A 144,179-nucleotide genomic window follows, 5' to 3' on the forward strand; every position below is an offset into this window, starting at 1 on the left:
TGTGGCAAAAGGGGATTTATTTACACTGAGAAGACAGCTTTCTTAGTGGGCAAAGAATCCTGTTAGGATTATTTTTGCAAAAGTCTGGGTACATTGCCTGTGATTTTATGGGGTCTCTTTGACTCCAAGTCAGGAGCCAACTTCCAGATGAATGAGGAACTAATCTCCAACTCCATAGAGGGCCTTGGCTATGCCTCAGGCCTAGATTTCCAATTGAATAAGATTACTTATCTGGAAGTTGCCCTTATGAGTAGAAGGGTGAGCCCCTCCCAGAGGCCAGGAGGGTTTGAGACTCAGGCCCATCCTTCCCCCATGGTTAACATCGAGGCCTTTCAATAACCCTTCACCTCACAGATTAAAGGGAACACAATCTACATCACTATTACCTAGGTTTCTTTCAAACTTTTTACAACATGTTAATGTTCCATGATCCTCATAAGTTACAAGTGGTTTCAACCATTCTGCAAGTGAAAGGCAATCTAAGGTACTCCTTTTAATTGTAATATTTTATTTCTTCTGTTTTAAATTCTTTTAAACCTCCTTTGAGCTTCAGGAAATTTGTTTTCCTTCTAACCATTCCCTTTTGAGGAGAGAAGAATTCTTCACCATTCCACCTTCCTATCTCCATTTTCCTCATATGTATTTCTACCCCAAACTCACTGTGTTGAGGTTAGGCTTTAGTTGGGGTCTAGTGGCAGGTTTGGGGTACAGGGAGTCAAACAGAGCTCCCCTGCAACCCCCTTGGATTCGGTGCAAGGATACGGTGGTAAATGAGGTCTAGTAGCAGTGGGAATCCCCAATAAAAGCATTTATTAGCCCAAGAGCTAGATTGATAAAAGAAGTTTATTACTGGGTTTAGAAGTAGGAGATAGGTGAAGGCAGAGATAAGGACGGCACCGGACTGAGGGTGCAGTGGACAGAGGGTCCTCCCATGGCTGGCATGTTTGGAATCTCTGCAAAGAGGGGTTCCCAGTGTGGCCCTTTTAAGTCAGAGACTTAGCTCGAGGGGCTTTTGGGTAAAGCCCCAAAGTTGGCTCAGATCCGGTGGGGCTGGGACAGGTCCGCATCTTCTATTGGAATTCAAAGGGACCAGGATTTGTGAGTCAAAGGGTAATTTACATTAACTAGGGGGGGTTGGGAATCAAAGATTGGAATCTTTCCCACATCAACTGGATGCCTGCTTCCTGAAGCCTTGGTTCCATGCTTGTATAATCCTCTCCTTTATAAGAAATAGCAAATTCGTCCTCCTTTCTTTTCCTCCTTTTATTCTGCCTTCTCTTTCCAGTCTTCAAACCTTCAAAACAATCCCAAAACAAAATCGGCCTCAGGGCCTGTGTTTTTCATGTTTTACCTGATCTGGCACCCTTTGAGGTCATTAAAGATCTTTCTTTCCTCCCCCATAGAATCTTAGCATTACATCATCAGATACCTCTTGCCAATTGTTCTAGTAAATTTATCTTTCCAGTTAGTTTCTCTGAATTTTTGTGATTGTATTTCATGGTTTCTTTTCATCTTTAGTCCTCTTATCAGAAATGCTTCAAGGACGTCTATTCCATTAAAGAGCCATTTTTGCCCTATAGCTTCACAAGATAAGTTATTCTTAGTTGTGAGCCTATCTTTTTGGCCCCTGAATGTTATAGTCCAGACTTTTAGTAGAAGCTGCCAGGTCTTCTGTGATCCTGAATAGAATTTCTTGGGATTTAAACTGTTTCTCTCTGGGTACTTACAATTTTTTTTCTTTCATGTGTGAACTTTGGATCTTGGCCATAATATTCCTGGGACATTTTTGAGGGGAGGGGGATGAAGGTTCTTTTCAGGAGAGGATTGGTAGATTCTATCTTTACAGTGGTAGACCTGGGCAGTTTTTATTTATAGTTTCTTGAAATAAAGGGTCAAGACTTGAAAAAATATATCATGAGAAGAAAATGGGAAAACATTTTTATATTCAAGGGTTCTAATAAAAGCCTCATTTCTAAAACATATAAAGAACTGACCCAAATTTATTAGAATACAAGCCATTCTCCAGTTGATAAATGGTCAAAAGATATGAACACTCTTCAGACGAAGAAATTGCAACTATTTCTAGCCACATGAAAAGATGCTCCAAGTCATTATAAATCAGAGAAATGCAAATTAAGACAACTCTGAGATACCACTACACACCTGTCAGATTGGCTAAGATGACAGGGAAAGGTAATGACGAATATTGGAGGGGATGCGGGAAAACTGGGACACTGATACATTGTTGGTAGAGTTGTGAAGTGACCCGACCATTCTGGAGAGCAGTTTGGAACTATGCCCAAAGGGCTGTCAAACTGCATACACCCTTTGATCCAGCACTGTTTCTACTGGGCCTGTATACCAAAGAAATCTTAAAGGAGGGAAAGGGACCCACTTGTACAAAAATGTTTTGTGGCGGCCCCTTTTGTAGTGGCAAGGAACCGGAAAATGTGGCTGCCCAACAGTTGGAGAATGGCTGAATTAGTTATAGCATATGAATGTTATGGAATATTATTGTTCTGCATTGATTTATATAGTCTGTAGACTCCACTAGATGCTATTTTGGGGAAAATATGGGCAACCTTCAAATCTCCTGTTTTGGGGCGGCACCATTCTCTGCAATTTTTGTAAATTCACAAAGTAAATAATCATATTTACCATTTCAGTTGTTATCATGAGATTTAGTATGGGTAGACACACTGAATTCATTAAATTTATTCAACTTTTATCAAAAAAAAAAAAAAAGGAATATTATTGTTCTGTAGGAAACAATCAGCAGGATGATTTCAGAGAGGACTGGAGAGACTTATGTGAATGATGATAAGTGAAATGAGCAGAACCAGGAGATCACTGTACAGGGCAACAAGATTATATGATGATCAGTTCTGATGGACATGGCTCTCTTCAACAATGAGATGATTCAAACCAGTTCCAATAGTCTTGTGATGGAGAGAGCCATCTGTGCCCAGAGAAAGTGCGAACTTAGTATAGATCCCAATTTAGTATTTTCATTCTTTTTGCTGATGTTTGCTTGCATTTTATCTTTCTCATTTTTTCCCTTTTCTTTCTTGTGCAGCACGATAAATGTGGAAATATGTATAGAAGAATTGCATGTGTTTAAGATACATTGGATTACTTGCTATCTAAGGCAGGGGGGTGAGGGGAATGGAGAGAGAAAAAAAAATTGGTATACAAGATTTTGCAAGGGTAAATGTTGAATATTATCTCTGCATATGTTTTGAAAATAAAAAGCTTTAATAATTTAAAAAACTGTATCATGAGGTTCCCCTCATGATAAACAAAGACCTCTTTCTTACGGAGATATGTAAATCAAAGCCACTCTTAACCTGTGGGCCTGTATTCTTCTTAATGTATCTTTTGTAATTCCTAAATGAAGAAGCCAAACAAATCCTATGTGTTTTTGTAGGTCCTACATAAACCACAACAACCTTGCCCAAGGCCTGGCGCAGTAACTTGACTTTGCTTGTTGAACAAGACTATTGTTTCCCTACCCCTCTTATCAAAGGGCAGGCTACCCTACCCTAAACCAAATCACAGATGCTTAGTAGTGCTGGAAGATACACCAGCCATAGAAGAGATCCCGCACCTGAAGGAAGCTGGAACAATCACTAAAATCTGAGGAACATGAGATAGGCAACTTGTCCATCTATAGAGAAGGAGCCGGCCTAGAAGATGGCAGAGGTACTTCCCAAAGTATCCTTAGGCTCTCTTCTTGCACAAAATTAAAAGCTACCAGAGAAGGAGGGAAAAAAATCAACAGTCAAAACAAAAATCAAAGATCCCCCTTTGTGAAGAGTAGGAGGATAGTTGTGACTAACTGATTGTTCCCCTCTCCCTTCACACTCCTACCTTCAGAAGGGTGAACACAGGCTAGAATTATATCTATTATACAACAAATATCTGCAATCTAAGGACATGATTTTTTTTTGGTTCCTCCAGGAATCTGTCTTAGAACTAGGAGGGCAACATTTAGCTAAATTGACCTTAGACTAGCTTACCTCCAACCCAATGATTGAGCAGACATGTTTGTAACACAGACCATCCTGCTCTGTGTTTTCTTTCACAATATGAGTGATATGATAAGAAATACACTTTGCGTAACTATATAACCTATATAAAATTGCTTGTCTTCTCAATGAATGGAAAGGGGAGGAAGAAGAGATAATTTGGAACTCAAAATTAAAAAAAAAACCCAAATAGTAAATATTTTTATGTATAATTGGAAAAAATAAAGCATTTTTAAAATGATGCTGATTAAATTTAAACATGAGCTGTGGATTTTCAGGGAGCTGACTATTTGATATTTATTAGCATACTCCTGCTAGGGTAGATTTGGGGTTTTTGTTTTTGTTTTTGTTTTTGGTTTTTGCTGATTTTGATTTGGAATTTCTTTTTTCTTGGCTCTTCTAAGAACCTTGAATGTCCATCTAATTTATCCTTGGATCTGGATGTAGACACTCCCATTGGCTCTTCTAGGGATGTTGTGGAAAGATGGGACATCCAACATCTTCAGATTCTCTGAAATTCTTGAGATCTTCTGGCCAAGGGGTGGAGAGAAGAAAAGAAAAAGTAGAGGGTGAAGCTTAGGGCAGAGACAATCTCTCTGCCAATTATTCATTCTTAAGTGGTTGGAACTCCTTATCTTGGCTAGACGCTCACTGAAAGTTGTTGAATTGTAACTAACTGCTGGTCTTATCCCAGTCTCAAAAGTACAAGAAGTTTGAATGCCTCAAACTTGAACTTTGAATTTTCAACAGACTTCCCAGGCCCTTTTCATATCCAGTTGACTGTTTCTCATCTGATACACTATCAGGGCTGAGTGGGCTGGAGTTGATTTTTATTGAACCCTGAGGGACATTTAAAAAATTTCCTTTATAATTCAAATAAAAAAAAATTTTTTTTAAAAAGAAAGCATATAAAAAGCTGAGAAATAAAAGGGTTGTTTTTTTTTGGGGGGGGGTAAGTGAACAATGAGAACCTCTGGTCTGTTTAAGATGCTATGAAATGATTTAAAAGTCAGTCTTCTCTTCCCTCACTCCTTATTACCTTCACCCTTCTCTTCCAGAAAGTGTTCCTTTACTGAGCAAGAAGTTTCTTTTTCTTAGTCCTTTAGTAGTTATTGTTTAGTCATTTTCAGTTGTGTCCAACTCTTGGTGACGCCATTTGGGGGTTTTCTTGGCAAAGAGAGTGGAATGCTTTGCTATTCCCTTCTCCAGCTCATCTGACAGAGGGTTGTGACTTGCTCAGCTAGTAAATGCCGTCAAATTTGAACTCAATTCTTCCTGACTAGAGACCCTTTATTCTATCCAGTGCATCATTTAGCTGCCCAATTTTGCTTATTCCTAAGAGTATATTCAAGGGGAATGTTCAAGAAAGAAATTCCTAGTGATTATTGTCCTGAAACATTCATTTCCCAAACTGTCTTTTTATAGATTTTCCTTGTTTGAAATTTCTACAAATATAACCTCAAATTACCCTGGGGTAGAAGCTCGTGTGAGGATGTGTGTGTGTGTGTGTGTGTGTGTGTGTGTGTTTGTGTGTATGTGTGTGTTTGTGTGTGTATGTGTGTGTGGTGGGGAAAGGAGGGAAGGAGAATTATGCTGGCTCGGACATTTCTCTATAGACTAGAAATGCTTGCTTTTACAATAATGTTAAAATTGTGTATCATGCTTTCTGCCAGAATTGTGCCTAAAAATCAGAGTACACAATTAATATTTTTATTCTACAAGCTTGCACAGAGGACGAATAAAATTAATATAAGGTTATTTATTCAGGGGATGAGGGAAACTGGACAAATTAGAAAAAGTCCCACTCTTGTTATGAGACCTGTTCTTTAAGCTGAACTTTGAAGAAAACTAGGAACTGGGTAGTGCAGTGGGTAGAACTGCTAGAATTAGAAGGGCTCCTTTTTGTGAGTCCAAATCCAGCCCTCAAACACTTGCTAGCTGTGTGACTTTGGGAATCTCACTTAATTTAGTTTGCCTCAGTTTCTTCATCTGGAAATGAGCCGGAGAAGGAAATATCAAACCAATCCGGTATCTTTGCCAAGAAACCCCCAAAATGGGATTGTGAAGAGCTGGACATGACTGAAACGACTCAGCAATAAGGAGAAAGGGATTCTAAAAAGCAGGTGATAGCTTGTACAAAGGCATGGAGATGAAAAACAAAAAGCTTGGTTTCAGGAATAGTAAGGAGGTCATTTGGACTGAAATGCTGACAGGAGAGTGATGAGCGAGGAACCTGTAAAAATAGGCTGGATTTGGATTGTGAAGGGCCAAGCTAAGAAGTTTTATTTTATCTTAAAAGCCACGGAGAATCCCAGAACAAAATGATAGCCTCCTGAGACTTGCACTTTAGGAAATGGAATCGAGATCTGGTTAAGTAACTTGGCGGGGGGGTGTCATCCTGGCATATGAGTCACTAGAATCTGTGATAATTAAAAGAGCAAAAAGGTGGGAAAGAACCTGATAAAGGCGACTGAGAAGGGTGCAAAAGAGAAGTGAGGTGGGGATGGGGTGGGGAATACTTCCGGGTGTAATGGAGGGGGGGGTACCAGGTCAAAAAGAGTAACCAATCAGTGGCTTCAGCCTCTCTCTCCCGGGTCTTTAAGATTTTCCCCTAGGATTGGGCGGCGTTGCCAAAGCGAGGCTGAGGCATCGAAGAGGTTACGGTCGCTCCCTCTTCCCAAGCCCGAGTCTGTCCATGGCGGTCAAAGTCTGGGTGGACATCCTGGTCCTGCCTATTCTGCTGGCTGTGCTGTTCCCGCTTCATGCATGTGCTTTCTACATCCAAGTCGGTGCCCATGGGGAGGAGTGCTTCTTTGAGCAAGGCACGAAGGGAGCCAAGATGGTCCTCAACTTCAGGGTGATGCAGGGAGGCTTCCTGGAAATAGACGTGGACATCACTGGCCCTAACAACGATCCCCTTTTCCAGTGGGTTCGTGAGACGAGTGGCCGCTACGCCTTTACAACCCACCAGGAGGGCTCCTACAGGTTTTGCTTCAGCAACCGTGCGTCTACTTTGGTGCCCGAGACAGTATTGTTCTCGATCGACAAGGACCAGGACCCCAGAACTCACCTCTTCCAGGATGAGGACAGGCTCCATGTCAAGCTGGAGAAGATGATCAAGAAGCTGACTGCAGCCATCATGGTAGTCAAGCAGAAGCAGGAGCACATGGAGGTAGGGGAGAAAATCCACAGGGTCATCAGTCAGAACACTAACCACAAAGTAGTCCTTCTTTGAGACTGCTGTGATACTGGCCATGACCTTTGGCCAGATCTACTACATGGAGAGCTTTTTCCGAGACCAGATAATGGTATAAAAAAGGACGGTTGCCCTTTCCTTCCCAAAGTCAAGTTCACCCATTACTGAGACTTCACAATGAGTCTTGGTTGGGGTTTTAAAAATGAGATATCCCTCGGATATCCCTCAAATGCCTCGGGGTGGGTGGAAGAATAAAATTACTCATTTACTAAGCTAATATGAACAGAAACCTTTCTCTTTGGTCCAAATTACAGAATACAAGTGGACACCATGACTTGACATGGACGAGACCACGCAAGAGGACCCTGAAGTGAGGTGGGTAACACTGACTGACTTCCGAATAGCCACCCTGGCAAATCAGATGGCACCCTTACCCTCTTCCCACCCCTCTTTTTGGTTCCACTTTCCCGTTGTTTTGTAATTGATGCATTTTGTCCAGAAAAGAGAAATCTTGGGAGTTATTTACTGTGGGAGAAGGGGGGAAGCTGGTTTTGCAGTGCCTACTGGAAAAAATCCATTTCATTTTATTAATTTCTCTTATTTGTACAATTGACTTCTGTTTCTCTAATTAAGCCCTATTATCTACTGTCACTAAATTAATGTCATTAGGAAAACATGAAGTTATTATTAAAGTACAATGTGATAAATCATTAAATCCTCTATATAGATAATAATGAACTTACACTGGACTTTCCAAGATATGCTGTTCAAACTGGCTATTTATTGCTCCTTTTCAAACTGGATTCTGGTTGCTCCCTTAGCTTCACTTTTATTTTAAAAGTTCTCCAAAATATATTCCCCAAAATGCAAAATTGAAATGTTTGTCACATTGAACCTTAAACTTCAAATGTCTTCATTTGAATTAGAAAATTGTCTTTCTAATGTAGAATAAGTAATTAACCAGATTTTCTACCTCGCACTTGGAATTGTACCAACTTGGTTTGATATATTAGCAAATAGTAGTCTTCTAATGCTGGCCTAGCTGCAATTCCACCATATAGACATTTTGTTAGCATGTATTAGTGTAATTGGGAAAAACCTAGAAGCGGGTGGCCAAAGAGTTAAAGGTTTAGGGATTTTGTTGTGATGTTGCTAACATTTTATATATGAGTCAACAGCATTGCAACCATATTTATAACTTCTTCCCCCTCCCCTTTCATTTTAGGCACATCTCATTTAGAAAATTATTCCTTGGTTTCTGAAGATGAATCTCATATTAAAACATCTGTTTGCTGTGTGGAACAGAATAAATGATTATATGGCAACTGATATATTTTATTTGTGCTTCCTTTAATTCCCTTTTTTCATATTCCAGGTTAAAAAAAATTCACACTTTTACACAAAATACTTGAGGCATCTCATTTAAAAAATTATGTGTTAAAAATAAATTTAAAAAATAAATTTGCTTGTTTCACCTTGGTTTAATTGTTGAATATATATCTGGGAGGGGAGATCCCTGAAAAACAATCCAAAATTAATTAAATATGTGAATTAAATGGACATAGATCCAATATGATACAGGTTCAATAAGAAAACAATTGTTTAAAAGGAAAAAAGGTCAAGAAGAAAAGACAGAAAAATTCATTAGATTTGACATTCTGATCGTCTCATAGGTCACCTTTGAGAGAGAAATTTCAGGTGAGTTGTGAGATTCTTAAGCCAGTTATTATGGGGTTGTGAGTCAATTTGTAAAGTAGCATTTATTAAGTGCTTACTATGTGCCAGGCATGTAGAGGATACAAAGAAAAACAAAAGATAGTCCCACTTCTCAAGGAGCTCACATTCTAATGGGAATACAGTAAGTAAACAACTATGTACAAAAAAAAATTAGTCCACAGAGGGAAGAAAGCACTAGATTAAGAAGGATAGAGAAAGCTTCTCTGTAGGGTTTTAGCTGAGACTTGAAGCTGGGGTTGTGGGGAGGGAATAGCTATTGACATTTTACACACATTTCACAAGCTTTAGAGTTTTCTCAAAGATTCCTTCTGGATCCAGAAATATTTGTACATTTCCTTTTTTTTAAGGGACAGTTTCTAATTTTAGTGTCCCATGGATTCAAGGATCAAGTATTTTCTCCGTGAAATCCCACTGCCATGATAAAATGCACCTCCCTCCTTTCTTGGCAAAGGTAGAGGACCCAGGATGGGGAACATTGCAAATAATGTTTAAAAAGAAAATTGGATTGATGAGTTGGCTGGAGGAAGCTAACTGCTTTGTCCTCCATCCCCCACTTCAATCCCCATCCATGTGAACCTTTTTTCCTATAAGACATGGATCTCTGGGGGAAGAGAAAAGTGTATTAAGAAATAAGAGTGATGCAAAACAAAAATATCAATAAAAATTCAAATCCAACCATTCAAGGGTCCTTGCTTTTGCTTTATACCCCACTCCCCGTAATCAGAATTGCTCCCTCAAGTTTTCTAATATCAGGAGGAGGAGAGGATGATAATTGATCAGTCAGCAAGCATTTATTAAGCATCTACTATATGCAAGGTACTATTCTGGATGCTAGAGACAGCAGTGAAACACTGCCTATCCTCAGGGAGCCTACATTTTTTTAGGAGAAACTTGCCTAGAGTTGTCATATAGCTAGTAAGTATCTGAAGCTGACTTTGAACTCAAAAAAAAAATCTGACTCTAGATCTGGCATTCTATCCACTGTGCCACCAAACAAATGTATGTATGTATGCATACATATACATAAGTGGCAATTCATACAGTTATACTTGAAATTAAAAAAGAATAGTATCAAAACCCAGTGTTCAAGTTTACACAATATAGCAAGTTACATTGATCACAATTTAGGATTATGATCATTATTACCATTTTTATCATTTTGTTGCAATAATAGTTAACAATAAGCACATAAAAGGCCTTAACTTGTTCATCCTTTCCAGTTTAATTTCATATTGGTATAGAAATCAGTTATTAGAAATTATTCACATTCTATAAATTCATATATATAGTAGATACATGATAGTTCACTGAAACCCCAGAAAAGCCACTGTAAGCTCCTACGAGCACAGATACCCATATCTTCAGGTATTATACAGTAATCCCAAGGCAAAAATAAATTCTTTCAATCCACAGTCTATTGAAACTAAATTGACTTAAAGATGTAGCTCTAATACATACTATTCCAGGTAAAATTTTATAATTTTCAAAAGAAATGGGCAAACTATAGATTTTAAAAATTGCTCTTATAAAATAAACTTGTAAGACCTCTTCAAGCTGTGAGAGATCATAGTTTGTCACAAAAACCACTTCATTAGTTTAGAATTTTATAATATGCTGTCAGCAAGGCTGATAAGATTTTTATGACCTTTCCCAAATAGAAGGTCCCAAGGAACTATTAAGTATCTAAAGGACTTCAGAGATGATAGAAAGAAAAAAAAACAAATCTGCAGTCCTTGTTTTCAATAAGTAAATTATCATTATACATTTTAAAGCAAAATATACTCAATTATGTACTTAACATGTTTTAAACATTGTGTCCACATTTTCTAAAGGTTCATTTCATAATCTAACACCATAGAGATTAAAAGAGAAGTTAATTTTCTAAGAATACAGTTGCTGAAGAAAATAATTCCTAAAAAATTAAAAGTGGACAAGTGGAAGCTAATGATTTCGTAAGACATTAAGAAAACAAAATCAAAATAATGAAAAAATCAAAGAAAATGGAAAATATCCTATTGGAAAAACAACTGATCTTGAAAATGGATGAAGAGAGATAATTTAAGAATTACTGGACAACCTGAGAGCCATGATGAAAATAAAAAATAATTTAGACATCATATTTCAAGAAATTATCAAGGAAAACTTCCCTGACAAACTAGAATTAGAAAGTTAAATAGAAATTGAAAGGATCAACCAATAACCTCCCAAATTCCCAGGAATACGATAGTCACATTTCAGCGCTCCCAGGTCAAGTAGAAAAGATGTCAAGAAGCCAGAAAGAAAGAATTCAAATAATGTGAACCCACAGGTAGGATCACTCAACATTTAGCAGCTCCTACATAAAAGGATGAGAAGGGTTGGGGTATTTTCTAGAGGGCAAAGGAACTATGATTACAGCCACAAATCACATACCCAACAAAATTGAATATAATCCTTCAGGGAGAAAAATTGATTCTTTGATGAAATAGAGGACTTTCAAGAATTCCAAATGAAAAGACCACCAGATTTTTCAAATACAGAACTCAAAAGAAGTATAAAAATGCAAACAGAAAAGAGAATCATAAGGAATTCCCTTTTTTACTGTTTACATTGCTATATGGAAAAACTGTACTTATAATTGCTAAGAACTTTATCATTTTTTTTATTAAAGCTTTTTATTTACAAGATGTATGCATGGGTAATTTTTCAGCAAGTTTATTCAAGATAAAGTTGGTCTTGTTCTTCCTCTTTAAGCTACCCACTTCCCTCAGTCCCATCCTATTTTGTCTAAAACAAGAGAATCTCTTGTTATAGGAAAACTGTTGGCTTACTTCATTTGAAAGCTTATGGGAGGTTTAGAATCTAAGGAACACTGTAGACAGGCATATACAATCTGTAAAAGCTTAAAAAGGATATATAAGAAAAAACACATTATTTAAATGCTTATGAACAATGGAAGAAAGTTTTAGACCCAGATAGGCATAGAAAGAAGGAACATGAGTCAGTCAAATGGGATCCACTGGTTGTTTTTACTGAGTTTATTTCTTCCAAAATTCATTGTAATCTGTCCAGAGTTGTTAACAGAGGGATAGCTTGGGGCACTGAATAAGCCACAAAACCTTTATTACAGTGTGAGGAAATCTATGGCTTAGAAATTCTGAAGGGTTTCTAGCAGTCCCTTTTGTAGTGGCAAGGAACTGGAAAATGTGGATGCCCATCAGTTGGAGAATGGCTGAAGAAATTATGGTATATGAATGTTATGGAATATGATTGTTCTATAAGAAATGACCAGCAGGATGATTTCAAAGAGGCCTGGAGAGACTTACATGAACTGATGCTGAGTGAAATGAGCAGACCCAGGAAATCATCGTATACAACAATAAGATTATACAATGATCAATTCTGATGAACGTAGCTCTTTCCAACAGTGAGATGATTCAGGCCAAATCCAATAGACTTGTGATGGAGAGAGCCATCTGCACACAGAGAGACAGGACTGTGGGAACTGAGTGTGGAGCACAACATAGTATTTTCACGTTTTTTGTTGTTTGCTTGCTTCTTGTTTTCTTTCTCATTTTCTTTCCTTTTTGATCTGATTTTTCTTGTGCAGCATGATAATTGCAGAAATATCTATAGAGGAATTGTACATGTTTAACATATATTGGATTACTTGCTGTCTAAGGGAGGGGGGAGGGGGAAGGAAAGCAGAAAAAATTTGGAGCACAAGATTTTGCAAGGGTAAATGTTGAAAACTATCTATGCATATATCTTGAAAATAAAAAGCTAAAAAAAAAGAAATTTTGAAGGGCCACATTGCCAACAGAACTGATTTATTATTATACCAGCTGGCTAACCATTAGGCTAAGATTTTCCAAGCACTTAAAAGTCAGAGAAATTTTTTTCAAAGTTGATTTTTTTTCCTCTCTCATTCCACTTCACTGGGGAAAAAAAGGAAAAATACACCTCAGTAACAAATACACAGTGTCAAGCAAAACCACCTCCCACATTGGCCACGTCTAAAAATGTATGTTTGATTCATTGATGAGATCACAGATCTAGTAAAGCTTTGTCCCATTCCTTTTCTAGGTCATCAAAATAAAGGCCTTGAAACAATCAGCACATTTTTGTTGTTGTGTAATCATTTCGGGCACGTGGAAATCTTTGTGACCACATCTGGGGTTTTCTTGGCAAAAATAATAAAGTGGTTTGCTGTTTTCTTTTCCAGCTCATTTTATAGATGAGGAAACTGAGTCTAACAGGATGAAGTAACTGGCCCAAGGTCATGCAACTAGATCTGAGGATGAATTTGAACTCAGATCTTCCTGATTCAGTCCCAACACTCTACCCACTGCACTACCTAGTTGCCCCAGTCAACACATAGTTACTAAGCTATTCGTCCAGCAATATTTGAAATTTTCTAAGGTATAGTAGGAAGATTTAATTCTCAGTATTTGCAAACTGGAGATGTTCTGTCTTTTCTTTTGTCTGTATATATGGTTTGGAGATGTGATGAAACTTAGATTTACTCAGTGCAAGAGGGAGAACCCCTGATTTAATTTGAGTTATTTTAAGAAATAATGAAACTTCTCTTAATTGTCCAAGTGATCACTGATCACAACTACCTTTTCTCCTTCTTCCTAATCTGACTAATTACCAAGAAGGAAAGAAAAAAAAAACAGAAAAAAAAACCAACGTAAAAATATTAACAGAAAAAGTCTTTTTCTTGTTCCAGAAATTTGTTACACTGACGATAAAAAAGAAACCAAATTCACAATCAAAATTCATAAATCAAAAGCAACTCAGACACAATCTTTGTTTTCTTTTTAAAAATTCAGTCTATGGTTCTATATCTTCCCTTCTAACTTCTTCCTTCCCACCATTGAGAAGTCAAGAAAAACAAAAGTCATTATAAGTATGTATAGTCACACAAAACAAATCTCCATATTAGCCATATCCAAAAAAAGAAAGAAGAAAGAGAAGAAAATATGCTTTCATTTGCACTCTGAGTCTATTAACTCTCTGTCTAAAGTTAGACAGCAAATTTCATCATGACACAAGCCAAAAGACTTTACTTGTTTAAATAAGTGCTATTGTGCTAATGCTCTAAATCTAAATGAAGCCTTTCCCTCTATGTATGCTTAGAGTTATTCTTTGGTATATATCTCCTGACATTGAATAAAGCCCGAGCTCTCCCTGAAAGCTTTCCCACACTCATTACATTTCTAGGGCTTCCCTTTACTATGAATGGTGACGAAGGTCTAAGCTCTATCTGAAGTTTTTCCAACATTCACTATACTTAAGAGAGCGTCTCATCAGAATGAATTCTCTGCTTGTAGAAGTGCTGAGGATCTTCTGGAAAGCTTTCCCACATTCATTATATTCATAGGGTTTCTCTCCAGTGTGGATCCTCCGATGTTAATTTAAGATTTGAGCTATCCCTGAAACTTTCCCCACATTCATTATACTGATAGAGTTTCTCTCCCCTTTGAATCCTTGGCTGTAGAATTAATTCAGGTGGTCCCCCAGTCTTGATATTCACAGAATTTCCCCCTTGTCTGAGTTCTTTGATGTTCGACAAGTGCTGAGCTCTCCTGAAAGTTTTCCCTACATTTGTAGGTTTCTTCTGAATTCTCTGATGTTCAATGCTAAAGGTTTTTCCACATACATTATATTTACCCTGGTTTGTCTGTGCTATGAATCTTCTGGTGTCGAGTAAGGGCTGAATGCCAACCAAACGCACACAGTTTCTCCTTACTTTGAATCCTGGGATACTGAATAAGGTGTGCTTTCCCTACATTCAGAACATTTATAGTGTTGTTCTATATTTCGAATTATCTGATGTGTCACAGACTCCAAATTCTGTCTGAAAGTCTCCTCATAAGACTCAAAAAGCTGGGCTTTCTAGCTTATATGATACCTGGGATATATGAAAAGGTTTGAGCTCGGACTAAATATTTGCTTCATTTCATTATATCTGTGGCTTCTTTCCTCTGTGGGAATTTTTCCATTTGTGATCGTAATATGTTTGCAATCTCTCTCCTTGAAAAGAGAATGTCTCAATCTCTTTCTGTTTCTGGGGGATTTACCTCCTGTCTATTTAATCTGCCCTTTCCTTTCAGAAGCCTCTCCAAAGTCAAGTACTTGGAGAATGACCCCTGTGAGGCCTGCATCTAAGTTTTCCCATGATTCACCTTCTTTGGCAGCTTTCAGCTCTGGAATAGACTCTTCACTTCTTTCTCAAATGATCTGAAATTATAAATTAGGAAATGCAGATATCATCTGCTCTCTACCCTGAGAGAAATAAAACCTTGGACCTGAAACTGAACTACCGTCCACTAAAAAGTATGTGACTTTGGCAGATCTCAAAATAATTCTTTCCCAAAGCAGAGAGATTTGGCCAGCGAAGTAAAGTGTTGAGGGAGGAGGTCCCCAGAAAGATGGCATGGTGAGGAGAGAGAATGAGAAGGGTATGAAGAAACTGATTTGTGTGTGATAGCGATGAAGCAATTAAAGTATATAAAGCAGTTTGAAGACAACCTCATTCCCTAATTAGCTGTGTGACTTTGGGCAAATCACATTCCTCCTCTGGCCATAAACCTTTAAAATGAAGTCCCTTCTAGATCTAAAATCCGGTGGTAATCATGGTCCTATTGTGTATGCCCAAATTCACCTGGTCCTTTAACAACCAACTTGCTGTGTCCTTCAGCAATCTCAACTGCATAGCTAGGGACAAGTTGGGATAAAAGAGATGTGGGCTGAGTTAAGTACAAAGATAAGGAGAAAAGCAGACTGCAGATAAAGGGCTAGCTGAAGATAGGGAGGGATTTCCTCTAGGGAAAGTATATCAATTCTATAAAACCTCCTTCCCAATAAATATGTCTTCTCTAGAGCTGCCCCCACAGATCCTACAGATCATCATTCATTCTCTGTTAAATACTTCCAGTTAGATTAGTTAAAGACTTACTCTGTTAAAGACTTAATATGTTGTTCTTGCATTTTGGAGTGACTGAGAACCAGCCTGATCACAAATCTACAAAAGAACAGTTCATCTCTCTGTAGCATTTTATGGTTTGTTAAGTACTTTTCTCATAACAATTTTGTGGAGTTGGTCAAGAAGTATTATCCTATTTTATTTTATTTTATAGGTGAGGAAACTGAGGCTGCAAGGTTAAGTAATGATCATCATACAACTGGAAGTAGCTGAGGCAGGAACTGAACCCAATGTTCTCTCCACTACACCAAGGGGCCTCGCAGGCATTTGAGGATCCCATGTCTTTCTAGGTTACTGGGGACTGCTCATTATCCACATTCCTAGTTCTTCTTCCAGACTCCAGATTCAGTTCTCTCTTAAAACATGGCAAAGCACTAATGCATTGTTGGTGGTGCTGGGAATTAATTGGCCCAAGTATTCTGGAAAGCAATTTTGAATTTAAAAAGATGTTGAAAATGTCTATGCTTTTCGACTCAGCGATCCCTCTGATATAATATAGCTTCTGGGGGAGACAGCAATGATTATGAAGCCCTCTGACCTAAGAGGGTTCTTGTTCTAACAATCCTGTCTGTCAATAATTGTAGAAGAATATGATAATATTTCTTCCCTTGGATTTTAGGGAAGATGTATTAGTCATCCTGACTAACTCTGTCCTATAAATCTATCTCCTTTCTCTCGATTCCTTGCTAATCTCTTCTGGAGCTTATTCCGTTGCAATTGGCATTACAATTACAATAAAACTTTGCCCCTTGATTTGGAAGGGGTTCAAACCTGCTAATTCTTTTGCAACACCTCGCAACACTGGTGTGTAACCCCAAATTTTTGGGGTCCCTTTCCCAACCTCAACACTACTGTTAGGCAAATATCCCAAGGAGCCCAAGACAGAAAGAAAGGTATGACATACTCCCAAATTGTCACAGTGGCATTTTTGAGGGTAAAAAAAGTCAACACCCTTTAGTTGGGGGAATGTGGTGGCACACAGGGTCTGAGGAGCCTAGATCTGATTCATTTTCCTAATAGGAAAACTGAAAAATATGAATATAATGCAACACCACTGCACTGTAAGAAATTAGGAATATGAAGAATTCAGAAAAGCACAAAATTGATAGGAACCCAGAGAGAGTAAAGCAAGCAGATCCCAGAAAAATATGTACACTTACTACAACAATGTAAATAGAACAAAAAACAAATGGAAAAGAACACCAAGTAATTACGATAGACAAGAAACAGTCCCAGAGAAGAGCTGAGAACATGTATCTTTCTCTTTTCTTTGCAGAAATGGGGGACTGCAGGTGGAACAGTACACTACTGTTGGCCTTGTTGATATGTTGGCGGTTTTGTGGAGTTGCTTTTTTCTTCTCTTTTTAAATTATTTGTTATAAGGGATGTTTCTCTGAGCAAGAGAGGGTGATGGATCTGTTCAGAAATTAAATTAATGTAAAAATAAAGATATCAATAAAATGTTTTAAATCTCAAGAAAAATAGGTGAAAATTGAATATATTATTCCAGATATGGTCTCAAGAGAATAACATACTGTTCCCAGTGTAGTTGGACTATTATTTTATGTGACAGGAATGCTATATGTCTATTAAAGCAGCCTAAGACCAATTAATTTGAGGGTGGTTACAGTATCCTGTTAAGAAGCTCACATTAAGCTTTCAGTCAATTGAAACATACAGGGTTTTTTTTCATATTGACAAGTAAAAAATCAGATTTCTCCTCTGTCTTGGTGATTCAATGGGTAAAACTGGGCCTGGAGTTAAGAAGACCTATGTATAAATGTGACCTCTACACTTTAACTAGCTGTGTGATCCTGGGTAAGTCATTTAACCTCATCTACCCCATTTTTATCTAAATGTACAAAGGTAATAATAACAGACCTCTCTGAAGAGTTGTTGTGAGGAACAAATGAGATAATATTTATAAACTACGTTAGCACAGTGGCAGGTACTTAATGCTTATTCCCTTCCCCTATACCAGTGTGATTAAATCTTTTTAATCTTGGCAAAAATCACTACATTTATTCCTACATACCTCATCTAATTGATCTGGGCCCATAATTTCAGCCCGGTAAGGTATTTTGAATCTTGAGCCTGGCACCCACCACACTAGCTATCCCTCCCAGCTTTGCATAAAGAACAAATTAAATAATGATACCTAAATCCTTATCTGTTATCTACAGCATTCTAACAAAAGAGCTCACTCTTTTTCGTTGTTGAGATATATAATGATCTCCTGGTTCTGCTCATTTCACTCAGCATCAGTTCATGTAAGTCTCACCAATCCTCTCTGTATTCGTCCTGCTGGTCATTTCTTACAGAACAATCATATTCCATAACATTCATATACCACAATTTACTTAACCATTCTCCAATTGATGCGCATCCATTCATTTTCCAGTTTCTGGCCACTACAAACAGGGCTGCCACAAACATTTTGGCACATACAGGTCCCTTTCCCTTCTTTAGTATCTCTTTGGGGTATAAGCCCAGTAGAAACACTGCTGGATCAAAGGGTATGCGCAGTTTGATAACTTTTGGGCATAATTCCAGATTGCTCTCCAGAATGGTTGGGTGTATTCACAATTCCATCAACAATGTATCAGTGTCCCTGTTTTCCCACATCCCCTCCAACATTCTGCATTATCTTTCCCTGTCATTCTGGCCAATCTGACAGGTGTATAGTGGTATCTCAGAGTTGTCGTATCTCAGAAGTTGACCCTAAGATCTTTCTGATGTGGTTGTTCTCAACCAGGGGAGGAATAAGGCCAATACTTACCCGGACTCATAAAGGGCCTTTGATTAAAACCCAGCTGGGGGTAAGTGCATTTAATCATATGGGTTGTGACACTTATACAATTTTTGCTTTTTGTTCTACAAGTTGGTACCATTTATTTCAAAGCGTGAATGAGCTAACTTGCTTACATGAATATATTAATCACCTCTCATTTGGTGGTTGTCCCAGACCTAGGAAATCAAGCTCCAGTTTCCAACTTGTTTCAATAACTTAATGAGTTATGCCAACCTAGTACTGGAGATGGCCAAACATGAGAAGGGAAGTTCCCAATGGATCTTTTAAGCCTTCTTAGGACTTGCTCAATCATAAAAGCCCCATGGCTTTTAGTAGGAGAGAGTTGTTTAGGAGTGGGAGATGTATAACTAGAGCAGAGGAGGTTGAGATAAGAATTAGAGAAGTAAGGACAGACCAGGTTAAAGACCAGAAAGGTCAATATCATGAGCTCAATATTAATTATAATTATAATGTTAATTAGTCAATGTTAATAAATGAAAACAATCTGAAAATCAAAAAGTGATAAAATGACAGAAATCTTTAATTTTCTTTAAATACATTCAAAATTTTGGTCTTTGGTTCTTGAAGTTACAATCTAAATTTAAAGTGTAAGTACCAGGATGACTTCTATGCACAATTACTGGTGATAATTTAAATTTTTTTAGTCATCAAGTGATTTTTATTTAAATTAATATACCATTAGAAATCACTCTCCCTGTCTTCAGGACGTAGAGATGAAAGAGAGGTTGTAGTCAGCTCCCTGGAGTGAATTATTAACAAGTGAAAAAACAGACTACTGAATTCATTCCAGATAAAATACTTCTCTAATGGGTTATTCATTGTATATAATTTATTAAAACTGATTCAGAAAAGTATATTTCCTATGGGCCATATGCTAAACTTGGAAGAAAGTATTATAGGGAGCCCTGCTTTGTAATGAGACAATATGTGTTCTTACTTTTTTTTTAATTAATTAACTTACTTCTAATACATATTGCTTTATGAATCATGTTGGGAAGAAAAATCAGAACAGAAGGAAAAAACATGGGAGAGAAAAAATACAGAAAAAAGAAGTGAACATAGCATGTGTTGATTTATATTCAATCTCCATAGTTCTTTTTCTGGATGCAGATGACATTTTCTTTCCAAAGTCTATTGGGATTGCCTTGGATGTTTGTACTTTTCTAGATGTGATCCTTAAATCTCTCATAAGATTTTGGAAACCATTTGTTATCGATACATATACATGTATTCTGACAGACAGGTGTCCTTGGATAATTTTTGACTTTTTTATATTAAGTCTTTTTTATTTTCTAGGCAGGTCATGCCATGTTAGAGTTGGATGAAACTTGAATGAGAGAGGCTCGTCCTGGAAGGGTCTTAAGCTTTAGGTATAGCCTAGCTTCACAAAGTGGACCTTCAGCCCCTTGACCATATTGATTGCTTTTTAATGCAATTCTAGAAGGCAGCAGCAATTTTGTTTTTATCTTTGTTTATTTAATGTGTTTTCCGATGAGCTAAATTTTCTGTTTCCTTAGGATCCAGCACAGCGTGACCACTGAACACTTGGTGGATAGGACCATTAGAGGTTCTTCTTGAAGCCTCAAAAACAGAAAGGCATAAGATATATTCCAGACTGATATGGAATAGATTTGGGTAAAAGAACAATATTAGAATAAACTCCCTGTACGATCAAGATGATATACAACATAAATTTATTCTGTATAACTATTCAGGGGAAAAGAAGTATAATAGTATCTTAAAATAATTTTCTCCAATAAAGCATGTTGATCCTACAAAGGGTTCTGACTGAAAGGTAGGGCTGTCTAAGGTATGTCTCTAATGTCCCCTTGTGATTAGTGTTTCTAATTATAGTCACAAACAAATGGGGAAACTAAGAGGAACTTCTAAGTCAAGGAAGTGGGAAGGAAGGCAGAATATAATCCTCACCCAAGGAGACCATGTGCCCATAATTCTCCAGCATCACATCTCTAGAGAGAGACCTCTGAGCAAGAATTCAGTTGTTCCTATTCCTCCTCTGACAGGTCCACAGCCACATTCTCAAATGGCCCTATATCCTCCAATAATAGATTCCTCTTGTTCCAAGGATATCTCTGTCACTAAACTCCACCATGGTTTTAAAAAAAGAGAGAGAAAGGCAGAACCAAATTATACCAGGTTAGGAGAGGGAAATAAAAAATGGTAAGGGTTTTGAAGGCCTGAGGTACTTTTTGCTCTGGCTATCCTCAAATGAGCACCATCCTAGCAGTAAGAAGACCGGCATTCTTATCTTGGGTCTATCAATTACCTATTGCTTGACCTCAAGGAAGTGCTTTTTCCTTCCTAGGTCCTATTAATCCAAAGAATATAAGAAAATAAGAATGGCCAAGATGATAAATGTTAAAGCAGTTTAAAACTAAACTTGGGTAATTATAGTCTTCATCATCATTATCATCATCATCACTGGGTTTTTGTTTTTTTTTTGCTTTTGTTTTGTTTTTTGAAAACCGGATTTTCCTATGTCATCAAGGAAGTTTCACTGGGTTCATCCACATGTGGTACCTTTGATCTGCTCTGTTTCTGACCTGGGCTGGTCTGAGCCTCCTTACATAGTCTTCTCCCCTCTAATCCTCTACCATTTCTTCCTCCTCTGCCTTCAATTATTCACCACCCATGCCAGATTCTCAATCAGCTTAGGATATTCCCGAGCCCAAACAATCCACCAGCCTCAGCCACCCCAGTAGCAAGGATTAAAGGCATGAACCAACACTCACAACTATATTAGTATTTTTGATAGTATTAGTAATAATTGACAGATATATGAGGGAGTCCACATGATATCCATCACCAGGCTGAATAAGGCCAGATTTCTGTTACTTGGGATATGATTAGGGGTCAGCATTGAGAAAAGCAGCTCAGATCACACCCAGGAACAAAGACAGCTTCTTGGGCGTACCAAAAGGAATCATGACTCACCTACTAGGGGGGGTTGTTGGGGAACAGCTGCCATTACTGGGGCTCCTATGAATCCTTTCTTAAGGAGTGTGGAAAGCAGCAGAGCTTAAGTAAGAAAAGGAAGCTGGGATCAGCCCTCCCAAAATCACTGGGGGACTCAGGAACAATTTCTTTTACGAATATCATCAACAAACATTTATAGAAACTCCAAAAAGCAGGATAAGATGTTTTTTGGCTTAGGACTAGATCTATTTCCTTAACTTAGGTGTTTCATATTTTTGTAGGTAATCAGCCATTTCCTTGAAATACTCAGTTTTAACAGCATCTAATTTTATTCAATGGTTCCCTTTTTAAAAGTGGATCTGTGATTTTTGTGACATGAGGGATTTCCTCTTTGGCACCTACTCTTCAATTTCCAGCCTTAGAGAATAGCCTGGGATGCCCAGATGTCAAGTGATTTCATCAGGGTTACAGAGACACAATGAGACAGAGGTGGATCTTAAACCCAAGGCTTCCTGCCTTAAAGGCCAACTCTAATCACTGCTCCATGCTGCCTCTGCATGTGGCTGGCTTAACAGGACCAGAATGTGCCTGAGGGGGGGGAGGTCATTGAACAAGTATCTGATGTGCTATTAGAAGCTTACTTCAAGATAAGCTTGCCAAGTAGCTGTCTACTGCTGTGGGGGAGGGAAGACTCGAGGAAAGATAAAGATTTATAGTGCCACCCTTCTGCAAAGTTGGGCATAATAGGAGAGGCCACTGGATAAACAATTATTTCAAGAACCCGAAGCAGTCTAGTCGTGTACTTTCTCTGTCTTTAGCTACATTGAACCGACAATCTAGCTAGATTTCCAGCTCTCCTGGCTTACACCTAAAACGGTTCCGAGACATCTGGTGGCTAGATTTGCAATATTGTAAGAAATCTCAGAGCAATGCCTAATGGGGGAATAGGGGATAACTTCTGAGCAAGCCAGTGACAAAAGAAAGTTCCGTTTTTCACTCTTGGTACCATCACCCATGGCCTTCTTTAGGCCATGACTTCGGGAATCAAAACTTTTACTATTACATTTCTCATCTTAGTGCTATTGTAATGGGGAAACCGATAATACCTTATACCCTTCTTATATCTTCTACAAGCATACAACAGGCAAGACTTCTTTAACAATTCAGTTAATATGTGAACTCATCAAGATGGGTTTATCCTCTAAAGAGGAAGAACAAGACTGATTCTATCTGAGAACAACGTTGACAGTGAAAGCTGAAATTATGATATTGTATCTTAAACTCTGCAAAGACTTTATAAATATTTCATTTTGTCCTCACAACACCGACAGGTAGGTTCTATTATTACAGTACCCATGTTGCAAAAAGGAAACTGAGGCAAAGGGAATTTAAGCGACTGCTTTCTTTGTGTCTCACGGCTAGTAAATGTTTGAGTCTGCATTTAAACTAAAGTCCTGCTGCTTCTGGCCCAGTGACCTCTCCACTGGTAGCACCTAGCTGCTGATAGTTCAAGTATATCTTTGTGAAGACATACTTACAAGGCATCAAAGTTTGAGAATATAAACATAGATATTGCAAAACATTATAGGAGCATATTATAACCCATATATATGTTCTTACCCTGTGATGTGCTTTACTATGAAGATTTTTCTTTGCAAATATAAGGAGACTGCCAGTGCTAAGGGAGATGGAGAGGATGTAAGGCCTTTTCAGAAAACTGACCCCTGCCATAGCTTGGGGTTGTAGTTCCAAGGAAACCCCACTTTGCTTGTACCCTTGCTTAATCTCCCATAAACCACTTTGGAATCTATAATCCCCCTTTCTCTTACCCTGAGGGTGGAGTAGATTCCCATGATAGACTGTGAGCTCTGATATGCAAGGAACTTCTAAGAGAAGTCTGCTAGATTTCTGGTTAATTTTGCAAATTCTCTGAAAGTAGTTATTTCAAAATCCACCCAGCAAATTATCGAATATTTATTAAGTGCATCATGGACTCCTTGTGTAATGAATATGATCTATAGCTTTCTTGCTCCACAAGCACATGGGATAGATAGTTTAAGATTTAAAACCTAATTAGTGAATTTTGCTACTGAGATGAAATCTCTTGGGATTATTACTGTCATTGTTTTGAGTTTTGAATTGGGGAATGATAATTTGATGAATTATTAAATTAGTAACCCACCATCTGAGACCTGAATTGGCTGAAGTGGGATTGTTCATACATGAGGGGTTGTCAGCTGTGCCTTCAGACTGAGGCCCTGAAGGATCTGTTTTGATATTATTATAATCAGGCCCCTTCTTTTTCCTCTTATAGCAAATTTCTATAATCAGAGTAAGTGGTCAATAGAAGCCATAAGCACATATCAAGTACATAATAGTTTGCTGGTTTTGATCTGAAAATATGTAATCATATTTTATAATTAGGTGAATGAGTATTTGGCCTGGTCATCTATTTGTCTTTATGAAATAAGGTCCTTTAAGGACCTTATATAAATGTAAAAGCAATTGATACAAATGTCTGTGGGACCTATTACTTTACTGATTATTGAAATTGAATCTAGAATATCTTTTGCATGGTTTAGAGAAGAGGATTTTTAGCATGATCAAGTTTTCTTAGAGGGATGTAACTTAAGGACTATTTTATTATATGAATGGCAAAATTTATAGAAATCTGAGTGATTTTTAAATACCTTCAGGCCAGCTTTTAATCCCAGAGCCAAGCTGGTAGAACTTCTTAAGCCTACAGCAGGTTACAAGGCTCTTGTGAAATCTATTTTTACTGGTCTCAGTCTAGGAGCCCAAGTGACCCCTGAAAGTGCCATTGAAGCCCCTTCTCCTGAAATCTGAAGAATTATAGGGATATTTGTCTAAAAAATATATATGGATAAATGAGACCTGTTAATGAAGGATTTTGTGACTACCCTTGTTATTCTGATGGGATTCCCCCTTTTTGAAAATTGTGTTGGGGTACAATATAGTCTTTAAAAAAAAAAGAGGATGCCTAACTACTTACAAAATCTTCAGGGAAGGTATAATCACACCTTCCAAGAATGAGGGTTAGTGCTCTCTCTCTCTCTAGTTCTCTTAGGTTTGTTTTCCTCTAGGCTTTGAGCAATGTACCTTCAAATGAGCAGCACTAGACTAGAAGCTGTCTTGACCAGCTTTAGGAGTCTGACTCAACCCACTGGATCTTCAATCAGCTCAAGCCCCTTCAAATTGGTCCCTGTAGGTTGACCCAGCTCAACACCCATTCTCATCAGAAAGTAGTTTCAGAAGATAAGAACATCGCCCCATACCCCCCAAAATTTTGGGCCTCATTTGTTTGGGAAGGAACTGGAACTGGTTGGTGAATGGACCTTAAACTACCCAGTGTCTGAGTGGGTTCCCTGAGTCCATCAATCCTGTGAAGGGGCAGGTTAGGTAGAGTTAATGCTATTCCCCTGATGCAATGGTATTTGGGGTTTAGGATGAAGATATCGGGTTAAGATTTGGGTTAAAGGATATTGCATAAATAATTCAGTTTGATGCTTGTCAAATTATAGAATTGGAGAGGCTTGACTAGCCTTGACAAGTAGGTATAATTGTGTCCTAATAAAGAAAGAGTTTTTAATGGAACTGCCTGTCCAATTTGGAATAATGTTTAGTTTGCTACAAGGGCTAGACATTTAGAAAATGCAGATCAAAAAGTAAGATGTTTATACGTGTAATAATAGGTATAGATTTTTTAGAAAGATTTAGAATCAATTTAAGGAATTAAGGCAAGTGATAGACACCAATGCCTGGGCAGAATTGATAAAGTACTCTGTAAAAGAGTCTGAACAAAAAGCAATTTCTATGTCTGTGCTACAGATTGCCCCATGTCCAGACAGTACCATTCCCTTTGGGTATAGAAAAATACGAGAGTAAATATCTCCTGTTCCCAAAATAACATTCCCAGGGAGATGTGCAATGTTTTAGCCTAGTTCCTCACCTCTGAAGATCAATCAGCTTTGCCTCTCATGCCAGGGTGAAAGATTCCAAAATCTAGGGATTGTAGTGATATGTCCCAGAGTCTGGAATGCAACTGAGATTAGCTCTGGCAATTTCTCAGATGGGCATACCCCAAGCAAACCTTGGGTGGTATTGTGGAGGCAGCACCCTCAAATCTGCTTCGCCCAGGAACTGAGTGGGCACCTGTGCATCGATCCAATTGGCTATTCCTTTTACCTTGATTTTCGATGAAGTAACAAACACTGAATCAGGAAGAATTAAGTCAAGGGTAATAACTGATGAATTCAAGGTTAGAAATCTAGTTCTGGATTTGGGTCATTCCTACTCTGGTGAGTAATTATTATTGGATAAGTTAGATCAGAGAAGCTCTCCTTCCTCCACTCCAACTATTGACTTCTCTTGCTTCCTTTAAGTCCCAATTAAAATCCCATCTTTTATTGGAAACCTTCCTCAATCCCTTTTAATTCTAGCACCTTCTCTCCGTATAACATTTCCTATTTATTCTGAACTAGGGTAGCTAGGTGGCAAAGTGAATAGAGCCCTGGGCCTGAAGTCAGGAAGAACTGAATTCAAATTGGGTCTTGGACGCTTCCTAGTTGTGTGACCCTGGGCAAGTCACTTTACCTTGTTTGCCTCAGTTTCCTTGTCTGCAAAATAAACTGGAGAAGAAAATGACAAGCCATTCCTGTATTTTTGCCAAGAAAACCCCAAATGGAGTCATGGGGAGTCCTACACAAATGAACAACAACAACTTATCCTGTATATAGTTTGTTGTGTAGGTATTTGTTTTTTGCCTCTTTTTGTATCCCCAGGGCTTAGTAGAGTACCTAGCACATAGTAAGCAGGTGCTTAATAAATGTTTATTAATTGATGGAATCTAAAGAGCCCCTAAGGCATACAGTGCAAGGGAACAAGGATTTATTAGGCACCTACTATGTGTCAGGCACTGTACTAAACACATTACTCCCCCTGTTTAGAAAGCTTGTGCTTACTGGGAGAGGAGAGAGGAGAATTTATAATATTTACAAAGGTAAATAAATAAGTGATAGCAAAGTAATTGCAGTTACAACTTGGGGAGGTCAGGAAAGGCTAAGTAGGAAGCATCACCTGTGGCCTTGAAGAAAGTTAGGAATTTGTTTTGGAAAGTTCTGTTGATATCTTTTATTTTTACATTGCCTTCATTTAGAAAAATAAACTTTACCCCTCCCACATGTATAGAACCATCCTGATAACAAAGAATAAAAAGAGTTAGGCAAAACTAACCAAAATCTCAACTGAGTCTGAGCACTCCAAATCTAGAAATCTCCCACCTCTGCCAAGGGAAGGAGGTGCATGTTTGCAAATCTTTTGAAAGGCCTGACGTCATAATTACAGACCATTCAGTTTTTTTAAAATTTATTTCATTAAATACTTCCCAATTACATGTAAAAACCTTTTAAACATTAATTTAAAAAAATGTTGCGTTCCAATCTCTTTCCTTTCTTTCTGCCCCTTTTCCACCTCATGAGAAGGCAAGCAAGATGGTACAAGGCAGCATTCAGTTTTGATTTTGGTTTCCTCCATTAACAATATTGTAGTCCCATTGGATATATTGCTTTCCTGGTTCTACTTACTTCACGCCACAAAAAGTGGGTGAGGACAAAATGCATCCTGAAGATGTCTGAGGCACAGCTTTGAAGTGCTTTGTTCTGGGAATAGCTGGGAAGCTAGTTAGTTGAAACCTAGAATCAAACATGAGGTGGGACTGGGATGCAATTTGGAATAAAGAAAGAGATTTCCAGAGAAAGCCTGGAAGCCGAGTAAAGTAAATAGAACTGGGACAACAATTTATATAGTGATAACAAACATGTAAAGACAAACAACTTTTGAAAGACTTAAGGACTCCGATCAGTGCAATGACCAGCCCAAGTTCCAGAGCACCTATAAAGTATGTAATTCACACCCCCCCACCCCACCCCCACACACAGAGGGACACAAGGTATTGACAAAGCTACACACGAACATTTGGGAATACAGGTCACCATGTGGATTCATTCTTGACTACACTTATGTATTACACAGATCTGTTTCCTTTATTTCATTCTGATTTTTCAGATCAAATACTCCAAATTCAATGCAAAGGTTCGATGGAATGAGTTGCGTCTCTGGGCACCCTTTCCTATAGGCTCTCACATTCACTCCATCCTTGGCCTCTCTCCCCCTCCATGGGGACACCTCAATGAGCAATTGTAATATAAACTACTTTTTCTGACTGAGACACTCATGTATCTGTTTATTTTCTATTGGGTTTCCCTGCAGGCTGCCCTCACCATCACAATTTTCTCCAAGCTGGAGTCATGAGGAATCCTGGAAGTCTTGCCAATCGAATCTCCTGGAAGGAAAAGTATCTCCTGGAAGGAAAAGGACAAGGGATGCAAGTTTTAATCCCACTTCTGAACCTTACATTTATAAGAATGTACGAGTTGAAATCTTTGGAATAGATACAAATTTAGGTTATACTCTTTCTTAGTAATGTAATCTAAAATAAATTGAAAACAAAAATATTACTTCCTGTGTTATAAAAGAGAAATCTGTTAGAATGGCTTTAGGAATATCAAGGATCTAATCCTAAAAATGCCTCCCCTTTAAACCTAGATATTTTGAAGACATCATATTAGAAATGTACTCTGGTCTCAAAATGGTCTGGCCAAACAGAGCAAGTTCATTACTCTCCTTTCCCTCATCCCCTGGGAAGATCGCTAATCAAATATCCAACTGACTAAAGAAGGGGAGGAATCTCCCTCCTAAATTCAATCACCTGAAGGGGTGAACTCATAACAGGATCCATCCAGAGTCATCCATACTAATTGGTTTTGGAACTGATTGGTTGGAATTTCTCCAATCTCACTCTAGCTCCTCAACTACTCCCATTTGCATAGGAAAAGAGCTTGGAGCTTGGTCATCGAGTTGGTCATACTGGTCAGTAGGTCCTTAGTCTCTGTGGCTGCTCCAAGCCAGTGCTACCACTTGTACCTGCCCATCTTCTAGTCTCTGTTCCTGAGTCTATTTATTATCTTCCCTTGAATCTTCATCTGATACAAGGCCCTGAAATATGTCCCTTGTTGTTAGCTCTGGGAGTAATCATTCAATTAATCAGGAGCAAATATGCATGCATTAAGTACCAACTGTGTGCAAGACACTATGCTAAGCACTGGGGAAACAAAAGAGGCAAAAATAGTGAATCAATTAGAATTTGCTGAGCAACTACTATGTGCCAGGGACTGTGCTAAATGATGGTTGTTCAACAGAAAGACAAAAACAAAAACAAAAACAAAATCCAAAGAAAACAGCCCTGTTTTTAAGGAGTTCACAATCCCCTTCTACTGGGGCAGACAATGTATAAACAACTATGTATAAACTAGATATATGCAGGATAAATTGGAGTAGTCTCAGAGGGAAGGCCCTAAAATGAAAGACTGGGAACTGTTTTTTTCAGAATGTGGGACATCAGCTAAAGCTTGAAGGAAGCTGAGGAAACGAGGAAGAGGAGAGAGTATTTTGGACATGCGGCACCTTTGAGCAAGGTGGTCAGAGTCAAGAGAGGGAGTATTTTGCAAGAATAGCCAGGAGGCCAATGTCACTACATCAGGAGGAAGGAGGTATAAAAAGACTGGAAAGGTAGGAAGGTGCCAGGTTCTGAAAGGCTTTGAAAGCCAAATGGAGGATTTTATATTTATCTTGGAGGTGAGCGGCAGCCCTTGGATTTATTGAATGACCCTGGCAGAATTGCACTTTAGGAAGCCCACTCGGACAGCTGAGTGGAGTGGGGAAAAACTGGGGGCGGGAGCACCAAGCAGAAGGCCAGGAGGGAGGGGGAAAGAACCTGCATTAGGTTGGCAATACCAGGGGAGGGAAGGACATTTATATGAGACACAGGACTTGGTAACTGATTGGGCATGGAGAGACGGAAGCCCTCTACATGTTCTGGTGAGCTACCTGGCCTTCTGTGGACAACTGTGGCCTCCATCATCCCTCTTACTCAATCTCTCCCAGTCTGTTGACTGCTTCCCTACTGCCTAAAAGCATGTTCATATTTTCAACTATTCCTACAAAGTCCTCCCTTGATCCATGCATCCTCACCAGCCCTAGTGCTCTACCTCTCCTCTCCAAAAGGCATCTTTATAGGATTCACTCTCTTAACTCTCTATAATCTGGCTTCCAATCTCTTTATTCAGTTGAAACTGCTCTCTCCAAAGTTACTTCTTGTGCTTGAGTCATGTTAGTTTGGGATTTTCTTGACAGAGATAACAGAGTGGCTTGCCAATTCCTTCTCCAAATCATTTTACCAAAGAGGAAACTGAGGCAAACAGGGTGAAATGACTTGCCCAGTGTCACACAGCTAGGACATGTCTGAGGTCTCATTAGAGCTCAGGTCCTCCTGATTCCATGACTAGTGGAATCACCCAGCTGCCCTTATGCAGTCACTCATGATCTCTTGATGGCCTTTTCTCAATTTTCACCCTTCTTGATCTCTTTACAGTCTTCAACACTATCAAATCCCTTTTTGCTCTCTCTTGCTTCTCCACTCCAACCTATCTGACCACTCCTCTGTCTCTTTTGGTGGGTCTTTCTTTACCTCATGCCCAATATCAGCAGGCTTTGTTCTGGGCCTTCTTTTCCTCTCTCTCCCTCTATACTATTTCATTCAATATTTCATCAGCTCTCATGGTTTCAATGATCATTTCAGTAGCTATTGGAGCATAAAAATCAGGAAGCAAAAACCACTCTAGTTGAGTTTATTGCTTGTAATGTGCAGTAGGCTGAATACATGCATGTAGGTGGCCTGTAAGATGCTACAAAATTCTCCTAGATCTCCCCAATTTTTATATCCTTGATCAAACAACTCTGGCTTCTTGTGTTTACCAATCTTTGTTTCCCAGCTGACATAATATTGACACAAGTTCTTTCCCTTATCTTGAAGATGTTTGTTTTCAAGAATACCCCCTGGTCTTCTGTTACACAGCTCTGTAGTTTATCAGTTTATCTGTGGCCTCCTTTTTCTAACTGGCAACTTCGTGGGTCAGTATGAATTATTTTCCTTAATTAAAAAATTCCGTTATAGTCACATCAAAATTTAATCCTTTAAACAAATCCTCAAATATATCTGTCCAGCTTTAATCTCTCTCCCACTCTCAAACTGCCTTTCAGACATCCAGAACTGTCCATCCTGTAGATATCTTAAATTCAACATGGCTAAAACTGATTTTATTATCTTTGCTTCCCAATGCTCTCCTCTTCCTTATTATGATCATCAAGGACAGACTCAGCTCCTCACTCTTATCTGCCACCCCCCACCCCAATCCAATCTGTTGCCAAAGCCTGTCATTTCTACCTTTGCAACATCTTTCAAATACATCCCCTTCTCTCCTGAGACACTGCCACCATCTTGGTCCAGGCCATCATCACCTCACTCATGGATCTATCCTAACCTTCTGCTGGCTGTTCCTGTCTCCAGTTTTCCCCACTCCATTCCATACTCCATTCAGCTGTCACAGTGGGATTCCTAAAGTGCAATTCTGCCAGTGTCATTCTTCTATTCAATGAACTCTACTGACTTCCTATTGTTTTCACAATCAAATCCTTTTTTTGCTTTTCAAAGTCCTTCAGAACCTGGGACCTTCCTACATTTTCAGTCTTCTTAAGTCACATTAACTGTCTCCTCCACCCACCGTGCAATAGCTACACTGGCTTCCTTCCTATTCCTCATATAAGACACTCCATCTCTTGACAACTACCTGTTTTGTTGGACTGACCATTCCCCATGCCTGGAATGCACTTTCCTCATTTCCTCCTCCAAGTCTCAGTTAAAGTCTCACCTTCTTCAGGAAGCTTTTCCCAGTCTTCATTAATCTGAGTCTCTTCCCTCAGAATCACCCCCCCCCTCAATTTACCCTGTATGTTCGCCCCCAATAGACTAAAAGGGCAGAGACTGTTTTGGGGATTTTTGCCTTTCTTTGAATACTCAGCATAGTACCTGGCACATAATGGCTGCTTAACAGATGCTAATTGACTGACTGACTGCCTTCCCCTGGGCTTTTGGCTATCAATCAATCAATCAATCAATCAAGAACTTATTAAAGTTCTTACTATCTTTGGGATAGAGAAAGAAATATGATAAGGCTGTATATTGTCACAGGCTGACTACACACCTCTCAGATTGGCTAAGATGACAGGAAAAGATAATGACAAATGCTGGAGGGATGTAGGAAAACTGGACACTAATACATTGTAGGTGGTGTGAACTGATTCAACCATTCTGGAGAGCAATTTGAAACTACGCTCAAAGGGCTATCATCAAACCCTGCATAACCTTTAATCTGCCAGTGTCTCTACTAGACCTGTATCCCAATTAAAGGAGGGAAAGGGACCCACATGTGCAAAAATATTTGTGGCAGTCCTTTTTGCAGTGGCAAGGAACTGGAAACTGAGTGGATGCCCATCCGCTGGGGAATAGCTGAATAAGTTATGGTATGGCTTTCTTCAACAATGAGATGATTGAGGCCAGTTGTCTTGTGATGAAGAGAGCCATCTGCACCCAGAAAAAGACTGTGGGGACTGAGTGTGGCTCACAATATAGTATTTGCTCTCTTTTTGTTGTTGTTTGCTTGCATTTTGTTTTCTTTCTCATTTTTTCCTTTATGATCTGATTTTTCTCATGCAGCATGATAATTGTGGAACTATGTACAGAAGAATTACACATGTTTAAGATATATTGGATTACTTGACGTCTAAGGGAGGAGGTGAGGAGAAAACAGGGAGAAAAAATTTGAAACACAAGGTTTTACAAGAATAAATGTTGAAAATTATCTATGCATATATTTTGAAAATTTTTAAAAAGCTTTAATATTAATAAAAAAGAAATGCCAGGCTGAATGAATCAAAATCAAGAATTAAGGTTGTCGGGAGAAGCATCAACCATCTCAGACATGCAGACAATACCTATTGGATGGCAGAAAGTGAAGAAAAATTAAGAAACTTCTCGGTGAGAGTGAAAGAGGAGAGTGTAAAAGCTGGCTTGAAGCTTAGCATCAACCCCACCTAAAACCTTAAGATCTTGGAAACTGGTTCCATCATTTCCTGGCAAGCAGAGGAAGAAGAAATGGAGGCAGGTCAGATTTTATATTCTTGGGCCCAAAGACTGAATTGTTACATTCAATTAGGACGGCTGCTCCTTGGAAGAAAAGCTATGTTAATCTGAACAGCATACTGAAAAGCACAGGCATCACTTTGCTGACAAAGGTCTATAGCAGGTGTCCTCAAACTTTTTAAATAGGGGGCCAGTTCACTGTCCCTCACACTGTTGGAGGGCCCGACTACAGTCAAAACAAAAACTTTGTTTTGTGGGCCTTTAAATAAAGAAACTTCATAGCCCTGGGGGAGGGGGATAATCGTCCTCAGCTGCTGCATCTGGCCCGAGGGCCGTACTAGTACCAATGCATGACTGTAAGAATTGGACTATAAGGAAAGTTTAGTGCTGCAGAATCAATTGGTGCTTTTGAATTGTGGAGCTGGAGAAGACTTTTGAGAATCCCTTGGACATCAAGGAGCTCAAATCAGTCAAAATTTAAAGCAATTGATTCAGACTCTTCATTGAAAGGACAAACACTGAATCTGAAATCTAAATACTCTGGCCACATATTGAGAAGATGGGAATCATTGGGAAAGACCCTGATGTTGAGAAAGCTCAAAGGCAAAAGGAAAAGGGGAAGTCAGAGGATGAGATGGATAGAGAGTGTCACGGAAATAGCAAATATGGACAAAACTTGGATGAACTTTGGAAGATAGTAGACGACAGAAGGGCCTGATGTACTAAAATGACTCAACTTACGGCACCAAATGTGCCAGGCACAGCACTAAACTAAGGCTCAGGCCAGTCCTGTGGTAAACTGTGGTAAATACAAGTATCAGTCTTAGAGCAAAACACCTTCAAAGAGATATAGGCTCAGTGACCTCTTGAGGTGGGGTACTTAAATGTTTTGGGGTCCTGGACCACTTTGGTGGTCTGGGAAACTCTATGGACCTTTTTTCAAGATGTTCTATTATATGTTTGTTTATTTTGGTAAATATTTCCCAATTACATTTTTATTTAATAGTATTTTATTTTTTCCTAATTACAGATAATAATTTTTTCAACATTCATTTTTTGAAAGACTTTGAGTTCCAAATTGTTCTTCCTCTTTCTCTTTCCTCTCTCAAGCTGGCAAGTAATTTGATATAAGTTATACATCTCAATCATATAAAATATACAGAATCATGTTTTTAAATTTGTAAAAATAAAATACGCAGTATTACAATGGAAGTTAGGGGTTACTGAAAATAAAAATCATCTCCCTGTTATGCCTCAGTTCTCTTTAACTGTTCTGACTTGGTTTCCCTGAACTAGTTTCCTTTGTCTCAGTTTCCTTAACTGTTCTGTCAAATCCCTTAGTCATAAAAACCCACTCTGGTCCATTAAGGTTGGGAACCGTTTACTCTAAGGTTATAAATTGCTAGCAAGATAAACAAGGAGAGCAGACCTCCTGTCCTCAAGAATTTACAATATCCCTCTAAAATATTCCAAGATACCTCACTGACATCTTTATCTCTGGGTATTCAGACATCCTGTCTCTGGGCTTTTAGGAGTTATGGTCTCGGCCCAACCTGACAGAAGCCTTCCCGCCTTTTTTGGGTCCTTTGTCTTTAGAGAATATTTAAGGTCCTGAGATATAACTATTCTTTGCTAGATTCTTTGAGATGACAGCCCTGGGACCAACATGGTTTCCTTGGTCCCAGTATATCTTAATCTGACTGGATAATTTGAGACGAGAGTCCTGTCCAGTCAATTATACTCTCCAATTAATAAACTATTGGAAACTCTCTAATCTCTCTCCTGCCTCAGTTTCTCCGGCACTACATCCCCACCCATCTAAGATCAGAGACCCCTGAAATCCATGCACAGAATCCTGAAGGGGGAGGTCAAGATTCCAAGAAACTCTCACCTATATCAAAAGTGCTTAAAGTCCCCAAAAGAAGCTGCAAATATCACTACCTTCCATTCCCTTTGCCTATTCTTTTCCCCTGTTGTCTTCTCAAATTCACACATCACCAGACATATTTCTATTTATTTTAGAATGTGAATACAAGGGAGATAGAAAAGTGAATATACTTTAAGGGCTACTATAAGCTAATAAATCCGTGTAACTCTCAAGGAGAAAGGAGAGTGAGAGAAATAAAGCCAGGAATAGAAACAGAAGCAGAGAAGTAGAGAACCGGAAGAGCCAGAGCTCCTCATTAGATTGAGAGCTCTTCTAGGGCAGGGCTGTCTTTTGTATCCCTGGGGCTCAGCTCAAGGCTTGGCACATAGTGGTTGTTATTAAGTTATAACTGACTCTTCATGAGCTCATTTGGGGTTTTCTTGGCAAAGATATTCCGGTGGCTTGCCATTCCCTTCTCTAGCTCATTTTACAGACAAGGAAACTGAGGTAAATAGGGTTAAGTGACTTGCCTAGGGTCATACCGCTAGGTAGTGTCTGAAGCCAAATTTGAATTCAAGGAAGATGAGTCTTCCTGACTTCGGGCCCAGAACTCTATCCACTGCAGCATCTATCTAATAGGTGCTCAATCAATAAATATTAATTGCCTGACTGACAAAAAAGGATGATTTTCCAAGTTGTAGAAAACTCCCAGGAAGCTAGAAATTTTAGAAACTGGCATGCTCCTCTCCTCCTAAGATTAATCAAGAGCGCATTTAAGCTTGAAATCATGAGAAAACATAAGGTCCTGGCACAATTACTGGGGTATTGTGCACTTTAAATAAGATTGAGTCCCTAGAAACTAACACTATGCTTCAGAGAGTTAGACCATAGAAAACAGAAACCAGGGTTGGTTACAGAATGATGTTTTTCATAGTAACATTATTTTAAGATCTATAAACAACATATAAACAATAAATGGCTCTGTTGAATTATCAGCAACCCAGTCTCTTCATTTTCAACTGCCACTAGCCCGTTTGTGTTGTGTGGGCCACAATACCAAGTGACTGAAAGGATTTGAAGTTCAAACTTCAAATTGAAAGTAGAAGCATTTAGACTAAAATCCCTTTGGTTCAAGGCTTTGACTCAGGGGTTACACCAAACCTTTCTCCTGCTCATCCTGAAATGTCACTATATTTTTGCTGCATCTAGAATAAAAGAGTGATTTAAGGTAAATTCAGAGTATGTTCAGATGTTAGCATACATTAAAGAAATAGTTCAATAATACTGTTAAGTTCTGAGTTTCCAAGAAAAATTTTTAGAAAAAAGATTCCCTTTAGCTTTTATAAAATAAATAGTTCGCCAGCCTCAACAAATCAAGAGCTACGCAAGTGGAATTTAATGCTAAATGCCTTCATTCATTTTAGTTCTTGTTTGTTCTACATTCACTTCTGTCATTCTGAGCTTCAGTGAAAATTGTGTTTCCTAAAGTACACACCATACAAAATATCCAAAGTGTCTATTTGTCTTGCTTAAGTATATATTTCTTTGTTATAAGGGAGGGTTATGTTGGAAGGAGATGGGGAGAAAGTCACTAGGAAGTGATAAGGAGATTTTTAAAAGCATCAATAAAACACTTTATTTTTTAAAATGTATTACAGATGTGGCCACATCTTAGTTTCATAGATGAAGGTAAGATAATATTTTCAATTTTTGTTTTCAGTAACATTTCTGCTGATACCTACCATATTATTTATCGGTCCCATGATTACTAGGACAATATCTACTGTACTAGTTATATTCTGGGAATAGTCTATCTTGGCTCCAAGGTCATTTAGATTTCTTTTTCTGGATACTTTGGATCTGACCATATTGCAGCATGGAAGGGATCAAGGGTTTCCCAAAGCTATACCAATGAAGTATATTCTAAGAAACTGGATTCTAAGAAAATTCTGGCTCCAGAATGTATCTCTTATACAAGGATTAATTTAGCTAGGTGTAGAAAGACTCATCGTGTGCAGATTGGCCACTGAATATTGAATGTTTTAAGACATGAAAAAGACAAAATTCCTTAGTAGGCTTGGGCCCCCTGACAAAGTTATAGATTGGCAGAAAAAGGGGCAGAAGGTGCCAAGAACCACACAGTTCTTGGGGAGGATAACACAAGTTAACAATTGGCACCTTTTTTTTTTTTGGCTGGGGCAACTGGGGTTAAGTGACTTCCCCAGGGTCACACAGCCAGGAAGTGTTAAGTATCTGAGACCAGATTCAAACTCAGGTCTTCCTGACTTCAGGGCTGGTGTTCTATCCACTGTGCCACCTAGCTGTCCCACAATTGGCACTCTTAATGCATGACTTTTTGTCTAATGACACACTACTGAAGCTGATCTATATTGCCATTCTCGGTGGGAGGAGAAGAAAGCAAGCATTTATTAAGTACCTACCATGTGCCAGGAACTGTGCTAAGCACTTTACAAATATTACCTCATTTGACAATTCTTGCTACGAATGAAGTTAGATGATGTTGGGTTTTTTTTTTTTTTTGGTTTGGTTTTTTCATACAGCTAAATGGAAGGATGACTCAGCTTCTCCTATGAAAAAACAAAAAATGGGTGGCCATTAATTTCATCATGCGCTCAAGACAAAAATGAATGAATCAATCAATCAAATCAAGCAGCAGACAAGCATCTGTCAAGTGCTGGGAATAGAAATACAAAGAATGAAACAATACATATTACCAAAAAACAATTTCCTGGGATACTTGATCATCTCACCTTACAAAGCTTAAGATGAGTATAAAAAGACAGATTACCACAAGATAATAAATAGTATTTTTTATAAGTGGCTGGCACATAGTAGGTGCTAATGCTGGCTGTGTTGACCTGTGGAGGAAGTAGAGAAATTCTACTTGAAGAATCTGACACCATCACCTAATAAAGCCCTCCTTCTTTGAAACTTTAGCTTCCTTCAAGGCTTAGTTCAAGTGTACCTCCTAAGGAAGATTTTCATGACCCTACCCCAGTACTCTCTCCCTCTTCCCTCTATTTATATTGTGTTTCCCCCAGTGGAATATAAACTCCTAGAGAATAAGGAACAATTTTTCCATTTTAATCTTTGTAGTCTAAGTATGTAACTTCATCATTTTACAGAAAACATTTAATAAAACCAGTGCCTGAACCTAGGTCCACATTTTTTCATTTAGAGAAGCCTTCAATTTATCCCTCCTCTCCCTTATTGTTTGTAAGGCAGTTCCCAATGCATAAGAAAATGTTTCACCAATTTGAAAATGAGGTTTAATAAGGAATCTGGAAACAGAGGACCAAGTCCCACTTCTGACACTTTTCATGTTTGGGATATCGAGTAAGTCACTTCTCTGGGCCTTAGTTCCCACCTTTGAAAAAGAGAAGGCTTCAGTCTAGTGGCCCTCTAAATCCCTTCCAGCTCCAGACCTGTGGTCCTGGATCTTGCAGGTGTTTAACAAGGCTAACAAAATGCAAGTCACTAATTTCACTCTGGCTGATAGAACTGGAACGAACACATCACGGAGCCTCTCTAGAGCTCCTTCTATGGATTTGGGGGGTGGTTGTGAAGCTTTGGGATTTCAGGAACTCTCCTGATGTTGCTCAGGGGAGTAGTTTGGAAGCTTTTTCACCCGCTTGTCCGGGAGCAGACAAGCTTAGCCCCACCTGGTTCGCTGGAAAAGTCGCTCCTTGGAACAGGAAGAGGTCTTGGGACATGATCCGGACCCTGGGGTCTCGGGGCCATCAGCCCCTGACTCCCAGACAACCGCATTCAGCAAAGATCTGAAACAGATAACTCGGTAAGAAAAGCCCGCGCGCGCGCTGGCCGAGGAGCGACAGGAAGTCAGATGGCTCTCTCCGGAGAACTTCCCGTTCTTCTCTACGTCTCAGCATCTCGGTGGTATACTCGCATACAGCTTTTTGGAGGGAACCCAGGGATGGAAAGAGGGAGGGAGTAGGGAAGATGAAGGGGAGTCCGTGATTTATCACAATACTGGGCCAGGAGGAAATGTCCAGTAGCTGTTTGGTACCTAGGGGTATCCTCTCCATCCCTCTTCCAGACCTATATGCTTGTTGCTAAGCCACCCGATCCCTGGAGACCTTATTAACTTTTTACAGTTTTCGTAGCCACAAGATGGTACGATGGAAACAATGTATCTAAAAACCATCAGACCAGGTTACTTTTTTTTTTTTTAATTTTTTAATTAAATCAAGTTGCAACCTTGGGAAAGGAGGAGCTATTTCAGAGATTACTTTGATTGTTGAATATATGGATAGGAGTGGGGAGAGACTTGAGGCCGGCTGACCCAGCAGCAGCAATTGAAATAATCAAGGCAGGAGGCGATGAGGGCTTGCACCAGAGTTGGGGCAGTTTCATAAGAAAGTAAGTCATGTAGACAAGAGACATTAGGAAGGGAAAATCAACAGACCTTGGCAAGAAACTGGATATGGGGGGGGGGTGTAAGATTCAGGGGTGTACTGAGGCAATGTAAGCATTCATATCTCAGAAACTAAACTGACAAATACTACAAATCAGGACTTGACTTGTTTTGTTAATTTTCTAGACTTTAAGTGATGGATAAAATGTTAGAATTGAAGACAAAACTTTAAAAATAGTTTTAAGAAAACACATACCCCACTCGACCCTGTCCCAGAGCCTATTATTAAACATTTACCACCATACCCCTGGGTGAGAGAGAATGCAGAGTAGAAGATGAATACTAAATGTGAGCAAGGGGGATGGAAGGAGAGTGTCCTCTACAGTAATAAGGAGTAGGAGGGAAGGAGGGTTTTGAGGAAAATATAAGGAGTTCAGTTTTTGGATGTATTAAATTTAAGAGGTCTACTGGACATCCAGTTCCAGATGTCTCACAAGTAATTAGTGGTGATGTTGATAATGATGAGTAGATTTGAGAATCATCAGCATAAGAGATGATCATTGAATCCAGGGGAACTGATGAGTCACCAAGTGCAAATATGGAGGGAACAGAGAAAGAGGCCCAGGATAGAGCTCTGTGTACAGGCATGATGTGGAAGAAGATCCAGTAAAGAATACTGAGAAGGATTGGTCAGAAAGAGAATCAGGTTGGAGTGGAACTCTAGAGAGAAGACAGTATTAAGGAAAGCAGTTTTTAAATTGTGTCAAAGATTGTAGAGAGGTTAAGAAGTATGAGGATTGAGAAAAGGCACTGGATTTGCCTCCAGGCTTTCCTGGTTTCTCTTCTACAGAGAGTTTCCCCAGATCTCTTTTAATTCTAGTGTTTTGCCCCTGTTTATCTCCAATTTATTCAGTAAATAGCTTGTTTGTACATAGTTTTTCACATATTGTATAAGTTAGTGAATTCTTTAAGCATAGGGACTGTCTTTTGCCATTCTTAGGCAGTCGCTTATCCTCTTTAAGTCTCAGTTTCCCATTTGAAAAAATGAGACAGAAGAAAGTACCAGCTCAAAGTTCTACAATACTATAAATTGTTGTATTTCTCAGTACCTGTTTTCTAATCTATAAAATGAAGCTGTTGGAGATATCTATAATGACCCTTCCATTTGCTAGCCCCATACTCCTGAAAGTACAGGTTCACTAATTTTACATTTGTGCAATTTCCACTAAATGTAGGAAATAACTATAAAATTCCCACATGATTTGGGAGTTAAATTACCAAGTTACAATATTTATATCAATATAACTACAAAACACTCTACGGTAATAAAAGGTGAAGAATATTTGGAAATTCCCTCCTTGTGATTGGGCCATGCCAATACAATAAATAAAAATACACACACAAATATGTAGACCTGCATATATATATATATATGATTTTAGATTTCGTTTCCCTCAAAAAAGGATTGCGAAAGGTAATTTCTAAAGATTCTTTGGGTTCATAAGCCTGGGATCCTATAGATTGATTCATTTAACATTTATTAAGCACCTACTAAGCGTGAGGTTGCTGCCCTCCCCCGGGCCAGTTTCCTCCAGTATACAAAGGAGTGGGGTGTGATTACCAAAAGGTAATCCTTCCAAAAGCCATTTCCAGCTCCTTACTTTCTCCTCGGAAGTCATTTTGTCATCTATAAAATCAGTGATCACACAAGATGGTCTCTACAGATCTTTCCAAGGGACAATCCTAGGGTGCCCTAGGACCTTACAGGGGAAATGAACCTATAAATAAAAGATTGCTTTCCCAGAAGTTGAAGGTTAGCTCCCTACTTTCTTTTCCTCCTCCCCCTCCCGTACTCATTTTCTTACTTCTCCGCCCCCAATGAGGCCCGCCCCCTCATTATCTCTTCGGGCCTCACCCTCTGAGTTTAAAAAACGACCGATTGGGGACTTGCGCATTGACTTGCGCGCTGACGGAAGTCTCTCAGTTGCGGCCCTCCCCTCCGAGAGCGAACTGGGCGCGGTTGGTCGCTGGTCCTCTCTCCGTTTCTCTCGCTCTCTCTCCCTCCCTTTCCCCCGGTCCCCGGCTCCTTTTCTCTCCCCCTGTCCCTCCCACGGTCGGCCCGGCGCTTCGAGCAGTCAGCAGCGGTGTGCCCTCGTGAGTTCGTTGCTGGGGTAAGTGCGGACTTGGCGAAGAGCTTCTAGAGACCGTCGCTACCTCTCCACGGAGATTCTCTTCTCTTAGCCCTATTTCTCCCGTGTCCGAAGAGAAAGAGGGGAGGGAGGGAGAGAAAGAGGGGAAAGGAAGGGGTGGGGGGTGAGGGGTACGGACCGGGTGGTGCTTTGTGGCGTCCATTGCGGCAATCCGAGCGGCTCCGCATGGCGCTCGCTCCGGCGCTCACCCTTGCCACCCCCTGTCTTTGTCTTTTCTTTCTCTATACTCCGAGCACCTTTCACCTTTTTTTTTTTTCTCAAACAAGACCTTTGACTGCCGATCTTCCTATTTTCGAATCCCCGTTTATATATCCCCCCGTACTCCTCACCCCGAAAAAAGAAAAAAACCTTTGCAGTTTACGGTAAGAAGGGGTAATAAAATCCGTGGATCTGGCTTCAGATTTGGCCCTTGCTACTTCTTACCCTGTTTACGTGACCTTGAATGAGTCCGTGACCTCCTTGGGCCTTAACTTCTTTCTCTGTAAAAATGAAGGGCTTGGGAAAGATGGCCCCTAAGCCCTGGACTTGAATGATTTGTAATCTTCGTTGATGGCAGGTCTCTTCCCGTTCCCCACGCTCCTTCCCCTTTTGTTTGATACTGTGACACTGTACCCCTCACATTCTCCTTTTTGCTCCTCACACGGAGTGGACGCTTAGGAAATACTGGCCGATCAATTTTGTTTTTTCTCCCGCAGCAGGATTTGAAGGCAGAATCACTAGACACAGTCTGGTTTTTCCCGCAGCTTTTGGCTCGCTCCACATGGCTTCTATCAGCCTCGGCTTCCTTTTCTATAAAATTATATTGTCAGGAGAAACGTTGTAAAAAATAAAGCGCCAAACAAATTAAAATTGGCTGGCGTGAGTAATTCAGTTACGGCCGTTCAAGGCACCATTTTGTGGGGTCTCTGGAGTTTTCAAATAAGGAAATGTGGTCAGTTACATTGATCAGTTTCTCTCATTTCATTTTCTACCCTTGGTTGTCAGGTTCTTTCCGAGTGAATGATTATGTTCTAAGAGTCTGCCTTAAAGAAAGGAAAAGGAGAAAAGGTAGATGCTAAACTCATAGGTCCAACTGAAATGTATTTCTGGTCTAGTCTCCTGGAGGGCTAGAAGGGGGAGGGGCACTGCAGTCCTCCGAGCCCTGAGTTGCAGTTTACAAGATGGCTTCCCAGCCTTCCCTTTGTAGTGGAGTGATCGTTCTCGTATCGAGGTATGCTAGGGGTGTTCCTGCCTTTTTGGTTCCAGATTGTAATTGGGGACTGGGACAGAGAGGCTGGTTCAAGAATGTTACTGAACGATCTGGGCTTTTTCTGATGGGATTCTACATCAGCTGCCAGCTTAATCTATATAGGAGGGGAGAATAAAGCCAAAATACAGACTTACATCCTTAGCTAATTTGTTAAGTGGGTTTTGGCATCTCTGCTTTCAATAAAGTAATGAAGGTAGAAACTAGATTACAAGTGGTTGAGATTACAAGTGGAAAAATTAAGTGGAGGCAAGTGGAACAGACAGCTTTTTCTAGAACCTGGCTTGTGAAAGGGAAAGAAAGCCATAGAATGATAAAGGGATAGAGCTAGCTAAAGCGATGTAGGCTTGAGGAAGTGATAAATTCCATATTTCAGGGCCCTTGTGAAAACAGCAGGTACTGTAGTAGAGGTCACTGGATTTAGTCAGAACCTGGTCTCTACCACCTGTGTGAACCTGAACAAGTAATTTCTTAAGAGTAGGGGGTCATAGCTCAGTGACCTCTAATGGGCCTTCTAGGTCTAAAACTGTTTCAAGCCTACAATCCACTGCCTCTTCACTTCTGCTTTGTACAGTCTTGTATTTTCCTTCCACACTTTGTTGAAGCACCATCTGCTATCAGAGGCTCAGCCTGATTGCCTTTAATCTTCCTTTAAAAAAAAAAAGTTACTTTCGGTATTTTGTATCTATCTGTGCTTGTAATTGCTTTATTTCCTTTTCCCTCCCATATTTAGGAGAGCCGGGGCTATTTTGTTTTGGGGGTTGTTTGTTTTTGTTATCTAGACTATTTAATCCAGTGTCTGTATTATAGTAGATGGTTAATGGATGCTTATGTGAATGAATAAATGAAAGACCGAGAGGCTTGGGAGAGGGGGCAAAGATTGAGGAAGGAACTTTGAACCATTCTCCTCTCTAAAAAAGTATTGGTTTAGACCGCTTATTTCTGTGGATAGAAAACCTCACCCCAACCCTAAATTTAGTATTGCCAAACTTCTGTCCCGTGGCTTTTTGCTCATTTTGTCAGTATAATTCCTGGGATTCATTCTGGTGAAAGAAGGGATTGCTAAACTTGATATAGATATCACCTATTACCATAATGTTGAGTCTGTTTTTATCTGTTAGGTGGAGTATCCTTTAGGATCCCTGCTGAGTATCTGTCTGAAGATCTGAGACCCATTTTGTCTGGGTAAGTTTGGATGTTATGAGTTGTTTTTTGGTTTTGTTTATTGTTTCGTTTGTTCTTGAAAAGGGCCGTGACATGCCAGGGAGTTTACAGCTGGACAAAGGTATGCGACCATACCATTAAAAAAAAAAAAAAAAAAGTGACCTGTTTTGTATTAGGTACTTTTCTAGAGAAATAAAAATCAATCTCTGCTTTTAAAGAACATTGACTCTGAGCACAGCAAATAAGCCTCAAAGTAGGAAGCTACCAGCTTCTACTTCAGCCCTTTATGTGAATGTTTTTGAATTTTTTTTTTTCTGTAATATTCCTAGATGTCTAATGTCCTAATAGAGAGTTGGATTTGAGGAAGAAATTACATACATATAAGTTTAGGGAGAAGGATAAAGGTATAGTTAAATAGAATGTTGAAAAGGGAAGAGGGATGAAAGAAAGGAAAATAGAAGAGATACAAAGCATTCCAATTATCACCACCTTTCTACTTCAGCTACACTGGCTCTTGGGTTTGTCTGATTTCCTCTTATTTGCTGCTTTCGTCAAAGCAGTAGTTTAGTTAACATTCAGATACCACAGTTTAGCTATTCCTCAGTCTGTTTCAAATTTTATAATCTTTGCTATTATGAGGGGTGTCACTTTTCTAAGAGTCCTTCAAACAGATCTTGACAGGTCAGTCAATGCTTTGGTCCAGATCAAATGACACAAAAGGATATGTGCAACATTCTAGACTCGAGTTCAAAAATTAATTACAACTTTTGGTCCATTACTCTTGCTACTGGGGAAAGAAAGATCCTGGAAATAGTCAAAACAAAATATGTCCAGGGATTTTCATAGCATTATATTGTTGCTATTTTAATAAACCCAAACTGGGAGAGAGAATAAACAACTAGTAGGTAAGTGGCTGAATTGGTGGTAATAATAAATACGTAGGCAGCCCTGGATTTAGGAAAAAAAAAAAAAGATGCAATTCAGACTGACATAAACGATAGAACCAAAATATGGAAAGATCTTTATGAAATATGGCAAGATGATAAAAGCAGAACTAGCAGAAAGATTTGATTGTAAAATTGTTTGGCATGTATTGAAGATAATTTAAATGTATATAGTTACTAAGAAAATGTAGCTTATATTAATGGCTAATGCTAAATTTCTAATAAAACTTGGTATAGAAGAAATGAGGTTAGACTGCCTACAGGCCTTGAGCAGTTCACTAAATTTGAGTAATTATTTCTCTAATATAATGAAAACCAGGGAGGTCTTTCCTTCTGCTAGACCCCTTCTTAGAGCACAGCTGCAATGCCTATGTATAAATTTCTTGTTTTCTGGAAAGCATGCATAGAATGTTACTCAGGTTTCCTTTTGAGCAAAAGTGACCACTACATCTGTCAGTCTGTAAGACTTTACTTTTGTGTAGCCACTCCATCTGTACTAGAAAAGAGGGAAATGGGTTCTTCCATCCTTTGGGACCTAGATTGGTGGTTGTAATTGGGGGTCAGGTGTCTTTTTGCTTTGTTTGCATTTGTTATTTTAATTGTGGCATTTTCCTTATTCCGCAGTACTTCTGTTTCTGTTTTCTGTTTTTCCTGAATTCCTTCTTTTCAGTGTTCTCCAATTGATGGGCATTTATTATGTCACTCAATTTTTATTAACACTCAAAGATAAAATGTTGCTTTGACTAATTTAGGCATATGGGGTCTTTTTTCCCCCTTGTCTTTGACCCCTTGTTTTATTAGATAAGAGGATCATCCTGACCATTATATGTGGACGACTCCTTAAGAGATAAAAGTGAAGAGGAAAAGCAACTCATCCAGCGTGTTCTGAAGATACCTTGGAACAAGGCACCATCGTGGGAAATCATGCCCAAGTTCTACTGTGATTACTGTGATACGTATCTTACCCATGATTCTCCATCTGTGAGGAAGACACACTGCAGTGGAAGGAAGCACAAAGAGAACGTGAGAGACTATTATCAAAAATGGATGGAAGAGCAAGCCCAGAGCCTGATTGATAAAACGACTACTGCGTTTCAGCAAGGGAGAATTCCTCCCAACCTGTTTTCTGCTCCTCCACTGGGAGGGCCTATGATCCCACCTCCTCACCCTAGCATGATGGGGCCCCCCCCTCCTGGAATGATGCCTGTGGGGCCACCTCCTGGCATGAGGATGCCCATGGGAGGCCATATGCCCATGATGCCTGGTCCTCCAATGATGAGGCCCCTTCCTCATCCCATGATGGTGCCCACACGCCCAGCAATGCCCAGACCAGACAGATAAAATAGCAAAAAAAAAATGTAAAGAAACCCATTTCTCAGTTTTCTATTCTTTGTTCTATTTCACCAGAACATCATGGTGCTGGGTCTCAGACATGGGTTTGTTTGTTTGTTTTTCCCCTCCTTCTCCTTTTAAAATGTTGATCACTGTTACTTTCCCCTGATTTCCCTTCCCTTACTCCCCTAGTATATCCCTCCCTGTGATAAATAAGCACAGTGAAAAAATTACACATTGGATATCTCTCAAAATTATTCCTCCTTCTTTTCACCTATAGTTTAAAAACACCTCTCTGCCAAAGGAAAGGAAACACTTTACCAGTCCTCTGAAGTCACAGTTGCATAATGCATTGATCAGAGTTTTGAAGTCTCAGTGTTGTGTTCCTTTATATTGTGGTGGTTGTGTAAATTGTTTTCTTGTTTCTGCTTACTTTCCTTCTACCGTTAGTCCATATGAGTCTTTCCCAATTTCTCCGACTTCATTTCTTACAACACAATAATATTTCATTGCTTTCATATCCCATATGTTGTTCATTTGATGTTTCTAGAATTGAGTATCGTTTGCTTGCAGTTCTTTGCTACTACATAAAGTGCTGCTATGGATATTTTTGTATATATGGGACCTTTCCCTCTATCTTTGCCCTTCTTGGGCTATATGCCAATAGTGGTATCGCCGAGTCAAAGATATGTGTGTTTTAGTGACTTTTTAGAGTAATTCCAAATCATTTTTCAGAACTGTTGGACAAAATTCACAGCTCCACCAAAAGTGCATTAGTGTGCCTATCTTTCCACAGTCTCCCATCAGTGACCATTTTCATCTTTCTCAATCTTGAGTGTAAAGTGAAGCTTCGGAATTGTTTTAATTTGTTCTCTTTTTTTTTTTTTAGAGAGCTAGAGCATTTTGTCATGATTGTTAGCTTGCAGTTGTTTTGTTTTTTTGGTTTTTTTTTTTTTTTGCAAACTGCCCCAGTGGTAGTTTCCAGACATGAAAGAAGACTTCCCACTTTTTGTTGAAAAGAAACACTTTAAAAAGGAAGAGTGGGGGCAGAAATGCAGCTTATATTTGTATTTGTGGTGTATAAAAATAAAAGTATTGACTGTTTCAGCATTTAAAAAAAATTGACTCTGTCTTTGATATATCTTTCTTGAAGTATCTGTTAAGGCAAACCTTGAAAATCAAACCCTGAACTCCAGGGGCCTTAAGGTGATATTTAGTGGGAGTAGTTGACTTGAAACTAGGAGGGTGGGAGTGATTATTCTACCACAAAAAAGGAGGATTTGCCATCTCTAGCTGCAACCTTAACACCTCTAAGAGAAAGTGAAATTAGTTTGTTGGCAGTCCATTGGGCTCTCTAAAACTTTAAGTCATCCATACCTAAGTTTCACTGTGATAGTTCTCGCCTCACATCACTGTCCATCTATGAGAAATTAGAAGAAGGTTGACCTGATTGATAAAACTTAATCAGGAAAAACTGCATTATTCAAGAAGGGCTGTAGTCTTAATGGTAATGAGACTTTAATTGTATGGTTTCCAGTATCCTTTTGAGAGAGTTGTGATGGGAGGTGTCCCCACAAATGTTTCTGGGACAATAACAAAAGCCCTTTTTAGACTTGAATCCTAAATGACAATGAGGGCTTGGGGTTGCATGAAGGCAAGTCCCAACTTTGATATTGGAGACTAGCCTGGTTGGTATATATAAGGAGGTGGTTTGGGGGCTATCTGACCTAGTAGTCATCAGTGTGGCCATAGAAAACTGACTGAAATGGCTTATTCAGTTTCTCAAGTTTTCAAAAAGTTTTTGTATTGAGGTCTGAGATATTTTGCTTTTAAGCTCAATTATAGTCCTTGCTACCAAGAGGGGTCAATGTTAACTCTCCAAGCCTTGTTTAATGAAAATTAACTTTAAAACTTGCAGTTCACATTATGCAATTATCTCATTTTGTGTACAAAAATCCCTGTGAAGATTGCCCCATTTTATGGATAAGGAAATTGAGACTGTTAATGATTTGCCGGATTTCAGCTTAATTATTTCTTAATCCTATTTTGGATTTGAACTCTGTTCTCACTGATTGCCAAGTCTAGACTATCCACTGTAACATCTATCGATTTATTAACCTGCACATCCCAGGGAACGTCACTTACCTGTTTGAATTGGATGGGATGGTATCAAATGGAGGCAGCTAGGCTGTGCCGTGGACAGAACCTGGAGTCAGAAGACAACTTCAAATCCTGTCCCAACACTAACTGTGGGACCCTGGCAAGTCACTTAACCTGCTACCTACCTCAGTTTCCCTAACCGATTCCCAAATGGAAGATCAGTACCTACTTTAATGTTTCTTCACCTTTCTTACTTTAATCATAGGAGCAGGGAATTTGGAACTGGATGCATTATATGGCAAAGCTGACTGCTCATCTTCCCTGGCCATGTGCTCCCACTGCCCTTCCTATCAGGTGTGGATCCCTGTGGCTGATTATGGTCTTCATGCTCCAAGAAGACCAAAAATGACATCACTGTGATCCATTTAAGTTATGTCTTTATGTACAAAATTAAATTTATATAATTTATGTACATTTAAGAATACGGGTTGAACTGGCCCATTTTTGCTCTGGTGTCTTAGACTGATTAAGAAACTTGTTTGATTTATTCAAAGTGTTCAAGTTATCAGAGCTAAAATGGGGCAGTTCAGCCTCCTCTTATATCAGCAATACAAAATTGGGTGGGTTTGGACCAGGATGGGATGGGAAATGGAGGAGAGGGAGGGATGATGAGACCAAAGTAGTTACGGATCACCTTGGAGACCAGTTCATCCATCCACCTTGTTTAGAATGGGAAGAGGAGGGGCACCCAGAGGGAAAAGGCCTTTGAGAGTGGCCACCCAGCTAGTACTCATGGCCATTTAGATCTCTTTTCCCCTGCCTCCACCCAATCCCCTGCTGCTTTCGTCCTCATAGCTCTTCTCTTTAGGGCCTGTCCAAAGCTGAAGAGGAGGGGGCGAAGGGAGAGGAGAACCACTGAGGTTTCATCTCAAAGACCTGAGACTAGCTCAGCGGGCTGCAGGAGGGGAACTTCCTGGGTGGGGGATGAGGCCTTGTGATTGACCCTGACCTGGTAATCGCAGCACTCCAGGGCTGGGGAGCTTGGCAGCCCAGGAGGTTGGTGGCCTTTCAGGCCTCACCAGCCAAGGTAGGCCAGAAGGTTTTTTCTCCAAGAAAAAATGTTCTATGTCCCCGGGCATTTGGGCTTGGGGGGGGTGGATTTTTTTCAGGAGGGAGAGGAAATTCCACTTACCTTGATTCTCTGATTTGTAACTTCGTTTGTGGCCATCTTTTTTTTTTTTACGACCTACTGAGTTTGAGCCTGCCTGGGCTCATTGGGGACTTGACCTCTTTTCAGTGTCAGGTCGAGTCCGGTTGAGTTTACCTGCCTTAATAAAGTCTTGGTAGAAAGATTTTAATCAGCCTTAATGCCCATCAAGGGAAAGAATGGTGGGATTAAAGGGCCCTTCAACGTATTATGAAATATTTAGTTTTTGGTGAGTCTTTTTGTGCCTTTGGGTTAATTATGTACAGGCTTTTGTATTAATATGGCCTCTGGTTGGGAGTAAAGTTAGCTACTGGTGGTTAAAGGGAAAAGATAAAGCACATGTATTAATAAGCAGATAAAAAAGATGCATTTTAATTGTAAAAAAAAAAATCATGAAAAGAATACCCAAAATTTCCTATATCTATAGTTTCTCACATTGAGAACTTGTTGTATCATACGTACAGTGTCCAATAGAATAAAGAAAGCAGAATTTGAATTCGGAGAATGGGCTTGGTTTTAGGCTTTATAACTGGCCGTTATGGACTTCAGTTTCTTCTGGAAAGTGGGGTGGGGAGAGGGGCAGTGGAGAATTCATCCAAGATTCTTTTGCGCTCTCATCTGTGTGTTCTACTTGGGCTAATTCTCATTATTACTTTGAAGGAGAATTCGGCTGTCCTTTTAGTCATCATTATTCCATTTAATAGTTAAATTATTTAATTTGTTGTTAATTATTCAGCAATGTTTTTTATTTAGGTTATTTTAGTTACTGTTTTTTTAAAAATTCTGTTTATTTTCCTCCATTGCACTTCAAACAATTCATCCCTCCTTATTGTAAATTCTTCATATCGGCTGTTTCTTTTCTTTCTTTCTTTTTTTTTTTTTAATAAATATTATTCAATTTGGCATTTCGAGGCAATTCCAATAGATTTGTGATAGAAACAGCCATCTGCACCCAGAGAGAGGACGATAGAGACTGAATATGGAACAAAGCACAGTATTTTCAACTTTGTTATTGTTTTTTTGCTTGTTTTTTTCCTTTCTTGTGTTTTTTCCCCTTTTGATCTGATTTTTCTTGTGCAGTATCATCACGCTTATGTTTAGAATTGCACATGTTTGGATTGCTTGCCGTGTTGGGGAGGGAGGAGGGGCAGAAGTCAGCCAAAATTTTGGAACACAAGTTTTTGCAAAGGCGAATGTTGAAAATTATCTTTGCAAGCATTTGGGAAAATAAGATACTATTTTAAAAATAAGTGTTATTGCTATTATTACATCCTCTAAATTTCTCTCTCTATTTCTTCCCTTCCCTCCTTTCAGAACCAGTCAGTGAAATAAAGAATATTTTTTAGTAAATTTTGGGTAATTTATATTTTTACAGGAAATCATCTGTTTGAGCTAAGTTTTTCTTTTGAAGTCAGCCTAGGACAAATAGGAACCTACAAGAAAGAATTTGTGAAGACAGAAAGAATTAAATTTCTATAACAAGAACTCAGAGTCAAGGACAGGTAAATAAAGAGGAACTTAAGATTGTGGTATGGTCCCATAAAAATAAAAAAGGTTATTTTAAGCTCTTTGGGAGGGGGACAGTAAGAGGATTATCAAAGAAGAGACAGATTACTTGTGACCAATTATAATTTCCTTGTTTTTCTGCCAAGAAGAATTATCTTTATTGTGGAAGTGACAGAACAAAAATGATTAATGGGAATTTGGCAACCAGCATTTGTAAAGAAGCATTTGGAGATCCGACTCTGTTGATGAGTTTATGTGAGATGAACCAATTCTCAGGTAACATTAGTATAATCTGATTGATTATCTTATCTGATCTGATGAGACTACCTCTGTAGTATTATGTGCCATCCTGAGTCCCACAGTTTAGGAAGAGCAGTCAGTTGAGTAAAGAAACTGTGTGTATGTATGTATGTGGGTTTATTTTATATCCTGTAACTTTGCTAAGATTAATTACTTAAACTAGTTTTAAAATCGATTGTCTAGGATTTTCTAAGTGTATTCTTCCCAATATTGTACTACAGATGTTGGCCATAGTAGTAAAAGAAGAAAAAGAAATTGAAGGAATTAGAATATACAATGAGGAAACAAAGCTATCACTATTTACAGATGTTAAAATAGTATATTTAGAGAATCAATTAAAAATCTATTTGAAATACTTAACAAATTTGCAGGATATAAAAGAAAACCACATAAATCATCAGCATTTATATATCTTTACATACACATATATCACCAACAACCCAGCAGCAAGAGATAGAAAGAAAGAAATTCCATTTAAAGTAACTACAGACAATATAAAATATTTTGGTGTCTGCCTGCCAAGACAAACCAGGAATTATATGAACATAATTATAAAACACTTTGCTCAAGGGTAGGCCACGTTAATACAATAAAAATAATAATTACGCCTAAATTAATTTACTTATGTAGTGTCATAGCAAACTATCAAAAAATAATTTCATAGAGCTGGAAAAAATTAAATTCATCTGGAAGAAGAAAAGTTTAAGAATACCATGGGATTAATGAAAAAAATACATAGGAAAATGGCCTAGCAATACTAGATCTCAAACTATATTAATACAAAATAGTGATCATCAGAACTAATTGATACTGAATAAGAAATAAAGTAATGGGCCTGTGGAATAGATCAGATACGTAAGGCACAGCTGTTTATGACCATAGTAACCTAGTGTTCATTGATCTGCTCTTTATGTTTTAGTGGTATAAGTGTTTAGAGATATAAATTTTCCTCTAAGGGAAGTTTTTTTTTGGTTTGTTTTTATTTTCTATAAAGAAACTTTCTATGATTTGTTCTTTGACCTACTCATTGTTTTGTTTTTTTTTTTCCTGAGGCAATTGGGGCTAAGTGACTTGACACAGCTAGGAAGTGCTAAATGTCTAAGACCAAATTTGAACTCAGGTCCTCCTGAATTCAGGGCTGGTGCTCTATCCACTGCATCACCTACTGCATCATCTAACTGCTCCTACCCACTCATTCTTTAGGATTATTTAGTTTCCAATTAATTTTTAATCTCTGTTTCCCCTGCCTTTTATTGAATATAATTTTTATTGCATTATGATTTGAAAAGGATGCATTTAATATTTCATTTTCTTGTAAGATTTTTATACCCATATTAGTACACAGTCAACATGTATGAAGGTATTATGTTAAGGTAAATTGCAAGGATGATTTGAATGCATTTCTGCCTAGAGAAAGGACTCCAGGACTTCTGGAAATATCCTTTAGATTTTTACATATGGTATCTAGCTATCTCTTTTTGAAATTGGATCTATAGAAGCTTTTTTGAAAAGAATCATAGGAAAGGGAAAATTATCATGTTCTATAGAGGAGGGCTTAATCTTTTTCCACTTGCCATCCCCTTTTTACCCAAGAAATTTTTACTTGACTTCATGTATATTGGTATATAAAATAGTTATACAGAGCAAACTACTGGTAATAAGTCTTAATTTTGTGAACCTATATGGCATTGGGGCCCACAGTTTAAAAAGCTTTGCTGTAGACCAGCTCTAGTAGGTATAACTAGCCATTCTATCCTCAAAGAAAAGAATAACAAGACTTGTAGACTAATAGTTAATTTGATCAAAAAGAGAGGGAGAAACCACCTTGGAGAAGAAAAAAAGAAAATAACCTGAAATGATCATACCCAGCAAAATGGAGGAATAAATAGGGAAATGTAAATTAAGCTAATTTAACAAAAGAAATGTTAGAAAATATATAACAGGAACAGAGTTTGTTGAAGCTATTCGTGAAATCAGAAAGAAAAAAAAATCCTAGACCAGATTTGAAAGTGAATTGTAATAAACATTTAAAGAACAAATTATTCTTAAATTCTATATAAACAAACTTTTCAAAAATATGGTCCTGACACCCAATCAAGGGAAGGGTAAATTTCAGAAAGAAATATGCTATCTTTAATAAGTATGCTTATAGCATTTTTAAAAAATTAGCACAGAGACTATAGCAATAAGAAAATAAAAGATTCATTATAATTAACGTACATTTATGCTAGGCATGCAAAGATAGTTATGAAAAATCATAACCTAATAAATTATATTAAAAATATAGTAAAAATTACATGATTTTATCAGTAACTGCAAAAAAAACCACCTCACTTTTGACAAAATAAGATATCTGCTTATGTTAAAAAAAAATCAAAATGCCTTAGAAATGAGAACTTGGGTAAATATGACCATTTATCTAAAAGCAGTAATGAAGATTATTTGTGATAGAATGAACCGCTGGAAATGTCCTAAACTTGAGATGCCTGCTGTCTGCACCAGTATTTTTGATATTGGAAATTATTATACTATTAAACATTAAAGAAATAGCATAATGATAGCATAAGCTGGCCTCAGAGCCAGGAAGAATGGAGTTTAAGTTCTGCTTCAAATACCCAATCTCTGTGACCTTGGGCAAATACCTTAATTTATCAGTGATCTAGGCTATTGACACTCAAAGGTCTAGTTTCCTCAGTCCCTGTTCCTATTACACATTAGAAATGCTAAACTATAGTATGAAAACAAGAAAAATTGGAGTAATAAGTACAGCCAAAATTATTTCTTTTTGGTTAGTATGATGGCATACTTTGTAAATTGAAAAACAAATTTAAATAATGGCTTCAGCAAAGTTGAATATAAAAGCAATCCACAGAAGTCATAAGCAAGCCTATTACTAATAAAACCCTGGGTAAGGATGGAAAGGGAAATTCCACTTGAAAAAACAGTACATTAACTAACTTCCTGGTAGTTTAGCCCTTATAGAAATAGCATTCTGAAAGAACATTCAGAGAAGCAAGTGTTTTATGACTGGGGCCTGCCAATAGGGTAAAAAACATTTTTCTGATCATTAAAAAAAAATTATTCATTTTGAACTTAAATACATAAAAGGCTACAGGGGGAAAGAACATTTCCATGTAAACCTACACAACCTTAAAAGAGAATTCACTTTCTAAAATAGTGAATTTATATTTCATACTTTTTGTAAAAAACAAAACAAAACAAAAAGCCACAACAGTGTTCTATTCATAGTTTTCAAAGCTACTCTGCTTTCTATGCTTCCTTCTACATTTTTTATTTTCTTCTGTGCACTTCCCTCCCCCCCCTCCTGCCTAGAAATGGCTACCATTAGACATAAATAGGGGTAGTTATGTATGTGTATATCCATATATATACACATATATGTAAAACCATGCTATCTATACTTCTGTTTATCAGTTCTTTGTCTGGAGGCAGATAGCATATTCCTTTGAGGTCCTTTTTAGTTAATTTGGGCATAAAATGACTTAATCATTCAAAATTGTTCTTAAAACAAAATTGCTGTTACTGTATACTATGTTCTCTTGGTGATGCTCGTTTTGCTCTTCGTTATTTTATGTACGTCTTAACATGTTTTCCTAAAATCAATGAGCTCATCATTTCTTATAGTAGTATTCCATCACAACTATATACCACAACTTATTCAGCCATTCTCCAAATGATGGGCATTCCCTCAATTTCCAATAAGTTGCTATCACAAAAGAGAGCTAGTATAAATATTTCAGAACATATAAGTTATTTTCCTTTTTCTCTGATCATCTTTGGAAACAAGCCTAATAGTTACATTGATGGGTATAGGGTATAGACAGTTTAATAATTCTTTGGGCATCATTCCAGCTTGTTCTCCAAAATGGTTAGATTAGTTCACAGTGTCCAAGTTTTTCCACATCTCCAGTTCCTGTTGTTTTCCCCTTCTTTCATTTTAGTCAGTCTGATAGGTGTTATCTCAAGATTGTTTCAAATTGCATTTCTCTAATCATTAGTAATTTAGAGTCTTTTGATGTGACTAAATTGGTTTGATACTGTTTTTTGAAAACTACCTGTTATATCCTTTGATCATTTATCCACTGAGAAATCACTCATATTCTTATCAATTTTACAAAGTTCATTATATATTTGAGAAGTTCTCTATAAAATTTTTTCTTCCATTTTCTATTTTCCTTCTGATCTTGAATACATTGGTTTAATTTATTATTTGTAGCAAGATTAGAAGGAAAGTAGAAAATTTATGAATAAACAGTAGATAGCATTGTGAGGTTTAAAATGTTTAATTTCTATTATACTAAATTAAAAAAGATTTGGGATGGCATTGATGATATAGATTAATTTAGCTAAAATTATATGTATTATGTATATGTATAATAAATACAATTATATATATGTTATTTATATATATTATATAAATACAATAAATATAATTATATGTATATGCAATAAATATGTAAATTTTATTATATGGACCCTGCCTACCCATAAACAATATTTCTCCAATTATTTAAATCTAATTTTATTTGTTTAAAAAGATTTTTAAAAATAATTTAGTTGCTGAATTTGTTTTGGCAAGCATACTCCCTCCCTGGTATTTTATACTCTGTAGAGTAATTTTAAGTGAAGTATCTCTTACTATTTATCTCAATGCAAGGTTTTGTTAGTGATAACATAGAAATGCTAATGATTTATGTGGTTTCTTTATGTACTAATACTTTACTAAGATTAAACACTAACTTCAGTTGAGGTTTTAGGAATTTCCAAGCACATCATCATGTTGTCTGCAAAAAGAGATGATATTACTTTATTTCCTATTCTGATTCCTTTTATTTTTTTTTCCTTCTCTAATTATTATTGCTAGGATTTCCAGTACAATAATGAATAATATTGTTTACATTGGGCATCCTTGTTTCAAATTAGATTTTATTGGGAAGGCTTCTAGCTTATCCCTATTACAAATAATGCTTGATGATGGTTTAGGTAAACTTATCAATTTAAGGGAAAATCCATTTGTACCAGTATTTTCAAGTTGTTTTTAATAGGAATGAATGTTGTACAGAAAAAATCTTTTCTGTACCAATTGATAGAATCGTGATATTTTTGTTACTTTTTTCATAATCAATTATATTACTAGTTTTCCTTGTATTAAACCATCTTTGAATTCCTGGTGTAATTTCACTTGGTCACAATCTACAATCTTTATGTATGTTGCTTTAATCTTATAGCTAGTATTTTATTTAGGATTTTTGCATTCATGAAGGAAATTGATCTATAATTTTCTTTCTCTTTTTTTACTCTTGCTGGTTTAGATATCATATTATGTTTTGTAAAAGGATTTTAGTAGGACCTCTTCTTTGCCTATTATTCTAAATAATTTATTTAATTTTGGAATTAGTTGGCCTTTAGAATTCATGTGTAAATCCATCTGGTCTTGGTGCTTTTTTCTTAGGAAGTTCATTTATGGCCTGTTAATTTCTTTTTCTAAAATAGATTTATTTAGATACTTTATTTTCTCTTCTAATCTAGGTACTTTATGGATTTGTAAATGCTCTTCCATTTCATTTAAACTGCTAAATTTATTGACATATAATTGGGTAAAAATTTGCTTTGATTTGCTCTTTGTTGGTGGGATCTTCACCCTTTTCATTTTTAATTTAATTTTTTTTTAAATCATATTAACCAATGCTATATCTATTTTTATTTTTTCATAAAACCAAGCCCTAGTTTTATTTATTAATTCAGGGTTTTCTTACACTCAATTTTATTAATCTCGCCTTAATTTGTTAAAATTTCCAATTTGGTGTTTTATTGAGGAGTTTTAGTTTGTTCTTTTTCTAGTTTTTTTTTTAATTGCATTCTCATTGGTTTGCCTTATCTGTGTTATTGTTTCTCTGATTACTGCTTTTGCTGTATCTCATTATTGTCATTCTCTTTAACAATATGATTATTTTTTAAAAGATTGTATTGGGACTTGTTTTAAATCTTTTATTAATACATTTTGTTTCAATAACACACCTTCATTTCCCAACATATTGTTCACATTTCTTCTCTGTGAACCATCCATATTTGTGGAATAACCCTTGTTGATGATGGTGAATAATTTTTGATGTATTTTTATATTTTATTTGCTAATATTCCATATCATTGTTAGTGAGCTTGGGCCAATCTTCTGTTTTTTTCAGTGTTGTCTTTCATTTTAAAATCCAAAATATTTACCTGATTAAAATAAATTGATTGTTATAACACCATTTTCTATATTTTAAGACAATTTATGTAATAGAATTGTCTTGTAAAAATTAGGAAAAATTCATCTTTGAACACAGTAAGCCCAGATAAACCGAATTCATAAATTATTTGCCATATTTCTTTTTTGGAAATAGATTTATTTAAGCTGTCTATTTCCTGTTATGTCAGTTGGAGGAATTTATGTTTTTGTGACTTTTCATTCATTTCACTTACAATCTCATTTGTAGAGTTTCTTCTTCGATTCCTTCAAAATTTTTGGAACCATTTTTATCTTCACACTCAGCTCTCCCCCTTTTTCTAGTTTTTCTGGTTTGTATATTATCTATTTTTAGCAAGTATTTTTCTCTCTCTCCCATTTTCCCTATTATCCTCAATTTCATAATTTGAAAAATCCTTGTAACACATATGTATTATCTCTGGTGATTCAAGGAAATAGAAAATGCCATCCACATCTAGAGAGAAAACTATGGAGATAGAATGTGAAATGAAGCACAATATTTTCAACTTTTATTTATTTTTTCTTTCTTATATTCTCCCCTTACCCCCCCTCCCCCGCCACCCCGCCTTTGACCTGATTTTACTTGCATAACAGATAGAGAAATGTGTTTAAAATGTTTGTACCTATTTTACCTATGTTAGGTTACATGCTGCCTTGGGGAAGGGGAAAGGTAAGGGAGTGAGTGAGAAAAATTTGGAACACAAAGTTTTAGAAAAATTAATGTTGAAAACTATCTTGACATATATTCGGAAATATAAAATACTATTAAGAAAAATAATTGTCGATATCCATAGAAATTTCTGATAAACTTAAGACAGTTTTTAAAAAAGCAAAACCAAAAAACAAATATGCAGTGTTAATCCGAGCAAATTTCTACATTGGCCAGGTCAGAAAATTCCCTATGTGGTAGAGAATGGTTATCATTTTCATCTCTGATTCTGAGGTAGGATTTATATGCCACCTATTGCTAAATGGTCCTCTAGAATCATGATTTCTTACTGCATAGTCTTCCAAAGTTGTTTTTCTCTGTTATTATTTATAAAGATTTCAATAGAACAAAGAATAAAAGCAGTTCAGCAGAACAAAAAACTAACGTGTGTTCAGCACTTATAAGCCAGCATATAAGAACTTTACTTTGTTTTTCAAAATAGGCCTAGGGGGTAGATACTATTAACACTCCCATTTTATAGATAAAGAAACTGAAGCAGAGGCTAAGTGATTTACTCAGGGTCCCACAACTTGTGTGTTATCATCTAATCAAACAACACTATCATGTATGATAGGGTATACAGTATTCCATGTCCAGAGTCCTCTGTAAAAAATAGAAGGTCCGTTTTTAAATCTCTTTTCCATAGTCAAATCTGGTCATTATCCATTGTTTATTTTCTTTGTGTTTTGTGTTTACATTATATAGTCATTGTGTGCATTGTTTTACCTGGTTCTATTCATGTAGTCTTTCTATATTTTTTGAAATTCTTCATATTTCTTACAGCATAGTGATATTCCAGTACATTAATGTACCAGTTTGTTTACTCATTGATGGGGGTTTACTTGGCTTTTAATTCTTTGCTGTCTTAAAAAAGTGCTGCTATTAATATTTTTATATATTAGGTCTCTCTTTCTCTCCCCGATTTCCATTTTTGCTTCATATTTAATTAGATTTTTAATGGAATTGGGATCCACATCCTTCTGTCAAGGGATAAAAGTGAAGAACACGGTCATTCCATTTTGGTACTGTGGATATTCAGCCTTCAAGTTAATAGAAACAGGACTAATTTCTCTGATTGTCCTTGAATACTGATTCAGCTCAGAGAAATATCAAAATAACCACTGCACCACGAATACGGTGCTTATTTTATTCTGACTTCCGCAATATGGATCCTGCCTGTGACTTCATCTGTGAGACAGATATATTACAGATACCAATCAAACATTAGTTGGGTTTCAGGACAGAAAAATCCTTATGAATATCTTCTCTACTCCTCTGCCCTGTTACTGTCCTGGGTGGGATTGTAATCTATCTCCTTTCTTGTCTTCATATAGAACCAGAACTGTCTTCCTTAAAAAAAAAAAGACTGAGATATGCTGAGAATAGTCTCTGGAAGTTGAATCCTAATTATCAAGGGTCTTTATGATCTTAAGGCACACTTAACAGTAGTTTCTGCTTTACTTTATCTAGAAGGATACATCCTTCTCATCTATACATTTTTACACACATATATTTCCTAGAATGGAAAGATTTTGGTGACTAGAAGCCTAAAGTACCAGTCATTGTGAAACTGAAAATTGAGGATTGTGAAAAGGGCCTATTGGGAGTCTATTGAATGCTTAAAAAGTAACTTTTTGTACTTTGAATAAAATAGTATAGGATATGATTTTGAGAACCCTTTGATGATCATCACTGGTAATAGTGAATTGTAATCTCCAGGGACTGCAACATCCCCCATCAGTTTGGCCTTCATCGACTCATACAATATTTCCTAGCCCTTCAGAATTCTACCACTGCATTGAGTGTCTCACTCTAATGTCGGAATCGGTCTGGTATTGTTTTGTATTTCAGGTATTGAGGAATTTGGAGACCAAAAGTTTCTATCTGCTGAACTTTGTCTTTTTCTGGTAAGTGTCCTTGCTTTTAAACAGACCTGATGAAGTGGTGAGGTTAGGTCAAGCAAAAAGACCTACTGGGTGTTCCTGACACAGTCAGCACCTGTCTGACCTTTTCAGGTTTATGTGTTCAGTGCTGGAAGTGGGGTTTGATCCGAGGAATGGCCAGTGGGACCCTCAAATGGGGAAGCGAGGCTGAAGGTGGGGGCAGTGAATTAGAGGGCTTGGTCTCCATTTGATGGATGGCAAGTCCCAGTCCCTTGGTGTGTTGTAGCTCGGTAGGCGACCTATTTCTCCTGGGTCATCTGGGGATGAAGATCCATGCTTTTTCAGATGGGAAAGGCCTAATGGATACAGCTACAGAGGAGTGTAAGAAGCAAGGGATAAAATAAGTGTCATAATAATAGCCAACAGTGAAGGTTAGCTTTAAGGTGTACCAAGTGCTTTTGCTGTATAATCTCATAATATGAGCATAGCTGTCCCTTAACATTGATTGAAAAGCTTTTTAAATCACAAGTTGTCTCCCTTCATTTCCCTACCCACTCATGGGAAGGCCAGCCGTTTGATTCTTTGCGTTTGAGCCTGGAGAACAGATTGTGTCTGATCCTGTTCAGTCCCCCTTTGCCCCAGCCGCTCCTGATCCTGCTGCAGTACTGCGATCTGCAGGCCCGTCTGTTTTGTTGGCTAGTTAACCAGGAGGTTTGCAAACACAAGTAGGTTCTCCTGTTGACAGCCTCTGACTTTTCTAGCAACTGCCTTGGGTGTCTTCAGGCATCTAAGGAGGCATGTGATCAACATGGTTTGGTCAGATTAGCCAGATGTACCCAACAGCTGGGCTTCTTTATCACATAGTCCTTTAAAAAGGATGTGTCAAGGCTTCCGTTCATACCTCACAGTGCAGCCCCATAACTAGAGAACTCTGCAAAACTGCTGGATGTCAAGCTCCTTTCCGGGTCTGGGGGTCAGGGGGAGTTGGGGGTTCACAGGCCTTATACTGGTGCTGAAGGGGAGGAGGAATGTGAATAAAATAAGGTTGAAATGAATGTGTTTTTTAGGAAGGATCCCCATAGCGTTGGGCAGTGGGGAAAAGAAGATATCATCACCTCACTTTTAGCTTCAGACTTTATAGGTGAAAGGAAAGGTAAAGTTTTGAGATAAGTTTGGGCATTACAAAGAGCATGGCATCCCTTAAAGGGAGGTTTATTGCTGAAAAAGAAGAAAACTACAGTGTCTTAACATTTCAATCCTTTCTTTACAGATCTACCTGCACTGCTTCTGATTCAGGAAACTTTAGCCAGTAACTTCTTCGAGTTACACCCAGCATGGACACTTCTCAGTTTTCCAGAGCTCCCCTTCTACAGAGGCTTGAAGGTTACTTCTGAGTCACTGGACACTTATTGAACTAGGTGGCATTAGATAAATAGACTGTTTCTTAAATTGTTTATTGTTCTTACAGAATTTTTTACAGTCCTTGAGAACTACCTTCAGATAGAAGTTAGTTCATCCTTAAGGGACTGTTTGCAAGCTGTGAAGGCTTGGGTTAGTTCGTGGGTTTTGTCTTTTTCCTCTCGCAAACGTTTGTGGCCTTTAAATAAAAATCCACGTCGGCGTCGTATGTGTCTGTCCCAAAAGTACTATGGGTGACTGTATAATTCTGAATTGTAAAGCTACTTAAAGGAGTCTCACCTTGAAAGTTGAGGGTCCTGAACGATTTTTTGGCTTGCTCTTGCCAAGTCCACAAAAGAACTTCCTCAGACTAGACTTTACAGACATTTTTTACTGTGCATTTTTGGGCTTCGTCTGACTCCCCTCGGCCTCCAGGATCTAGTGCTTGCTTCCAAGGATCATTGTAAGGTAGGTCTTCTTGTGTCTGGACAAATAGGGTCTCTCAGTCTCTTTCCTTTTTGTTCTCCTCCCTTTTGTTGAGACGGCTTCCTATCTATCTCACATTGGCCTTTGCTTATTCCTTGCACTTTGAATCAGCAGACATGAGGTCTTATTCACTATCCTGCAGCCCACAGCAACACCTACTGTGTGTCATGCTATGTACTTGGATTATATCAAATCAAACAGGGTTTTGAAGATAATTGCCAGAAACAGCTTTGATCAATCAGGTTATGAGATGGTTGAGACCCAGGCTTTGAATTTCAGTCCCATTTGGAGTAGTGAGATGGATACTTTGCCGCCTGCACACAGCAGCACACTTCTTGCTAAATTTAAAAAGCTTCATGCTACCCAGTAACCTATAGCCTATTCCTGAATGCTAAAGTTGTTTCTTTTGTTGTTGTTTTGCATTTAAAAATTATTTATTTAAAATCATATACAAAATAAGAAAAAAAATAGAAAAAATGAAATCACTGTCATGAGCCTAGCAAAATCTCAGGAATGATTCATAATATAATAAATTTCCATTTTAGAAAATATTTATAATAGAAGAGAGTATATTCATGACTGTCCATCTCTGCCTCCTTGTAGGTTATTGGTTTGTTCTCTGTTGTGCATTTTTTACTTTTTTTTTTTTTGCCCCTTTCATCCCCTCCCTCCATCTGAGCAGGCAACAGTTAAGTGCAGGTATTTTTATGCATAGACATGCACATGCCAACTTATACATAAATACACACATATACGTATATATGGAAGGGGGGGTTCTGAATATCAATAAATATATACATATTCTTTTCCACACAGACATCTATATGTGTTTACCTACATTTATGTATACAGACATACATGTGCTTTCACACAAATGTAGACACATCTAGTATGCTATTAATGTTGCTGACGTAGATTTCTCTTTGAATTGATTGTTCAAGTTTGACTTTGTCTTAAAATCAATGGTTATTTACTTCATTTTTTCTTTCTAATAAATTGTACTTCTGATCCTTATTATAATGTGTATATAGTCATATATGTATACATATATTTAGTTATATAGATATATGTGTCTTCCTTTCTCTGCTAACTCTTTTACTTTAGTTATACTCCTTAGCTTTGTCTTGTAGTTTCTTAACCACCTCCCTGCCATGGATGCCTCTCTTACCTTCTTCTCTCCCTTATCTTCTCTCCTCCCCACCATTTCCGTCCCGCTTTAACCTCTTCCCTGTATGGTACACATTATCCCATTTGCATTAATCTAAACAACTTTCTATACCATACCTTACCCTATTTTCTTCCCCTTATTTACTTCTAGATTTTGAGGATGGTATATACTTCATGGGGTGTATGTATATGTGTGTGTGTGTGTGTGTGTGTGTGTGTGTGTGTATATATATATATATATATATATTTAAACACACATACATATGTATGTATATTTTTATGCATATCCATATATATGTATGTATTTTTCCATATTTAACATGGTCAATATGAGTAGGTTTTCAGAACTACTACCCGCCCTCCTCCACATACCTCTATGTCAGTTCCTTCTCTGCACCTAATTCTAATTGGGGGAGTGTAATTTCTATATTTGCCATTTCTTTGACAGTTTTGCTTTTTAAAGGCAGATCATATTTAGTTCTGCTCCAGTCTTACACTTTTAGTGTAATTGGTAATCTATCCTATTCAGTTGAAATTATAGCTCCAGTATATGTGAATCGTTATTGTTTGTTTCTTGTAGAATTTTCTCTTTGATCTGGGGTTTTCAAAATTAAGAATAATATTCTTATTTGTGTGTTTATTGGTTTGTTTTGCTCAAGAAAACTGGGGTTAGGTGACTTGCCCCAGGTTACATAGCTAGGAAGTGTTCAGTATCTCCAATCATGTTTAAACTGAGTTCCTCCTGATTGCGGGACTGGTGCTCTATTCACTGTACTACTCAGCTGCCCCCACAACAATATTTTTGGGTGTTTTTCTTATAGGATCTGTTTGAGTTGATCAGTGGATTTTTTTTTCCGACTTTCCCCTTTAGTTCTATCACTTCAAGACAATTTTCTTATATCATTTTTTGGTTGTTTTGTACTTCAGGTATTGAGGAATTCTGCAGACTAAAAGTTTCTACCCACTGACCTTTGCATTTTTGTGGTGAGTACCCTTCCTTATAAACACCCCTGATCAAGTGGTGAGTTTGGGTCAAGCAAAAAACCTATTGGATCTGACACAGTCAGCACCTATCTGACCTTTTCAGGACTATGTATTCAGTGCTAGAAGTGAGGTTTGAGCCGAGGAATGGCCAGTGGGACCCTCAAATGGGGAAGCAAGGCTGAAGGTGGGGGCAGTGGATTAGAGGACTCAGTCTCCATTTCATGGATGGTAAGTCCCAGTCCCTTGGTGTGTTGTAGCTCGGTAGGTGACCCACTTCTCCTGGATCATCTGAGGGGTGAAGATCCATGCTTTTCACACATGGGAAAGACGTAATGGATATAGCTACAGAGGAGTGTAAGAAGCAAGGGATAAAATAAGTGTCATAATAATAGCCAACAGTGAAGGTTAGCTTTAAGGTGTATCAAGTGCTTTTGCTATATAATCTCATAATATGAGCATAGCTGTCCCTTAACGAATTCACTGAAAACCTTTTTGAATTGCAAGTTGTCTCCCTTCCTCATATCCCTCCCCCCTCATTGGGAAGACCAGCAGTTTGTTTCTTTGCATTAGAGCCTGAAGAACAGATTGTGTCTGATCCTGTTCAGTCCCCTTTGCCCCAGCCGGTACTGGATCTGGGCCCTTGTTTTGTTCAGTTAAACGGGGTTTGCAAACAAAAAGGTTCCCTGTTGACAGCCTCTGACTTTCTAGGAACTGCCTTTGGGTTCTTCATCTAAGGAGGAAGATTAAATTTTTGGTCAGTTGATGTACCCAAAAACTCTTTTCACACATAGTCCTTAAAAGGATGTGTCCCAAATTGCTACAACCAATTGAAAATATTAAATCTCTTTGGATAGGGCGAGAAATATAATAAAGGACAAATTACCAAACACCATTTTTACAAACCAACAGACTCCCAAAAACATTTAATGACCTAGAAAAATAACAACAAAGTTCATAAAAAAAAAAGGTCAAGAATTTCAAGGGAAAATGAAAAAAAATCAAATGATGGTTTGCTGACCAGACTAAAATTATATAGGACAGTTCCAAAACTATTTGGATTCTAAAGGAATGATTAGTTGATCAGTGGAAAGAGAGGTTCAGAAAAACAGTCAACAAATAAAAACCTGTTTTAAAAACCCAAAGATCCCAGCTTTTGGGATAAGAACACGTTTGATAAAATTGCGGGAAAATTGGAACATGGGAACAGGCTTGATCCATACTTAACCCATACACCAAGATAAGGCAAATGGGTTCATACCCAGGCATAAAGAATGAAATTTAATAAATTAGAGGAACAAGGAAAGGTTTAATCTCAGACCTTGGGAAGGCTTTGACCAAAGAGAACTAGAATCATTACTATTAAAAAGAAAATTTTATTATAAAAACTGGTTTTGTACAAACAAACTATCAGACAAGATTGGGAAGTCAAAAAAAAAAAAAAAAAAAGGATGTTCCCTTGTTCATACCCACAGGCGCCCCAAACTAGAGAACCTTAAACTTTGGTTGCCTTTCGGGTTTGGGGTCAGATAATTTATTTTTGGGGAAGGAGGAGGAATGAATAAAATAAGGTTGTGAATGTGTTTTTAGGAAGTTCCCAAGATGGGCAGTGGGAAAAGAAGATATCATACCCCCTTTGCTTAGACTTTATAGGTGAAAGGAAAGGTAAAAGTTTTGAAAAGTTTGGGCATTACGAGCATGGCATCCCTTAAAGGGAGGTTTTTGCTGAAAAGAAAAAACACAGTGTCTTAACATTTCTCCTTTAAATCTACCTGCACTGCTTCATTCAGGAAACACCGAACTTCTTGATTACACCCAAATGGACACTCTCAGTTTTCCAAACCCTTTTCCAGAGGCTTAAGGCCTGGCACTGGACACTTATTAAACGGGCTTAGATAAAAGACTATTTTTAAATTTTATTGCTTAAAATTTTACAGCCTTGAGGGCCACCTTCAAGTGGAAGTTGTTTCCCCTTAAGGGACTGTTTTGCTGGAAGGCTTGGGGGTGTTTATGTCTTTTTCCTCTCAAAATGTTTATGGCCTTAGAAAAAACCAGAAGTGGTGGTGTCTGTCCCAAAGGTTTGCTTATGTATTTTGAATTTAAAGGTTTAAATGGATCCTACCTTGAAAGTTGGGGGTCCTGAACATTTTGCCCTTCCCAAGTCCACAAAAGAATTCCTCAGACTACAATTAAGACATTCTTTACTGGCATTTGTGGGCTTCTATCCCTCAGCCTCCAGGATCATTTGCCAAGGATCTTGGGGAGGTCTTCGTTCCAAGGACCTCTCCCAGTCTCTTTCCTTTGTTCTCCCCACTGGGTTGAGATGTTTCCACTATCCCAGGGCCTTTGTTATTCCTTGCACTTTGAACAGGAGATTATTCACTTTCCTGGAGCCCACAGCAAGTTGCTGTGTCATCTGACGGATTATAGAATCAAACAGGGTTTTGATGATAATTGCCAAAACTTCTTGCTAAGTTTAAAAGCCATTACCCAGTAAACCTTAAGGGAGACTTTAAATGGCCATTCCAGTGTGCTAATATTTTTTTTTAATTTACATTTTAAAATATTTAATTAAAACTCAGTAGAAAAAAAATAAATAGAAAAAAGAAAAGAAACCAAAAATTTTATGTGCCCAAAAAAAATCAGGAAGAATTCTTAATAAATAAATTTCCATTTCAGAAAATTTTTTTATATATATATTTTAACCGTTATACCTTTATTTTTATTTATTTATTTTTAAAATTGTAACTTTTATTGATGAAATATGCCTGGGTAATTTTACAACATTATCCCTTGCACTCCTTCTGTTCTGACTTTTCCCCATCTCCCTCCACCCCCCCCGTGGCAGGTCCATAAATTTTTTGCATATCCTAGATACAATATATGTCGAGGGCCGAAAGTTCTCTTTGTTGAACAGGGAGAATTGGATTCAGAAGGTAAAAATAACCTGGAAGAGAAACAAAAATCAAACAGTTTACCCTATTTGCCAGTGTTCTTCTTTGGGTGTAGCTTTTGTCCACTTGATCAATTGAACTGAATTAGAGCTTCTTTTTCGAAATCCACTTCCATCAGAAACATCCTCTTCAGACGTTGTTGAAGTGTATAATGACCCTGGTCCTCCATTTCCTCAGACATTCATGCAAGTCTCCCAACCTCCTTGTATTTATCTTTCTTTATTTTTACAGAACAATAATTTCCATCACATTCAATACCAAAACCAACCATTCTCCAGTTGGGGCAACCATTCCCCAGTTTTAAACCAAACAGGGCTGCCAAGCATTTGGCAAACAGGTCCCTTTCCCTTCTTTAGTATCTCTTTGGGATCTGCCCAGTAAGGGAATTGATCAAAGGATATGCCGTTTGATAACTTTTGTAACCCAGTTGCTCCCAGAATGGCTGGATTCTTTTCACCAACAAGACAGTGTCCCAGTTTCCCATCCCTCCAACATTCATCAATTTTTTTTCCCATCTTGCAATCTGACGGTATGTAGTGGTTCTCAGGTTGTCTTAATTTACATTTCTCTGATCAGAGGATTTGGTTCTTTTCATTGAAGAAAAGTTTCATTTCCTCATTGAAAATTTTCGTTCCCTCCTTGACCATTTATCAACTGGGAAGGCGATTTTTAAAATTAGAGGTTCCTCTATATTGTAAATGATGCTTTTATTTTTTTTTATTTATTTTTTATTTAATACCTTTATTTACAGGATATAGCAGGTAATTTAAATTTAAATTTCCCCTTGTTCCAATTTTTAATCTTACCCCCACCCCCTCCCTAGATGGCAGGATGATGAGATATTAAATATATTAAAATATAAATTAGATACAAAAATATACATGACAAAGTTATTTTGGTGTACAAAAGAATCAACTTAAATATTGTACAATTAGCTTTGAAAAATCAAAATGCAGGTGTATAAAAAGGGATTGAATTTAATGTAATAGTTTTTGTCATCCCGAGTTCTTTTTCTGGGCATATTGGTTATTATTACTGTTCCATTGGAAATGATTTGGATTTGTTGAGGATGGCCTGGTCCATCAGAACTTATCATAGTATTGTTGTTGAAGTATACTGATCTCCTGGTCCTGCTCTTTTCACTCAGCATCAGTTCATGTAAGTCTCTCCAGGCCTTTCTGAAATCATCCCTTTGGCCTTTCCAAGAAAAATTTCCATAATATTCATAACAATTTATTCAGCCATTCCAACTATGGACATCCATTCAGTTTCAGTTTTTAAAACCCTACAAAAGGGCTGCCCCAAAAACATTCGTCACGGTCCTTTCCTTCTTTATAACTCTTTGGGATATAAGCCAGTAGTAAACCGGGTGGGAACGTTTGAAATTTTTGACATAGTTCCAAACTCTTCCAAAATGGTGATTGTTCAAACCCACCAACAATGTATCAATGTCCCCAGTTTTCCCATCCCCCCAACAATCATTTTTTTTCCCACTTAAATCTGACAGGTGTGTAGGGATTTTAGAGTTGTCTTAATTTATTTCTGATTAATAATACTTGGAATCTTTTCATTGACGAAATAGTTTCAATTTCTTCATCTGAGAATTGTCTGTTCAATCCTTTACCATTTTTCAATTGGAGAATGGTTATTTTATAAATTAGGTTAATTTCATAAATTTTGGAAATTCCTTTTGAACTTTGCTTAAAAATTTTCCCAGTTTTTGCTTTCCTTCTAATCTTGTCTGATTGTTTTGTTTGCAAAACCATTTGGATAATCAAATTTTCTTTTGTGATCAGAATTTCAGTTCTTTTAAAACCTTCCCCTTCCAAGGGTCTGAGAGGTAAACCTCCTGTGTTCTAATTTATTAATAATTTATTTTTTATGCCTAGGTTAACCCATTTTTGACCCTTCTTGGTGTACGGGTTAAGGACTGCCTAGTTTCGCCATATTAGTTTCCAATTTTCCCAGCAATTTTTATCAAACAGTGTTCTTATCCCAAAAGCTGGGGCTTTGGGTTTTCAAAGACTGGTTGCTAATTTGTTGACTGTTTTTCCCTTGAATAATTATTCCACTGATCAATAATCTATTCCTTAGCAATACCTAGTTTTGGTAACGCTGCTTTATAATATAATTTTAGATCTGGCAGCTGCCATTCATTTGATTTTTTTTTAACCCCAAATTTTGACCTTTTGTTTTCCATATGAACTTTTTTTTTTTTTTTCTATATTAAAATAGTTTTTTGGGAGTCTGATTTAAGCGCAAATAAATAGATTAATTTAGGTAATAGTCATTTTTTATATTTGCTCCCCATCCAAGAGCATTTATTTTTCCAATTGTTTAGATCAGACTTAATTTTGGTGAAAAGTGGTCTGTAATTTTGCTCAAAAGTTTTGATTTTCCTTCAGATAGATTCTAAATATTTTATATTTCGTAGGTTTTAAAATGGAATTCTTTGTAACTCTGACTGTTGATTTTGTTAGTGATAAAAGAATGTGATGACTTATTTTATTTTATAACCAGCAACCAAAGTTGGGATTATTTTTTAAAACTTTTAGCAGAATCTGGGTTCTCAAGTATACCATCATGTCTTTGAAAAGGATAATTTCTTTCATTGCCTATTTTATTCCTTTAACTTTTCAGCCTTATTTATATAGGTTTCTAATACAATAAAATATCGGTGAAGGGGCAACCTGTTTCCCCAGATCTTATTGGGAATGGTTGCAGTTTGTCTCCTTACATATGATGCTTATGATGGTTTTAAATAGATGCTGTGATTTTTTAAGGAAAGTCCATTTTTATACTCAAGGAATAGGAATGGATGTTGGATTTTGTCTCTTTTCTGCATCTTTGAGATGATCATATGGTTTTGTTAATTTGGTTTTAATATCCAATTAATTGATAGTTTTCCTAATATTGAACCAGCCCTGCATTCCTGGAAAACCTCTTGACTGTGTATTATCCCGAGATGATTTTCGAATCTTTTGCTAATTCTTATTTAAGATTTTAGCATCATATTCAAGGGAGATTGGTTATAATTTTTCTCTTTTCAGCCTACCTGTTTAATAAAAGTCTGTTTAAGAAGGAATTTGGTAGGACCCTTCATTCCCATTTTATCAAATAATTTATAGCATTAGACCTTTTCTTTAAATGTTTGGAAAATTCACATTAAACCATCTGTCCTGGGGATTTTTTCTTTAGGTTGTTTAATTCCTGTTCTATTTTTTTCTGAATGGGACTATTCAAGTTACTTCCCTCTGTCAAGTCATGTTTTAGGTTATCCATTTACTGGTTATCAAATTTATTAAAAGTTGACAAATCTCTTATTATTTCTAATTTCCTTTCATTTGGAAAGTTCTTTTTCATTTTTAAGACTACAATTTCATTTTCCTCCTCCTTTTTCTAATTTCAAGGCTTATCTATTTTATTGGCTTTTTCATAGAACCAACTTTAGTTTTATTAATTGTTCAATAGTTTTTCTTTCAAATTTTTAATTTCTCCTTTTAATTTTAAATTTCCAATTTAGTATTTGATTGGGGTTTTAATTTGGTCTTTTTTTTGTTTTTTTTTGAATTCTTAATCTTTCTTTCTTTTTTTTTCAATGTTTCAGATATAAAATTCCTCTTATTCCGCTTTTGGCTTCCCACAATTTTATGATGTTCATCATTGCTTATCTTATGAAATTATTAACTGTATTTTTTCTGTTACCCAATATTCTTTAAGATGAGATTTTTGTTTCATCTTTTTTCATTTCCCCAACTTTTGTTGAATGTTTTTATTGCATCGGGATCTGAAAAGGCATTTTTTTCTTTTCTTGCATTTAATTTTAGGTCTTTTCCAATATTTAATTTTTAAAAGGTTCCATGAATTGGAAGAAAGTTTTCCTTTCATTCCATTCAATTTTCCAAAGATCCAAATAATTTAATTTTTCAATATTTATTTACTTCTTTTTTCTTTCATTTGTTTTTGGTTTGATTTGTCAATTTGAGATGCAAGGTTGAGATCTCCACTTTACAGTTTTGTTGTTCATTTCTTTTGCAACTCTCTTCTTCCAAAGTTGGATGCCTATCTTTGGTATATGTTTAATATTTATTGCTTCGTTGTTTATGTCCCCTTTACGGATGTAGCCTTTTATCTCTTTTAATTAGATAATTTTTGCTTTTGTTTGATCGAGAAAAATTACCCTGCGACTTCCCAAAGCATAAAGATTTTGTCCCCTTTTAACTTTACCTATGTTCTCCTGCTTTAAATGTGTTTTTTGTAAACAAATATTGTAGGTTCTGACTTTTGATCCAGTCTGCTATCTGCCTCCTCTTTATGGGGAGTTCATCCCATTCATTCGGTTGATTATTAAACTGATTTCCTGCCATCCTAATAACCCCCCAGATTATCTTTACTTATTCTTGCCTCCCAACCTCTTTCCTTTTAAACCTATTTCCCTTTGTTTAAATGTTACCCTCTTTATAATCCTCCTCCCCCCTTGGCTTTTTCCTTCCTTCCTTATTACTTCTTTCTTTTCCTTTTCCTCCCGTTTTAATGATGAGGAAAGAATTTTCTAAAACAAATGTCAGTTATTTTTTTTTTTGGGCAACTCTGATGAGGTAAGATTCAAAGTTCTCCCCCTCTAAATTCCCCAGTTGTGTCTTTTTGCCTTTTTGGGATGGTTTCTTTTTTATCCCTCCTTCCCACCTTTATTCTCCATCATCCCTTTTCTATTCTCTTTTTGTTATATCAGTACAATCAAATTTACATGTATTTTTTGTAAATCCAAAACAAAATACAATTTAAGAGTTATTTTTACCTTTTCGATCTCTTGATTCTATGGTTGAGATCTTTTTTTTATTTGGTTTTTTCTTGAAACAAATGGAATTATTTGTTCATTAAATTCCATCTTCCCGAAGAAAATGCCCAAGCTGGTGTTTATTCTGGTACCCAAGTTCTTGTGCCTCGAATATCAATTCCACCCTTCGCCCTTTAATGTAGAGGCAGCCGATTTGGGTGATCCTTATTGTGGCACCCTATTTAAATGGTTTTTTTGGGTTTGTAAAATTTTTTCCTTAATCTGATAGTTCTGAAATTTGGCCCAATATTCCTTGGGGTTTTTATTTTGGGTTTTTTGAAGGTGTTATGAATTTTTCAATCCTATTTTACCTTCTGATTCTATTAATTCAGTTCTCTTTGATGATTTCTTGTAAAAAAGTATCTAGGCTCTTTTTTTCCGTGTTTTCGAAAGCCAAAATCCAATTATTTCTCCTAGATCTATTTTCCAAGTCTGTCCAAGAGATAACTGGTTTTTTCCAGTTTGTCATTTTTTTGTTTTTGTTTGCTTTTGGTCTCAAGCATCATTAGTTTAATTTTCGTTCTAATTTTTAAAAATTATTTTTTCATTAGCTTTTTTACTTTTTTTATATGTCCAATTGGTTTTGAATGTATTGTTTTGGCTGGGAATTTTTTCCATTTCACTAATTTTTTTTTTAGTGAATTATTTTTTTTCCAATTCACAGATCCTACTTTCTTTTGAGTTCTTTGTCTTTTCCAATTTAAAATCCTTTCTTTTTTATTTTTTCCCGTTCACCAATTTGTTTCCCTCATTTTAATTTTTAACTTTTCCAATTTATTTCAGGAAGTTGTTGTTTTTGTGGTTTCTTTCCTTTTTCCCATTTATCTTCTTAACCCTTTGAGACTTTTAATGGTCTCTTCTGGAAGACATTAAAAAACAGCTATATTTTTGCTGTTTGAGGTCCTTCAGGTTTGTGACCTGTCTTTTCTCATAGAAGCCGGTTCTTTTCTTTTTTCTGTTTTAAAGCCTTTAGGGGTATGTCTCCCAGGAGGGGGCCCACCCCTCTGCAAGAGGGGAGATGTAAACCGACCGGCTCCAAGGTAGGGAGGCCCGGGAGAGTTTTTCCTTCCCCAACAGGAAGTGGATTTCCACTGGCCGACCACAAACTTTTAGATAGGAACATTCCCCCAGGGCTGAGACTAAGGGAAAGTGTCCTGCCCAGCCGGGCCTTGGGACTTGAGTATTAGCGCTGGCGAGACTGCAGACCAACCCGCCCCAGTGTCCTGCCCAATGCAAATCGGCCCTGGAAAAGCTCGGCCCCAAGCTCCCCACTGTGCAGATTAGGCTAACCGGCCGTCCTGGGTGCAGGATCCAACTGCCCCAAGGAAAAAGCCCATTTGGGGTTGGGGCGCCTTTTTGAGTTTGGCTTCACCCTCGGTTTGAGACTCCTGAACCTTTTCTCTCAGTTCCCATCTCCCCGGCCCCGAACAACCTTTTTGGAGACCAATTTTCTTTTGCGGTGAGTTGTTCTTTTTATCTTTTTTGTAGCAGCCCCTTTTTTTGGGGGCTCGATATAATATTGATAAAAGGGAAGAGGATTAGAAATCGCGGTGTCTTCTCCGCCATCTTGGTCCCCCCATTCCTTCCTTTTTGCTGTAGTGGAATCGGTCTTGTTCAGTTAAAGTGCCCAGTTTTTGAATTGTTTTGTTTGTTTTTGTAAATTCTTTTCTTGATTGGGTTTTTAAATTAAGAATAATATTCTTATTTATTTGTTTTTTATTGGTTTGTTTTCTCAAGAAAATGGGGTTAGGTATTGCCCCAGGCTAATAGGAAGGTTAGTATTCAGATGTGTTTGAACTCAGGTCCTCCGATTTGGGCTGGTGTCATTCACTGTCCACCCAGCTGCCCCCCACCTTGGTTTTCCTTTAGGGATCTGTTTGAGTTGATCAGTGGATTTTTTTTTTTTGACTTTCCCCTTTCTTTACCCAAGAAATTTTTTTTTATGTAACTTTTTATTAAGAACCGTCTGGGTAATTTTTTTTACAACTTTCCCTTGACTCACTTCTGTTCCGCCTCCCACCCTACCCCTCCTAGATGGGAACAGTCCCTATTTTGAATATTTAGTATATCCAGATAAATGTTGTGCAGATCCAAACAGTTTCTTGTTGCAAAGGGGAATTGGATTCAGAATAGAAGTAACCCAAGAAAAAAAAAAAAAATTTAATTCATTTCCCAGTGTTTTTTCTTTGGGTGTAGTCTTCGTCCTCATTGATCAATTGAAACTGAATTAGGTCTCGTCAAAAAACCCCACAAATAATCTTCATACAGTATCGTTGTTGATGTTTAATATTCTGGTTCTGCTTTCATAGATTAGTTCAAATTCTCCAACCTTGTATTCATCTTGGTCATTTCGAACAATAATATTCCAAATATTCAATACCACAATTTAAACCCTCCCATTATGGCAGCCCCAGTTTCCAGCTTCAGCCACTACAAACAGGGCTCAAAACATTTTTACATGGTCCTTTCCTTCTTAGACTCCTTGGGGTATGCCCAGAAAACCGTTGGGTCAATATCACATTTGATAACTTTGGGAAATTCCATATTGCTCTGAATGGTTGATTTCACAGCCCACCCAACAATTCGTGTATTTTCCCACCCCTCCAAAATCATCAATTTTTCCTGTCATCTTAAATCTGACAGGTGAAGGGTTCAGAGTTGTCTTCTTTTCTCTGATTAATAAATTTGGAAACTCTTTCATATAATGGTAATGATTTTAATTTCATCATCTGAAAAATTGTCTGTTCAATCCTTTACCATTTATAATTGGAAATGGTTTCTTATAAATTAGGCCCTTTCTATATTTTGGAAATGACCTTATCGAACCTTTCACGGAAGATGTTTTCCCAGTTTGTTGCTTTCCCTTCATCTTTTTACTTGTTTTTTTTAAAAGAATTTGATGTAAAAATTTTCTTTTCAACATAATTCCTAGTTATCTTTAGTCACAAATTTCTTTTCTTCCCAAGTCGAGATAAACTTCCTATGCCTCCAATTTTTTATAATTGTTCTTTATTTAAAATACCCATTTTGATTTATCTTGGGGGTTAAAAGGGGGGTCCATGCCTAATTTCGCCATACTAATTTCCAGTTTCCCGGTTTTGCAAAATGAATTCTTATAAAGTGAGGATCTTGGGTTTTCAAATCAAATTGCTATGTTGACATTCTGTCTTGTGAACCAACTGTTCCACTGTAACTAATCTATTTCTTTAAATACCAAATGGTTTTTGACTGCTTTTTATAATATAGTTTAAATGGTAAGCTAGGCCACCTTCATTTGATTTTTTTTCATTAATTTTTTGGATTTTGACCTTTTATTATTCCCAATAATTTTGTTGTTTTTTTCAGATCATTTTAAAAATTTTTTTGGAAGTCTGATTGGAAACACTAAATAAATGATTAGTTTAGGGTATTGTCATTTTATTGCCGACCTTCCAGGAGCATTTGATATTTTCCAATTGTTTAAGTCTGACTTTATTTTGGTGGAGTTTTTTGTAATTTGCCTAACCCCTGACTTTCCTTTGGAGATAGATTCCCAAATATTTTATGTTACAGTTATTCTGAATGGAATTTCTTTTATTTTTGTGTTGGATTTTGTTGATGTATAAAAAATGCAATTTATGGGGTTTATTTATAACCCAAACTTTTTAAAGTTATGGATTATTTCAACTTTTTGTAGAATTTGGTTCTCTAAAATCAATCTCAAAAGAGGATGTTTTTTCCTCCGCCATTCGTTCCTTTAATTCTTCTCGACTCTTATTGCTGAGGCTGTGTTTCAATACAATATTGAATAGTAATGGTGACAGGGGAACCTTGTTCACCCAGATCTTACTGGGAAAGATTCGTTTTTCGCCATTGCAATAATGCTTCGTGGTTTTAAAATATGTCCTGATATTTTAAAAAAGTCCATTTATTCCTATACTCAAATGTTTTTTTAGGAATGGATGTTGGATTTTAAATTTTTTCTATCTATTGAGATGATCGATTTTTGTTGTTTGTTTTGATATACAATTATATAATAGTTTTCCTAAATTGAACCACCCATTCCCGTATAAACCTACTTGATCATAGTATTATCTTTTGGGTGATTTTTTAATTTTCAAATTTTTTTTGATTTTATTTTTAGGAATTGGATTTTTTCTTTTTTACCTACCTGGTTTGGTTCATACATTCTGTGTCGTAAAGGGTTTGTGGGACTCTTCGTCCCATTTTTAAATATTTATATAGTGAAATTTTCAAATGTTTGAAAATTACATGTAAACCATCTGGCCTGGGATTTTTCTTAGGAGTTGTTAATATTTTCATTTTTTTCTGATGGTACTGTTTAGGATATTTACTTCTTCCCTGTTAATCTGGGGTTTTATTTTAAAGGTTTCTTCCATTTCAAAGTTGTGAATTTATTGCCAAAAGTTGGGCAAAGTAATTCCAAATTTTAATTTCCTCGTTAGTGGCAGTTCTCCTTTTCATTTTAAGACTAAAATTTGATTTTCCCTTTGATTTTTTTTAATCAATTTATAGGGTTTTCATTTTGTTGGTTTTTTCAAACCAACTTCTTTTTATTAATTAACAATATTTTTTTTCTTTTTTTATTGATTCTCCTTTATTTTTTTCCAAGTTTAAATTTACTTTTTAATTTTTTCCTTTATTCCATTTTTTTGTGAATTTGTTACCTTTTTCTGATGCGTTTCAAAATGAAATTTCCCTACTTTGGCGCTCCCAATTTTTTAGATTTTGTCACTTGGTGAATTATTAATTATTTTAGTTTGGTTTCCCCAATCTTCTTTTTGTAAGGGTTATTTAGTTTCCAATTATTTTTTGGTTTTTTCCCCTCTTTTTTTGATGTAATTTTTTCATGTGGTCTGAAAAAAAATTCCTTTTCACCTTTACCCTTTTTTGAGTTTGGGTTTTTTATGTTAATATGGTCTTTTTTGTTAGGTTCCTTCTCTAAAGAAAGTGGCCCTTTTTCTGTTCCTTTTGTTTTCCAGATCTTCTATCTAACTTTTCTTTCTTTTCCTCTTTGACTTTTTCTTTTTATTTTTTTATTTTCAATTTGAGGGGAAGTTTCCCATATTATATTTCATATTTTTTCTTCTTAGTCAATTTCTTTTAAATTTAAATTACCCACTTATTATTTTAAATTTTTCCATTATTTTTATTTTTGGAAGAATTAGTCCCCTTACCTTTTTTGATCAATTTTGTTTTTGGGTTTCTAGACAGGATGGTTATTTTTTCTTTAACCAAATAGTAGTTTTTTACCTTTTTTTCCTTATTCTATTTTCTCAAAGGGTGTTTTCCAAAATATTTGTTCTTTTAATCCATTCTTTCCTTTTCTTTGGGGATTTCCCCAATTTATGGTTAAAATTACCAATTCTTTTTCCCTCTTGTTAACCCCTGTTTATGCTTTTTTTTTTTTAACCCTTTTTAAATTTGGCACCATTTTCTGTTTTTAGATCCCTTCCCACCAGAATTTCCTATTTACCCCTTTCCTCTCGTTTTCTGTATTTCCTTTGCAGCTTTTCCTTCCCTTTTCATTTCCTTTTTTTCCCAAGATGGGAAGTTTCCCAAAAATTTTACATTTTTTCTTTGTTTTTTGGCGTAAAATCCCCTATATTCATTCCATTCTTTCTTCTTAATGTTTTCTTTACCTCTTTTAATATTTTTAAAATTTTTTTTCATAAATGTCCTTTCCCCTTTTTTTTAGAACAAGGTATACATGTATTTTTATAATTTCTTTAAGATAAAATTTAGTTCCCAAGTTTCTTTTCCTTTATTTTTTGGTTCTTTTTGAGACAAATTCTTTTAAGTTCGACCAAAAAGGAAAATTTATTTTCGTTGGAATTTCCCTGAAAAATGTTATTCCTGGGTTTATTTTTTTTTGGCCGAGTTCCTTAGCCTTTTGAAAAATTTCAGGCCCTTCGATCAATGGATCTGCCTTTTTGGGGACCTTTTGGGCTCCCATTTTGAATTGGGCTGGCCCGCGGAGTATTTTTCCCCGGTTTGAAGGTTCCAGTTGGCCTTTTTGGTGTTTTGTTTTAGGACCCTTTCAGTGGGTTTGAGGTGAATCTTCAAGTTTTTTACCCTCTGTCTATGACTTTGGGCAGTTCTCTTTTGATAATTTCTAAAAGGGTGTCCGGCTCTTTTTCACGTATTTTCTGGGGTCCCTGTTTCCCAGATTGTCTCCTAGACCGTTTTCCAGGTCTTTGTTTCCCAGGTTTTTTTTCTCCATTTTTGGTTTTTGGTCTTGCTTGGTTGATTCTTCTTTTCTCCTTGAGTCACAATTCCATTTTTTATTTTATTTCAGTGAAGTTTTTCCTTATTTTTATATCTTTTTTAATTGTCCAATTTGTTCTTGGAATCTCTCAGACTCTCTTGCCAAGCCTCCCTCGCCTTTTCCCAATTTTCTTGTAGCTCTCTTGTGAGAGCCTTTTTAATTTCTTCTATGAGATTCATCTGTGCTGAGGAACAGATGATCTCCTCCTGTGGGGATTCACCTGAAGATAATCAGTTTTTAGTCTCCTCAGGGTTTAGAGTCTGTTCTCTGTATAAAAGCTGTCAATCGTTAAAGTCCTTTTTAACTTTTTGCTCATTTTGTCAGAGAAGAATCAGAGACAAACTAGCAAAGAAAAAAAAAGGAAAAAAAAAACCACAAATGGAATCTGCTTTTTTGGGGGGAGGGGCTGGGTTGCGTTACCGAGCTTCCTCTACAGACTGCGGGGGCAGCAGCGAGGCACTAGCAGGACTGTGCTGCGCCTGCGCTCTGAGACTCTGAGAGCGTGCTGAGACGCTGTGGGGGAGGGGTGGCCGGTCTCAAGGAACTCCAGCTGTTTGGGGTTGTATTCTTCACCCCCGGTGTTTTTAGCTTCTCTGCTGGGCTACTGACTTGCTGCCAGAGCAAAGTATCCAATCCTGTGGTGAAGCTCTCCCCACAGAGATGGCTGAGATCACACCCCAACCCCCTCTGGTCTGCTTGGCTGTGAGCTGCCTGCCGAGCTCCTGCTGCCGCTGCCCTCAGCCTGTGCCCAATCTAAAACCGTCCCGCCCTCGAGCAAAAACAGACCTTTGCTGGCGAATCTCAAGGATGTCTTCTCTTGGTAACTTTTTGTGGTTTTTTTTTTCAGTCAGGCATTAATTCAGAGGCTTGTAATGAGATGGATTCTGAGAGAAAACATGGAGCTTACACAGCTGTGTGCCTCCTCGCCACCATCTTGGCCGGAAGTCCAAGACAATTTTCTTATAACATTTTTTGATTGTTTTGCATTTCAGGAATTGAGAAATTCTGGAGACTAAAAGTTTCTACCCACTGACCTTTGCCGTTTTCTGTTGAGTATCCTTCTTTATAAACACCCCTGATCAAGTGGTGAGTTTGGGTCAAGCAAAAACCCTATTGGATGTGACACAGTCAGCACCTGTCTGACCTTTTCAGGACTATGTATTCAGTGCTCAGTTCTAGTTAGGTTTAAGCTGAGGAAAGGACAGTGGGACCCTCACATGGGGAAGCCAAGCTAAATTTAAGGGCAGTGGATTAGAGGACTTGGTCCATTTGATGAATGGCAAGTCCCAGTCCCTTGGTGTGTTGTAGATTAGTAGGAGTCCCACTTCTCCTGGGTCATCTGAGGGGTGAAGATCCATGCTTTTTACAGATGGGAAAGACCTAATGGATACAGCTTCAGAGGAGTATAAGAAGCAAGGGATAAAATAAGTGTCATAATAATAGCCAACAGTGAAGGTTAGCTTTAAGGTGTACCAAGTGCTTTTGCTATATAATCTCATAATATGAGCATAACTGTCCCTTAACATTCATTGAAAAGCTTTTTGAATCACAAGTTGTCTCCCTTCCTCATTTCCCTCCCCCCTCATTGGGAAGGCCAGCCGTTTGACTCTTTGTGTTCGAGCCTGAAGAACAGATTGTGTCTGATCCTGTTCAGTCCCCCTTTGCCCCAGCCGCTCCTGACCCTGCCGCAGTACTGCGATCTGCAGGCCTGTCTGTTTTGTTGGCTAGTTAACCAGGAGGTTTGCAAACACAAGTAGGTTCTCCTGTTGACAGCCTCTGACTTTTCTAGGAACTGTCTTAGGTGTCTTCAGGCATCTAAGGAGCCATGTGATCAACATGGTTTGGTCAGATTAGCCAGATGTACCCAACAGCTGGGCTTCTTTATCACATAGTCCTTTAAAAAGGATGTGTCAAGGCTTCCGTTCATACCTCACAGTGCAGCCCCATAACTAGGGAACTCTAAGAAGGGCCCTAAAAATTGGGCCCAGTTCTAACTTTGTTTCTTTAAGCTGTTCCTTAATTTAAATACACAATTTTAAGTGTGAGAACACCTTTGTGTTATTTCCATTTAACAAATTGGCAGTGTGGTTCTCTTGTGGACGGATATGGGAAAAAATTTATGGCCAATGAAACCCGGCCTGGTTTTGTTTGCAGTCCCGGGTAATAGAGTACTGGATTGGGTTTGGTTCTTACAGGAGGGCCTTAATGGATAGTTGAGGAGGTTGGAATGGAAAAATAATTTCCTCTTGGTTAGACAAAAGATCTTCACTTTGGCTAGACTTCGAAACTTTGAATCACAATGGCCTTCCCTCTTTCCCTTCTGAGACTGTTTGTTTGTGCAGTAAACTTTGTTCGACAAAGGGTTTTATTTGCACCTCATTGAGACTTGGATCACTTAGGTTTTTGTGGCAAGAAGATTGCCTCACAGGTCTCGTTGTATTCGACTTTCTAGGAACTGCAGTGTTTAGGCATCTAAGACCAGTAAAATAAATGGTTTAGATATTCCAGGATCAACAGCTGGGCTTTTACACTAGCTTTGAGTTAAGCTCCCATCTTATGAGCCCATACTGAGCTCTGCAAAGGGATGTCACTTTCTGGGGGTCAGGGGGAGTTGGGGGTTCACAGGCCTTATACTGGTGCTGAAGGGGAGGAGGAATGTGAATAAAATAAGGTTGAAATGAATGTGTTTTTTAGGAAGGATCCCCATAGCGTTGGGCAGTGGGGAAAAGAAGATATCATCACCTCACTTTTAGCTTCAGACTTTATAGGTGAAAGGAAAGGTAAAGTTTTGAGATAAGTTTGGGCATTACAAAGAGCATGGCATCCCTTAAAGGGAGGTTTATTGCAAAAAGAAGAAACTTGTCTTAACATTTCAATCCTTTCTTTACAGATCACCTGCACTGTTCTGATTCAGGAACTTTAGCCAGTAACTTCTTCGAGTTAACCAGCATGACACTTCCAGTTTCCAGAGCTCCCCTCTAAGGGCTTGAAGGTTACTTCTGAACTGGACACTTATTGAACTAGGTGGCATAGATAAAAGACTGTTTCTAATTGTTTATGTTTTACGAATTTTTTTAGTCCTGAGAACCACCTTCAGATAGAAGTAGTTCATCCTTAGGGACTTCGTTCCAAGCTGTGAAGGCTTGGTAGTTCTGGTTTTCTTTCTCCGCAAACGCTGTCCTTTAAATAATCACGGCCGGCGCTGTGTCTGTCCAAAAGTACTATGGGTGACTTCATTTGAATTGTGTCTTAAAGGAGTCCACCTTGGTTGAGGGTCCTGAACGATTTTTTGCTCTGCCAAGTCCACAAAGAACTTCCTTAGACTAGCTTTATAGACATTTTACTGTCATTTTTGGCTTCGCCTCCCCTCCCTCCAGGATCTAGTGCTTGTTTCAAGGATCAAAGGTGTTCTTGTGTCTGGACAATAGGGTCTCTCAGTCTCTTCCTTTTGTTCTCCTCCCTTTGTTGAGACTGCTTCCTATCATCTCACATTGGCCTTTGCTTATTCCTTGCACTTTGAATCGCAGAATGAGGCTTATTCTATCCTGCAGCCCACAGCACACACTTCTGTGTGCATGCTATGTACTGATTTACAAAACAGGTTTAAGATACCAGAAACAGCTTTGACCATCAGGTTATGAGATGGTTGAGACCCAGGCTTTGAATTTCAGTCCCATTTGGAGTATGGATGGATACTTTGCAAAAACAACTTTAAATTTAAAAGTTCATGCTACCATAGTAACCTATAGCCTATTCTGAATGCTAAAGTTTTCTTTGGAATTTTGCATTTAAAAATTATTTATTTTAAAACATATATAAATAAGAAAAAAATAGAAAAAATGAAATCACTTGGCCTGTAAAATTTTGGAATGATTCATAATATAATAAATTTCCATTTTAGAAAATATTTATAATAGAAGAGAGTATATTCATGACTGTCCACTCTTGCTCCTTTAGTTTTGGTTTGTTCTGTTTCTTTTTTTTTTTTGGCCCCTTTCATCCCTTCCCTGCATCCAAGCAGGCAACAGTTAAGTGCAGATATTTTTATGCACAGACATGCACATGCAAACTTATACATAAATACACACATACACATATATATGGGAGGGGGGGTTGTGAATATCAATAAATATATATATATATATATATTCCTTTCCACGCAAACATCTATATGTGTTTACCTAATTTATGTACGCAAACATACATGTGCTTTCACACATATGTAGACACATCTAGTATGCTATTAATGTTGCTGACGTAGATTTCTCTCTGAATTGATTCTTCAACTTTGTCTTAAAATCAATATTCACTTTATTTTTTCTTTCTAATAAATTATATTTCTGATCCTTATTATAATGTATATATGGTCATATATATATATATATATATATATATATACATATACATATATTTAGTTACATAATTATATGTGTGTCTTGCTTCATTTTTCTGCTAACTCTTCTACTTTAGTTATACTCCTTAGCTTTGTCTTGATATTTCTTAACCTCCTCCCTGCCATGGATGCCTCTCTTACTTTCTTCTCTCCCTTATCTTCTCTCCTCCCCACCATTTCCCTCCCTCTTTAACCTCTTCCTTTTATGCTACACTTTATCCTATTCCCATTAACCTAAACACCCTTCTATACCATACCTTCAACTATTCTCTTCCTCTTATTTACTTCTAGATTTTGAAGGATGCTATATACTTCATGGGGTGTATGTATACTGTTTGTATATATATATACATATATACATAGAAACACATACATATGTATGTATATTTTTGTGTATATACATATATATGTATGTATTTTTCTATATTTAGCGCATTGTCAATATGAGTAGGTTTTCAGATCTACTACCCACCCTCACCAACATACCTCTGTGTCAGTTCCTTCTCTGCACCTAATTCTAACTGGTGGAGTGTAATTGCTATATTTGCCATTTCTTAGACTGTTTTGCTTTTTAAAGGCAGATCATATTCAGTTCTGCTCCTGTCTTACTCTTTTAGTGTAGTTGGGAATCTATCCTGTTCAGTTGAAATTGTGGCTCCAGTCTATGTGACTCATTTTTGTTTGTTTCTTGTAGAATTTTTTTTTTGATCTGGGGTTTTCAAAATTAAGAATACTATTTTTATTTATTTGTTTGTTTATTCGTTTGTTTTGCTCAAGAAAACTGGGGTTAGGTGACTTGCCTCAGGTTACATAGCTAGGAAGTGTTCAGTATTTCCGATCATGTTTGAACTCAGGTCCTCCTGATTTCAGGGCTGGTGCTTTATTCACTGTACCACCCAGCTGCCCCCACAATAATATTCTTAGGTATTTTCCTTGTAGGATCTGTTTGAGGTGATCAGTGGATTTTATTTCCTCCTTTCCCCTTTAGTTCTATAAGTCCAAGACAATTTTCTTATATCATTTTTTGGTTGTTTTGCACTTTAGGAATTGAGGAATTCTGCAGACTAAAAGTTTCTACCCACTGACCTTTTGCCTTTTTCTGGTGAGTGTCCTCGCTTATAAACACCCCTGATCAAGTGGTGAGTTTGGGTCAAGCAAAAAAAACTATTGGGTGTATCTGACACAATCAGCACATTTCTGACCTTCTCAGGATTATGTATTCAGTGCTACAAGTGGGGTTTGAGCCGAGGAATGGCCATTGAGACCCTCAAATGGAGAAGCCAGGCTAAAGGTGGGGGTAGTGGATGAGAGGACTCGGTCCCCATTTGATGGATGGCAAGTCCCAGTCCCTTGGTGTGTTGTAGCTTGGTAGGAGACCCACTTGGCGGCTAAAGATCCATGCTTTTTACAGATGGGAAAGGCCTAATGGATACAGCTACAGAGGAGTGTAAGAAGCAAGGGATGAAATAAGTGTCATAATAATAGCTAATATTGAAGGTTAGTGTTAAGGTGTACCAAGTGCTTTTGCTATATAATCTCATAATATGAGCATAGCTGTCCCTTAAAATGTATTGAAAAGCTTTTTAAATCATAAGTTGTCTCCCTTCCTCATTTCTCTCCCCCCCTCATTGGGAAGGCCAGCCGTTTGACTCTTTGTGTTTGAGCCTGAAGAACAGATTGTGTCTGAACCTGTTCAGTCCCCCTTTGCCCCAGCCGCTCCTGATCCTGCTGCAGTACTGCGATCTGCAGGCCCGTCTGTTTTGTTGGCTAGTTAACCAGGAGGTTTGCAAACACAAGTAGGTTCTGTTGACAGCCTCTGACTTTTCTAGGAACTTTCTTGGGTGTTTTCAGGCATCTAAGGAGGCATGTGATCAACATGGTTTGATCAAATTAGCCAGATGTAGACAACAGCTGGGCTTCTTCATCACATAGTCCTTTAAAAAGGATGTGTCAAGGGTTCCGTTCATACCTCACAGTGCAGCCCCATAACTAGAGAACTCGGTAAAACTGCTGGATGTCAAGCTCCTTTCCGGGTCTGGGGGTCAGGGGGAGTTGGGGGTTCACAGGCCTTGTGCTGGTGCTGAAGGGGAGGAGGAATGTAATAAAATAAGCTTGAAAAGAATGAGTTCAAGGAAGGATCCCCATTGCGTTGGGCAGTGGAGAAAAGGAGGTATCATCACGTCACTTTTAGAATCAGACTTTATAAGTGAAAGGAAAGGTAAAGTTTTGAGATAAGTTTGGGCATTACAAAGAGCATGGCATCCCTTAAAGGAAGGTTTATTGCTGAAAAAGAAGAAAACTACAGTGTCTTAACATTTCAGTCCTTTCTTTACAGATCTACCTGCACTGCTTCTGATTCAGGAAACTTTAGCCAGTAACCTCGAGTTACACCCAGCATGGACACTTCTCAGTTTTCCAGAGCTCCCCTTCTCCAGAGGCTTGAAGGTCACTTCTGAGTCACTGGACACTTATTGAACTGGGCCGCATTAGATAAATAGAGTGTTTCTTAAATTGTTCATTGTTCTTACAGAATTTTTTACAGTCCTTGAGAACTCCCTTCAGGTAGAAGTTAGTTTCACCCTCAAGGGAGTATTTGCAAGCTGTGAAGGCTTGGGTTACTTGGAGGGTTTTGTCTTTTTCCTCTCACAAATGTTTGTGGCCTTAGAAAAAAATCCACGTCAGAGTGGTAGGTGTCTGTCCCAAAGGTACTGTGTGTGACTGTATAATTCTGAATTGTAAAGCTACTTAATGGAGTCTTGCCTTGAAAGTTGAGGATCCTGAACAATTTTTTGGCTTCCTCTTGCCAAGTCCACAAAAGATCTTCCCTCAGACTAGGCTAGAGATTTTCATTGTCCATTTGTGGTCTTCCTCTGACTCCCTTGGCCTCCCCAATCTAGTGGTTGCTTCCAAGGATCATTGTAAGGTAGGTCTTCTTGTGTCTGGACAAGTAGCCTCTCTCAGTCTCTTTCCTCTTTGTTTTCCTCCCATTGGTTGAGCCGTCTTCTAACTATCTCACATTGGCCTTTGCTTATTCCTTGCACTTTGAATCAGCAGACATGAGGTCTTATTCACTTTCCTGGAGCCCACAGCAGAACTTGCTGTGTGTTATGCTAGTTACTTGGATTATATAGAATCAAATAGGGTCTTGAAGATAATTGCCACAAACAGCTTCTTCCTAAGTTTAAAAAGCTTCATGCTACCCAGTAACCTTCAGGGAGACTTTTACGTGGCCTATTCCAGTGTGCTTAGTATTTTTGTTTTTAATTTACATTTTAAAAATATTTAATTAAAACTAAATATAAAGTAAGAAAAATGAAATAGAAAAAGACAGAAAAAGGAAAACCAAAACATTGTTATGTGCCCAAGAAGAAAGGAAAGAATTATAATATAATAAATTTCATTTCAAAAATTTTCCTTATATATATATATTTTAACCTGCTATACCTTTATTTTATTTATTTATTTTTAAAATTGTAACTTTTTATTGATAGAACATATGCCTGGGTAATTTTTTACAACATTATCCCTTGCACTCACTTCTGTTCTGACTTTTCCCTATCTCCCTCCACCCTCCCTCAGATGGCAAGCAGTCCTAAATGTTAATTATGTTTGTATATCCTAGATACAATATATGAGAACTGGAATTGCCTCTTGTTGAACAGGGAGAATTGATTCAGAAGGTAAAATAACCTGGGAAGAAACAAAATGCAAACAGTTTACACTCATTTGCAGTGTTCTTCTTTGGGTGTAGCTGCTTCTGTCCAGCATTGATCAATTGGAACTGAATTAGAGCTTCTTTTCAAAATCCACTTCCATCAGAATACATCCTCTTACAGTATCGTTGTTGAAGTGTATAATGATCTCCTGGTCCTGCTCATTTCACTCAGCATCAGTTCATGCAAGTCTCTCCAATCCTCTCTGTATTTATCTTTCTGGTCATTTCTTACAGAACAATAATATTCCATCACATTCATATACCACAATTTACCCAACCATTCTTCAATTGATGGGCATCCATTCATTTTCCAGTTTCTAGACACTACAAACGGGGCTGCCACAAACATTTTGGCACATGCAGGTCCCTTTCCCTTCTTTAGTATCTCTTTGGGATCTAAGCCCAGTAAGTGGCACTGCTGGATCAAAGGGTATGCACAGTTTGATAACTTTTTGGGCATAATTCCAGATTGCTCTCCAGAATGGCTGGATTCATTCACAACTCCACCAACAATGCATCAGTGTCCCAGTTTTCCCCGATCCCTCCAACATTCATCAATATTTTTTCCTGTCATCTTAGCCAATCTGACAGGTATGTAGTGGTATCTCAGAGTTGTCTTAATTTACATTTCTCTGATCAATAGTGATTTGGAATATTCTTTCACATGAGTAGAAATAGTTTCAATTCCATCATCTGAAAATTGTCCATATCATTTGACCGTTTATCAACTGGAGAATGGCTTGATTTCTTATAAATTAGAGTCAATTCTCTATATATTGTAGAAATGGGGCCTTTATAAGAAGCTTTAACTGTGAGATGTTTTCCCAGTTTGATGCTTCCCTTCTAATCTTGTCTGCATTAGTTTTGTTTGTATAAAGATTTTTAATTTGATATAATCAACATTTTGTATTTTGTGCTCAATAATGGTCTCTAGTTCTTCTTTAGTCACAAATGCCTTCCTCCTCCACAAGTCTAAGAGGTAAACTATCCTATGTTCCTCTAATTTATTTGTAATCTTGTTCTTTATGCCTAAATCATGGACCCATTTTGATCTTATCTTGGCGTACAGTGGGAAGTGTGGGTCCATGCCTAATTTCTGTCATACTAATTTCCTGTTATCCCAAACGTTTTTGTCAAATAATGAATTCTTATCCCCAAAGTTGGGATCTTTGGGTTTGTCAAACACTAGATTGCTATAGTTATTGACTATTTTGTCTTGTGAACCTTGCCTATTCCACTGATCAACTAATCTATTTCTTAGCCAATAATTTACATTTTATAAATATTTAATTAAAACTAAATAGCAAATAAGAAAAATGAAATAGAAAAAGAAAAAAAATCAAAACATTGTTACGTGCCCAGGAAAAAAATCAGGAAACATTCAAAATGTAATAAATTTCCATTTCAGAAAGTTTATATAATAGAAGAGATTATATTCATGACTCTCCATCTCTGCCTCTTTGTAGTTTTGTTCTCCGTTGTGCATTTTTTACTTTATTTTTTTGCTCCTTTCATCCCCTCTCCCCCCCACCCAAGCAGGCTACAGAGAAGCACAGGTATATTTATCCAAACATAGACATGCATTCACACACACATACATATGTGGGAGGAGGATGTGTGCATATGAATAAATATATACATATTCATTCCCACACATATATGTATATATACCTATTTACCTATTTGTATTTACATGGACATATACATAAGCATTTACACATATGTAGAAATATCTATTACACTCTTACTATGTCTGTCATCAATTTTTCTCTTAATTGAATCTTTAAGTTTCATTTTGTTTAAGAGCAATGATTACTGACTCTAGTTGTTTTCTTATAAATTCTATTCCCGATTTTTAGTATAATGTTTATATATATTTATATGTTTGTGTGTCTTTTTCCTGTCTGTGCTAATGTTTCTACTTGAGTTATACTCCTTAGCTTTGCCTTGCTATTTTTTCACCTCCCCTCTGCCATCAATCCTCCCTTATCTTCTTCTCCCACCTCCCCCCATTATTTCCCTCTCTTTAACATCTTCCCATTAATTACATTTTCTCCAGTTCCCATTAATCTGAACCTGCTTGTGGACTACACCTTAACCTATTCTCTTCCCCTTATTTATTTATAGATTTTGGAGGATTCTATACACTCCTTCCTTGATATATATATGCATGCTTGTATGTATTGTTTCCTGTTTAATCCATTCTCATGGGCAGTAGATTTTCAGAACTACTAACAGCCTTACTTCGCATGCCCCTTTGTTGGTTCTTTCTCTTCATCTAATTTGTGGAGCATAATTACTATATTTACCTCTTCTTAGAGAGTTTTGCTTTTTAAAGGCAGATCATATTCAGCGCTGGTCTAGTCTTATGAAGTACCCATTACTGATCTCGAGGTTAGACATATCGCTTACCTTTCTATGTGAAAAATAGAAAATATTTGTCCTTGTTGCGTTCCTTAATATTAATCTTTCTTGTTTGCTTTTATATGTTACATTTTCTATTCAGTTCAGATTTGATTGAGATTAAGTCCTGAAAATATAAATTTGTTGATTTTAATTCAATATTATAATTTTTCCTGAATATATTTTTTGTCAAAGGCCCAATTCCTTAGATTGTTGATAGATATAATTCTAGCTCCTGTGGTCTTTTACTGTAGGTGGTAATCAATCCTGTACAATTCTAATTGTACCTCCAGCATGTTTGAATCATTTGTGTCTTCTAGAATTTTCTGTTTGACCTGGGATTATTAAAATTATGAATATTCTTATGTATTTTCCTTGTAGGATCTATTTGAGTTGATGAGTGGATTTATTTTCTCCTTTCCCCTTTAGTTCACTCCAAGATAATTTTCTTATATAAAATTTTTATTGTTTTGTATTTCAGGTATTGTGGAATTCTGGAGACATAAAAGTCTCTATGTGCTGAACTTTGTCCTTTTCTGGGAGTAACCTTTCTTATAAACACCCTGATTAAGGGTGAGGTTGGTAAGCAAAAACCTTCTGGGTGTAGCTGACACTCAGCACCAGTCTGACCTTCTCAGGATGATGTATTCAGTGGTAGAAGTGAGGTTTGAGCTGAAGAATGGCCAGTGGGACCCTGAAATGGGGAAGCCAGGGTAAAGGTGGGGGTAGTGGATGAGAGGATTTGGTCCCCATTTGATGGATGGCAATTCCCAGTCCCTTGGTGTGTTGTAGCTCGGTAGGTGACCCACTTCTCCTGGGTCATCTGAGAGGTGAAGATCCATGCTTTTTACAGATGGGAAAGACCTAATGGATACAGCTACAGAGGAGTGTATGTAGCAAGGGATAAAATAAGTGTCATAATAATAGCCAACAGTGAAGGTTAGCTTTAAGGTGTACCAAATGCTTTTGCTATATAATCTCATAATATGAGCATAGCTGTCCCTTAACATTCATTGAAAAGCTTTTTGAATCACAAGTTGGCTCCCTTCCTCATTTCCCTCCGCCCTCATTGGGAAGGCCAGCCATTTGACTCTTTGTGTTTGAGCCTGAAGAACAGATTGTGTCTGAACCTGTTCAGTCCCCCTTTGCCCCAGCCGCTCCTGATCCTGCTGCAGTACTGCGATCTGCAGGCCCGTCTGTTTTGTTGGCTAGTTAACCAGGAGGTTTGCAAACACAAGTAGGTTCTGTTGACAGCCTCTGACTTTTCTAGGAACTTTCTTGGGTGTTTTCAGGCATCTAAGGAGGCATGTGATCAACATGGTTTGATCAAATTAGCCAGATGTAGACAACAGCTGGGCTTCTTCATCACATAGTCCTTTAAAAAGGATGTGTCAAGGGTTCCGTTCATACCTCACAGTGCAGCCCCATAACTAGAGAACTCGGTAAAACTGCTGGATGTCAAGCTCCTTTCCGGGTCTGGGGGTCAGGGGGAGTTGGGGGTTCACAGGCCTTGTGCTGGTGCTGAAGGGGAGGAGGAATGTAATAAAATAAGCTTGAAAAGAATGAGTTCAAGGAAGGATCCCCATTGCGTTGGGCAGTGGAGAAAAGGAGGTATCATCACGTCACTTTTAGAATCAGACTTTATAAGTGAAAGGAAAGGTAAAGTTTTGAGATAAGTTTGGGCATTACAAAGAGCATGGCATCCCTTAAAGGAAGGTTTATTGCTGAAAAAGAAGAAAACTACAGTGTCTTAACATTTCAGTCCTTTCTTTACAGATCTACCTGCACTGCTTCTGATTCAGGAAACTTTAGCCAGTAACCTCGAGTTACACCCAGCATGGACACTTCTCAGTTTTCCAGAGGTCCCCTTCTCCAGAGGCTTGAAGGTCACTTCTGAGTCACTGGACACTTATTGAACCCATTGAAATAGAGTGTTTCTTAAATTGTTCATTGTTCTTACAGAATTTTTTACAGTCCTTGAGAACTCCCTTCAGGTAGAAGTTAGTTTCACCCTCAAGGGAGTATTTGCAAGCTGTGAAGGCTTGGGTTACTTGGAGGGTTTTGTCTTTTTCCTCTCACAAATGTTTGTGGCCTTAGAAAAAAATCCACGTCAGAGTGGTAGGTGTCTGTCCCAAAGGTACTGTGTGTGACTGTATAATTCTGAATTGTAAAGCTACTTAATGGAGTCTTGCCTTGAAAGTTGAGGATCCTGAACAATTTTTTGGCTTCCTCTTGCCAAGTCCACAAAAGATCTTCCTCAGACTAGACGTTACAGAGATTTTTCATTGTCCATTTGTGGTCTTCCTCTGACTCCCTTGGCCTCCCCAATCTAGTGGTTGCTTCCAAGGATCATTGTAAGGTAGGTCTTCTTGTGTCTGGACAAGTAGCCTCTCTCAGTCTCTTTCCTCTTTTGTTTTCCTCCCATTGGTTGAGCCGTCTTCTAACTATCTCACATTGGCCTTTGCTTATTCCTTGCACTTTGAATCAGCAGACATGAGGTCTTATTCACTTTCCTGGAGCCCACAGCAGAACTTGCTGTGTGTTATGCTAGTTACTTGGATTATATAGAATCAAATAGGGTCTTGAAGATAATTGCCACAAACAGCTTCTTCCTAAGTTTAAAAAGCTTCATGCTACCCAGTAACCTTCAGGGAGACTTTTACGTGGCCTATTCCAGTGTGCTTAGTATTTTTGTTTTTAATTTACATTTTAAAAATATTTAATTAAAACTAAATATAAAGTAAGAAAAATGAAATAGAAAAAGACAGAAAAGGAAAACCAAAACATTGTTATGTGCCCAGCAGAAGATAAGGAAGAATTCATAATATAATAAATTTCCATTTCAGAAAATTTTCCTTATATATATATATTTTAACCTGCTATACCTTTATTTTATTTATTTATTTTTAAAATTGTAACTTTTTATTGATAGAACATATGCCTGGGTAATTTTTTACAACATTATCCCTTGCACTCACTTCTGTTCTGACTTTTCCCCTATCTCCCTCCACCCCCTCCCTCAGATGGCAAGCAGTCCTATAAATGTTAATTATGTCGCAGTATATCCTAGATACAATATATGTGCGCAGAACTGAACAGTTCTCTTGTTGAACAGGAGATGATTCAGAAGGTAAAATAACCTGGGAAGAGAAACAAAAATGCAAACAGTTTACACTCATTTGCCAGTGTTCTTTCTTTGGGTGTAGCTGCTTCTGTCCAGCATTGATCAATTGGAACTGAATTAGAGCTTCTCTTTTTCAAAGAAATCCACTTCCATCAGAATACATCCTCTTACAGTATCGTTGTTGAAGTGTATAATGATCTCCTGGTCCTGCTCATTTCACTCAGCATCAGTTCATGCAAGTCTCTCCAATCCTCTCTGTATTTATCTTTCTGGTCATTTCTTAAGAATATTCATCACATTCTATACCACAATTTACCAACCATTCTTCAATTGATGGGCATCCATTCATTTTCCAGTTTCTAGACACTACAAACGGGGCTGCCACAAACATTTTGGCACATGCAGGTCCCTTTCCCTTCTTTAGTATCTCTTTGGGATCTAAGCCCAGTAAGTGGCACTGCTGGATCAAAGGGTATGCACAGTTTGATAACTTTTTGGGCATAATTCCAGATTGCTCTCCAGAATGGCTGGATTCATTCACAACTCCACCAACAATGCATCAGTGTCCCAGTTTTCCCGCATCCCCTCCAACATTCATCAATATTTTTTCCTGTCATCTTAGCCAATCTGACAGGTATGTAGTGGTATCTCAGAGTTGTCTTAATTTACATTTCTCTGATCAATAGTGATTTGGAATATTCTTTCACATGAGTAGAAATAGTTTCAATTCCATCATCTGAAAATTGTCCATATCATTTGACCGTTTATCAACTGGAGAATGGCTTTGATTCTTATAAATGAGTCAATTTCTATATATTGTAGAAATGGGTTTTAAACTTTACTGGAGATGTTTTCCCAGTTTGATGCTTCCCTTCTAATCTTGTCTGCATTAGTTTTGTTTGTATAAAGATTTTAATTTGATATAATTACATTTTGATTTTGTCCATGGTTCTAGTTCTTTTTTGTCCAATGCCTTCCTCCTCCAAGTCTAAGAAAACTATCCTATGTTCCTCTAATTTATTTGTAATCTTGTTCTTTATGCCTAAATCATGGACCCATTTTGATCTTATCTTGGCGTACAGTGGGAAGTGTGGGTCCATGCCTAATTTCTGTCATACTAATTTCCTGTTATCCCAAACGTTTTTGTCAAATAATGAATTCTTATCCCCAAAGTTGGGATCTTTGGGTTTGTCAAACACTAGATTGCTATAGTTATTGACTATTTTGTCTTGTGAACCTTGCCTATTCCACTGATCAACTAATCTATTTCTTAGCCAATAATTTACATTTTATAAATATTTAATTAAAACTAAATAGCAAATAAGAAAAATGAAATAGAAAAAGAAAAAAAATCAAAACATTGTTACGTGCCCAGGAAAAAAATCAGGAAACATTCAAATGTAAAATTTCCATTTCAGAAAAGTTTATATAATAGAAGAGATTATATTCAGACTCTCCACCCTTGCTCTTTGTTTTTGTTCTCCGTTGTGCATTTTTTACTTTATTTTTTTGCTCCTTTCATCCCCTCTCCCCCCCCCCAAGCAGGCTACAGAGAAGCACAGGTATATTTATCCAACATGACATTTCACACAACATATGGGGAGGATTCATATGAATAAATATATAATTCATTCCACCAATTATGCTATATAATTACCTATTTACCTATTTGTATTTACATGGACATATACATAAGCATTTACACATATGTAGAAATATCTATTACACTCTTACTATGTCTGTCATCAATTTTTCTCTTAATTGAATCTTTAAGTTTCATTTTGTTTAAGAGCAATGATTACTGACTCTAGTTGTTTTCTTATAAATTCTATTCCCGATTTTTAGTATAATGTTTATATATATTTATATGTTTGTGTGTCTTTTTCCTGTCTGTGCTAATGTTTCTACTTGAGTTATACTCCTTAGCTTTGCCTTGCTATTTTTTCACCTCCCCTCTGCCATCAATCCTCCCTTATCTTCTTCTCCCACCTCCCCCCATTATTTCCCTCTCTTTAACATCTTCCCATTAATTACATTTTCTCCAGTTCCCATTAATCTGAACCTGCTTGTGGACTACACCTTAACCTATTCTCTTCCCCTTATTTATTTATAGATTTTGGAGGATTCTATACACTCCTTCCTTGATATATATATGCATGCTTGTATGTATTGTTTCCTGTTTAATCCATTCTCATGGGCAGTAGATTTTCAGAACTACTAACAGCCTTACTTCGCATGCCCCTTTGTTGGTTCTTTCTCTTCATCTAATTTGTGGAGCATAATTACTATATTTACCTCTTCTTAGAGAGTTTTGCTTTTTAAAGGCAGATCATATTCAGCGCTGGTCTAGTCTTATGAAGTACCCATTACTGATCTCGAGGTTAGACATATCGCTTACCTTTCTATGTGAAAAATAGAAAATATTTGTCCTTGTTGCGTTCCTTAATATTAATCTTTCTTGTTTGCTTTTATATGTTACATTTTCTATTCAGTTCAGATTTGATTGAGATTAAGTCCTGAAAATATAAATTTGTTGATTTTAATTCAATATTATAATTTTTCCTGAATATATTTTTTGTCAAAGGCCCAATTCCTTAGATTGTTGATAGATATAATTCTAGCTCCTGTGGTCTTTTACTGTAGGTGGTAATCAATCCTGTACAATTCTAATTGTACCTCCAGCATGTTTGAATCATTTGTGTCTTCTAGAATTTTCTGTTTGACCTGGGATTATTAAAATTATGAATATTCTTATGTATTTTCCTTGTAGGATCTATTTGAGTTGATGAGTGGATTTATTTTCTCCTTTCCCCTTTAGTTCACTCCAAGATAATTTTCTTATATAAAATTTTTATTGTTTTGTATTTCAGGTATTGTGGAATTCTGGAGACTATAAAGTTCTATGTGCTGAACTTTGTCTTTTTCTGGTGAGTACCCTTTCTTATAAACACCCCTGATTAAGTGGTGAGGTTGGGTCAAGCAAAAAAACCTTCTGGGTGTAGCTGACACTCAGCACCAGTCTGACCTTCTCAGGATGATGTATTCAGTGGTAGAAGTGAGGTTTGAGCTGAAGAATGGCCAGTGGGACCCTGAAATGGGGAAGCCAGGGTAAAGGTGGGGGTAGTGGATGAGAGGATTTGGTCCCCATTTGATGGATGGCAATTCCCAGTCCCTTGGTGTGTTGTAGCTCGGTAGGTGACCCACTTCTCCTGGGTCATCTGAGAGGTGAAGATCCATGCTTTTTACAGATGGGAAAGACCTAATGGATACAGCTACAGAGGAGTGTATGTAGCAAGGGATAAAATAAGTGTCATAATAATAGCCAACAGTGAAGGTTAGCTTTAAGGTGTACCAAATGCTTTTGCTATATAATCTCATAATATGAGCATAGCTGTCCCTTAACATTCATTGAAAAGCTTTTTGAATCACAAGTTGGCTCCCTTCCTCATTTCCCTCCGCCCTCATTGGGAAGGCCAGCCATTTGACTCTTTGTGTTTGAGCCTGAAGAACAGATTGTGTCTGATCCTGTTCAGTCCCCCTTTGCCCCAGCCGCTCCTGATCCTGCCGCAGTACTGTGATCTGCAGGCCTGTCTGTTTTGTTGGCTAGTTAACCAGGAGGTTTGCAAACACAAGTAGGTTCTCTTGTTGACAACCTCTGACTTTTCTAGCAACTGCTTTGCGTGTCTTCAGGCATCTAAGGAGGCATGAGATCAACATGGTTTGGTCAGATTAGCCAGATGTAACCAACAGCTGGGCTTCTTCATCACATAGTCCTTTAAAAAGGATGTATCAGGCTTCCGTTCATACCTCACAGTGCAGCCCCATAGGTAGAGAACTCTGCAAAACTGCTGGGTGTCAAGCTCCTTTCCGGGTCTGGGGGTCAGGGGGAGTTGGGGGTTGGTAGGCCTTGTGCTGGTGCTGAAGGGGAAGAGGAATGTAAATAAAATAAGCTTGAAATGAATGTGTTCAAGCAAGCCCCCCGCAGGGTTGGGCAATGGGGAAAAGGAGGTATCATCACCTCACTTTTAGCTTCAGACTTTATAGGTGAAAGGAAAGGTAAAGTTTTGAGATAAGTTTGGGCATTACAAAGAGCATGGCATCCCTTAAAGGGAGGTTTATTGCTGAAAAAGAAGAAAACTACAGTGTCTTAACATTTCAATCCTTTCTTTACAGATTTACCTGCACTGCTTCTGATTCAGGAAACTTTAGCCAGTAACTTCTTCGAGTTACACCCAGCATGGACACTAATCAGTTTTCCAGAGCTCCCCTTCTGCAGAGGCTTGAAGGTCACTTCTGAGTCACTAGACACTTATTGAACTGGGCGGCATTAGATAAATAGACTGTTTCTTAAATTCTTCATTGTTCTTACAGAATTTTTTACAGTCCTTGAGAACTACCTTCTGGGAGAAGTTAGTTTCACCATTAAGGGACTGTTTGCAAGCTGTGAAGGCTTGGGTTACTTAGTGGGTTTTGTTTTTTTCCCCTCTCATAAACGTTTATGGCCTTAGAAAAAAATCCACGTCAGTGTGGTACTTGTCTGTCGCAAAGGTACTATGTGTGACTGTATTATTCTGAATTGTAAAGCTGCTTAATGGAGTCTCGCCTTGAAAGTTGAGGATCCTGAACGATTTTTTGCTTTCCTCTTGCCAAGTCCACAAAAGAACTTCCTCAGACTAGACATTACAGACATTTTTACTGTGCATTTGTGGGCTTCCTCTGACTCCCCTCGGCCTCCAGGATCTAGTGCTTGCTTCCAAGGATCATTATAAGGTAGGTCTTCTTGTGTCTGGACAAGGAGCCTTTCTCAATCTCTTTCCTCTTTGTTCTCCTCCCATTGGTTGAGACGTCTTCCTAACCATCTCACTTTGGCTTTTGCTTACTCCTTGCACTTTGAATCAGCAGACATGAGGTCTTATTCACTTTCGTGGGTCCCACAGCAGAACTTGTTGTGTGTCATGCTAGTTACTTGGATTATACAGAATCAAACAGGGTTTTTAAGATAATTGGCACAAACAGCTTTGATCAGTTAGGTTATTAGGTAGTTTAGACTTAGGCTTTGAGTTTCAGTCCCATTTGGACTGGTGATATGGATACTTTGCTGCCTCCACACAGCAGCATGTTTCTTGCTAAGTTTAAAAAGCTTCATGCTACCCAGTAACCTTAAGGGAGACTTTCAGGTGGCCTATTCCCGCATGCTAAGATTGTTTTTGTTGTTGTTGTTGTTTTGCATTTAAAAAATATTTATTTAAAACCATATACAAAATAAGAAAGAAAAATAGTGAAAGATTAATTCATTTTCATGAGCCTAGCAAACCTCAGGAAGGATTTATAATATAATAAATTTCCATTTCAGAAAGTATTTATAATAGAAGAGAGTATGTTCATGACTGTCCATCTCTGCCTCCTTTTAGGTTATTTTTTTGTTCTCTGTTGTGCATTTTTTACTTTATTTTTTTTCCCCTTTCATCTTCTCCCTCCATCTGAGCAGGCAACAATTAAGTGCAGGTATTTTTATACATAGACATGCACATGCAAACTTATATATAGATACACACATACACATATATATGGGAAGGGGGTTTGTGAATATCAATAAATATATATGTGAAGACCGTGTATTTTTAAATCAGCAGGAGTCAGGAATTCAGGTTAGGGGAAAATCGTCAGTCTTTATTCTCAGTGAAGAAGGATCAGAGGTGGAAGAGAATCGGCGATGGCAATGTATGCAGCTGAGTCAAGAAGCTAGCTAGACCAGCAGCTAGGAGTATGGAACCAAGGTCAATCTCTCCCAGCTTCTCTTCCTGTCTCTCTCTGTCTCCACTCACCAAAATCGTCATTTCCTATACAACACATCAGGACTTGCACAGAGGGGTAGGACCATTCTTTTATTCAATCATGTATATTAATGAGTATAGTCCAATTACTATTTAGCTTCATATACTTGGGACCTAGCATCAACTCAAACCTCAGCCCATTACATCTCCCTTTTAATTTAGAACACAGGCGGTCATGCCATCCCTGACTCCTCAGGAGGTCAGAGCCAAGGGGAGGGATACAGCCTCCCTGACTTCTCAGGAAAGGCGGTGAAAGCACTAAAAGGAGATGATCACGCCCTCCCGGACATCTCAGGAAGGAGATGAAAGCACCAAAGGGAAGTCGTTGCTACGGGTTTCTGGGCTGAAGGGTCTTATTATGCACAAACCCATCAGCATGGGAGGTATTACACAAGCACATAGCAATAATGCAGAGGCTATTAGGAATGACTCTCCCCACAGTCAGTGCAGGCTCGATGTGGTGTAACAAACATGAATTGTACACGCAAGTAGCAGAATAGCAAACAATATAAATCAACATGGTGTTGGAAAAGATCACCAGAAGTCCTAGAAGGAGGGTAGCAGACAACAGTCACACATACACCTTCTTCAGAGCTAAGAGATAGTCCAAAACCAATCTATTGTCCATTGTTTCACATGTCAGGGAATCCAATGATCCCCTGAGTTTTTGAAGTCCTGCAAAAGTCTTTTATGTGTTAGGGAATCCAATGATTCCAGCAGATTTTGAAGTCCTGTAACAGTCTTATCATTTCTCAGAGAATCCAGTGATTCCTGAGGATTTTCGAGTCCTATGTCTCAGAGAATCCAATGATTCCTGAGGGTTTTGAAGTCCAACAATCTTTGATGTGCATGAGTCAAACGCCATAACTGCCACGCTCTTTCAATGGTGAGCACAATCAGCAACAGAACCAATTTGATATTTCTTGGGTCTTTCCTTTGTTTCAAGGGTCTGCTCTTCTCTGCAATGGACAAGGCGAATATGGCTGCTGGCACCCATCTGATTCCTTCTCCACCTGTGAGGAATAAGCAAACCCTCTCCCCAAAGCAGTTAGCCTATCTGGTCCTTTCCATTCACCACTTTCAGGGTCTCTCCACATCACCTGGCAATTACTAAAGATAGTGGAGCTGCTCGCACTGGACACTGACCTTCCGTGGGTTATAAAACCCTGTCTGCCGGAGCCAGTGCATCTTTGTCAAAATCAAGAAGTATAGTATAAGAGCTAGATTTAGAAGTTTTCTAGGTTACCCGTGGTCCCCTTTTGTTATTGGAGGAGCATCTTAATATCTCTTTTCTCCTTCCACTATTGCCGTCCCTGAGGATTAAAGGGTATGCCCGTGGTGTAAAATCTATACTGTGACAAAAGGTGCAAAATGTTTTGAAGTATAAGCAGGACCATTGTCTGTTTTAGCTTGTGCACCCCATAATGGCAAATGCTTGTATGAGGAATTAGTGACCACTGGCTGTCTCTTGCTGCTGGTATGCAAAAGTGAATCGAAAAGGTGTCTACCACAATGTGGGATGAAAGACAAACGACCAAAGATTTATAATGGGTCCAATCCGTTGCAGATTTCATTGGGTCTCAAACCACGGGGTTCTTCCCTGGAGGCAGTGTAGGAGTGTGGAAAGGAAGGCAAGCCACAGGCTTTTACTATGCTCCTAGCTTCCTCTTGTTATGCCTGATGGATATTTAGAATGAGATGCCTGGCTTCTTGGAACAAAGGAGATTGACCAACATAGTTAGAAGGCTACCTGCCTTTGAAGCATCAAATATGGACCTGGAAGTCCACCAGAGAATGGACATGTAATAAGATCTTGGCCGATGCTTCTCACTTGCTCTTGAAGTTTCTTAAAAGAGCTGAATATATTAGAGGCTGCAAATTTTATTTGCTTGGCAATTCTTGTACCACACCTACTGAATAGGCCGAATCAGATATTTATTTATGTCTCCTGGATAATAAGTAAGAGCTAGAATGATCTACATCCATTCTGCTGAGGGATTGAAAGGAGTTCTGACTACTCTCTTTATAGTTAGATCATGAGAGTACACAGAACAAATATTATGTTTGATGCATCCGTGAAGATAGTTGGTCCTTGAAGAGGAACTTTAGAAACTTTTCTTCAAGAGTCCATTGCCAATTATGTAATAGTCTAGTTATCTTTAATGGAGACCCATGTAAAAAATTTGGAGCCATGGCTAATAAAATTTACCACTTGGATGGTCTCCACACACATTAATTTGTGTATTGGTATAAAGGTGTATGTCTTGTCAGGTCTTGTCCCAGATAATTGTACTGCCTCTTAGTGGCCTTAATAAAATTCCCAGCCACAAGCACTGGGTAGGGAGTAAGGCTTTGTTCTGGTTGTGCGGAGGTTCACCCACTCTTATCACACTGTGTCCTTGATGAAGGACTGCTGGGGTGCCTCTTGTGTGGCAAAACTGATATCTCCAAGGGTTTTGAGTGACTCTTTCAACCACATTGGATAAAGCCAGTTCAACTTCTCTCAAAGCCTCTTGAGCTTTTTGTAAGCTGGCGGGAATTTAAAGCACTGTCTCCCTTAAAATGTCATATAACGGTTGTAACTGATAGGTAGTCAAACCTAACACTGTCGATCTATTGGATATCTCCTATTAATTTCTGAAAATCATTCAATGTGTTTAGCTTTTCTGTTCTTAAGTGACAGATTTCAACTGTAAGCACCTTAGGGTATACTTCATATCCTAAATATTGAAAAGGAGCATGTCTTTGAATTTTTTTCTGGTGCTATGTATAATTAATCCTTAGTGTTTCTATGGTCTTTGTAGACTTGTTTAACATTTGTTCCTCAGGTGCACATCCCAAAATGTCATCCATGTAATGTAATAGCATTAACTTTGGAATGCTTTTCTTGACAAGAGCAGCAGCAACATACATTTGACACATAGTAGGGCTGTTTTCATTCCTGTGCAAACTGTCCATTCATATCTTTATAAGGGCTCAGCTAAGTTAACGCTGGGCACTGAAAAGGCAAATCTTTCAATCCTCCTTATCCAGAGGGATAGATAACAATCCTAATATCTTCCAAAGAGGCCATTCTTAGGCAACGATGGAGATGGAAGTCCAGGCTGAAGAGTCCCATAGTTTCCATCTGTTCATTCACTTTCTTAAATCTTAACCCTCCATTTTCCAATTCTTTTCACAACAAACATTGGGGAATTCCAGACTTAGAGAAGGTTTTAAGTGTCCTTAGTCAAGCTGCTCCTGTACTATATCTAATAAGGCCTGAATTTTATCTTTTAAAGGCCACTGCTCTATCCCACAACTGGTGTATCGTTTTCCATTGGATAGAAACAGGTAAAGTGTTCAGGCCTTCACAGCAGCCCTGCTTAAAAACCAGGTATCATTTTAACCTAATTTCTGTAAACGTCTCCTTCCACAGATTGATGTGGATTTTTCAACTATAAAGGAGTAAAACCCTGTTTGCCTTCCAAAAGTCCATCTCACGGGGCAGCACAACTTCAGCTGCTATTGATCCTCCTACACAGAATATAGGTGTCTGCTTTAATCTTTGGCCAGTGACTGGCTAATTGGCACCTCTAATGACCGTCTGATCTGCACCAGTCCTCCTGTCCTAAGCCATTTTTATAGTCGTAGAAGGTGGTCAGTTGTTACAGCTGCTTGTCCAGTAAATTGTGGGAAATTTTGTATCTAAATCAGAATCTGGGTGACTATCACCAAGCTGCTTATTAGGATTCTGATGAGTAAACCTGATGCTACCATTTCTCCTGGGAAAGTCAACATTGTCTGCCTGTATGGTGACTGGGAATTATTTTTCTTTTTAATAGCCTTATTTCAGGTTATATGCATGGGTAATTTCAGTTAACAATTGCCAAATCTTGTTCAATTTTCACCTCTACCCCACCTCCCTAGGATGCAGATGATATTAGATGTTAAACATTAAAATACAAATTAGATAATTCATCATGACCAAAACTTAGCTGTAGAATGATCTGAAATATTGTCATTGCTTGCAAGGAATAAAAATGATCATGAGGTGGCAAGGATTAATTCCAAGTAATGGTTTATCATCTCCGAGTTCTTTCTCGGAGCTGGTTCAGTTCATTCTGCTCCATTGAAATGATTTGGTTGATCTCGTTTGCGAGGATGGCCAGTCCATCAAACTGGTCATCATATAGTTGTTGTTGAAAGTATAATGACTCCTGGTCCTGCCATTTCCTCAGCATCCAGTTTGTAAAGTCTCCAGGCCTTCTGAATCATCCTGTTGGTCATTTCTTAAAGAACAGTAATATTCCATTATTCATATAACAATTTATTCAGCCATTCTTAACTGATGGAATCCATTCATTTCAGTTTCTAGCCACTACAAAAGGGTGCACAAACATTCGTGCACATACAGTCCTTTCCCTATTTATAATCTCTTTGGGATATGCCCAGTAGTAACACTGCTGGATCAAAGGTATGCACAGTTTGATAACTTTTGGAATAATTCCAACTACTCCAAATGGTTGGATTGTCCACAACCCACCACCAATGATCAATTGACTGGGATATTACTCACATTCCCAGTTTCCCACATCGTTGTGTGGATGGACACTGTTTGTACATATCTTAGAGGTAAAATGGTCAAGCCCTACTGTGCCTGGAGGCAAGGGATCCATAGGCTGGAGAAACAGATTTCACCTCTCCAGGGGTATCTCAGTTGTCTCAGCTGCATACAACTTATTCTCCTAATTGTAAATCCTTCTCCCATCAGGTGCTCCTGGGATTATGTGTAATCCCTTTCGCCATCATAGTTCCTGGCTGATTGGTCATATTGGGATATTGGCCCTTAGGCACTCTGGGTGCACCATTGCTGCCATCATGCCCCAGTGTTTTGCCTGTTGTTTCCCTGAACCTGTCCTACATTCTGAGGCCCAATGGAGCTCTGCCCATTTGGACATGGCTACTGGTCTTGTTCTCCCAACCCTGCTTTTCACTTTTCACTATTCACATTGGGCTTTCAGATGCCCTACTTTACCACACTGAAGCATTCGGTAATCTTCTAAAGTCCCTTCCAGAAGGACCCTTCTCCATGTTGGGATCTTGGAAGTCTGCACATTGTCTGGCTATAAAAGGCATTTGTGCCCACTGTAGGACGCTCTTAGAACCCTCTAAAGGGAGGATCCTTGAGCAGTCCTAGTATAATCTTTCTGCACACCTCATTAGCATTTTCCTTACAAGTTGCCTTATTAAACATCTGTTGATGGATTTTCCCCATTAGTTCCTTGTGATAGCAGTCGAAACGTCCCACAAAGTCAGCAAGGTTATCGCCCTTGTGTTATTTTTGAAGGCCTCCCTTTGTCATTTTTATTGTGAATCAAGTCCATGCTTTGATAGCATTAGCACAATTTCAAGTTATAGATAATTCTATGTGGATATGCATTAGGGACTATACTTTAAGTAGTGGTCATAGGTGATCAAAGCATGAACAACATTTTGACTATTTTGTTGGGCTTGTATCCTACAGAACTCACCTATATTCCAGAAAGCCACATGTAATTTTGTCCAGGTTCTAGGCATACCCTTGCTATAGATTTCCAGTCATTAGGATTCTTTATCTAATTCTAATATCCTAAAGAATTGATTCTTTAAGTTTGACTTTGTCTTAAAATCAATGGTTATTCACTTTATTTTTTCTTTTTTAAATTCTACTTTGAAACCTTATTTAATCATATTTCATATAATATTATTATTTATATACATGTATTTAGTTATATGGTTATATGTGTTTTCTTACTTCCTTTCTCTGCTAACTCTTCTAATTTAGTTGTACTCCTTAGCTTTTTCTTGCTATTTCTTAACCTCCTCCCTGCCATGGATGCCTCTCTTGCCTCTCTTACCTTCTTCTCTCCCTTATCTCCTCTCCTCCTCACCATTTCCCTCCCTCTTTTACCTCTTCCCTTTATGCTACACTTTATCCCATTCCCATTAATCTAAACACCCTTCTTATACCATACCTTAACCTATTCTCTTCCCCTTATTTACTTCTAGATTTTGAAGGAAGCTATATACTTCATGGGGTGTGTGTATGTGTGTGTGTGTTTGTGTATATATATACACACACATATGTATGTATGTATATACACACATACATATATACATAGACATACATACATATGTATGTATATTTATATATATATATATACTTATATATGTATGTATTTTTCCGTATTTAGCGTATTATCAATATGAGTAGGTTTTCAAAACTACTACCTGCCCTCCTCCACATACCTCTGTGTCAGTTCCTTCTCTGCACCTAATCCTAATTTGTGGAGTGTAATTGCTATATTTGCCATTTCTTAGACAGTTTTGATTTTTAAAGGCAGATCATATTTAGTTCTGCTCCAGTCTTATCAATTACTGGATTACTGCTGTTAATGTTAAACATATAGCTTACATTTCCATGTGAAAAGCAGAAACAGTTTGTTCTTTAGTTCTTTCAAATTAATCTTTGCTGTTTTCTTTTATATGTTACATTTTCTGTAGAGTTTTGATTTAGTTGGGGTGAAATCCTGGAAATTTGAATTTGCTGAATAATTTTTTTCATTCAATATTATGGTTTTTGCTGGATATAATTTTGGTCGAAGTGTACTCCTTTAGATTGTTGATACATATTATTCTACTTCCTGTACTCTTTTACTGTAGTAGGGAATCGGTCTTGTTCAGTTGAAATTGTAGCTCCAGTATATTTGAATCGTTTTTGTTTGTTACTTGTAGAATTTTCTCTTTGATCTGGGGCCTTCAAAATTAAGAATAATATTCTTATTTGTTTATTGGTTTGTTTTGCTCAAGAAAACTGGGGTTAGGTGACTTCCCCCAGGTTACATAGGTAGGAAGTGTTCAGTATCTCAGATCATGTTTGAACTCAGGTCCTCCTGATTTCGGGGCTGGTGCTCTATTCACTGTACCACCCAGCTGCCCCCACAACAATATTCTTAGGTGTTTTCCTTATAGGATCTGTTTGAGTTGATCAGTGGATTTTTTTCCGACTTTCCCCTTTAGTTCTATCACTTGAAGACAATTTTCTTATATCATTTTTTGGTTGTTTTGCACTTCAGGAATTGAGGAATTCTGCAGACTAAAAGTTTCTACCCACTGAACTTTTGCCTTTTTCTGGTGAGTGTCCTCGCTTATAAACACCCCTGATCAAGTGGTGAGGTTGGGTCAAGCAAAAAACCTATTGTATCTTACATTATCACTACCTGTCTCACCTTTTCAGGACTATATATTCAGTGCTAGAAGTGGGGTTTGAGCCGAGGAATGGCCAGTGGGACCCTCAAATGGGGAAGCCAGGCTAAAGGTGGGGTCAGTGGATGACAGGACTTTGTCCCCATTTGAGGGATGGTAAGTCCCAGTCCCTTGGTTTGTTGTAGCTCGGTAGGAGACCCACTTCTGGGTCATTTGGGGGGAGGGTGAAGATCCATGGTTTTTCAGATGGGAAAGGCATAATGGATACAGCTACAGAGGAGTGTATGTAGCAAGGGATAAAATAAGTGTCATAATAATAGCCAACAGTGAAGGTTAGCTTTAAGGTGTACCAATGCTTTTGCTACATAATCTCATAATATGAGCATAGCTGTCCCTTAACATTCATTGAAAAGCTTTTTGAATCACAAGTTGTCTCCCTTCCTCATTTCCCTCCCCCCTCATTGGGAAGGCCAGCCGTTTGACTCTTTGTGTTTGAGCCTGAAGAACAGATTGTGTCTGATCCTGTTCAGTCCCCCTTTGCCCCAGCCGCTCCTGATCCTGCTGCAGTACTGCGATCTGCAGGCCCGTCTGTTTTGTTGGAACTATAAGTAAAGAATTAGAAATAAGACATTGAGATAAAATACAGTTGTAACATTTTACAATATATCTTCTTGACACATTCATGATTTGAATTCCAATGCCAGGAGGTTTGCAAACACAAGTAGGTTCTCCTGTTGACAGCCTCTGACTTTTCTAGCAACTGCCTTGGGTGTCTTCAGGCATCTAAGGAGGTATGTGATCAACGTGGTTTGGTCAAATTAGCCAGATGTACCCAACAGCTGGGCTTCTTCATCACATAGTCCTTTAAAAAGGATGTGTTACGCTTCTGTTGATACCTCACAGTGCAGCCCCCATAGCTAGAGAACTCTGCAAAACTGCTGGATGTCAACCTCCTTTCCGGGTCTGGGAGTCAGGGGGAGTTGGGGGTTGGCAGGCCTTGTGCTGGTGCTGAAGGGGAGGAGGAATGTGAATAAAATAAGCTTGAAATGAATGTGTTCAAGTAAGCCCCCCACAGGATTGGGCAGTGGGGAAAAGGAGGTATCATCACCTCACTTTTAGCTTCAGACTTTATAGGTGAAAGGAAAGGTAAAGTTTTGAGATAAGTTTGGGCATTACAAAGAGCATGGCATCCCTTAAAGGGAGGTTTATTGCTGAAAAAGAAGAAAACTACAGTGTCTTAACATTTCAATCCTTTCTTTACAGATCTACCTGCACTGCTTCTGATTCAGGAAACTTTAGCCAGTAACTTCTTCGAGTTACACCCAGCATGGACACTTCTCAGTTTTCCAGAGCTCCCCTTCTCCAGAGGCTTGAAGGTCACTTCTGAGTCACTGGGCACTTATTGAACTGGGCCGCATTAAATAAATAGACTGTTTCTTAAATTCTTCATTGTTCTCACAGAATATTTTACAGTCCTTGAGAACTACCTTCAGGTAGAAGTTAGTTCAGCCTTAAGGGACTGTTTGCAAGCTGTGAAGGCTTGGGTTACTTGGTGGCTTTTGCCTTTTTCCTTTTTCAAATATTTGTGGCCTTAGAAAAAAAATCCACGTCAGAGTGGTGGGTGTCTGTCCCAAAGGTACTCTGTGTGACTTTACAATTCTGAATTATAAAAAATCGAGTCTCCCCTTGAAAGTTGGGGATCTTGAACAATTTATTGGCTTACTCTTACTCTATTATTATTGGCCAAATAATAAACAAACTATGTACAATTATGTCTTGCCCCATTTATTCTTTTCCCTATTTGAAGCCATGTCAGGATGGTATTTTCATTATTCCATCTCTATGGAATTACATATACATGAATGAAACTATAATCACAAGTTAGTTGTAATTGAGTTTCAAAATTGTTTACATGATCCATTAACTATATTAATGATTGTTCCATCAACTTTAGTCTGTTTTAATTCATTATCTATATTAATTTTTAAGAAAACTTGTGATTTGTTTTCTAATTGATCTGCCAATTGGGCCGTTCGAATAGATTGTTAGAGTTGTAGCTGAAATGGCAAGTGAGGTAATAATAGCTATGGCTGCTAGAACTCCAACAATTGAATAATCCAACAAATCTTTTCCTACTTCTGTTTTCTAATTTTTTTTTTGATATTATCTCAAGCCTGTTCACCTGTTGAGCTGTAGCAATGGTGATTAATTTTAGCAGGCCCTATCACATTAGATGGGTGTTCAATGATTAGAACTATAAGTAAAGAATTAGAAATAAGACATTGAGATAAAATACAGTTGTAACATTTTACAATCTATCTTCTTGACACATTCATGATTTGATTTCCAATGCCATTCCTTAAAACAATATCTGTAGTTAGAAACATCTGTGGATATTTTAAACATGCTTGTATAGTATATTTCTGAGGGGCCTGAAAAATCATGGAATCCCATATCTGAGATATGAAAATTTTTACCATTCTAAGTCTCAAATATATTGTAACAGGATACCCATCCAAACACTGGATAATTTGGGTTCCATTCACCGACCAGTTCCAGTTCTTCCCCAAACCGATGAGCCCCAAAGTTTTCTGGGGGCAGGGACGATGATCTTATCTTCTGAAACTACTTCCTGCTGAGAATTGGTATAGAGCTGAATTACCTGCAGGGTCCCATGTTTTTATGGAGCGGGTGGTGGTGGTGGTAAGCTGAAAGTGATTGACGCATTCAATCGTTGGTTCAGCTTCTTGAAGCTTGTCAATGCAGTTGTAACTGACCGAAATCTAGAATAAAAAATCTAGCAAATAAAGGTAGGTCTTACAGACAATCATGTTAATTGTTCTTACGTTATTTTGTAAACCTTTAAGGGATTTATTTTATAAATAGATGACTAGGCCAAATACTTACTCTTCAAATTATTTTGGACACAGTGACTACATATTTTCAGATTGAAAACCTCAAGATAAATAATTGAATTGTGTTCATGACTTCTACTGACCATTTGCTGTATTTATAGAAATTTCCTATAGAAGGAAAATACAGGGCTATGGTTATAATACTATCAGAACTGGTTCTTCAGGCCTCAGCCTGGGAGCATACACATGACAAGCTTAAGTATCCTTAGCTTGGTTTGATATCTAGTTATAACAGTTCTACCTTATAGCTACTCAGGGATAATCATTTGGGTTTTTATTTATAAGGAGACACAACTTAGGAACTGAGTCAGAAGGATCCCGTCTTGAGCATAAGCCAAGGTTTTCCAGATACAGACCTTCACCTATTCAGGGTCACATTTTTCTGAGTAGCTTATGGAATTTCTTTCAAGTGGTGGGTTACTGATGTAATGATCAGGCAATCAGATTCAGAACTCAAAAGAATATCAGTTACAGTTCTAAGAGATTTTTATCGTTAATAGCAAATTGTAATTGCAGCTTAGGGCTAGATAATTTTTCTTTTTTAGGTTTATCACAACTTGGGAGATTTTTGTTTAACTTGTTTTACATGTTTAAACTCATCCTAGTGCAAAGGATTAATCATTAATCAAGCTTATAGATTCTTAATAAATACTTTCCTTGTTTAGGAACTCTACCTCCTAATATCATACGATGATCAATTCTGATGGATGTGACTTTCCAACAATGAGATGATTGAGGCCAATTCTAATGATCTTGTGATGAAGAGATCTATTTATACCCAGAGAAAGGACAGTGGGAACTGGGTGGGTGTTCCCACAACATTCTCACTTTTTTTGTTGTTCATTTGCATTTTGTTTTCTTAATCATTTTCTTTCCTTTTTGATCTGATCTTTCTTGTGCAACAAGGTAATTGTAGTAAGAATTTACATATATTGGATTTAACACATTTAAAAAGGGAACTATACCTACTAAACAGGCTCATTTCTCAGGGATGATGACCTTGCTTACCCTGAAGGTTTTAAGAAAACTGGCAAGTTTACAAATTCAGGCGAGTTGTTAGAGGTACCAGGGAGGGACTGACCTTGTTACCAACTACAAACCTTCTTAGTGTTTTTATAAACTGTGCTGATTGATACCCTCATACTTGAAGTTGAACTGATAAGGCTTTCATCTCCTCTCTCTTACTCCGTACACAGTAATTATCAGTTTTAGGTTTAACATGATGACAATAAGCTCCAAATAACTTTACCAATTTTGGATTTGTCCTAAGTAATAGCCAAATAGTCTTAGTTGTAATTTTCTCTTAATTTTCTAGAGATGGTGAAAATACCTAATTCCCTAAAATACATTTACAAAATAATATAAAACAATTAGAAACGTTAATTAAACTTTCCACTTTCTTTTAGTTGACAAATCTGTTTTGTCCTCAGACTTTTGGGCTGTGACATTCTCAGGGAGGATTTCCATTCCCTTAAAGGATTTTCCTTTTTTTTTAGGGCAAAAATAAGACTTTTTTATTGAGATAGAATAGATTTTTAAATTTACTTAACTTTAGTTCATAAGATTTCCTTAATTCTAATTAAATGTTTTAGACAAACTCTATTGCCATTTGGATATTTTCTAATTCACACAAATCATTTCTCTTTTGTGAGCCAAGAAAGAGTTAAGATGTCAATTTTTTGTGACCGGGCCCTGAGAAGTCTGACTCTCTATAACTGAAAAGCAGGCTGCTTGCAAAGCTTTTTAAATAATGGTGAACTGCTCTTCTGTTTTCCTAAATTTCCAAACTTTTAAATCTTCTTTAAACACAGTTACTGGAAATAGATTCCAATTTACACATACCTTTAGTCAGCTTTGATTAGAGTTCCTTTAAAACTACTTTTACTATCATATCTCAAATAACAAATATGTAAATTTTCTTTCTCTCCCTCTTATCCCTTCTTCCAGTCACGGAAGGAGGGAAAAAGGAAGAGAGAGAGAGATTATATGCACTATCTTCCTAGTCCTGATGAGGCTTTAATTTAGTTGCATTTGCTTAATTTAATTTATACACACCCAAAAATTATTTATCTCAACATTATCATTGTATGTTGGTCACATCTAAAAACCCATATAAAGTTAGCAAATGTGAAGCAATTTTGTCCAATAAAGCAATTAACATATAGCATTTGTTTTATGCTAAGCACTTTTGCAATCGTGATCTTCACAACAACAATCATTATTAGATTATCTTTACAAATAAGAAAACTGGGCAGAGATAAAAAACAATTTGCTATAAATTACATAGCTAATACATTTCTGTAACTGAAATAGAGAATGGTGGGCTTTCCAAATACAGAAACTGTCTGACTTTTTCACCTCACGCTGCCATGCTGTGTGCTACCATGCTGTGTGCTACCATGCTGTGTGCTACCAGGAGTGCCCAGATCCTTCCCAGGGAGTTGATGGATAGAACCTGATAAAGGTTGAGGTAAGTGGTCCCAGGATCTCCGCTGATAGTAGATTTTAGGAACCAGGGCTCAGGGAATGCTGACCATGGAGCCTGACCCCAACTCTATCCCCATTCCCCCGAGCTGGGTAGGGGATGTGTTTGGCCATTGTGTGGGGTCTACATGGCTGTTGCTGCTTTTCTACAGTACTTTAGTATTCTCTTTTCTTATTCTAATCTGAGATGAGAGAAGTTAGCAAAATAGAGCAGTTTGGGCTACATTGATTTTGTTAGCAGTACTTTCAGCTGATATGCATCCAGTACTCCGAAGTGGAGCAGCTGAATGATCAGGTCTCCAGAGAGGGTCTACTCTTAATCCCATCTGGGGTGTTTTCCCATGGAGTAGGAGTCTCCAGACAAGATAGAAATCAGAGAGGTTAGCAAAAAGTTGCTATTTTCCTAGTTTTTGTTTTGACTAATTGCCAGATTTCTCTCAAAACCTTGAGAATCTGCTGTCATTTTTGCAGTTCTATAATTTTAGTTAACTCATTTTCTGCAGCCCCCAGTTTGGCCAGAACTGGGGTCCACAGAAAAAAAGTTAGGCTATTACTCTTATTTTAAATGGGAATCAAGGATATTAAATCTTTCCAAGTAACAAAATGTAGCTTACAGTACAAACAAGGCACAGACATTCTGCACAGACACAGACAAAAATGACATGGAAGAAGACTGTTCCAGCCTTGCCAGAAGCCATAAACTTGAAAACTAAGAACAACTACTCAGTTATTAACATCTTGCAAACATAAGCCATTCTTTTAAACAATGGAAATAATTAATGTTAAAGGAATCTGATTTAACTAGCAGAGTGTCTAGAGCTGGAGCTGTTTCTATGTTATGTGTTAACCACATAAACAGCATATTTTCTATCAGAAAAAAAACTATGAAGAGGGATATTTTTTCCCTCAAAGGATATTTATCCCTCAAAGATTGTAAGGGATAGAAAATCCTATCCAAAAATGACTACTCAGAGACCTCTCAGAAGTAAAAAGCAGAAAAGTTGTTTATTTAATGAATTCTCATGAGAATGAGCAATTCCACCACAAGGAGGGAAAGAGAGAGAGCTCACAGTAGAAGGGCTAAAGAAGGGGATAGGTATACAGTTTTTATAGGGTTTAGATACAAAGGATTACATCATGAGTTGGAGAACATTAAGAGATAGGTGCCCCACCCCACCCCTTAATTGGATGTTATTCGTGCCAAAAACAGCAGATTCCTAGTTCTGGGAGGAACCATCCATCAGGCAACTAATTGTCCAGATGCTGGTAACTTGAACAGTGATAAATGTCATCATTAGAGGTTAAATACATATGTCTAAAATCTGAGTACATGTTGGCTACCACTCAACATACCCACGCAGGTCACAGAGACCTAGAGAAACTAAAAATACAGAAGAGGAAGTTAAATGTTCTTGGAAGTTCAGCTGCTGGAAGTTCTTCACCTTATCTTTACTACATACAGCTGCTGGAAGTTCTTCAACTACACACACACACACAGCTCCCCCCTTCTAATATGTAAATGATTTTTATCGTATTGTCGATGAAGAACGTACACATTGCTCAAAGTCAGTTAACAAACTTACACATTGTTTGTCAAGTTCACTATCAGAATTATCTCCTTTCAGCACCCTCCAGCCTCTTTTCTGGAGGATCATCATCTTAATAGCATCCTCTGGATGCAATAATTTCGATAGGAACCGTTGGACTATTCTGGTTATTAATGTAATGCCACTGATTGCAATTAGTCCATACCATAAAAGTCATTTCTACCAGCTACCATCAAACCAGGACCACCAACTATTAGAAAAAAGGGGATTTCCCACTCTTGTACAGGCACATGAACTATTCTGCGAATGCCTTTTGTAATTTCTTTTACCACTTGCCCATTATCATCAATTTGCATGCAACAAGTGGACAAATTTAATTTCCCACAGACTCCTCCTTCATCTGCTAGCAAATAATCTAAAACTAGTCGATGCTGTAAAACATCTTCTTGTGTTTGAGTGGCTTGATCAGCTAGCAAATCAAGAGCCTGAGTAGTGTGGTTAGTTGTTATCTCCAGAACTGCTTATAATCTAATTAGCCTATTTTATATATATATATATATATATATTGGTGTCCTATACCCTCAGCCTCCATCCTGACCCATGTGGCTGGCCTGTACTCTTTGATGATTCTTTCTGGGGGCCATGTATTTCCCATCCATTAGCATCGCCTGTTTGAATCAGAGAAGTATTTATGCTAGTCATATTCCTAATTGTTTGTCACTATCTTCTGGAAGGAAGAAAAACTTGGGCCTTATTGTACCTATATAACAACTCCCAGTCCAATTCCTTGGGAGGTGAGTATATGCCATCTGGCCACAAATCCAATAGTGTCCCCTTAAAGCTGGGTTTTTCTCATGCCAGAAGATAAAAACTCCTGTTGAGGGTGGGAAATATATAACATCCCATGGGCCTAACTGTCCCCCTTTCATGGTTTTGAATTACGCTTCCAAAGTTGCTTTTCAGGCATCCAAGTGCAATTACAATCATTTTCCCCAGTAAAATCTATATTACTCCAAAAGTTACCAAACATTTTCCTAATAGTTCCATTACTATTTTCCCATTTCCATCTCATTACAGTACTAGCAGTACCTGACTTTGTACTATTTAACCTTAAACATCTCCATAAATCTCGGGGTGTTTGACAAGTTGGTTTCTTTTTCAATTCCCCCAAGCATTCTTCACTACCCTCTACTGCATGTTGATGAGTACATTTAATCACTGACCCATCATCACAAACAATACTTGTTTTATTCTATCTATTTTTATATTGACTACAATCTATAATATCTACCTTCTCTGGTTGGTGGATAAAAGTCGATTCGCATTTACTTTCTCCCATCCAAGGCCCTGTGCCTGTTTGATTTAAACCATGTCCTCCTGGGACAGCATTAGTTACTTTCCACTGATGTTCCTCCTGATCTGACCAAAATCCGGTACCATCATGTACAACTGATCTATTACTCAATATCCAGGCTGGAAATAAAGGGACAGGTACTCAGGGCCATCATGTGTGAGTTGTTTGGGTCCCCTACATATCCAGCAGTCAGTCAATTTAAAGCTAGTGGTTATCGGTTGGATCAGGGTTTGAAAGGTAGTTTCATACCCCACTGTTCTTGACGTACCAGTACAAAAGGTGTACCTGCATAAAATCATACATGCATAGACAAGACACAGTCTCCAACCCCTTGGGTTTGGTTCACACCCCCATTCTTCCTAATGGTATATAATATCCCTAATTCCTAACAATACAGTTCAGCAAAATGTAATATCTAGTACCAACAAAGTCCCAAGAGAGTTCCCCAAATGAGACAAGTCAAAAAGATTTTACATGCACAATTCATCAGTCTTTGCTGAGTTTCCTGTAATTTCAGCCCCACTTTCAATGTTCCTGGATCAGTCTCTACTGCCCACTTCTTTGGCTCATCCACGGGACCTTTGACTCGAATGTGATGTGTCCAACCTCTCTCTTTGGTGCGTGTCGCCGTGTCAAGTCAACAGGATCTGGAACGGTCCTTCCCAGCTCAGGGTCAGCTTGTCCTCCTTCCACGTCCAAACCAGGACCCAGTCTCCAGGCTAGAACTTATGCACTGTGAATCCTAAGGGAGGAGTCTGAGCAATAAGCCCTTTTAGTTGTAAAGTTTTCAGATGTTGCAGTAAAGACAGAACATATTTCCTTAAAAACAAATCCTTGGTCTCAAATATTGGATCCAAGGAAGAATTTTGAATCCCTTTTGGATAAGGGTGACCATACAATAATTCATAAAGTGATAACCTCACATCCCTTCAGGGTTTTGTTCTATTCTTAATAAGGCAAGGGGAAGGCACTTGGTCCAGGGCAATTGTGTCTCAGCCAACTTAGTCAGTTGCTGTTTAATTTCCTTATCCAACCTTTCCATTTTACTTGATGAGGGTGGAGGTCATGGGGTATGTAAGTCCTATGATATTTCTAGAGCTTGGGCCACAGATAGGAGGATCTTAGCTGTGAAACAGGTGCCTTGGTCCGAATCTACCTACTCCACCATCCCATACCTCAGAATGATATATGCTTAAGGAGGACTTTTACCACTGCTGAGGCAGTTGCCCAGGCAAGTGGGGGAGGCCTCCACCCATGAGGTCAGATGGTCCACTAAGACCAACAGGTATTTGAGACGCCCCACTAGTGGCAGTTCAGTAAAGTCCACCTGAATGCTTTGGAAAGGCCTGATACCAAGGGGCCTTCCTCCTTTCTGGACTTGTCATTGGGCCGCCCTATTTGTCCTCTTCACAGGACACCCGCTGGCCAGTTGTTTGCTATTGTGTACAAGCCAGTGCCATAAACTTAGCACCACGTCACACAGGTCTTGGAGACCTCAATGACTGCTCTGATGAAAATGTGGGAGTACGTCTCATATCTGCTGTGGTCAGTACCTCTCTGCTGTCAGGGAGGACAGTGCCCCTCTTTATCTTCCTGAGTGTCAAGGTTCTGGGTTTCATGCTTCTCTTCTGGGGTAAGGGAAGGTGGAGGCATTGGAAGCAGAAATGCCAGAATTAGCACCATCATCTCCTCCATACTCACAGATTCCTCTTCTCCAGCCCATTTCCCCTCCTCATCCGCAAAGTAGTTTTCCCTTGTCTCAAATGAACCTCCTCTTTGATGCCCCTGCACATGAATCACTGCAACATTTTTAGGTAACATAAGATTAGTCAAAATTTCAGTGAAATGAATATCTGAGGTCAGGTGGAAGATATGCTTTGCAATCTCTATTTATTAATCTGAGAGCCAGGGTTTATATACTCTTTAAGCTAGTATTATATTAACACCAGCTACCTCCAGGTGATGCTATATATCTTCCAGGGTTAATGCATAGACCATACTTTGACATTTCAATTCCACCTTAACTAGCAATAACAAGATATCTATTGTAACAGGGTCATCAATAATAAATTATCAATAACAAGGTATTTATCAAAACATTATTATAAATAGCATAGTTGTGATGCCTTGTTCCTGTCACATGCATTCTCCATGCATTCTCTAAATTTATCTCGAGTACGTCTTTCATACTTTATTAAGGAGGTGGTGAGCCAATACTATGAGTTGAGCCCTTAGAGAGAGCAGGTCTCAAATACTACCTGGACTGGACTCTTCCTGTTCATGGACTTATTCAATACTAGCCCTCTACAAGGATGCCCATTATCATCACTATCATTTAATATTGTACTAGAAGTGCTATCCATAGCACTAAGAGATGAAAATGAATTTGAAGTAATTAAAATAAGCAAAGAGGAAGCAAAACTATCACTCTGCAGAAAATATGATATTCTTAGAGAATCAACTAAAACACTTATTGAAATAATTAACAACTTTAGCAAGTATATAAAGGACATAAAACAAATCCACATAAATCATCAGCATTTCTTAATATTACCAACAAAGTCCATCAAGAAGAGATAGAAAGGGAAACTCCATTTAAAATAATGGAAGACAATATAAAGCATTTGGGAGTTTAATGCCAAGCAAACCCAAGAACTATGTGAACAGAATTACTAAACACTTTTCAAAGTCAAATACAAACAACTGGAGAATTATCAATTACTCATGGGTAGCCTGAGCCAATATATAAAAATGACAATTCTACCTAAATGAATTTATTCAGTGTCATAGTATTCAAATGACCAAAAATTATTTTATATCATGAGATTCAGGAAAGCAATTTGTACCAAATATTGGGACATGGCACCAAATGATGGGGTTCAGTAGTAATTCTTGTGTGAAGAACTCATAAGGGCTTTCTCCTTGCCAAAAGGCATATTTATTTATGAGAAGAGGTTCTAGACAAAATGAAAAGGTAAAAGAGGCATTGGGAGTAGTAAATATGAAATGGATTTGGGAGAGTATATAATTAGCAAGGAAAGAGTTGTTTTTAAAATAATTAACAATGGAAAAGACAAGTTCCCAGTAGAACTCACAATTAATCAGGAGAAGGGAAATATTCCATGAGGTGAGAGTACACCACTGAATGGCAGGCTAGATCCATAGAGCAGTTTAGCACCCGAAGAGAGTTGTAAGCTCTAAGAAGGAGAAAGACACCATAAGGTATGAGGAAGGAATGGAAGGAAAGATACCATGAGTCAGAATGCCGTGGCAGGGTAAGCCAAAAGGGATTCAGTAAAGATGGCATAGGCCATGGGCAGATTTATAGTGGAAATTTAAGCCTAGGGGTTTGACATAATTTGGCTTTCTTATTGGATACAGTAAGGTAGGGTTGCCCAAGATCTCCATGGAGTGGGCCTGTGTAAACACCCAGGTCACTGCTTGCAAGTCTTACCTTATCCCAGGTCTCAGACATGTCTGGCCACTGCCTTGTTGAGTAGTAGTTCTTTGTTCAACAAAGCACCTGGATACAGGAGCTTTCTAGCACAAGTCTTTATTGTACGTGATCACATCCTGCACTACGCTACTTCCTGGTCCCCACTATTTATGTTGGGTCTATGAGATCACACGCAAAGCCAATAAGAGAAGGTTTCATGTCCTGTTAATGATGCGTCCTCCATGAAGTCAGAGTTTCTGCACTTGTGGGAGTTCCTGCTAGCTACAGAGATCACATCCAGATGCCTCAGGCACTAAGGCCTTTTTACTTCCTTATTGCACCATGCTAGGTTCCTCTTCAGATCCTTACAACTACCTTTTCTTGTTTAGCAGGGGTCTGCTCATAGCCTCAAACTGGCTTTAACATCAATAACAGCTCACTTAATTAGTGAGATTACAAGGTGTATAAAAATAGGACAAAGGCAAACAAAAATTAAAATAGTAAGAGCTGGGCTCAACAGGGACCAAAACCAAAAAAAGGTAAAAGTTCTGTGGTTTCAATTGTATAAACCTATTTACATCCAGCAAAGTAAGGCACAAAGGAAGGGATGTATACAAGAAAGGACATATTCTTCAGCACTGACTCACTAATTTTGCAGGTGGGTCTGTTGGTTTTTCACCCAGTAGTTTGGAGATGTTGCCAACAAGTGGAAAGTGGGGCAAAGCTTTTCCCCAGTCCACCATATGAATAGTGGGAGGCCATGGGAGAAGTGCCCAAATCTATTATCCAGTTTTGTCAGCCTCTAGGCATTGTGCATCAGCCAGGGCAGTTCAATTCAGTTGTAACACTGGTTCTGTGTTAGCCATTTTTGGTGTCATGGTCAGGAGAGACATGACTGTTATCAGTGTCTGAAAGGCTACTGACATCTGGCCGATCCTTTGGGGCCATCGTTGGGGACGATGTCGTCTGGTCCTTCTCTTCTTGATTCCCCAGATCACGAATGTTTCTGGTTGGCATCCACTCCTCAACTGCTGGGACTGCACCTGAAATGACAAGAGCATATCTGGATCCCCAAACTTTGACCCAACCCGGTCCCTTCCAGATGCCGTCTAAGCCCTTTCATATCTGCTGGGGAACCTAGCAACAAGAATGCTAGGGAACAGAACAACAAGAATCTGCATTAATCTTGAGACCCTTCATCATGTACCTTGCATATAATGCCCCATTTGTATAGGCAACAAGTCTGTGCAAAGATAAGTCTTGTGCAAACTTGACCCTTGTGGTCTTTGGCTGGTTGAATTTCAGTCAGCTCACTCTTGGGAATGGATGTTGAGGCCTCAGGTGTGGGTTCTGCCTCACTGGCTACAGGTCCGGGGCACACCCTGTAGACACTCCAGGACAGGCATCGAGGATGCCAAATCGAGATCACCCCCACCGTCTCAGGAGTTGGGCTCCTGGATATACAAGCTAAACACATACTTGTTATTGGGGCACATTGGGAAGGGAGATGAGAGGGGTATAAGAACAGAACAGCAGAGGGAGAGAGAGGAAGCAGAAGGAGAAATAAGATGGTGTAATCAAGCAATAAAGCATCTTTAACTGCATTAGTGGTGTTAGAACTGCTCTGTCAAATCCGGAGACGTTCGAAGGTTGAAGAGGCGGTGATAATTGGGTAAGTGCTCAGACTCCAGCTGGTATCAGCAGGTCTGCACTAGCTGAGAACCCCAATACACATAACTGTAGAGAGAGGGCTCTTGTCCTTGTCAGCCAGTTTATTGTTTAGCTGCGCTTTTTGTGTGTGTCAGAAGAGCATCACTGGGGTAAGATTCACAGAATATGAAAATTGCAGATAATTGTATGTATATATTGCTGCATCTAAGCAAGCCTTCATGAGTCAGGTGGAGGGTCATGCAAACCCCAACGCTCCCTTTTCTTGTTTAGACAGGAGCATCTGTAGGTTATGATTAGCCTGTTCAACAATGGCTTGGCCAGTAGAGTTATATGGGATAGTGGAATGGGCAATGCCAAATTCAGTGCAGAAGGACCAAAAGGCAGAAGATGGATAAGCCAGCCCATTTTCTGTATTAAGTGCATGTGGGACTCCCACAATGGAAAAACAATGATAAAGATGACTGATCACATGCCTACTGTTTCCCTAGATTTGAGTGAAGCCATGAAGAATTGAGAGTGTGTATCCATGGTTACATGGATGCTCTGCCTCTTAACATGGGTGACGCCCATTTGCCAAATTTCATTGAGTCTCAAACCACGAGGGTTCTTCCCTAGAGGGAGCATAGGAGCATGGAAAGGAAGGCAAGCTGTACAGGCTTTTACTATGCTCCTCTTTTGTTATCCCAAATTGCAGACGTAAAGCTTGAGCAGCCTGATGATATTTAGAATGAGATTCTTGGGCTGACTGAAATAAAGGAGTATTGGCTAACATGATTAGAAGGCGTTCTGCCTTTGAATTTTAATAAAAAACAGGACACTATGAGAGTGGACATGCAAGATATAATCATTACCTGGACACTTTCTCACTTGCTCTTGAAGTTCCTTAAAGAGCTGATATATTTTAGAAGCTACAAATTTTATTTGGGCTGTGGCAATTCTTTGTACCATAACTACTGAATAAGCCAAATCAGATATTATATTTACATCTCCTGGATAATAAATAAGAGCTAGAATGATTGCATACAATTCATTCTGCTGAATAGACTGAAAGGAAGTTCTGACTGCAAAGTCATGAGAGTATATAGCACAAAGGTTATGTTTGGATGCATTTGTAAAGATAGTTTGTCCTTTAAGAGGAACCTTAGAAATCTTTTCTTCAAAAATCCATTGCAATTATGTAATAGCTGGGTTATTTTTAAAGAAGACCCGTGTGTAAAATTTGGAGCTGTGGCCAATAAAATTTGCCACTCTGGGATAGTTTCACAGCATGCATTAATTTGTGCATTGGTATAATCCCAGATAATTGTACTACTCACTTAATGGCCTTTAATAAGACTCTAGCTACAAGCACTGGGTAAGGAGTAAGGCTTTGCTCTGGTTGTGCTTGGAGGGTCACCCACTTGATCACACTACGTCCTTTGTGAAGGACTGCTGTGGGTGCTTCTTTTGTAGCAAAACCTGATATTTTCAAGGGTTTTTGAGTGACTCTTTTAACCACATTGGATAAAGCTAGTTCAACTTCTCTCAAAGCCTCTTGAACTTCTTTTGTAAGCTGGCATGGTGAGTTTAAAGCATTGTCTCCCCTTAAAATGTCATATTATGGTCGTAATTGATAGGTAGTTAAACCCAACACTGGACGCATTGGATATCTCCCATCAATTTCTGAAAGTCATTTAAGGTGTTCAACTTCTCTGTGCTTAAAGAAAGATTTTGTACTTAAGCACCTTAGAGTATACTTCATATCCTAAATATCGAAAAGGAACGTGCCTTTGAATTTTTTTTTCTGCTATATACAAGTGGTAGTTCCTTAGTGTTTCTATAGTCTTTTGTAGACATGCTTCTAACATTTGCTCCTCAGGTGAACACATCAAGATATCATCCATGTAATGTAACAAAATAACTTTTGGAAATGCTTTTCTTACAGCAGCCACGTACATTTGACACATAGTAGGGCAATTTTTCATTCCCTGTGGCAAAACTGTCCATTCAAATCTTTTATAAGGCTCAGCCAAATTAACGGTGGGCACTAAAAAGGCAAATCTTTGCATATCCTCCTTATCCAGACGGACAGAATAAAAACAATCTCTTCCTCATACATTGATGGGAATTTTTTTAAAATACAAAAGGAGTAAAAACTCCTGTCTCATCTTCAAATTTCCATCTCAAATGAGTAGTACTAAGTTCAGCTACTCCTATCCTCCTATGCCAGACATATGGGTGTTTGCTGTAATCTTTGGCCAATGACTGGGCCAATTGGCAATTCTAATGATTGTACAATCTGCCCCTGTGTCTACCAACCCTTTCAATGGTATACCATTCACATAGATAGTGAGCATAGGACAGTTAGCTGTAACAGCTGCAGTCCAGAATATTCTTGGATTCTGTTGTTGGGAGTCAAAAATTTGGGTAAATATCACCAAATGGTATTTCAGGAGTTTGTATCAAGAGGCCTGATGCTACTACTTCTCCTGGGTCATAGATCACACGTTGTCTACCTATATTAGTGACTGGGATATTAGCTACATATTCCCCAGTTTCCCAAATCAGTGTATGGATAGACACTATTTTGTAAGCACTTTCAGGAGCTAAAATGATCAAGCCTACTGTGCCTGGAGGCAAGGGATCTCATAGGCTGGACAGGGACAGGTTTCAGCTCTCTAGGAGATATCTCAGTAGTCCCAGCAGCATAAAACTCTATTCTCCCTAATTGTAATCCCCTTCCCCCATCAGGTTGCTGCTTGGCTGACTGATCATGTTGGAGAACTGAACTTTTAGACTCTGGGTGTAATAGCAGCTGCCAGCATGCCCCAAGTGTTTTTTGCCTAGGGCCCTGGAGCTGAGCCCTGCCTCTTGTAATAAGGACATAGGGGGTGGGCAAAACTGCTTCATAGGTGGTGCTGATGGTGTCATTGCCCCTCCCACTCCTTTTCCTCCTGCCCATGAAGGCGGAGTTGAAGGAGGAGGGTCAGCAGATGGGGAATACTCTAAGGGTATATGATTGGCTGTAGGCAGAATTGAAACTGAGCTTTGAATGTGAAAAGAACCACACCCCTTCTTATCAGTAATATACTTAATTCCTTTTCTGGCCAACTTACCATGGTACTTAGGATATTTAACTCTCTTCCTGCCCAACTGGCTAGGCCCTGTAAATCTCCTAGAGCAGTAACAAGCTATATAAATCAGTACAATGTTAAAAAAAGACTTCCTGCAAGGCTGTGTGGGGACGACTCTTTTTCTGTTCTATTGGGAAAGCAACAGGTCCCTGTAAAGTAACTTTTTTTTTCTTCTCTGTTTTAGCCTGTAAATGGAGTTGTTGTACTTTTTGTTCTAACTGCTTAATGGCCTCCCCCACATCCTCCTGATTTTTTTCTTGTTGAGCTGTACTCAATGGGCATGGAAGCCAAATTTCCTGTTGTTCAATCCTTTATGCATTCTTTTCTACATCCATTATTTTGGTCAGAAAAGGGTGCATACCCTGGTAAAGATAATAAAGAAGGGTATAAATACTTTGGAGTTTGGGAGCAAGTCCCTTGTTCCTCATCAGATGTGTTTTCTGCTAAAGAATCACCTGTATGATTCTCTAACTTATAAACTTGAGCTGTGTGCACCGCTGTGTTTTCGGGCTTGATCACAGGAAAACTCATACCCTGACCTATTATGCTCCCTTGCCTTCCTGTCTCTCAACGAGGCTGTTGAACCTTTCCTTACCGGGCCTGATGACCCTGAAAGCACTGCCCCCATGTTGGGCTGCCACTTGTGACCACCCAGGTCACTGGTTGCCAGTCTTACCTTATCCCAGGTCTTCAGATGTCTCTGATCACTGCCTTGTCGAGCAATAGTTCTTTGTTCAACCGAGCACCTGGACACAGGAGGTTGCGAGCACAAGTCTTTATTGTATGTGATCACATCCTGCACTACTCTACTTCTTGGTCCCTACTACTTATATTGGGTCTATGAGGTCACACTCACAGCCAATAAGAGAAGGAGAGATGTCCCATTAATGATGCATTCTCAATGCAGCCAGAATTTTTGCACTCATGGCAGCTCCTGCTAACTACAGAGATTACATTTGGGTGCCTCAGGCATTAAGGCCTTTTTACTTCCTTGTTGCATCATGCTAGGTTACTCTTCAGACCTTTACAGGCCTGTAAGGTTGAGCTGATACCCATCAGTTTCTTTCCCTACTTGCCTCAGGGAGTGATCTTATCAGTATTTCAAGTTTTCTCTGTCAACCCTACCTGGTTTACCAAGACCTGTGAGTTGAAGAGCAGCTAGATGGTGCAGTCGATAGAGCAGAAACCGTGAAGTCAGGTGAACCTGAGTTCAAATCTGGCCTCAGAAGACATTTAACACTTATTAGTTGTGTGACCCTGGGCAAGTCACTGAACTTCAATTGCCTTTAAAAAAAGAAAGAAAAGTAGGTTAAGAGTCTCTAAACAGGAGGCGGTCTTAGGAGAAAGGTGTTGAATTTTAGAGGTCAACTCCAGAGACACTTGACCATCACACAGTCTTATTGCACTGTGTAGAATGTTCTCTTGGTTCTACTCAACTCACACAGCAACAGTTCATGTAGGTCTTCCCAGCTTTTCTGAGATCAGCGTGCTCATCATTTCTTATAGAACAATAATATTCCATTACCTTCATATACCATAACTTACTCAGCCATTCCCCAACTGATTGATATCCACTCAATTTCCCATTCTTTACCACTACAAAAAGAGCTGCTATAAACATATTTGCACATATGGGCCCTTCCCCTTTTTAAAAAATCTCTTTATAGATACCCAGTTGTTAGAGTTCTGGATCAAAGGGTATGCACAGTTTTAGAGTTCTTTGGGTGTATAATTCTAAATGGGTCTTATCTCTTTTAATAGAGACTATAGTATCTGCAAGGAGAGACCTAGCATTCAGTTGATAAAGAAAACCCAGAAGTAACAATTAAAAGGAGAGGGGAAGAGGCAGCTAGATGGTACAGTGGATAGAACACCAGTTCTGAAGTCAGGAGAACCTGAGTTCAAATCTAGCCTCAGACACTTAACATTCTCTAGCTGTGTGACTCTGGGAAAGTCACTTAACCACAATTGCCTCAGAAAAAAAGGAGAGAGGGTAGGGTGGAGACCTCCACCTGGAGTAGGACTGGAATCAAGTTCCCTGAACAAAAAGTCTACTTAAGAACAAAAGACCCACTTAAGACCGAGATGATGATTAGAAGTGGGATGCCAAGCAATGAAAGAATTCACGATTCACATGAAGGAGATTGCTTTGGAGAGCTGCAATTATATTTAAGTCAAAAGCAGTTTTCAGAAAAGGGGATCCCACCAGGCTAACAGAGGCATTTACAATACTTTTCCTTAACAGGTCTTAGTTCATTCAGGGTAGTGGAGCTTTATTTAACAATTATATTTCAAGAAGCAGGCGTTTGAGTTAGAAAGACCAAGCCATAAAGGACTATTATAGCATGGACTGGAAGAATCCAATATAAGATGGGCCAACAGCCTCTTTTATGACTGTGTTATCTTGGTCTGTGCATAGACACAATACAAGCAGATGTTATTTAATATTTGCTTAAATAAAATTGACTTTTTGCATGGACGTAACACAGAATACTCCATAAAATAACTCTTCAAAGAAAACTTTGTGCTTAAATTGTCTACTTTAAGTTGCACTGCATTAGAGTAGCAGCTGGGTCTCAAAAACTGTTGTATCAATAGCTGAATGTTCCATATCTATTTACAGGCATATGACTAGGGTTTAGATTCACATCTCAAAGCAAGATCTTACATAATTGCTACTTGCTCTGAATATAGATATTTGGTATAAGAAAAAAAAGGGTTATGATTACAAGTGAAGGCAGCATCTTCGGCTCTGTTTGACTTCATGTATGAATCATAAATAATGATCACACATGTCATAACAATCTTACCATAACTTACATGGACTGATGCTAAGTGAAATGAACAGAACCAGGAGGTCATTTTACCTGGCAACCGCAAGATACTTGTGTATCTAATTTATATTTTAATGTATTTAACATCTACTGGTCATCCTGCCATCTAGGGGAGGGGGTGGGGGGTAAGAGGTGAAAAATTGGAACAAGAGGTTTGGCAATTGTTAACGCTGTAAAGTTACCCATGCATATAACCTGTAAATAAAAGGCTATTAAATTAAAAAAAAAAAAGAAGTTCTTGCATTGCTAAGCAGCACAACCCTTGATACCGCATCTTATCTAAGTAGATGTTCAGCATTACACAAATGATTTTTCTCTAAGATAAACAACTAGATTTTAGATTCACATCTCAAAGGCTAACCCTTTAAATAATGGAAACAATGTAAAATAGAAAAAAATTCACTTAAACCCACAGAGGGCCCAGAGAGGCACAAGTGAGTGTGGTTCTTTCTATCTCCCCCAACCAGTGAGGGGGAAGGGTGAACTATGCCCTTATATTCCAAGGCCAACTGATCTACAATAAAACCATGAAATTATGCAAATAACTAGTATGCACTTTTCAATCCCCAAATGAATATAACTACCAAAAATTTTAATCAAGAATTTTTCACAAGGGATAATCAAATTGTAATTCTCAGGAGGATTTTTCCCCCTACTGTCCCTTTAAATAAATTTCTTTCTTTGTTTAAGGTAGAAAACACCATGATTTTTTTTATTTTTTTATTTTTTTATTTTTTTATTTTTTTTTTTTTTTCTTTTTCATGATTTTTTTTTAATTCAGAGCATAAACTATAGCTAAATAATTTTGGGTGAAACTTCATAAAACTTATAGCATATGTCCAGCACGGCTGACAGAATTTTAAAACGTAAGTCATACAATTATACAAATTATACAACAAATAATTTAGAAAGCAACATAACACCTCAAATACATTTAATCTAATTAGAGGAGATACAAATATGTGACTTCTTCAATTTGACTAAGTTACCAGAAAATTTTGTTTAAATACAGATTTAAATTTTCAGTAGTAATATTATAATAATAAAGATTAATGCACATACAAGTACAATACCAATAGTTCCCTGGGCAGAACTGCCATGGGGGTGGGGGTAGGGTAGTGAAAAGAAAGGGAGAGGGGTGGTGGAAGGGGAAACCTTCCAGAGGTGTGTTTTTATGCCTGAAATGTCATTAGGTTAAGAAGTGAGTGCCTGATTTTATATTATATATTATTTAATTATATTATTATATATTATATATATTATTGTTATATATAATATAATAGATAATATGTTATTATCCCTATTATATTATAATGTAACATATATTAATTATATATAATATAATAATATGTAATATGTATATAATTATTATTTTATATTATTCATTAACTTTAAACACCTTATTATTGTTGCTCATTAAGCTCATAAACTCCATTATCACTGACCAACAGGCTGGTATCTGACAGGGTGAAGGGAAGAAATACATCATTCTTAACTACATTATTTCAAAGGCCAAGTAGCCTTGGGGTTATTCCTAAGGACTGTACCATATCAACTGTCACTCATTTTCATCCTTTAGCTTATTAACATTTTAAGAAAAGGAGACAAAGTAACTTTTTAATGACTGCCATGCAATATTGTAACAGCTGCTATATTACAAGATTAAAATGTGATAATTTCCATACTTTGTGAATTCCTAGAGATGGAGCTTGTTATTTTGAGCAAGCTGCTCACGATTGGTAAGAGAACATGGACACTATTTATCATTCAACAGAAACCATGTTCTACTTACAGATATAATGAAATGTAGAGGGTTGTGTGTCAAAGGAAACATTTAAATTGTTTTATCATTATTTCAAAAGACTGTAAAGATATAAACTTGTTTATTATTGGCCTTTGGGTCATTTTTTTATTTTTTACAAATAAAATTTTTCATTAAAAAGGTTAATGCATGCACAAAAATGTTTGTAGCAGCCCTTTTTGTAGTGGCAAGGAACTACAAATTGAATGGATGCCCATCAGTTGGGTAATGGCTGAATAAGTTATGATATAAGAATGTAATGGAATATTATTGTTCTATAAGAAATGAGGAGGAGGTTAATTTCAGAAAAATCTGGAAAAACCTACATGAACTGATGCTGAGTGAAGCAAGCAGAACCGGGAGAACATTGTACACATGTTAGAAATAACACCCTTGACAGTGAAAATCAGATAGCAAGGAAAATTAATTAAAGAAAAATGTTAAGGAATCATTTTCATGTTTCTGACCAGTAGCATGAGCCACTCCTCTTTGGGAAGAGGGAGTACTAAATACAGAAATGGGAGAACCTTTATACTTGCTAGTGTGGCACAGCCCCTCCCTTCAGAGAATGGATTGGTCCATTTCATCCAGCTTACAATCTTTCTGATACACCCACTACATGTTTCCCCTTAACATGTATAAAACATATTCCCCCCCCCCATCATACATCCCATGTTAAAAAATGGTGGAAAACTCCTCCTCTGGGGTGTGTTGTTTAATATTCAGTTAGCCTATAAAGTGGGCATAGTAGTGATTTGGTCAAGTCCTCTCACTGCCCCCCAACTAGTCTGGGCTAGATGGGCTATTATCTTAAGTTTGTGGTTTTCTCATTGGCTGAATCTACCTGTGCCTTCCTAGTCCCCCAATTCCTTGTTTGCTCAAGGCTTCTATTAATCACTTAATTGTTCTGTGAATCCTAACCTTCCTTAACCTCTAACATTCTGAAAATTTCTTGGTCAGTGATACCCACTATCCTACACTACCTCAAAGCTTGCAACACTGTGGAAACCCAACTTATCAGAATTTCTTACACATAGTAACAAAAAGATTGTGCGATCAACTGTGATGGATGTGGCTCTTTTCAACAATGAGATGATTCAGACCAATTCTAATAGACACGTGATGGAGAAAGTCATCTACATGCAGAAAGAGAGAACTATGGAGACTGAATGTAAATCACAACATGGCATTTTCACCTTTTTTTGGTGGTAGCTACAAGAAGGCATGAGGCATGGGAAAGGGTAACAGGAAAGACACCATGAGGCATGGGGAAGGGTGTGGGAAGAAAGACATCATGAGACAGAATGCCATGGTGGGCTAACCCCAAAAGAATTCAGCAAAGATGTCATATTCATGAACAGATTTGTAAGAAAAATTTAACACCCAAGGGTTTAACATAATTTGGCTTTTATTATTGGATATGATAAGATGGGTTTACCCAAGTTTCCATAGAGGGTGGGCCTGTAAGGTTGAACTGATCTCCATCAATGCCCTTCCCTGTTTGCCTCAGGAAATAATCTTATCAGTACTTTAGACTTTCTTTGCCAACTCTATGGAGTTACCCAAAGATCTCATTATATAGAGCTGGAAAAGACAGTAAAAAAAAAAAAAAAAGCATCTGGAAGAACAAAAGGTCAAGAATATTAAGAGAATTTCTGAATCTGAATTGAACATTTGAATTTATGTTTTATTTGTGTCCTTGAAGTGAAAAAGAGAGTTACTACATGATTACAGCATCTCCTTAGATAAGCATTCCATATTCTCCACTATTTGGTTCCTATCGACTTTTACAGCTTTTCCAGCCTGAAATTCCTCTTCACAAACTTTATATTTTCCCCAAACTGAACTATTTTTTTCCTTTTGTACATTTACACAGAATGTGCCACTTTGTGAGAAAAGTCTTTTTACATTTCTGATTACTGAAATTTCTCTTTCAATGTCCTTCTGTTCAGGGTTACTTTCTTTATAAAGCCTTCCCTAATTCCTATAGCTGGAATCCATAAATCCCTTTTTGAATCTCTTCTATCATCTTGGCTATTCCTATATACTGAAGCTGATTTCAACTCGTATTGCTATGATCTGTACATATTTCATTCCTTTTTGGTGTTTCTCTTCCCAACCCCCAATTATATTATAAGCTCTTTGACATGAGTCTTGAAGGATTTTGTTCGAAATGAGCTTTGAAGGTCTTTAGTGCTGGAAATAAAAAATAAAAAAAACCAAAGGTTGTTCCAGGTGGACAGAGAAACCTAAGCCAACACTGAAGGAAGTGGTAAGTCATGGCTAATGTGCAGAAAACAGTGAGTCACATGGTTAGAGTAGAGGGATAGGAGTGAAGGACACTTAGAAGGAGTTGTAGATAAATATGGAGAGAAAGGTAAAAGTCATTGTGGAGAGTCTGGGACATCAGACTGATGATGAATATAATAATTTGGTTGTCAATGATGACCTATGGAAGGTCCATGGACAGAAAAATGGACTGATGGGGAGTATCATGCAAGGAGGATTAATCTGAGGAAAGACTGTGTGACTAGTTGGAGAATGTTGCGTAATACTAGATCTCTCACCTTTTTTCCTTAGGCCTACTTCCTCCTATTCCCCCCCCACCCCTTCCTTGACTGGCTTGTTTTGGTGTGGACTTATAGGTTGGGGGCATGTGAGAAGTGGGGGGAGTGTAGGGGAGGACAAGGAGGACCGGAAGTAGGCATAATATAATGTGACTTGTTGGAGAATGTAGCGTAATACTTGACCTCTAACCTTTTTTTCCTCGAGCCTACTTCCCCTTCTTCCCCCCTTTCTTCCTTGACTGGCTTGTTTTGTAAGTGGGGGTCGGGAGCATGAGAGAGGTGGAGAGGGAGGGGAGGTCAAGAAGGACTCGAAGGAATTGTAATATAACGTGATTCGTTGGAGAAGGAAGTGTAATATAACGTGATTCGTTGGAGAATGTAGCGTAATACTTGACCTCTTACCATTTTTTCCTCAGGCCTACTTCTCCCTCTTCCCCCTCTTTCTTCCTCGACTGGCTAGTAAGTGTAGTTTGAGGGCATGAAAGAGGTGGGGGGAGGGGAGGAAGGGGACAAGAAAGACCGGAAGTAAGCATAATGTAACATGACTAGGTGGAGGATGTTACGTAATACTTGACCTCTCACCCTTTTTTCCTCAGGCCATTCCCCCTCTTCCCCCCTTTCTTCCTTGACTGGCTTGTTTTGTAAGTGTGGGTCGGGGCATGAGAAGGGTAGGGAGAGGGGAGGGGAGGACAAGGAAGACTGGAAGTAATGCGACTAATTGGGGGATACAGCGTAATACTTGACCTCTCATCGTTTTTTTTTGTTTTTTTTTTCCTCAGGCCTACTTTCCCTTCTTCCTCCCCCTACCCCCCCCCCCCCCACCTTCTTTCTTGACTGGCTTGTTTTGGTAAGTGTGGGTTGGGGGCATGAGAGGTGGGGGAGGGGAGGACAGGACAAAGAGGACTGGAAGTAATGTGCCTAGTTAAAGGATGTAGCGTAACACTTGACTTCTCAACATTTTTTCCTCAGGCCTACTAACTCTTTTTCTTCCCCCCTCCTTCTTCCTTGACTGGTTTGTTGTGGTAAGTATGGGTTGGGGGCATGAGAGAGGGGGTGGGGGGGGGGGAGTGGACAAGGAAGACCGGAAGTAAGCATAATATAACATAAGGACCGGAAGTAAGCATAATATAATATGAGGATCGGAAGTGAGAATAATATAACGTGAGGACCGGAAATAAGCATAATGTGAGGACCGGAAGTAAGCATAATATAATGTGAGGGCCGGAAATAAGCATAATATAATGTGAGGACCGGAAGTAAGCATAATATAATGTGAGGGCCGGAAATAAGCATAATATAATGTGAAGACCGGAAGTAAGCATAATATGTGAGGGCCGGAAGTAAGCGTAATCTAACGTGAGGACCGGAAGTAAGCATAATATAATGTGACTAGTTGAGGGATGTTGCATAATGCTTTACCTCTCACCTTATTTACCTCAGGCCTACTTCCCCCTCTCCCCCCCTTTCTTCCTTGATTGGTTTGTTTCCGTAAGTATGGGATGGGGGCATGAGAGAGGTGGGGGAAGGGGAGGACAAAGAGGACCGGAAGTAAGTGTAATATAATGTAAATAGGTGGGGGATGTTGCGTAATACTTGACCTCTCACCTTTTTTTCCTCAGGTTTACTTCCCTCTCTTCCCCCCCTCCCCCTCCTGCCCCACACCCTTCTTCCTTGACTGTGTTGTTATGGTGTTTAAGTGCAGGTTGAGGGAATGAGAGAGGTGGGGGATAGGGCAGAGTAGGAAAGGGAGGACCAGAAGCATAACAGAGAGCAAGCCTTTAGAGGGAAGGGACCATAAAGATTAGATCCTTCCCAAGCATCCTAGAGGGACAAGGAAAGGGTGAGCCAGTTAAAAGAGTGGGAGAAAGCGTCCTTGTCCCTCCCTTGCTCTTTTTCCTGATTTCTTTTTTTTCAACTGTGAGGCGATTAAGACATTTTTTGACTTCTTCCACCAATCGAAGAAGACGTTTCTCCTCCGGTACTGCACCTTCCAGTGAGTGTGAGGGGATTTTGAGAAAGGGTTCTGGTGAGGTGAATCCCAAGGGGAAAGATTCTCTTGGGAAGGGCCCGTTGCCTCCCATTCCTGCATTCCAGATGCCATACCCATAATTTCCTGTGGTGTTTTCCCAGCATCCTCAAGCTTTGGCCATGAAACTATCTCCCCCTCCCTTTCCCTCCCTTCCGTCCACCATTTTGTCACGTCCACCATTTTGTCACGTCCACCATTTTGTCACTTCCGTCAGCCCTGATCTGGGTGTGTCCCTTCTCTCTGGATGGCAGAATAAAGATATTCCTTTTTTTTCAGCTATTGCTATTCTGAATCTTTTTTTTTTTTTAATCAAACTATTTTAGATTCACTGGGCTATGTGATCAATCTTCCTGAGGCCAATGGGGTCAGACTCTTCACTCAGCATCCTCCTTCAACCTGGAGAGACCAATCTCCCTGGTCCCTGAGAGGCCAGACTCTTTAGTAAGCCACATGGAGCCAATTTCATCATCGGGCTCCTCACCTTTGGCCCAGTCTCATTTCTTTTCAAGCCCTACATGGCCAAACTTTTCCCCATACTTACTGTGGCAAAATTCATCAAAAGATCAGGCCTGGCCATGCTCCATAGATTCCTCATCAGGCCAGGTCTGTCCTGAATCCTCCCCTGGTCAAGCCTGTTCACACTCCTCTCCAGGAACAGCCTTGCCAGACTCCAAACCAGGGCCAGCCTGTTCAGTCTCCAATCGAGGGCCAGCCTGTTCAGACTCCTCACCAATGCAGTTTTGGTGTGACTCATCTCTGTGCCGGGTCTGTCCAAACACCTCTTCAGACCTGACACATTCAGATCCCAATCCAGGCCAGGCCTCGCCAGACTCCAAACCAGGCCCAACCTGTTCAGACTCCTCACCAATACAGTTTTGGTGTGACTCATCTTTGTGCCGGGTCTGTCCAAACACCTCTTCGGACCTGACACGTTCAAACCCCAATCCAGACCAGGCTTGTCCAGACTCCAACCTAAGCACAGCCTGTCCAGATTCCGATCCAGCCCCAATCTGCCTGGAATCCCCTCTAAGACCGGTTTGGTGTGACTCGTCTCTGTGCCAGATCTGTTCATATCTCACTCCAGCCGCAGCCTGTCCAGACTTTTGTCCGAGACAAGTTTGCTGTGAATGTTCTCTGTGTCAGGGCTGTCCAAACTCCTCTTCAGACGTGACGTGGTCAGACCCCAATCCGGCCCCAGGCTGGCCAGAAACTTCTTTAAGACAGATTTGGTGTGACTCATCTCTGTGCCAGGTCTATTCAGACCCCAACCCAGACCCAGCCTGTCCAGATTCCTCTCCAACATTTGTTTGGTATGACTCATCTCTGTGCCAGGTCTGTGTAAACTCCTCTTCAGATCTGGCATGGTCAGACCCCAAATCAGGCGTGGCCTGGCCAGACACCAACCCAGGCTCAACCTGTCCGGACTTCTCTCCAAGACAGGTTTGGTGCGATTCATCTCTGTGCCTGATCTGTTCAGATTTCAATCCAGCCCCAGCCTGGCCAGAATACTCTCTGAAACAGGTGTGGTGTGACTCGTCTCTGTGCAAGATCTGTCCAGACTCCAAGCCAGCCTTTACCTGGTCAGACTTCTTTCCAACACAGGTTTGGCATAACTTTTCTGCAAGCTCAGCCTGGCCAGATTTTTTTCTAAGAAAGTTTTTGCATTACTCCTCTCCAGGCGCAGCCCAGCCAGAGTCCGGTCTAGGCCCAGCCTGGCCAGACTTCTCTCCAACACAGGTTTGGCGTGACTCCTCTTCAGGTGCAGCCCCTCGAGATTCCAGTCCAGGCTTGATCTGGCCAGATTCCAATCCAGGCCAGGCTAGGTTAGACTTCTCTCCAACACAGGTCTGGCTTGACTTTGCTTCCGGCTCAGCCGGTGCAGATTCCAGCCCAGTGCCAGACTCTCCAGATGCCAGTTCAGTCCCGGCCTGGCCAGACTTCTCTCCAACACAGATTTGGCGTGACTCTACTGCAGGACAGGATTGGCCAGATTTCTCTTCGAGACGGGTTTGGCGTGACTCCTCTTCGGCCATGGACTGTCCAGACTCCATCAGGGGCCAACGCTGGCCAGACTCCTCTGAGAGCAAAACTTGGCCAGAATTTATCCCGGGCCAGACTTGGCCAAACTCCATCCCAAGCAAGACTGCAACAGACTCCTCGTTACATTCTACGTGCCAAGACAACCCATCAGATCAGACCGAGCCAAACTGTTCATCGAACCCACCCGGCCAATCTCAGCCAGACTGTCCAACAAACCCAGCAAACCCAGCCTGGCCAGGCTATCCACTGAACTCAGCCTGGTTAGGCTATTCACCACCCCCAGCATGGTTAGTTTACTCCCAGGGCCCAGGCTGGTTACAGTATTGGCCAGACAACTTGCCAGGTTTGGCATGGGCAGACCCTTCCCTGGCTCCTAGGTGGGTAGATGCTTCTGGGCAGACTTACCACTACCGGGGTACAGCTCCCCCCTTGGAAGAAGGATGGGTAGATCCCTCCCTGGGTCCAGAATGGATAAATTTCTCTGTTACTCTGGAGTGGTCATATTCCCTGGGCTGGATGTGGCTAAACCCCCAGGGAGAGATTAGGACTAGCTGGGCTCATTGGTTCAGGCAATATCCCTCCATTTTTTTCCTTTGATTTGAAGTCTTTTGTGTTAGCTTAATGCCCTCCATTGTTTCTTAAATTCTCACACACTTAATAACCTCTGTCATTCATTTGGAGGCTGAAATGGGCTATTTTGAAATATGTGTTTATCCTTTATTTTTATGGGGGGGTGGGAAGATAGAACGTAACATTTAATAATAGCTAATTTAATTCGGAAAGCACATTATTAAGTGCTGACTAATGAGGCACTGGGGTCAGAAAAAAATATTCCTCCTCTTCCAGAAACTTATATTCTATTAGAGAAGAAATAATTTCTATAGAGAAAATGAAGCCATTGTAACTCAAGTAATTTCTGTGAGTAGAAGGCATTTGAACGTAAGCAATAGGTAGGGGAGGAGGGTGGTTCTAGTGGAAACACAGGACAGGGATGCTGTCCAGATGGAATTGACATGGACAGAAGAAATAATTTCTAGAGATAAAATGAAATATCCATTGTATCTCGAGTAATTTCTATGAGTAGAATGCATTTGAATATAAGCAATAGGCAGGGGAGGAGGGTGATGCTAAAGGACACATGGTACCGGGATGCTGTCCAGATGGAAATGGTATGGATAGGTTTGATGAGCAGAGAGTGGGGACCAGGGAAGAACACTTGCCCTTGGCAGCCAACAACTCAGAATCCCAGCAGCAGTAATAGTGGTATCGGTTTAATTATCTATCCCCGAGCCAGAAGACTTCAGGGCAAAGTCCTCCTTTTCCTATGGAGGATTGCTGAATGAAAAAAAGAACAGAAACTCCTCCAGGAGCTCCTGCAAATTTTGTTGTTGCATGCTGGCAAATTTTGTTGTTGTGTGTTGTGTGTGTCCTTCCCAGACTTCCCTCTCTTGAACTGGTTTGTATTTCATCTGCATTTGTGTATTTATGGATTTTTTGTTTTCCCTGTTAAAACACAAGGTCTTTGAGAACAGAATTGTATCTGTCTCCACCACCTAACACAGTGCCCACCATGTAGTGGTTGATTAATAAATGCTTGGTGATCTACTTAAAGATTGTTTGATTGTTTCATAGCATAGTCTGTCGTACTTACTGGTCCCTGTCCCCAATGCTCCATTTCCCATGTCTGTGTCTTTGGCTGCCTATCCTCCATGGGTAGAGTACTACCTCACTACTGCCTCATAGGATCTGGCACTTCCAGCAAACATCAAGCTCCAGTGTCATAAAGAGGCCTTTTCCAGCCCTTCTAGCTGCGGCTACCTTCCCTTTTAAGGTCACAACCTAAGAGGGAAGTCATTTTTGTTCTTCTGTAGCCCAGTAAGCCAAGCCCCAAGGTGCCCTTGGAATGCTGGGGGAGGCTGGGTTGGAGAAAGAGCACCTATGACGGTTACATCAGTTCATATATATCTCGTGTTGTCTCATGGCATTCATCATATCTGTACAATAGTATTCCATACTTAATATACCAATATTTGGACAATGGCATTCCTATTCCATCATTACTATACCAAATTCCTTCAGCCACTCACCCAGTGATCAATCACTTTGTTTCTAGGTTTTTGGTGTCTTACAAAAAATTTGTGCTATAAATATTTTGGTCTTTGACCTTCTTGGGATATATGCCCATTAATGGAACCATTGGGCCAAAGAATAGAACAGTTTAGAGACATATCTCATAGAATGGTTAGCCTCCTCTTGATCCCATTCGGGGTTTTCTTGACAAAAATACTGGAGTGGTTTGCCATATCTTTTTATTTTTGAGGCGATTGACGTTCAGTGACTTGCCCAGGGTCACACAGCTAGTACGTATCTAAGGCCAGTTATTGTCTCAGGAAGATGAGTCTTCCAGATTCCAGGCCTGGAACTTTATCCACTGTGCCACCTAGCCACTTTTTTTTTCCAACTATGTATCTCCCTTTTTCTTTTCTTTTTTTTTTAATTATTGGATTTTTTTTTCAATTAAGCATTTAAAAAAATTAATCTGTCTCTGCTACCACCCAACTCCCCGCTGAACAAATAAAATAAAAAACATTGAAAAATAAAGTCCTCAGCACATAGCTGCACAGTCCAGGAAAACAAATTTCCATATTAGCTATCTCCAAAAATCTACGACTCTGCATTTTAAATCCATCACTGGGGGGGGGGGTGAGTAATATGTTTCATCTTCACTCTTTTGGATTCCCATTTTGTGATTGATTGCATTGATCAGATTTCTAAAGCCTTTCAAAGTTTTTTTTTCCCTCTATAATGTTGTCATATAAATTTTCTCCTGATTCTGGTCATTTTGCTCTACATCATTTTTTTCCCCTGAGGTAACTGGGTTCAAGTGACTTGCCCAGGGTCATGCAGTGTTAAGTGTCTGAGGCCAGACTTGAACTCAGATCCTCCTGACTTCAGGACCGGTATTCTATCCACTGTACCATCTAACTAGCTGCCCTTTTACATCAATTCTTAAAGGCCTTCCCAGTTTCCTCTGAAATTATCCATTTCATCACTTTGTATGGCACAATGATATTCTATGACATACATAAAGTACAGTTTATTTAACTGTTTCCGAGAAGTAGGATGCTTCCCGAGTTTCCACTTTTTTGTTCAACATAGAAAGAGCTGCTTTAAATATTTTGGTAGATAGGAGTCCTTTTCCCCCTTCTTTTATCTCATTGGGTTATAGGTCTACCACTGGTATAATATAGTGTCAAAGAACATGCACAGTTTGGTAACTTTTTGGTCACAGTTCCAAACTGATTTCTAGAATGTCTGGACCAACGGTTATAAATCCTACACACTGTGAGAGATAAACTAGGGTTAAGTTTCCACAGAACAGTTAAAATTCAATTCCTCAGAAACCGTGAGCAAACAATGAGAAATACTGAAAAGTTAGGTTTCTACAGAATGTTGTGAGCCGATAATAAATAAGGATCTCTGACTAAGGAGCTTCCAGGAGAAGAGTTCACTTGGTTTCAGACTTTTGATAAAGATGGCGCGGTTAGAAAGTGGTTTGAAGTGACCAGGTTTAAGGATCTGGAAAAGGCTTTCTTTATTGCACTAACTTAAGGCTCATGCATATAAACTGAAACGGCCGGAATAAATTAGAACCCCATTAATAGAACACAGGATGTATGATAACCCTAAGGAACTGCCCCAATCCATTCTTTGGGGAGGAACTGTGTAAACTAACAGCATGAAGCTTGGCTGCTTCTTGCTTAGTGCACCCTCTTCTTATCAGAAAGGAAACCAACTTCTGGCCAGGAACATCAATTCCTGGACTTTCTCAAATTTCTTTTTACCTGACTTTTGGGTTGCTCGCTCTCTCTCTCTCTCTCTCTCTCTCCCCCTCTCCCCTCTCTCCCTCTCTTTTTCTGTCTCTCTGTTCTGTCTCTCTCTCCTTTTTCTTGCTCTCTGTTCCCTCTCTCCCTTCTCTCTCCCTCTCTTATCTCTCTCTCTGTCTCTCTTTCTCTCTGTCTCTCTCTTTTTCTGTTTCTTTCTGTCTCTCTCTGTCTCTCTTTTTTTCTCTGTCTCCATCTCAGTCTCTTTTCTCTGTCTCTTCTGTCTTCTCTTTGTCTCTGTTCTCCTTTGTCTTTCTTTTCTCTATCTTTCTCTCCCTCCCTGATTTTTCTCCCCCTCTCCTTGGTTTTTCTCTCTCCCCTTTCTCTCTCCTGTTTTTCCTTACTCTGTCTCTTATGTTTTCTCTCTATTTCTTTCCTCCCTCCATCTCAGTATCTTTCTGTCTCTTCTTTCTCTCTCTTTCTGTCTCTTTGTTTCCTGTCTCTTTCTCACTGTCTCTTTCTGTTTCTATCTCTTTGTTTTCTCCTTCCCTGTTTCTCTCTGTTGTCTCTTGTCTGTCTCTCTGACTCTCTCTCCTCTCTCTTGTGTGTGTGTGTCTTTCGACTTTCTCTCTCTCCCTGTTCCTCCCTTTCTCAGTTCCTCTTTTCTCCTTTGTCTTTCTGTTTCTCTTTCTCTCCCTCCCTGTTTCTCTCTCTCCCTTCTGCCTTTCTGTTTTCTCTCTTTCCCCTTTCTCTCGTTTCTGTCTGTCTGACTCTCTCTCCCTTCTCTGTTCTCTCTGTCTGTCTCTCTTGTTTTTCTGTCTCTTTTTCTTTCTGTTTTTTCTCTTAAAGTATCGAGGCCTGGAATCTGCTATTCTAAAGGCATCTCCATCTCATCTCTTTCTCTGTCCTTTCTGTGTCTCTATTCTCTCTTTTTCTCCTTTGTTTTTTTCCTCTATTTCTTTCTCTCCCTCTCCCTTCTCTCCTCCCCCATCCGTTCTGTCTGTCTCTCTGCCTCTCTTGTGTTTCTCTGTCTCTCTCTCTTCTCGTTTCTCTATCTTTCCCTTTTCTTTTCTCTTTCCTCTATCTCTTTCTCTATCTCTGTCTGTCTCTATCTTTCTCTTTTCTCCTTTGTCTTTCTGTTTCTCTTTCTCTCCCCCCTCTCTCTTGACTTTCTGCTTTTTCTCTACTCTTTGTGTCTTCGACTCTCTCCATCTCTGCCTCTGTCTCTCTCTTTGGTTCTCTTTCTTTTCTCTTTCCTTTCTTTGTCTCTCTTGCTCCACCTCTTCTCTCCTCTTCTTTCTCTGCCCCTCTGTCTCTTCTCACTCCTTTCTCTCTCATTCTGTCTATGTCTCTTCTCATGTTTCTTCTTTCTATCTTTTCTGTCTCTTTCTCTTTCTGTCTTTGTCTCTCTCTCTCTTTCTGTCTTTATCTTCTCTCTCTCCTTTTCTCTCTCTCTCTTCCTTCTCTCTTTCTCTCTCCTGTTTGTCTTTCTGTTTTCTCTTTTCTTTCTTTCTGTTCCCCTTTCTCTCTCTAGTCAATTCTAATGTTTTTCCTCATATTAACACCCTAATTCCGGTATAAATCCTTCTTGGATGGATACTCCTGGGGATGTTTTCTGAATCTCTTTCTATTTTATTTAAAAATTTTTGCCTCAATCTTCATCAGGGGAAATTGGTACTAATTTTCTTTCTGTTTTGACCCTAAGCTGGTTTTAGGTTTCAGGACCAATCTATGTCATAAAAAGATTTGGGGGACTCCTTCTTCTCTTTTTTTCAATGGTTTGCGTGGTTTGTTTAAGGACCTCCGAAGTGCACCTAAGGGTAGGTCATTCTCCAGGACCTCCACATGTGAACATCTGAAGGGTTGCAAAACAGCCTTTCGCACAGGTTTTTGCGTGGACTGGGAATGAAATCAACTGGATCTGAGGGAAGAGGAAGAAGGGTCAGCTGAACTGCCTCTCAGTAGGAGGTCGGGGAAGAGAACAAAAACAGAACTGCCCTCATTCTCCTTGAATCCCATCATCCACTCACAAGAAAGAAGAAAGGTTCCTGAGGGTAAAAACAAATTCATTTGTGTTCCCAACATTTTGGATTTAATTGTTCTTTAATTGTTTGGTAGAATTTGCATTAAATTCATCTGGCCCTGATTTTTCTCAGGGGAGTTATTACTACTTTTATTTCTTTTCCTAAAATAGGACTATTTAAGTAATTTATTTCCTCTTCTGTTAATTGGAACCTGTATTTTTTGGGGAAATTCCTCCCTTTCATTGGATTATCAAATCTATTGACATTGTTGGGCAAAATAACTCTAATCATTGCTCTAATTTCCTCTTCATTGGTGGAAGTTTCCTTTTCATTTTGGACTAACAATTTTTTTCTTCTTTCCTTTTTCTATTCAAATTAACTAAAAGTTTACCTATTTTCTTGTGTTTTTTTCATAAAACCAACTCTTAGTTTTATTTATTAGTTCAATAGTTTTCTTGCTTTCAGATTTATTAATCTCCCCTTCTATTTTCAGAATTCAAATTTGGGATTTAATTGGGGATTTTTAATTTGTTCTTTTCCTAGCTTTTTTAGTTGCAAGCCCACATGATTTGGTATGTTGTTTCATTATTGTCATTCTCTTGGATGAAATTACTGATTGTGTCTAGGATTTGTTGTTTCACCCATTCATTCTTTAGGATTAGATTATTTAGTTTCCAATTAATTTTTGGCTTTTTATTGCATCATGATTTGATAATAATGCATTTACTATTTCTCTGTGAAACCAAATATATGTAATATTCTCTATTTAAACCAAATCTGATGAGTGTAAGATTTACACAGTGTTCATCCCCCTCCCTTCTTTTCTTCAATTATAATAGGTTTTTTTTGCCTCTTCATGAGATGTCATTTCCCTCATTTTACCTCCATTTTCCTGTTTTCCAGTACAATCCCCTTTCCACCTCTAGTTTATTTTTATATTAGCATAAAATCAAATTATATCTGCACTTTTTAAGTATACCCATATAGTGTTCAACAGTTTTTTCCTTTTTACCGTTTTATGCTTCTCTTGAGTTCTGTCTTTGGATACCAAATTTTTTGTTCCGTTCTGGTCTTTTCCTCAGAAATAAATGAAATTCACCTTTATCATTGAATGTCCATCTTCTTCCTTGAAAAATAATGCTCAGTTTTGCTGGATAGTTGATCCTTGGCTGCAAATCAAATTCCTTTGCCTTTCAGAATAGCAGATTCCAGGCCCTTTGATACTTTAAGGTGGAAGCTGCTAGGTCCTGGGTAATCCTGATTTTGGCTCCTCAATATTTAAATTGTTTCTGTCTGGCTGCTTGTAATAGTTTTCCTTGGTCTGATAATTCTGAAATTTACCTATAATATTCCTTTTTTTAAAAAAAAACTTTTTATTTTCAAAACATGTGCATGGATAATTTTTCAACTTTGACCAATGCATAGCCTTCTGTTTAAGATTTTCCCCTCCCTCTCACTCCCTCTCCTAGAGGTAAGTAATCTAATATATGTTATACATGTTAAAATATATGTTAAATCTAATATGTGTTAACATATTTGTATAATTCTCTTGTAACACAAGAAAAGTCAGATCAAAAAGGAAAGTAAATGAGTAAGAAAACAAAATGCAAGTGAACAAAAACAAAAAGAGTGAAAGTGTTATGTTGTGATCCACATTCAGTTCCCATAGTCCTCTCTCTGGATGTAGACAGTTCTCTTCATCACACTATTGGAACTGGCCTGAATCATCTCATTGTGGAAAAGAGCCAAGTCCATCAGAATTGATGATCATATAATCTTGCTGTTGCCATGTATGATGATCTCCTTGTTTTGATAACTTCATTTAACATCACTTCCTGTAAGTCTTTCCAGGCCTCTCTGAAATCATCCTCCTGATCTTTTCTTATAGAACAATAATATTCCATAACATTCATATACCATAACTTCTTCAGTTATTATCTAATTGAGGGGCATCCACTCATTTTCCACTTCCTTGCTTGTTTGCATTTTGTTTTCTTTTTCATTTTATTTTCCATTTGATCTGACTTTGTTGTGCAGCATAATTGTGAAACTATGTAGAAAAGAATCAAATATGTTCAACATCTGTTGGATTAGTTGCCATCTAGGGGAGGTGGGGGGAAGGGAGGGTGAAAAAATTCAAAACCCAAGGTTTTGCAAAGGTGAATGCTTAAAACTATGTATAAGTTTTGAAAATAAAAGGCTTTTAAAAATAGAGAGGTAGCACGGCCTAGACGAGGGAGGTAGATAAATGGAACAGTTTGGCAAGGGTGAACAAGAAATAGTGGTGCTCAATTAGTGTTCGATAAATTAGAAAAAATAAATTATTTAGTAAAGAACTCCTTTTTTCCCAATAAAAACTACTCAGAACATTGAAAAGCATTCTGGAAGAAATTGGACTTAGACCAATACACTACCTTTTAAATACTTATTTGACCTTCATATTTAAGATCATACCATTAAAAAGTTAGAAGAGAAACAGATCATGTATCTCTCAGACCTATGGATAAGACTTATTCTGAACCTAACAAGGGAGAGAAGAAAGTATATAAAATAAAATGCATAAACTTTGATTACATGAACTTGAAAATTTTCCAGATAGACAAAATTAATTTACCTAGGAGAGGAGAGGAAGATGTTGTATCACATGTCTCTGATGGTAAGTCTTTCTGGTTCCTGAGAATTCACAGATATACCAAGGCTGTGTTAGTAGTCTAACTTTCCCTCATGTGGTACTTCCACATTAAACAGCCTTTGCTCTCGTCCCGTCTCCCTTGGGCTCTTTAGCACCTGCAGAAGCAGGCTTGAGCCTCCTACCCCTGGAGAAAGATAATTTTTTTTTTTTTTACAAAATCTCTGTGAGGCCAAAGGTCCCTTTTACTTTTTGCATGTAAAATAATCAAATAAATCAGTAAGGAATGGTTTATTAAGGGCCTACTATGTGCCAAGAAAGAAAGGGAGAATCGTATAGATCCCTGGCCTTAAAGTCAGAGGGACCTGGGTTCGAGCCCTGTCTCTGACTCCTGTCTCTGACTTGTACTCTCTTTGTGGCCCTGGACAAACTGCTCAACCTTTCAATGCTTTAGGAAACTATAAAGGGTTTTCCAAAAGTCTTCGGGAAGTTGGAAGACATTAAAATTTAAAACCAGGGGCAGCTGAATGGCACCAGGGAGAGCCCTGGCTCTGAAGTCAGGAGGGTCTGAGTTCAAATGTGACCTCATATACTTGACTCTTACTGGCTGTGTGATCCTGGACAAGGCATGTAACCTTCCTGTTTCAGCCTGGTTATCCAGTGAGATCAGCTGATGTGTCCAGAGCATTTTGGGGTCGTTTACTGAAAATCCCCAACAGATCTGTCATCTTGGGGAGATCCAGCCTCCTCTGCCCAAGCTCCATTCCTGTGGAGGAAGACATTTCACAGAGGAAGGATGTGGAAGCCAGGGACAGAAAGTGACTTGGGCAGGTATAGACCCGGGAGTGCGGCTCTAGAGCTCCGATCAGGGGCCGTGGAGTCCAACTACCTCACTTGAAAGAGGAGGAAACTGATGTCCATGGAAGGTCACTGACTTGCTGGCAGTGACATGGACGGTGACAGGGGCTACATGTGAAACCCCTGACCTCTAACTCCCAATCTAGCGTCCGTTGCACAGTACCCACCCCCTGCCACTTGCCTTTCCTGAGCCCCTCCAGTCTGTCCTTGTACAGAATATTGTTTTAAGAAGCATTTTCTCATTTGGTGACGTGGTCCATACTGATACAAAGACAAGGAGAAAGGGGAGGAGGAGGAGGGAGTGAGCCCCTTGGCTCTGGGACCTGAGTCAGATCAGCACCTGGGGAGGCGGCCAGTGCTGCTGTCCCAGTGTCCACCTCTTCTCCTCCTCCCCAACAAAGGACTCATTGATGGGCTGGTTATCTAATAACATTAGCCGATATTTTACAGAGTGACAACCTAGCCTAGTCCTGGGCAGAACAGGCAGTGCACAGGCATCCAACAAATGATGTTTCCCCCCTGAAGTGAATCAGTTTAAAACAAGAAATAAAAACCATCAACTCAGAGTTGGTTCATCAGCTACTCAGCATTTCCTTACATTTTTTGGGCCTAAGAACGTCTTTCCCTGTTGGCTCCGCTCTTCCATGTAGACATACATCTTGATGATTTGTGTTATTATTTCATTTTCAAATACAAGAAAATCTTTCGGCCTTCAGTCCCTGCATCTAGGGTAAAGGCTTTTAGTTTCTTTTATTTTATTTTATTTTATTTTGTATAATGTCCCTTCATCAAGAAATCTTCAAAAACAAAATTAATATCAGAACGTGACCCTTTTGGTGAAATTCACAGCAGCTCTTTTCTAAATATGGCAAATTGATGAGTAATAGTTTTCTGGGATTGAGAGACAGGAAAACAGATGGCAAATGGCATCCTGGTCAATGTTTTTGTCATTTTGTTCCCGTAGCATAGCAGAACTATGAAAAATCAGGGTTTGTTCCCCTCAGGAGTGGTTACAACTTGGACTCAGTTGTGATGGACAATTGGTTTTTTGCTCTTTTATTATGTCACTTGGGATCATGACGACTCTCCCTCTCTGTCTGAATTTGGGAGTGGCTAAGAAGGAAATGATGTATTGAGCCAGATTTTGCAGATGAATTTGTTCCAATAGGACAATATGTTGCAAGGTTACCTGAGCCCCCTTTGGGCATACGTCAGTATTATTCAATCTAGGCAGTGTACCCAAAGGAAGAAAGGAGCCATCTGTAACAAGCCAACTCAATCCACGGTCATTGAACTTTTGCTATTTAATATTCCATTGTATCCATGATATTTATTTGGCTACCAGTGCTAGCTGTCAAGGGGAGTGAGCCCTCCCCCATTCCCGCTGTATTCCAGGATCTTCTCTTAAGAGGAACTAGGACTTGTAATCCATAGGTTTGACAAGGGTATGGACACGGTTTCTAAGTGTTTATGTGACAACATACTTACAGAAGGTCTCAATAACCTTTCGTGAGGGAGTGACGATTGTGTTTAACCTGTGGATATCCGTCATCATCCAGGTTGTCCCGTAAACCTTTCCAACCTGTCCTTTCAGTAAAAGTTTGGGGCAAAGGCCTCCTTCATGACACAGTACCAGTATACTAGACTAGTCAGATGACCCAAGAGTTCAGTCTGGGCTCCCAGGCATCTACACAGAACTTTGTATTTGGGGGAAATTGTTTTTCCCTTAAAATTTCAAAAAGGAATGAATAAATCTGAAAGTGACCACTTGGGATGAGAGGGATGAGACAGCAGGATCTCCTAGATGCACCCCTAACCTTGGAGTCAGGAAGACTTGGGTTCAAATCCTTCCTCAGACATTTCCCAGCTTCATCATCCCAGGTAAATCTCTTCATCTTCCTCGGTCTCTGTCAAAGGAAGGAGAGGACTAGATGGCCTCCAGGATTTCCTCTGGCCCAAGTCTGTGACTAGGAGGCCCCTTTAGTCACATTGAAGACCTTCAGGGATGAGGGATGAGGTCACTGAAAGGCAACAGGAACGGCTCTGTCAGCATGGAGAGCCACAGTGGGACAGAGATGGAGAACACAGCCCATTGGTAAGAACACTGCCCTGGAGGGAGAGGAGCCAGATTCAAATCCCAGGTTGACACCTCACTACAATGACCACAGGAGTCCCCTTATTTAATCAAATGTCACCTTATTTATAAGATAATATGACATGATGACTTCTTCCATAAGCCCTGGACGTCTAGAAACATAGTCCTTTGTATGCTTGATTTAATAAATATTTTTGATTAATACTCTTTAGTCCAACTACTGACATCTATTTTCTAAGTCCC

At 38.5% G+C, this 144,179-nt stretch overlaps 3 protein-coding genes and 3 long non-coding RNA genes across 13 annotated transcripts in view; 5 read left to right on the forward strand and 1 right to left on the reverse strand.

The window, feature by feature from the left end:
* The window catches only part of LOC100932741 (transmembrane emp24 domain-containing protein 2), a 10,751-nt gene extending 2,117 nt beyond the window's left edge, over nucleotides 1–8,634 (forward strand). The window contains exons 2-4 of the mRNA XM_031944542.1: nucleotides 6,632–7,200; nucleotides 7,539–7,599; nucleotides 8,450–8,634. Coding sequence (XP_031800402.1) covers nucleotides 6,724–7,200; nucleotides 7,539–7,598 — 537 coding nt within the window. The 5' untranslated portion in view covers nucleotides 6,632–6,723 and the 3' untranslated portion in view covers nucleotide 7,599; nucleotides 8,450–8,634. The remainder of the gene's footprint in view (nucleotides 1–6,631; nucleotides 7,201–7,538; nucleotides 7,600–8,449) is intronic.
* An 18,072-nt stretch (nucleotides 8,635–26,706) lies between these two features.
* On the reverse strand, nucleotides 26,707–38,778 carry LOC105751109. Its single transcript, XR_001121389.3, has 3 exons — nucleotides 38,347–38,778; nucleotides 37,145–37,251; nucleotides 26,707–28,060 (listed from the first exon to the last, which is right to left on the reverse strand). It is a non-coding gene; the product is annotated as an uncharacterized LOC105751109 (long non-coding RNA).
* Nucleotides 38,779–41,002: 2,224 nt separating this feature from the next.
* Nucleotides 41,003–47,076, forward strand: LOC105751110 (U1 small nuclear ribonucleoprotein C). The gene is made up of 3 exons (XM_023507202.2): nucleotides 41,003–41,230; nucleotides 43,637–43,700; nucleotides 45,425–47,076. The coding sequence occupies exon 3, from the start codon at nucleotides 45,548–45,550 to the stop codon at nucleotides 45,962–45,964; it is 417 nt and encodes a 138-aa protein (XP_023362970.1). The 5' UTR covers nucleotides 41,003–41,230; nucleotides 43,637–43,700; nucleotides 45,425–45,547; the 3' UTR covers nucleotides 45,965–47,076.
* Nucleotides 47,077–50,598: 3,522 nt separating this feature from the next.
* LOC116420199 lies at nucleotides 50,599–85,223 on the forward strand. Of its 8 annotated transcripts, none has more exons than XR_004230482.1 (5): nucleotides 50,599–51,044; nucleotides 59,897–59,952; nucleotides 61,199–61,794; nucleotides 63,907–63,963; nucleotides 84,748–85,223. It is a non-coding gene; the product is annotated as an uncharacterized LOC116420199 (long non-coding RNA). The 8 variants fall into 8 exon arrangements; XR_004230483.1 differs by lacking the exon at nucleotides 63,907–63,963 and adding an exon at nucleotides 79,012–79,105; XR_004230487.1 differs by lacking the exons at nucleotides 63,907–63,963; nucleotides 84,748–85,223 and adding exons at nucleotides 79,012–79,072; nucleotides 79,557–79,963.
* A 9,251-nt stretch (nucleotides 85,224–94,474) lies between these two features.
* On the forward strand, nucleotides 94,475–106,484 carry LOC116420237. The gene is made up of 4 exons (XR_004230534.1): nucleotides 94,475–94,581; nucleotides 95,828–96,424; nucleotides 104,586–104,643; nucleotides 105,979–106,484. It is a non-coding gene; the product is annotated as an uncharacterized LOC116420237 (long non-coding RNA).
* Nucleotides 106,485–129,510: 23,026 nt separating this feature from the next.
* LOC116420247 lies at nucleotides 129,511–134,111 on the forward strand. The gene is made up of 2 exons (XM_031944596.1): nucleotides 129,511–130,430; nucleotides 130,790–134,111. The coding sequence occupies exon 2, from the start codon at nucleotides 130,917–130,919 to the stop codon at nucleotides 133,101–133,103; it is 2,187 nt and encodes a 728-aa protein (XP_031800456.1). The 5' UTR covers nucleotides 129,511–130,430; nucleotides 130,790–130,916; the 3' UTR covers nucleotides 133,104–134,111.
* The last annotated feature ends 10,068 nt before the right edge of the window (nucleotides 134,112–144,179 follow it).

This window comes from Sarcophilus harrisii, chromosome X, assembly GCF_902635505.1.
Source record: "Sarcophilus harrisii chromosome X, mSarHar1.11, whole genome shotgun sequence".
Classification (NCBI taxonomy): Eukaryota; Metazoa; Chordata; class Mammalia; order Dasyuromorphia; family Dasyuridae; genus Sarcophilus; species Sarcophilus harrisii.

Excerpts from the sequence above, each read along its gene's own strand:
- LOC105751110 (XM_023507202.2), top strand. The coding sequence starts at position 45,548 with ATGCCCAAGTTCTACTGTGATTACTGTGATACGTATCTTACCCATGAT.
- LOC116420247 (XM_031944596.1), top strand. The coding sequence starts at position 130,917 with ATGGAGCCAATTTCATCATCGGGCTCCTCACCTTTGGCCCAGTCTCAT.